Source organism: Mercenaria mercenaria, chromosome 9 (assembly GCF_021730395.1).
Source record: "Mercenaria mercenaria strain notata chromosome 9, MADL_Memer_1, whole genome shotgun sequence".
Lineage (NCBI taxonomy): Eukaryota > Metazoa > Mollusca > Bivalvia > Venerida > Veneridae > Mercenaria > Mercenaria mercenaria.
This window is the reverse complement of record NC_069369.1, coordinates 17,805,430-17,949,608: the sequence shown is the minus strand read 5'-3', so window position 1 is coordinate 17,949,608 and position 144,179 is coordinate 17,805,430. Positions and strand designations below refer to the sequence as shown.

The window sequence follows — 144,179 nt, the reverse complement described above, 5'->3', positions numbered from 1 at the left end:
AGGTAAACAGTCATCTGTGCCTAATTCATTTAAATCGTGAATAAAATAGGAAACGTAAGTGTCAGAACTACGACATTTTATGGTATTATCGTATGAATACCGACTGTATCTTATATAACCAGGTAAGTCAGATCAGTAATGTCCAAGATGCCGTTTCATAAATTCATATTATATTGTATCATAAAAATCAGTATTACGTATTAACTGATTCTCAAATGTGATACGGAGCAAATTGTGTGTTTCAGAGAACACAATAATAGAACTAAAATAATAGTAATTAAGTAATTTTCCATGACATGTGTATAAATGCTTATGGTGTTATTCATATATTATATAGGAGATATGATGGACATTTCTCAAGAGATAATTTTGTTATTCGAGGACAAAAGATCATTATATGTTGTGAAGTTTGAGAGCTGTAATGAGTATTTGTTTTATTTAATATTTTAGATAAATCTTACATTTTGAGATCTTGTTTTCTTAAAAGGTTCAATAAAAAGTGTAGCTATTCATCAGTGAATACTTATTCATTACTTCGTGTAAAATTTCCTTTGTGCTGATGGAAAATACAGCCAAACATGTTCTGAATAATGGCAAATACTTTTGCAATTTTTACATATGTAAAATGTTATTGAAGCATACCTGTATATATTATATGTAAATAATCATTCATATAGAACATTCATTTACATAACATTTACATAATTACTGTCTAACAACATAACGATTTGAAATTCATTTATGAAGTAACATTAACACGACAGCAGTCCAATAGAAGAAACCATATTTAAAGAACGCAGTCACCTATACAGCACTCTATACAAAAATTTATACACGTGCATACAGAATATGTACACATACACACAAATAAAAGATGAATGAAATAGTGAAAATACAAAGATGTAACAATCTGGCACAAACATACAAAAAGGAACACAGCAGAGCATTGCCGTGGCACAAACATATAAAAAAGAAGGAACACGGCAGGGCACCGCCGTGGCACAAACATACAAAAAAGAAGGAACACGGCAGGGCACCGCCACGGCACAAACATAAAAAAAAGAAGGAACACGACAGGGCACCGCCACGGCACAAACATACAAAAAAGAAGGAACACGACAGGGCGCCGCCACGGCACAAACATACAAAAAAGAAGGAACACGACAGGGCACCGCCACGGCACAAACATACAAAAAAAGAAGGAACACGACAGGGCACCGCCACGGCACAAACATACAAAAAAGAAGGAACACGACAGGGCACCTCCACGGCACAAACATACAAAAAAGAAGGAACACAGCAGGGCACCACCGTGTCACAAACATACAAAAAAGAAGAAACACAGCAGGGCACCGCCGTGGCACAAACATACAAAAAAGAAGGAACACAGCAGGGCACCGCCGTGGCACAAACATACAAAAAAGAAGGAACACGGCAGGGCACCGCCGTGGCACAAACATACAAAAAAGAAGGAACACAGCAGGGCACCGCCGTGGCTAACCACTGCTGGCACTACTTGGGAGAATTACGTGTTCAATTTGCACCAAACCTCACTCTCAGACTTAACATCAATTTTGCAAATTATTATAGTAATTAATATGTTAATGCCAATTTATTTAACTTAATTGTAACGTAAGTTTAAAACTGGTTGCTTTACAGCTTTTCCTTAAGCAACGCGTGTCTATTTATCTTTGGAGGGGGTCAAACCAGGCACATCCGAATTAAGATCATTTTCAACTACCAGTGCTACCCTACTATATATTTTGGATAGTATTACAACGTACCTGTGCAATTTGCACAACTTCGTGCACAACAAATCTTGGCCTTAAAACATTTATATCAATAAAAAGAGACAAGTTGCCAAAATGGTAATTATATGAATAATTTGTTATATTGTCGTAAGGAGATAGGAGCTGTCAGTCGGGTGTTCGTGTCACTGATTTATCAGTTTAAATTTAATTATGCTCATTTAAATCAATTAGCGCGTGTTTCAAAATTGAAAATCTTTGTTTAGAACAAAAACAGTTGTAGTTCGAATTTCAATAACGACTTGCGTGAAGGATTGCATTCTATACCTTACATGCTTGAAAGCCTAATTTGGACAAGGTTTGGTAATTTTCTTTACATAAATTCATACTAGGTTCGTATACCTAATCACACTGCATTTACAAAACACACAGATTTCTTCCGCGAGAAAGAACTCTTAACTATCCGAAACAATGCAAAGGAATAATTCCTAATTTAATTGTCTTCATGCGTATAACGCTTTGCAAAAACATGCCACCCCGGCGATGACCCCGTAGATTTCAGAACGGACAAAACACCCCTTATCAGTTGTCACCTTGCGATCATAATCTGGGCGTCTGTACAACATCGCATATCATTTGTTCTGCAATATGCTTCCGCACAATTAAATAGTTCCAAACATGGCCGCGGTATCGGAGGAATCTTTGACAGTAGACAGTTGATCTTCGCTTAATTACCCGCAGATGATATCTAAATACCCAGCTCGGATTTAACGTAGGTAATAAATTAAACAATTTTAGAACACACAAACTGCGAACATAATACTGAAATAACTCAGTTGTGTTGGCTGTCCCAACAATTCAATATAAAATGTCATCATAAGGGACCCTCAGTGCAGTATAAAGCATATTTTGCTTATACCGTCTTGATTGGCCAGTAAAACGCAAAGTTCTATTAATTTCTCCATTTTGATATTTTGATGAGAAAACGAAGAGAGTGAACGAGTAAACCATAAAATGACATACCCGGGAGCTTTTAACCGATATTAATATTCCGGAAATAAAAATGCAGCAGTTGAACGCTCTTCAACGTTCCCAGCTTTTTTACCGTCCGAAAGTACCTTATTGGATTTACTTTTTTAGCTAAAGCCTTCATCAAAGAACCTATTAAATTGGAATTACGCAATATTAATGCTGCTATCGAACATTTAATCCGGTTAATAAAACATCAGTCTATTTTCCATACTGCACTAGAATTTTCTGACAGCTTTATTAAAAGAATTAGCAGGACAAGTGCAGATAAACCGCCTAAATTAGTATATCATTAACACTCATTTCTCTTTTAATTAAATTCAATGGATGCGACTGATATGCGCGGTTAAAAGACAGCTCACTGAAGCCACTTTAGCCGCATGACAAAGACTGCCGTTGGTCTGAAACATTCATCCTGCCGTGAATGTCATTAAAAGGATTATTTCTTGTTCGAATGTCGCGAAATATAGTTAAGATATTAATACGCGGGATGATTACAAGTGATTCGCTAGAAATTAGTCCCATGAGTTTTACAGATTCTGTGAATGTATCTTTACGGTACGCTCGTATGCTTTTCAAAGAGAGCTAATCTCTTTATTATCGACTGAAAAATTAAAGTTGTGCAATTGTTAGATAGAATATTGAGCAAATAGCTTTGAAATTCCATTCAGTGTCTGTGACTTTCTGCACAGTTCCTCCAGTTGTTTAATTAAACGTTAGATTGTTTTGTTAACTGATGCCATAAGTGACGATAATTGATTCTTAATTGAAGTGAAGAATTTGATTAACGCATAGTATGAGAGAGAATAGTTTGAGCATTAGAGTCGCCCTGGATAACCCCGGTACACGGTGTCACGGTATTGCGCACACCGGAACTGAGGTATCTTCTCTCGGTTTCATTGCTTTTAAAATGTTATAAACTCATTTAAATCTTTTAGCTTGAAATCTGAGATCAATTGGAACCAATTGCGTATGACGAATGTAACTATGCGTTGTAACATCATATCGTGTCAATATATTTTCATTTTAAGTTTCCAGAACATTTCTCCTATCGAATAAGTCTGTGAGAATACGCTACCTTGACAAATCATTTGGAACAGAAATTTGAAACGGTTGAAAACAAGAAAAGTGCTGTGTGCCAAAACATTTTCTTTAAATGTGTTACAAAAGCTACGGAAAATAAAAAAAGTAATGACACTAATATAGGGTAACCAATTCAATTTCCGTCCTGTTGGCAGCATAAAATTTTCATTTGGTGAGACACGGAGATAGTTGCCTTGTTACTATGTGAGAACATGTTGTGCAAACTCTGCGCCGACTCCGTGAAAATTGAGACCTGAATAATGTTCGTTAATGACAGGAAATTGGAAGGATTTTTACCATAATTCCAATCGAAGTCTGGGATTAAGTATCCTCTCTATTCTTGCTAATTGTTTACATGGGAAAATAACACGGCTTTCAGATTTAAAACGCATTATGTGGCATCCATTTTGACAGTCGGTGATTCCGTGATAATTTTGAAAACTGTTTACTAATGTGCCATAATATTGTTGATTCCATCGGGTCGCTGTCTAAAGCCTCTATAGAAATGCGAGCCAATATAAATTGATTAAACCATATTATCATCAACACTTAATTGTAAATTACAGTAAAGAGTTCTTTTTTTTTTCGTGGCATGAGATGAGCATTTACAGAAACCATAGAATTAATTGCATAAACGGTCGTGTTAATAGCTAATCTGTATTGTAGTAGAAATTAATCAATTCCAGTAATCTTACCAATATTCAAAAGGAGCTTCTCTATTTAATAGTTTGTCTTTTATCTATTTTACCAATGATAGTTAAAATCTTGTCATCGTGGCATTTCAATAACGCTATGATGCAGCAGAATTTTGATGTTTGGTCAAAGTTCACGCTATTTACACTTTCTTTGGGGCTAACCAGTGGAGATGGTTGTGATTACTACTTAAATACGCAATTTTCGCAATTCTAATATAAATTTATTAAACGGTCTATTGTAGACTGAAGTTTTTTTAAATTTTTGTTCATTTTTTTTTTATTATAAATTGATGTGTGCGATACAAAGATCGCGCAATGACTTCTAAATTGGTGGGTTTTTGCACATTCGGAATTAATTTGTCATGTATGCTTGATTATGTAAAATATCTATAATGGATATCAAGTATGAAAATCGAGAAATGAAAACCTAATCATACATGAATTCTGTTAAATAATTATATTTACTGTCTCCAACTATTGTTACACTAAAATTAGGCGTAAAGCACGCAGTATTCAAAGTTGTTGTTTTTTTAATGTCAAGGCCACAGTCTGGTAAATAAACACAGCTGGTTTGAAACGGCACCAACAGCAGAGATTCACAATTTCATTTTTAATACAAATTTGTTTTGAGGGATGTTATCCCCATTAGAAACTGGTACCTTTTTTCAGATTAGAAACGTCTTTAAAATTATAAATTCCCCTGAAAATTCAGTGATTTTAACATTGTTCTTATGTTAATTCTGTCTTCTGGGACAACTTCTAGGTATTTATTTTAACTTTATTTCTGTAAAACAATTTCTCTGCTTTTTCTTCAACTATAACGAAAGAAATTAATTAATATATTTTACATATTAAGCTCAAAAAGCATTAGAAATTAACCCTTTTAAAAGTAAACAATTCAGCAGTGTGTAAAACTGTTGTATGCTACACTGCAAAGAGCTCAAACACTAGAAACTGTAGTGGAAGGATAGTTATAATTGGGATGGAGTGGAAAAAGAGGCGGGATGTTTAGGTGGAGTGGGAAAAGCAAGGAAGAATATTCGAGATGAAAAGCCACGTTCCAAAAATGCAATCTCCCTAGACGATGAACCATAGCTGTCTAAGCATGAACACATGCAAGACCAACACACGCACACACTCGCGCGCATACATACACATAGGCAAAGCAAAACAAACAGACAAGAAAGGGCCACATATGGATCTTCATGTAGATTTTATTATCTGAGTAGGGCAAAGTTACCAGTTGGGGGCTCAAACCGGGCCTACCATATGGTCGTTACTTTAACTCACTCATAGTAAATACAGATCAACTTATTGTCAGGCATTCCTCTTTTGAAAAAAAAAGAGTTATCAGAACTTTCCTGTATATGCGTCAAAACTGTTGTTTATTTCGAAAATAAGATATTCCTACACTTTTTCATGAATCAGTATATGTAAGAAATGCCAAAGAGCGTCAAAAATTGAGCTCTATCTTATTGCGGCGACACTCACAGTAAAGTAATGTCTGCCATAAAAATATCTTTGCAGACTTTGATGAATAGCTTTAAATTCATCGTTTGATTAGATATTTTAGTAATATAAGGTATTTTACAGAGAGAGAGGGAGAGAGGCAAAATGCAGGTAATAACGTGCTAAGTGTGACTGCAGCGAGGCATTTAGGAGACCATTAGATAGCTACAGTCAAGAAAATAAGCGAATCAAATATTATTCATGTGCTTACACAACGGGTTTAAAATATTTTCAGGAAAATAAGAAATATCTGGTCTTAGCTGCCATCAACAATAAAACCATATTGCCTTCAAATGTTTTGTAGTAAGTTGAGTTTACCTGTGTCTCTGTGAGGCTAAGTTTTGAGGCCAGCTCCTTTCTCTCTTGACCAACAACATAATGGTTCTTCTCGAAGGCATGTTCCAGCTTTAGAAGCTGGGATGGTGAGAAAGCGGTCCGAATGCGTTTCGGCTTCCGGTATGGGTGAAAGAAGAGACCAGCTTCCGGATGGCCTGAAATAAGACAACACTATTATTCATATACGACATAAATAAATAAAAGGCCCAAAAATACAAATGAGGCATTTTTGACCAAAAGGACGGGACCACAATTTATGACGTCAGTCTGCAAGAATGTGTGCTTCTTCCAAAACATCGGGCATCGCAGTAAACAATAGAATACATGAAAATATCCACCAAATGGGGATCACTTGAAACAAATAAATGTTAAATGTTTTTATTCTTTTAACAAATCTGCATTTTAACAGAACAGCTTATGAGACTTTAAATTCTTATTTAAATGTGTCCAAGTTGCGTGTGTTCCTCCATTCGTTTCTTCGTTTAGCTTATGTTATATATTTACTTGTGGAGCAAAAAATATTTCCAGCTGTACAAAATACAAAACAGAATGGTAAAATAAACTTTTTTTATCGCCTAGTATTACTACTTCTATTCTGTTTTTCAATTAACGCAGCCATTAAAACACAATACTGAAATAATAGCCTGAACGCCTAATTTCCAGTGTTTTAAAGCCATGTCTGGATAAGGTTACAAAATCCACAGACCGACTGTCCGTGTCGATTGAAATATTGATGTTTGAAGGCGATAGTTGCGAAATGTATATATGTTATGGATAATTAACATTCAATTAAGACAAATATGCGTTAGAGAGTTAAAACGAAACCGGTAATTAGTGATTTGATAATGATCAATCTATTCAAAGTTAGGAGTCAGAAAATGATTTCTGTAAATGGGAGAATGAATGGAGAAAGGTGAGGCCCGTCATGCTGCGTTCAAAATGAGAATCAACACAAATTAATAAAATAATTTCTATCGCTAAATCCTACATATGACTTAAAATGAAATGTGTCTCAAGCCAAGCACACGCGTTTCTATGAAATATCTACACCCAATGATGCAAATGTCGTTATAACCTTTATCTTTATAAAAGCACTAGTTCTTGGAGAAAACAGTACTAATTTTACAATTGTTTTAAACGTTTCTAATATCAATGTCCATATGACAGTGCGCATTATTGTTTAACGTCATAACTAGTATACATGTATTTGCTTGTCATTTTTACATGAGTTCATACAGAATGTCAACTTTATCTTGATGGTATAACCCCATGCATGTCCTCCCAGTCCTAATCAAGGTGGTCTTACCGACAAAACAATTAGGCAATGTGGAAATTGAATTCTATGACCCATTCAGCCTTATCTCAGATCTCATTTCTTCATATACCAAGCTTTTGTTATAATTACTGCTAATTTTACGCGGCCTTTAGCTCAACTGAAGATTGAGACGAGAGATTACCTTGGCATAACACGAAAATTGCCGGCTCCGTCTTTCATATGCTTCATGTTTTGATGGCCGTGTGAACGAAATCTAGATGACATGCTATTCAAATATGATAATATAATGTACAGTGGGCCTTGTTCTCTTCATTCTTATGTCCGTACATTATAAACATTTCTGTGGTTTTCCAGCAATTCGACCTTTTGCCTTGTAAACATTTGACAGTTGCCGTAAATTAGCAATAAAGCAACAAATTGCTGCTTACATTACTTTTCGACACATTTTAAAGACGTTTTATAAACAGTTCTCTTCCGCTTTAAAATAAATAATGTGAAAAACTAATCAAAGCAACAAATTTTTGGTGCCTTTTTCTGCCTCTTTGGACATTTATTCATCAGCATTACTAAAAAATTGGTAAGTGCATCGCTTTTCAGGAACTTCCTATATTACAAGGTCCGCTTATTACAAGGTCAGCGTATGATTACGTTGCTAATAAAGACAATAATATATGGTAATCATTTTATTACACAAACTACCGTGTTATAGTTTGTCAAATATGTCTATAAAACAAAGAGTTTGCAAAACTAGACTTCAAACAAAACTCGTCTGAAAATGTATCATAAGATTGTGTGGTTTGTAAAACGCATGGTTTTGTAATTTTCAATATTATTTATTTATTAGGCACTGATATTATCACGCATTAAGGATATTATTATGCAATGCATTGTAAACCTTCTCCGCACATTAACTTCAGTTGCATATAGATTTTTTGATGTACACTGTCTTGCCATATATCATGTATTGTATATCCTCATGGGCCATTTGGCCTAATGGAATATTGAAAATAAACTATCAAACTATCAAACTATTACCATCTACATATTTTACGTTGTTCTTGCATTGATTCCACGCCGTAAAACCCAAGTATTTTAAATTTCAGTAATACATACATGCAAACATTAACTTCGCACTAAAATCATTGACATAAAAAGTAGTCAATTACTTCAAAAATTTGAAAAGAACAAACAAATTCACTATTGCAGACATTAATTTTGTTTTATTTTCCCTTTGCGCATTTTCGTGAAATTTCTTTTTTTTCCAGTTTGACAGTGATTCATGTTTCAGGGTATATCAGATCTTATTTCCAATCCGAGTGATAGCATATATTATCAAATCACTATAAGAACACCTACAGTGTACCTGTGTAAAGTTTTTAATGTGTTTTTAATTGAGCTCTTGATTAATGTGTTGCTGAAGCCTGATACATATAGGTGTCTATCAGTGACTACGTTAAAGACATAGATTACTAATTACTTGTAATATACGAACTTTTGTCGTGATAAGATTGTTCAACATTGTTACTTTGATATTTAATGTGGGTTATAATATCTCTTAAAAGTTGTCTGTTGATGTAGAATTACACACCGGACTTTGCATCAAAATGTATTATTTTTGCTTGTCGTCTGCTTACGTCGTAAACGCCATGATTGACTCTTTGTCGCAGCCTGCTCGGAATCGGCAGGTACTTTCACATATATGCCGAATTTGGTACACACCGGACTTTGCATCAAAATGTATTATTTTTGCTTGTCGTCTGCTTACGTCGTAAACGCCATGATTGACTCTTTGTCGCAGCCTGCTCGGAATCGGCAGGTACTTTCACATATATGCCGAATTTGGATCCAAATTTCTTCGGGTGAAAATGTGTCTAGGTGAAAGTGTACAGAAAAACGTGTGAAATGACCTTCATATTCAGTGATTCTGTTTTAGGAAGCGAAAACTTGGAGATGGGCATATGTTGTTACTGTTCTCTATTGCCAAAATGATTCATGTCTATAGAAGTGAAAACTTTCACATTGCTTTTCTCACGCCTGAATTTCACAACAGTCATAATTTAGACATCGCTAATAATCACAGTGTCAGTTTTATGAGGCATGATGTTAATTTATTGCATTCAATACTTTGTGGTCAGTGGCGAAAATGGCCACTGGTCACTCTGTAAATAACCCCTTGTTAAGACCACTTGCTTTCCCTTTGGACCGGTCATTCATTAGTAGTTAAAACGGCAACGTAAACGTTTGTCCACTTTTTCCGACAGTGTCCTCCTTGAAGGAATTAGTGTGATCTATGGGCTGACCCAAACACTGGTCAACTTTAATGTAATGACCAGCGGTCAAATATTTTGTGTAAAACCTTTCATTACAGCGGGTATGGCTATAATATTGATGTTCTCTTTAACAACTTTATATTCAATTTTGTTGTTAATTGCAGATTAGACCCAGTTGCAAGGCGTCTTTAAAAGGCCATAATCCTTCTCCTTGAACAATTCCTTGCGAGACTTCAAAACGTCGAGGATAAATAAGCCTGACAGGTACCTGTAACGTATTGCATCCAGGGTCACCATTACAGGGTTTTCAGGGGATCCTACTGGGCCGGGTGATCATTAAGGGCCCATTAAGTGTCATCATAATTGTTTGTAAACTACTCAGTGGTTTGTAGTTGGTGGTAATTAGCCCGAGGTGACCAGAAGAAGTGGACATTGCGGTCAGCGGGTAGTCACAAGTAAATGTGAGAAAATCCATCAGCATAGTGTTACTGTAACTTACTTGTAAGGAGATTTAAACCGCAACAATGCTGTAGACAAAAATTCAGTTCATATTTTTCAAATGTCTTGCTAGTTCTAATACAAGAAGGCAGAGTAAGTTGATTGAACATTTTGCAGTAATAGTAAAAAAAATCTTAGCTTCAGTTTTTTTCTGTAATTTGTAATACTTGTAGTTGCAAGTAAAATACATAATGCTACGCCTTTTTGTTTATCGGTAAGAGGGTGGTATATTTGTTTTTATTGTTGTTTTATTATTTTGTTTTCATTGATCGTGTTTTATGGAGGATTTAAGTTAAATCATATAAAATCATTTAGGACAAATGCACGCATATTTAGGCTTTTTAATATGTGTGGCGCAAAGTTTTACTTTGATTCGAAAAATATCACAAACAGAAAACCGAACCGCTACGAAAAATCACTTACATTAAGCGTTTAGTAAATAAAGTTCTTTAATGTATGGTTAATATATTTGCATTTCGTTAAATCTATATGCATTTCTGGTTAAGGAAATATGCTTTAGGGGGCTAATTAATTTACTTTTAATGCTTAGTGAATTATTGTAGTGAAATATATTGAACCGGGAAGCCATTTTAAACCAGCATGCGTCAATAATCGAAAGCAAATCGTCAATTAATACGAACTAATGGGCAACAATATCATTTACAGTGTATACATAGGATTCCTACCATAAGAACAACTCAAACGCACTTCTGGGGTCAAGTATGGTGATTTGTACAGACATCAAAGACAAAATTAAAATCAAAATACAAATGCATGTTGTTTGCACGAAGGTTTATAGGGTGCTTGATTTGTGTGAAAGAAAAAATTGAGAAGACAAAATTAAAACCAGCCAGGGGAAGAGATTATACCACACACGAGTGTAACTGTTTTAGAAGACTGAAAATTTCACCCAGAGCTATAATGTAGAGTTTAGAACTCTATAGAACAGATGCATAAATGAACTTCAATACCAGCATCAGAACTATTTTATTTCAAATATACTGTCCCGTTTCGTTTGCGATTACAGTTATTGTATGTCCATCTATTTTTGCAATAACGTCCTTTTCAGTGTCATTTCAGTGATATTATACAAACTTAAATCTTCTCTACCAATACTTGACAACTTCGCTACATAAAGCACAGGAAGAGTTTCTGGTTTTCAAATTGGAGTATTTGGTTAAGATGTAAAGGAAGACTTTTTACTAAACGGATGCAAATTTGACATTAGTATTCTGTATGGGGTACCGATTACTACTTATTCACTATTTTGTAATATATCATTGATTTAGTTAGTGACATCCTAAATTCATTCTTTGCTATCATTAAATGTATTTTTTATTAAATGTATTTTGTGATATTTTAGAATATAGTGTATTTAATGATATCATAATTATAGTTTAGGATATCAATATAAATATTTAGTGATATTATTAAATGATCTGAAGATATCATAAAATGATTTAAGGATCCATAGAATAAAACATGCATGGAATATCCCCTAATTCGATGATTTTTTTTTCATTTCTTTAATTCGATTTGATCATATTCTAAATTCATTTCATGATATCAATAAATCATTTGGGGATATCTCAAAATATGTGTGATTTTATATCTTAAATTCGATTTATGGACATATTAATTGTATACAATAGCATAATTGATTTTACTTATTTTAATGGTATCATTAAATCGATTTCAAGATATGAAAACAGTCTTTATTTTTTGGATATTAATAATTCATTTCATGTTATCTTAAAATCGAATTTAACTGTCTAAAATATCAAAGAATAGATTTAGTGACATCGCTATATTTCATTCATTTTGTGATATCAAATATTTATTTATGGATATCATAAAACGGAATTGTAAAAGTTATCATCAAACTGAATTTAGGATAACAAAAATATAAAACTGATTTTAAGATATCAAATAATCATTTTACAGATATCTATAATCTAAATGCATTTAATGGTATCAAAAAATATTTAATGGTGTCATAAATTGAATTAATGACATCCATCGAGTTTGTGATATCTATAGATGAATTTAGGATGGATATCCCACACTTCTATGCTAACTTTTAAATTCTAAAGGTTTACTGATACATTCAAAGTTCAAATTACTAGTATATGGTTTTATACGTTAGTTGCTTTGCTTTTTCCATTAAATATTTATTCAATCCTACTTATCACCGAGTAGTATATTGTCCTCGTTGACTTTCCATAAGAATGTGTCAGTTTCACTGAGTAGTATATTGACTTCGTTGGCTTTCCATAAGAATGTGTCAGAGTCTTTGTAGAGGAAGAAATATTGACGTTTTGCTTAAAATATGCCTTTCTTGGCGTTTATCTTTTTGATTACTGCAAAAGGTAAAATGATTCAGGGTGTCAATATCTACTTAAGTTTTATTCCAATATGAAGGAAAAGCCGACTATTAGATCAAAGAGAAGAGCAGCAGGTGTTACCCAGAAAGAAAAGGAGTATCGTTTTCTATGGAAGTGACAGTTACTAGGTCTGTAAGGATTATACCACAGGGAAAATATGATAGCTAATATGTCGGCTTCTGTGCCGTTTGGGCCTCTTGAACCTTAAGTACATATTTGAGAATAATATGCCTCAAGGTAATTAAACACTTCAAACATTTAAAACCGACCGATGAAAAGAATCTGTTTTGCTTTGATTATTGAATTATATTTCAGACTGATAAATCAAATTAGTAATATTTAAACAGGAAAAACGGCCAAATGGAGCAGTGGTATAAATCTTAGTCCAGAAGCTCGTGGTTGCCCTAAAGTTATGTAGATGTTTCTATATATATACAGTACAGCTGGTACTCGGCAATTTCTCAAAGTCTATAGCTGAATAAAAGGACAGACACGTCACGAATTATAAAATATAATCATTTCATCTGTTTGAAGTTGTGCAAAGAATTTACAATCCATTTGTCTCTTTACAAAACCTACATCTATTGCCTTATGTACATTTGCCTTAATAAATAAATAGTATACCGAAATAGTGTGCACTGTGCATATAAAGCAAATCGATCAGCTATGACACAATCAAAAATCTTATCGCAACATGTACCCAGATAACTTGGAAACAGGGACCACCTGCTTTAAAAGTTGTCTATTTAAACAAATAACTGGCAAAGAAAGAAAATAAAGTAAAACATGCAACTTTCTGGCTCTCTCAAAGATCGCCTTTCTAACAAGCAAGGCATACTTTTTCTGTGAAATCAAAGTTATATAGTAACACCAATAAACAGTGGCACATTAAGCAGTATAATATATATATATATGTGTGTGTTTCGTCAATTAACACTTTCTGTCAATGATATCATACGCAAATAAATAATTATCCCGTATCATAAAAGATGTGTGGAGCTTCCTAATTCCGAATATGAAAAAAGTGCAAAATTTCTTCACTCAATAAGTTTATAAATCAACTTATCAACTTTTCTTATTTTAACAAATCCACTTCGGGCAATATAGTAATGTCTACAACGTTAACAACACAAGTGACTCTGCAGTCAGTTTTTCCCATTTTGGATATTCTCCCGCTGGAAATATACCATGACAAAAGATGTCATGGGAATTTCCTCCCAATTGACGAAACTGATGTCAAGGCAGTTTTTCATTCTATTACTACTACTACTACTACTAAGGTAATAATTAAACCAATAATAACAAAAATAAAAGACTATAAAGTCGGACAAAGAACAAAAGTTTTCATGCTTAAGATCGCAGCCTTATATTTTTGACGATATATTCCCTTTTGAAATTCTAGAAATGTAAAAAACAAAAACCCCAAAACTTGTACAAATGAACAAAATACAGAAATGGCGGACACAATATTTTCATTTTTAAAACGGCTTTGACAATACAAACACATCGGACCAATTTTGAAATACAAGTAATTAAGTATTTTAATATCAATAGTTTATACCAAAACCGGAAACTGTCGTCTTGAATTTCAACATTAAAGTCTATAAATTGTTAAACAACGCTAGTAAATTTACTAAATTAACACTGCTAACATCGAATTTTAGAAACGAAGCTTCAAATATTGAACTTAATAATCTTTTTTTTTTTCTTTTTCAGTGTCCGTTCACCAGACATTTTATCCAAAACAAAAACAACAACAAAAACAAACAAGGTGGGACATTTTGAATCAAGTAAAATAGCAAGTTATTTTTAGGGTAGACAGAAACATCTTTAAATCATTTAATCTTTTTGTTTCTTGAAGAAATATATTTTTCTTTCAAAAAATGACAATGTATTTTGTCAGCAGAAATTTTAACAATTCTTTTTTAAATTGAATTGTCCTAAATGAAGACATGTAGGATATTCCATAGGCCTACCTGTCGTAGCAATTTCCTATCGGCCCTTCTTGCACTCTATACAATGAAAATGTTTTATTGTTCTTTTTATTATTTCACTTCGGAGGAAAAAAGATTGTTTCTCTGAAATTAAACTAAGTGACAAAATTATTAATAAAAGCTCTAATTTGAATATGTTTTTTCTTCTTCATTCAATGCTACGTTTTGCAGATCAACTTTTTGTGGCATATTTGTTTTCAGTTTCCAGATACATAATATATTCTGTAAGTTCTTCTTGCAGCAACAATGCTGACTAAATATTATTGTAAAATTCTTTTCAGCCAAATTTAGGATCGAGTTTGTCATTTTTTTCCTACAAAATATTGTTGTCATGCCATGAAAAGATTATTTAATGAAAACAGACAAACAGAACATTTTTTCTCTGCCTTTTAGGAACTTGACGTTGTCTTCACATTTACTTTTCACATGCCAGCGAGCTAATACACATTTTTTTCTACGTGAAAAAAAAAACTCCCCCACGTCAAAACGTTTCAGGAGATACGATACGATGGAAAATGATTGTAATAGAAAACACCGTCGTGTGTGTTATGTAGCTGATATTGAGCAAACATATGTTGCCACGTAATGAGCTTGTTATTACCACCATTTGTCTGTCAGTCTTTCTTTATATGTTTTGTTTCTGACGAAAGATATATGCTCTTGATAAGCAATTTTCAAACATACATTTTTCAACTGGTACTTAAATATTTCCGGGAGTGTCTCTCTGTGTTTACAAGTTGCTAATCTACATGGATAATCGTGTGAAAATAATCGCGGGGTTAAAGTTCCGACTGGATACATTTTTTTTCTTCAAATATTTGTTGAAATGTTTATATTAACTTATAAATTTACAGAGCTTTACTTTCTCTGATATATTTACATTGCAAACAGCAAAAACTGGTTTCATATAACTGATATATGATACAATAATTTACATTACATAATAAATAATACGAAATATACATACATTTGTACTTCGGTTTTACGAGTGAGAATTCGTAAAGCTGAAAATCGTACGATAAAAAAATCAATACAAACACTCACCGAAAGGATAGCCGAGTAACCCGGGACCGTGCTTGTTGATCATCCACGGAGGGTACATAGACAGGGGATCTCGCCCGGCCATAGCCGCAGCTGCTAAAACACTTGGGTGCGTCGGGAAACCATGCTGCAGAGGACCCCTTGGTCCAATTTGCGGGGGTATACCTCCTATAGCGGCAGCGTTCAGCCCTAGCCCCGGAAAAGCACCTACTTGTTGGTTTCCAAACGCCCATGCTTGGGACTGCAACGCAATCAGATGCTCTGGACTCGGCCTGCCGCCGGAATCACGTAACAACAGTTGCTGCACGTGCGCTGGTAGCGACGGATGCAATGGTGGAATTCGAGATCCGACGGAAAAAATATCTTCATCCGTCGCCGGTGAACGTCCCCTTGGATCATCTCCTTGGTCACTATCTTCCTCCGACGAATTTTTGTCGTGATCATCACGGCTCATTATAGAATCTATAGAAAATCCATGTGTCCGTTTTGGTATCGGCACAACAGGTTTCACTTTCACAGCACTCATTGTAACTTAAATAATGCACGTTTCCTTACGATTTTTTTTCTGAGAAGTCACTTTGATTATCCTACAAACAGTAAATCACAAATATTTACGTTACACTGTGTCCGTGTAATGATTAAATCTGGCAGTCTTCTCTAAAATATGACACATTTGATAGAGCTATACGTGTGCACGTTAAAAAAATCTTTCCTCCGCCAAACTAAATTAAACACTGGCGAATCAAAATGAATTGGTTTCTATTACGGGTGAAGGAAAGAACAAAGCTGAAATGGCATTAAAAAGTGTAAGAATTGACCCGTTGGGATTTTATTGAAAAGACGGTATCGTATGACCAAATCATGAATGAATCAACAGTTGCTCCTATTGGAGGAGGGAACATAAATGAATTGAGAGACTTCCCTAATTGATACCTATGGGCTTCTATTTTGGGGAACAATTGGGGGGAAATTGGGATGTTTAAATAACAATCGGAAAATTCGAGCACTTGTTTTCAATTATGGATGAAATCTGAATAAACAATTGAAGTGAAAATAATGGAAATTGAAAATATTGGACTATCGAACAGTTGGCACGCTTTTGTTTGATTTTGTTTATTAAAGCAGCAATTTGAGTTACATTTGCGCCTTTATGAAAGTATGTGTAAGAGATTAATTTGGTAATATTTACTCAAAGTAAATAATATAGCACCGGTCAGGATGTTGAATATTGGACAAAATCCCCGCTTCTTTTGTTACAAAATACCGCTTCAAAGCACCAATATATTATATTTATTAAAAACAGAAAAGCTGGAAAAGAACAACTGAAATATTGGTGTCACAGAGAGTACCTTTCATAGATTAAACTTTTGAACTATTTGATTTTTAAATCAAGTATAAAAAAATTAATAAATGTACCTTTAACTTTATAACGCAATGTTACAGAAATTGACAAGTGTTTGTAACATGCAATGTTGAAGTAAATAAACCATTTAAATTATTTATAACATTAAATAATACATTAAGCGTCTTCAAATTCCAGCATAATGCCGAAAAAACAAACAAGTAATTCTTTTTTCATATTCGTTCAAGTAATCGCCTACTCTTGCTGTTGTATTATTTATGACGAGGCGGAGTCTCATATGTTAATTTATGACAGTGGGTGTGGCACATGTCTATGTTTCATCATGGGACAAATTTTATTGTCTGATTTTATTGAATGTACATCGAAGTGAACATAATTACATAAAATTATAAAACAAAAAAATAATGATTTTATTAACATTGAATTCAGTTCAATAAGAAAAATATTTTTTATTCAATAATACAAATTCATATCATTCTGTCAAAATCCTATTCAGCAAGCAATAACTGTCTCACAAAGGGATACAAGTATAATACGGGTCCAGTGCGCTGAATTACAAAATGTAGTTAATGCATTTCGTGCATTTTAGCGGTAATCTTTAGCCTTCATCTAACGTTTTATTCCTGAAAGAAATATGTTAAATCATACCCACTTTATGCATAACGTTTTGCAGACAGGTGCACATTTCACCATAATTTACTGTCTTTTTTGTCACCTCGAAATTGTTTCGTAATTTCTCGTCCCTTAACTCCTTTCTGCATATGATGTATAAATATGGTATGATATCATTACCAAACAATATATAAACGCTGAATTAACGATATTACAGGGGAGTATCTACGCTTCTATCTTCTAGGCGTACCATACGGTTAACTGTACCCATTTATCAGTAACCATTTAGGACAAATTGATCAGTTGACAAATTAATAGCTTCTAAATCAATCAGTCATCATCGACTTAACGCGTCTTATCTTTTTTCTTTATATAATTTTTACTAATTTCCGCCATTACCAGTTGACAAATTGCAATTTAAACACACAATATAGGGCCTATATTTTGATCTATTTTCCATATTCATAGTGCGACCAATTTGTGTTTAACCTGTGTTGATTTATTTAATACAAAACGGAATAAATTTCAAATTAGCCTTTTTGAATGATAATTGCTAATTTTTTGCGAGACTCTAGTTTCAATGGATGATTTATAGGCCTGTTTATAAAGATTAATGTATTTTCTTGGTGCCTTTTTGAAGAGAAAACATAAAATTTTGTAAAGACTGGCGTTCGCTCCCTATATTTCATTAAATAAATCTGCTTGCCTGTATTCAATGTGATCATTTATATACCTCATATTACAATGTCCAGTGGTTTGACGCCGGACTATGAAACCATAGCTGACGAGTCCCACCACGTCTCTGTAAGGATCTTCAAGAATAGTAGCTTGTATATCCCATGGAGGAGCCAGTATAAACAAAGTGAGAAACACTTTAGTTACAGACTGAAGTGAAACAAATGGTTACAGAATATATAACATGCCAGGGGCTGCTAGAAAAAGGGAAGCAGTAAATTTAATTTAGCAAAAGAATGGAATTATGTGTACTTATTAAGCCCGAAACTCAAATCCGTGACCTGAAATGAAGACAATTCTTCCATGTTATTTTTCAGTCTTTCTATTTTACTGTCATTTCCAGTTGGTAGCGAACCATGTGACCGCAAATTTTCAATTATGCCCTCTTCACTAATTTGCTTCTTTATAAATAAAAAGGCTTATGAAAAATCAAGCAGAAACTCCTTTTGTTTTGGTGTGTCAAATGACTCCTTGATGTTGCCTTTAAAAATGAGGATTCTAACCAAGGCATGCGGTTATGATTAACATTTTTTCATCAACAATCCGCTAAAGGCAATCCGTCGGAATCATAAAAAGGCAAGGGTTTTCATTGAGGCGTCCAAATAGTCCGACCTACTTGGACGGGGCTCTAACCTAAATTCAGAACTTAGTGTCGCTATCGCTATCGCTATCTTAAGCAAAACAGATTGTCATTTCCCTTAAGCGGTAATCTACTTTATACAGTTTTGAAAACTAACCGACTGAGATATCTACGATTTCCTAATCGTTAAAACAGATCTAAAATTCAATGTCACGACCATTAAAGTTTAAAATCATTTTAATTTCTGCATGCTAAAGAGGGTCTTATAAATAATTATACTCACTTTATTTGAGCCGTGCCATGGGAAAACCAACATAGTGGGTATGCGACCAGCATGGATCCAGACCAGCCTGCGCATCCGCGCAGTCTGGTCAGGATCCATGCTGTTCGCTAACAGTTTCTCCAATTCAAATAGGCTTTAAAAGCGAACAGCATGGAGCCTGACCAGACTGCGCGGATGCGCAGGCTGGTCTGGATCCATGCTGGTCGCATACCCACTATGTTGGTTTTCCCATGGCATGGCTCATTTATTTTCAATTATACCTACATGAATATGGATACGGCTACTTAGTGTCAAGAGCGCCTAATTTTATTCAATTGCGTCGAAAAGTCGCAGTTTACATGCAAAAAACCAATTAATAGAGTCTTCATTATCATAAAATAAGTTCGAGGTGGCCCTTCATGATATGTGTCCGCAGCATTTTATTTTCGAAGTGGTATTCGGAAGCGTGACAATACATTCGAAAAGACGCAAGGCAGCAAATTAGAGTATCGAGAGTTTTTAATTTGTGACATGGCGGGTGAACGCCGACTTGTAGCGAGAAGAACACCTTTGGCCCCAACGTGAATCCGAAATTAGAATATCCGGACACTGTGTGACTCTAAAACATATTCCTCTAATCAATTCTTAATGATTACTTCCCGTCGTTCAGTCGTGCCTCTTTTCGAATAAACAGCTTAAATGGTGTATGACTGATTTTTTTAGTTTAAAATGTAAAATAAGACGATATCAAATTCCAGAGAATAACAGTTCGGAACGGACAGGTGATCCTTAGCAAAAAAAGAAAAATTTGCGAAGGCGTCAAATTAAAGCAGTTTTAATTGGAGCGGTGGCACTTTCAAATTCTTTCATTACACTGATTAAATGAAACGTTATGGCCCTGACTCATTGAAATAAATACCTGTGTTTTAGAAAATGTCATGTATTTATTTTTACTCCTTTATTTTATTGTAACGGAATACGTACTTCACATACATTCTTTTAAACATACAATGAATTATAGCAAACATGTGCAAGAGTAGACAACGGGAAACTTAAGCAAATACGAATCAATTTCTTTTCCCGCCATTTTACACATTCCGTTATCGAATCATTTCCTGCAAATCAACGCGTTACAAAACAATTCACATTTCATTACTTTCATGCACTATCTTAATTGTTTTTCAAAAGTAACTTCAAATTCAAGGGAGATTGTTTCAATCCCTGTAGCATAATGCCCCTATTTCTAGTTCCGCATAATGGTGTTCGGCTCCCCTGGGAGATTATCAACACGTTTCCACGTGTATCATTCGGCTCCCTCCGGACTCCGTCCAAACGCGCTAAAGGGTCCAATAAATTCTTGTAAATGTGTCCAAATGAGCACATATTAACGAACTCATAAGCCATCTTTGAAGTCTCTCACTGACCGTGAAATGCACAAGAACCGCAAGGTTATTGAGTGATAAGCACCAAATAATTGATAGAAAATTTCGATTAAGACTTAATCATGATGTAACGGCAGCTTTTAAAGTGTGGTCATTTACAGAAGAACTAGGGCTTTTCACATGAACATTTTAAGATAACAAAATCTTCATTTGAGAACTTAAAATGAAAATCAAAAGATGGACACGCGTTTCGTACGTTGAAAAGGGGTACATTAGCTAAAAGTTCTCGAGCCCCAGGATAATCCTGACAGTCTACAAAGAAAATATACATTAGTATTAGACATCGTTTTCAAATATATACAAAAGTGCACGTCCGCCATGCAAATTTTTTAAGTTTTGCTTTCGAGGTTCGATCCCACAACTTTGGATTAAGCGACAGAAATCGTATCTGCTAGACCATCTTTTTTGTCAAAAGTTTGTTCAGAAAACAGGTTTTAGAATCTAATTTGCATTATCAATGAGAGAGAGACAGATGAAATAATCATAGAATTTTCAGTTAAAAAAATCTCCATTTCTTGAAAAACTGTTAATATAGGAGTAAACAGTTCTGCGCCGGGTCAAATGTACGATATATACATACCATCGGTCTCCTAAAGATCATGCGAGACCTGGTTTTTAAACATGTCACTGTCAAAGACAAATTTTGTCTATAAAAATTCAATAAATTATATTTATCTTGTCCATCAATTTAAATAATTATCATCATTATCATCGCAAAATATGATTTAGGATTCAATAACAGTCAAATGACACTAAATACAGCGATAACTATCTACAACTTGCGTTGTTTCCTTCATTCCCTAATAGTAATAATACTCCGGGTTATCAATTTCCCATTGTTTGCAGAGTTTTTTCAAATTTCTCAAGACATGCAGAAATAAGCAATGTCTTCCAGTAAAGTGATTTTCAATGGATTTCGCCCCATTTAAATCCCCATTTCTTCCACTTTGTGACCACCGAACTTGACTTCTACCATATAGCAAGGAACTTGGTAATTTATACGTCTCGTTCTTTTAAAACTGAAAATTTCGCACTGGTAAGATAAGACTTTGTGTTATTATCGAAGCAAAAAATCTAACTAAAAGGTCCCTAAATTGAATATTTCTTACTAATTTATCAATTTAAACTTGTTAACATGAAAGATATCATTATAAAAGAATATGAAATTATTCAAATGACACATCAGTTTTTCGTGCCCCCGCTGTCGAAGTAATTTCTGTGTATTAGAAAATATCACATATTAAATCTAGTTCATTTTTATTAAATGAATTATTTCTAAATTTCCAAATTATATTTTACAATCAGAGAGCGATACCATTTGTGCATTATATCAGCTAATACGTAAATTCTACGTTGGTATTGGTAAAAACTACAAAACGGATAGAGAAACCCCTATATCTGATGAAAGAGAAATTGCCTAACAGATCAAAATTTCTTTATCAGCAGTTGTCCTTTCTTGTAACTTCATTTAATTCCGATTAATTCGGCAATCTCAGAAAATCACATAAAACTCTCAAGACACGACAGAATCTCGAGCTTGTAAAAACTTGATTAGCGGCAATTGGTTGGCCACTAGAACCCCTATTTGTTATAATTAAGGGCCGGTGTCTGGAAGAAGCAACTAATCACAAACAACTTGATGCTCGATTAAATCTCCCTAACGATAAACTAGAGTATCATCTTTACAACGAATTGATGATGTGTCCAGGACGATTTTATTAGTTTAACATCGTCTGCGATACGGTCAGGGAAATTTGATTGAGTCTTCGAGTGATAAATATTTAAATTGGAGGTAATTTCTTTGGTGATTTCTCAATAATACACCGGGAATAACGTTTATCTTCGCCTACCCTTGACACGACCATAAATTTGGCCGACTAATTCGGTGATCTATGCGCTAATTGGACTATTACTTTTTTGAAAGCATGAAGAATACCAATAATCAATTTAAAAAGATATCTCTCTTTTTTTTCACTGCTCCAGTATCACGGTCAAGATGGTTTGAACATTTGACGTTTTCTGCCCAATTTAACCGAAATCATATATCCATTGAGATGTGATTTCAACAAATGGGTGGCCCATGCCACCCAAACATGAAATATCATTTTTCAAAAATAAGTAGGTATATGACAACTCCGGATCCAGCATAATTATCTGCGGATACCCAAGCGATTCTCTAACCCACGGTTTTGTGAGAACTTTCTACGGCGCCACAGTATCGGCTTTTAACACTATGTTTTCTGAAATATTTATATCATTTAGTTAATGAGTCGTACAAAATGCGCATTTCATAACCTGAGTGCCACATCATTGTTATTAAAGTCCTGACAAGCGGTCTAATTTACTGGTAAAATTAGCGGCATTATTATTTCATTACCGTGTGTATACTCAATGGGAATTTGTTATTATGTCCAAGATTTAATGGAATTTAGTTATATACGAAGTTTATGGTATATTTAACTAAACATCAATTTCGTTTTTCACAGTGATCCCACAGGAAGATATGTCAATCTAGATTGTGAATAAAGCCAGTTAACCGAGTGATTTAATGCTCGGGTTAATTCACTTTCATTTTACAGCATGAAATTATTAATAAGTTGGTAGCTTATTAATCAATTAACTTGCAGAAGCAGTTAATTAGCCAAATTAACAATGACTTGATGTAATCTGTATATACCCCAATTCTGCAAATCTTATATAGAGGTCTTTTTTAATTCATCTAATTTTAATAATATATGGTAATTTGGAACAGAATTTCAATTCATTAGCCATAAATCGGAGAAATAGGTCTATAACCATTTTTATGTAATTGGCACCTCTAGCCTGTCAAACTGAAATCTTAAAATGTTTGCAATCATATAACTAACTAAATACATTATATTGTATTGTATAACATAGCTCTTTGCTGCAAAAGAAATGGTTAATCATTACAATTTTGTGACTAAATTAGCTTAACAACAGCAACAAGTCACTAGATTATTCTGATATGCGGATGAAAATTGTTTCATTCGGGAGGTAATACAAATTCTCTTTGGTAAGAAAAGACTTTTCAAAGTAACATTAATTAAATCAAAGATTAAATACTGTAGAAATATACATTTTAATCAGTCAATTTTACTTTTATGAGCTTGAAAATAGACATGAGTCATAAAGCCCATGTACCACTCAGTTTCCTACTTGACCTGGATTCTTTTTTTCCAGCCCAAGTTGGAGCCGAAGTTTGGCCCCAAGTCCCACTTGCAAAAAAATTAATGGTTTGCATATTTTTACCATTTTTTAAGCCCAAATTCCCAAAGTCAAATTTAAAAATATTGTTTTTCAATTTTTCGGCATAGACTGTACTTATGAAAACGTAAACATTTGAAACACAAGACAATGTGCTAACTAAAAGCATAACTGATCGCTTTTTCTTATATGTAAAATTTCAACAAAAAGTAACAATGTTTTAACAATTCCAAATCTGGATGTTTCCATGACACATTTATCCTGTTGAAAAAGTCCCTGTCCTTTTCCCAGATAAATGGCGAAAACATTAAGTCAAATATTCTGACTAGGTTTCATGCAGAGCAGGAAAAAAACATCAGTAATGCAGGATTAACAAGTTTTTGTGAAGAGTGACCTAGTTTAACCTTTAGATGACTTAGTTTTTTATTTGACCTATATTTAATAAAGACAAGCATTCATAGATTGAGTAGAAATAATAATAGTAATAATAATAATAATAATAACTTTATTTACATGTATATTGAATAACATATTTGGATCATGTGGCATCTGAAGTTTTGAGATTTTTTATGACTTAACTTACTGCCTAACCTTAGATGTTCCAGTTTCAGACAGTAGAAACTGGTCCTAGATGCCCCAAGTAGTTAAAACAAGGCTTTTCTGAAATTTAACCTAGTTTCAAACACAAGAACACTCAGTTATAATTTTGACAAAGCTTTTACATAGACAAACATTCGGACCATATTACATGAACATCATGAATGGCCTTTAGAGTATTAACAGATTTTTCTATAATTTGACCAAGTGACTTGGTAAACCCAGTTTACTTTTTGAAGAAGAATTTATAAAGACAAATCTTCTCAGGAAGTTTCATGTAGATCAAGTACAAACTGTAGTCACTAGCATATTAACAAGTTTCTTCTAGGAATTGACTAAATGGCTTTTTCTTTATTTGACTTAGTGGCTCTTTCTTTAAACATAGATTGCCCAGAACCAATCTCATCCATGATTTTACTCAGGTTAACATTTACACTAAGTTTCATTAAAACTGGGCTAACACTGTGACCTTGAAAGTAAAATTGTTGGTCATGAATGTAGCACAATGGAGGACAACAGACACAAACTGATTATAACAGCTCCTCTTGAGCACTTTGTGCTCAGGTAAGCTAAATATATATCATGACTACAACATCAGGTAAGGCAGTATTAACATTGACTCAGTATCGAGTTCAGACCTGCTAGCTGCTGACCATTCAGAAACAATATCTCACAAAACTTATTCACCATACTAAACGTAAGATACAACATAAATGAAAACAAGATGTTAGATATATTAATTATTTATTTTCAAGCTATCTGTCACCAGCACAAATAGTGCAAAAATCCAAATACAGTGACCAACTCTTCAATCTATATATATGAAGTATATTTGAGCCGTGCCATGAGAAAACCAACATAGTGGGTTTGCGACCAGCATGGATCCAGACCAGCCTGCGCATCCGCGCAGTCTGGTCAGGCTCCATGCTGTTCGCTTTTAAAGCCTATTGGAATTGGAGAAACTGTTAGCGAACAGCATGGATCCTGACCAGACTGCGCGGATGCGCAGGCTGGTCTGGATCCATGCTGGTCGCAAAGCCACTGTGTTGGTTTTCTCATGGCACGGCTCATTTGTATAAAAATCGTTGTATATTTTCTTTGATTTTGGCAATTTTTTGCTCACTACATATACAAATAAAACAAGTCTTTAACCCTTACCCTGCTATATTTCTATAATGGACTGGTCCATCTTTCAATTTGGACAGTACCACTTATTATTCAAAGGGGTTTTCACCGAAAATTTACTGACTGAATAGCGAATAGTGCAGACCATGATCAGACTGCACGGATGTGCAGGCTGATCTTGGTCTGCACTGGTCGCAAAGGCATAATCATTTGCCGCCAGCAGGCTAAGAGTTAAAATCTCAACATTTATATCCGATTTTACACTTATTTATAGGTAATTTGTAAAGCAATCATCGAAACAAGAGGATCCTGATGACCCTATAATGGTTCAACTGATCTTGACCATTTGACCTTCAAAATATAGCATGAAATATAACATCAAACCGTTTATAAAAAGTTGTTTAAAAGTTATTCTTTTTTTTTAGTTTTAGCTACCTCAAAGGGGTCAAGCAATACCACTTCATCGGACTTGCAAAAGTAAACAATGCTACAGAGCAAGCTTGGTGAAGATTAATTATCATATATTATATGTATATTATTATATTAAAACAATACCATCATAACAGCTCACCCCAAACCTTTGGTAAAACAGTCAATACAAAAAGCCTGTTACTAAGAAGGTTTCAACTTCACATCAAAGATGTATTTGAAATAGTAAAAATATTCAATATGAGCCGCACCATGAGAAAACCAACATAGTGGGTGTGCGACCAGCATGGATCCAGACCAGCCTGCGCATCTGCGCAGTCTGGTCAGGACCCATGCTGTTCGCTTTTAAAGCCTACTGCAATTAGAGAAACCATTAGCGAACAGCATGGATCCTGACCAGACTGCGCGGATGCGCAGGCTGGTCTGGATCCATGCTGGTTGCAAACCCACTATGTTGGTTTTCTCATTGCACGGCTCATATAAAATCAACAGTTTTTATTCGAGTTCTTTACTTATGAATCTAAATTAAAACACTTCAAAACATTTGTGTAGCTTGAAGCACCTCCTTCACATATTTTAGTTTATTATTTTCTCTCTCAAAGTTCCATTAAACATGGGTACAGTGAAAACGACCAGTGGTAAAAACTTACTGACATATGATTTTTGCAATACATCTTCATACATAATCATAAATATTGTGCAAAGGGAGTAAACCACTGCAACACTTCTCAAAAAAGGGAGAAAATCAACATTCTTCCTGCTTTTTTACCAATCATTAAAACTCACTATCACTCACTTTAACATTTTTCAATGTAATATATACATTCCATGCCAACTTTGTTGGAAAATGAATATGCTGAAAAATTGAGCCAGCAGCTTTAATGATAACATTTACACCAAAAATCTTACAAGTACCTGGTAAAAACTTTTTATCAAACTGTAACATTAAAAAGTAACAAATTACAATAAAATATTTTCTTAACAACACCATAACCAAAAGCAGTAAAATATTTCATTCCAATACATGAAAATAAATAGGTAAATATATATTACACATAACAAACATGGCATCTGTCATATTGAGCGCAATTTCATCCTCTCAAATTAAAAATCATCGCAAAATTTTAATAATGTTACCAATGCGAATTACTGGCCCTCTGAGTTTTTTGTACTGACAGGAAAGCTTTCAATTTTTAATGAATGCATTTTATATCAAATATGGCAAAATTTTGGCAAAATCGAACAAAGGCTAAAGAAACATTTTAGCATGTAACTTCCAAAATCAGGACAAAATGAACAGTTTACAAAATTGCACATTGAAAAACTTGTATAAAGTGTATAATTACAAGAATACATCATTTTAAAATCTAGCAAATATCAATAAAAACAAGAGGGCCAAGATGGCCCTAGGTCGCTCACCTAAGAAACACTCCATAACAGTGTAAAACATGTTTGACCTAGTGATTTCATGGAAACAAATATTCTGACCAATTTTCATTAAGATTGGACCAAAAAATTGGTCTCTTGCAATAAAACAAGCATTTTCTTAGATATGACCTAGTTTTTGACCCTAGATGACCCATGTTCAAACTCGACCTAGATTTTATCAAGGCAATCATTCTGACCAAAATTCATGAAGATCAACTGAAAAATACAGCCTCTATCACATACAGAAGTTTTTTCTTTGATTTGACCAAGTGACCTAGTTTTTGACCTCAGATAACCCATATTCAAATTCGACCTAGATTTCATTAAGGCAATCAACCTGACCAAATTTCATAAATATCAACTGAAAAAAACAGTCTCTATCGCATACACAAGATTTTTCTTTAATTTGACCTAGTGACCTAGTTTTTGACCTCAGATAACCCATATTCAATACCGACCTAGTTTTCATCAAGGCAATCACTCTGACCAAATTTCATGAAGATCAATTGAAAAATACATCCTCTATTGCATACACAATGTTTTTCTTCGATTTGACCTAGTGACCTTGTTTTTGACCCCAGATGACCCATTTTCGAAATCAGCCTAGATTTTATCAAGGTAATCATTCTGGCTAAATTTCATGAAGATCAGTTGAAAAATACAGCCTCTATTGCATACACAAGGTTTTTCTTTGATTTGACCTAGTGACCTAGTTTTTGACCCCAGATGACCCATTTTCGAACTTGGTCTAAATTTCATCAAGGCAATCATTCTGACCAAAATTCATGAAGATCAATTGAAAAATACAGCCTCTATCGCATACACAAGGTTTTTACGCGATATGACCTAGTGGCCTAGTTTTTGACCCCAGATGACCCATTTTCGAACTCGGCCTAGATTTCATCAAGGTAATCATTCTGACCAAAATTCATGAAGATCAATTGAAAAATACTGCCTCTATTGCATACACAAGGTTTTTCTTTGATTTGACCTAGTGACCTAGTTTTTGACCCGAGATGACCCATTTTCGAACTCGGCCTAGATTTCATCAAGGCAATCATTCTGACCAAAATTCATGAAGATAAATTGAAAAATACAGCCTCTATCGCAAACACAAGGTTTTTCTTTGATTTGACCTAGTGACCTAGTTTTTGACCCGAGATGACCCATTTTCGAACTCGGCCTAGATTTCATCAAGGCTATCATTCTGACCAATATTCATGAAGAAGAATTGAAAAATACAGCCTCTATCGCATACACAAGGTTTTTCTTTGATTTGACCTAGTGACCTAGTTTTTGACCCGAGATGACCCATTTTCGAACTCGGCTTAGATTTCATCAAGGTTATCATTCTGACCAATATTCATGAAGATTAATTGAAAAATACCACCTCTATCGCATACACAAGGTTTTTCTTTGATTTGACCTAGTGACCTAGTTTTTGACCCGAGATGACCCATTTTCGAACTCGGCCTAGATTTCATCAAAGTTATCATTCTGACCAATATTCATGAAGATTAAATGAAAAATACAGCCTCTATCGCATACACAAGGTTTTTCTTTGATTTGACCTAGTGACCTAGTTTTTGACCCCAGATGACCCATTTTCGAACTCGGCCTAGATTTCATCAAGGTTATCATTCTGACCAATATTCATGAAGATTAATTGAAAAATACAGCCTCTATCGCATACACAAGCTAAATGTTGACAGAGGACGGACGACAGACGACAGACGACGGACGACGGACGCCGGACATCGAGCGATCAGAAAAACTCACCTGAGCATTGCTCAGGTGAGCTAAAAACACAGAAAAAGTTGTGACTCTATCACAGCAATATATAACATTTCAATATTTACAGTATTTAAACTCTGTGTACAGTATGTAATATAAGTATAGTTTTTTTTCTGTCAAAACTGACTTACTCGGACATCTTCCTGTACAAAAATATTAAATGTTGTTTGATATAAAACTATTACTATCAAAATCACAGCGCACTTGCTAATATCCTATAAAAACTTAGTTTATCAAATACATTCATACTTACAAGGTTATTTCAAACAGAGAATATTGACAAAATAAATATTTCGCTTTAAAATTTTTCATACTCAAATTTTAAATTTCGTAGAAAAATCTTATAATCTGATGCACATAGTTGTGAGAAAATCGGTGCAACCCTCACCTGATTTGCTAGTATGGGGTAAAGCAGAATTGCAGGAATGCACTGATGAGATAAATTAACATTATTCCTCCATTTTGCACCAGTTACAATAGTTTAGAAATAAAAAATCCCGAAATGTTCACACAAAATACTGTTATAGCAACTAGGCTACATAAACTCATTCTGATGCCTTAATAACTATCAATATAAACTATTAATACTCTGTGATTATACTGTTACAATAACCTCTACATCTTGTGTACCTATTAAATATTTTACTATAAAAACTATGACTTTTTTGTACAAAGAATTTCAGTGCTAAGGGAGCATTCAACAACCAATTGGGCACACATCTTTCTGAATTCTAAGTTCGGGGTAGATACATGTGGGATGGAATGTTTTAAATGTGTCAAGGCTGACAACGCCTGATGGACATTCTGTAAGAGTTACATCCCTCTTCTGAAGCGATATTTTCTGAATGGAGTTACAGCCCCTTGTTGAAGATGAGAATGTCCTCCGTTGTGGCTGCCTGTATCTCAGGTTCTAGATCTTTTCTTGCAATCTGTAAACAATAAATAAACAAATTGTAATGAAATGTTCGCAGTGATATTTTCTAAACTTTAACTGTCAGTCTCACATCAGTTTTAACAAGCAGTAACAGGTGGACAAAACATTAATGAAAATCATGCACAAGTTAAAATATAATAGGAAATGTAAAAATTCATGCATTCTTCCTACAAATGTACAGAGTTGGATTATATTTTTCTAATATTATTAAATTTATAAAACTATAGAATTACTTTTTCCAATGTTTGGTACATCTTTTAGCAGCTTCATAATGTGGTTACAGCGCATACAAATCATGCATGTTTGAAGGTGATCAAGTTATTTATATACCAGGTTCCTTGTAGAAAACCTGTCCTCATATTTTAGGTACAAAAGTAATTTGTTTTTGTTTTTTTTCATCAGCATAACCCTGTTTTTCATTAAATCAGTATTCAGTTTATTATGGTGGCCAGGTTACAACAAGACAAGTATTCCTGGATTACTTACATGTTATATCTGTTCTCTGCAATTAACTGACTACTTCCCCACATGAATCAGAGGTGGAGGCAAAATGACTTGAGATGTCTTTAGTTACAGAAAACATATGTAACAGCTGAGAATTGAACCTATGACCTTATGCTTTACTCATGAACGTACATAGCACAGTTTTCAGTTGTCACAGACTCTAGAGGGTATATAGATGTACTTTAAGGTAGTTCTACATGTCTGATCAACTGGAAGTAATGACGTAACATCATTTAATCCAGATATCATAGAATAAAGCCTGGACTCGGCATGCAGAAACAAAACTCATTTAAAGAATAAATGGCAACCTGTCAGTAAATCTATTAAAATGGCAATGTTATCATCTTTCTAGAGAAAAATTATTATCCTAAAATGTTTGACACTTAATGAATTCCAAACAATGTCTTAAAATCTGCATGAAATGTGCAGATCTGGGCAAATACATGGACTTCTAGATTTCATTTTATCATGTTACAATGTATATATCAATTGATAGTTTTGGAAAGTTACATTGTAATCTACATTGTAGAACAATTTTAGTTTGTAAAAATGTCAACAAAATTTTGATTTTTCCAAAGACACCCATTATGAAAACTTCCCCGAAGCACAAATTTTTCAAATCAGTCTTGCACAAAATCAAAAACATGACGTATCTTTTAAGTATAATCTGACTGTTTAACCAAACTACATTTATGTAAAAAGAGTTGATCCGAACGTGTGGAACTTCTTTAACATAACTTCAATAAATGTAATGTTTTCTTGCAAAAATTCTTTGTCAAATAGAAATTTCCAGACTAAATTGTAAACTTTTCCTGAATCTTTACTCATTAAATTTTACATACTTTCGAAAAAACAGAACAATAAAACTAGCATTAAAGAAATGATAAGTATCTAGCATATAAAACATGAAGTACTGGTATAGCAGTCTCGTACTGGCATTGTACAGTGATTGTATGTCAATTAGAGACGTATTTCTCCCAGTGATAACACCCATTATGACTTCTTTATTGTTACCATAAACTTGATGGTCTGACAAATTGCCTGTCAGTGGGTGGCGGGCTTCTTATCTATCTACATTTGTAGTAACTAGGCTTATAATGGCAGAAAAATAGGCAAAAACTGCCAGGAAAATGTGGCAAACAAGTGACAGATATGCATAGCTTCCTGTCATTATAGCCGCATTCTAATCTAGATACATCAAGATAAGGCTCTCAGAAAGCCGTTTTACAAATTGGACGAGACAGAACGGTGTTGGGAGCATGTGCGAGCTAGTACTACATGTAACTAACTGTCTCTAGCAATCAGTTCTAAGCTTGCCAAAATGTAATAAAATGTAAATGGGCCTGCAAAATGGTGACATTCAATATTATTGTCCACAAAAATATCTAATTAACAGAAGCCGAGTTGTATTGTCTTTATTTCTTTGTGCCTAATTGCAGAAATACCACATAAATCAGGGGCATAGCTGACCGAAGTTGGTGGTGCAGGTCTGTATGCGGTAATAAGGTAGGGGGGTCTTTGGGTATGACAACCTGCAACCCCAAATTTTTTTTCAAATTCAAATGTCCTCTTCCGATGTTTTTCAAGATATATCTTTAGTGATATGGATGACATAAACATTAAAAGATGATAAAAAACAAGCAAACTGATTGATAATAATGACTTTATCAGTGTATTTAATGTCATCATTAGGGTGTTTTGATAGATTTTGTTTCTTTTCATATAACAGTTATATTTAATTTCATTTTGAGATTTTTTTGTTTTAATTTTTAGAGTGAGATAAAGGTCCGCACTAATAAGGCCAAAATGCAGGTAACACCCTGTTGATACTTTAATAAATATTTACTAAAATTAACGGTTGTCAATCAAATTTGAGCAACAATTTATTACATTTTTCAGTTTTAGTATGTTCTGTTAGAGATTTATTCAAGGAAAAAAGGGACCCATGTCACAGAGTTAGATCCCTAACAGAAATGTAAGTTTTATTATTTTTTATGAAACTTAGAAAATTACTCCACTTTAAAATGAATATATAAACAAGAGTGGCAGACTGTCACAAAATATGCCCGTCATCGAACGTGGCCTAATTCATGGGCCATAATCCAAGAGTGCCTAGGGCGATTTGGCTGGTCATCGAACTTAGCCGAGATATTATGCTAACAAACATTGTCACCAAGTTTGGTGAAGATCGGATGAAAACTGTTTGACTTAGAGAGCGGACAAGGCTAAATTCGCAGTTTTTTGAGTAATTCAAGGGCCATAATCCAAGAGTGCCTGTGGCGATTTTGCTGGTTATTGAACTTGGCCGAGATATTATGCCCATAAATATTGTCACCAAGTTTAGTGAAGATTGGCTGAAAACTGTTTGACTTAGAGAGTGGACATGCTTTTGGATGCTGCCCAACTGTCGCCTCGGGTGTTCACATATGCCCCGCTCTTTCAGAGACGGGCTTATAAAAAGTAGACTTATGCTTTTGATAACTGAAGACTTGTGCATTTGTTTACTGTGTGATACATAAAAGAGATATGCAAATAATGTTCTTCAACTTTTTCCTACTTTTAAACATGCTTTATAGTCTTACATTATACCACAGACTTTTATTTGTAACTGTGGTAAAGCAAACTTTTGCAAGAAAGTTCAACAAGTTCTCTCCAATATCATCTTAACTTTTCCTTGCCTTACTTCTTTTTTTTTACTGAAAGCTAGAGAATTATTTATTTACAGTATTGGAATCTGTCGCCACTTCATTCATTTGCAACAATTACCCACCATTTAAATAACCATCTGTGATGTATTAGAAAGCACATCAAAAGGAATTTCATGAAATGAGCCGTGCCATGGGAAAACCAACATAGTGGGTGTGCGACCAGCATGGATCCAGACCAGCCTGCGCATCCGCGCAGTCTGGTCAGGATCCATGCTGTTCGCTTTTAAAGCCTATTGGAATTGGAGAAACTGTTAGCGAACAGCATGGATCCTGACCAGACTGCGCGGATGCGCAGGCTGGTCTGGATCCATGCTGGTCGCACACCCACTATGTTGGTTTTCCCATGGCACGGCTCAAATATTTGTACTGTAATAGACTGAAAGGAACAAAACTACTGTAAAGGTAAAATTTTGGCAAGGTTTTATTTTCAGTAATGTCAGTAAGTCTTGTGGTAGCTACACACTTTTGAAAAACTGGAAAGGACGGTGTTCCATATAACACATAATAAAGTTTATGCCCACATTTCAGACTTAAAATGCCTTGATTTTAATTTGGGACATGCCCTTATGAAACAGATGGCAATCATGTCTTGATGTAGATCTGGGACATGCCCTTTTCAAACAAATGGCAATCATGTCTTGATGCAGATCTGGGACATGCCCTTTTCAAACAAATGGCAATCATGTCTTGACGTAAACCTGGGGCATGCCCTTTTCAAACAGATGGCAATGTCTTGATGTAGATCTGAGACATGTCTTTTTCAAACAGATGGCAATGTTTTGATATAGATCTGGGACATGCCTTTTTCAAACAGATGGCAATGTTTTGATATAGATCTGGGACATTCCCTTTTCAAACAGATGGCAATGTCTTAATGTATATATGGGATATGTCCTTTTCAAATAGATGGCAATGTCTTGATGTATATCTGGAACATGCCCTTTTCAAACTGGTGGCAATGTCTTGATGTAGACCTGGGACATGTCCTTTTCAAACTGATGGCAATGTCTTGATGTATATCTGGGACATGCCCTTTTCAAACAGATGGTAATGTCTTGATGTATATCTGGGACATGCCCTTTTCAAACAGATGGCAATGTCTTGATGCATATCTGGGACATGCCCTTTTCAAATAGATGGCAATGTCTTGCTCTGGAACATGTCTTTTTCAAACAGATGACAATATCCTGATGTTGATCTGGGACATGCCCTTTTCAAACAGATGGCAATGTCTTGATATTGATCTGGGACATGCCCTTTTCAAACTGATGGCAATGTCTTGATGCTGATCTGGGACATGCTCTTTTCAAACAGATGGCAATGTCTTGCAGTAGATCTTGGACAATACCCTTTTCAAACAGATGACAATGTCTTGATGATGATCTTAAGCATGCCCCTTTCAAACAGAAAGCAATGTCTTGTTCTAGGGCATGGCCCATTTCAAACAGATAAAATATATAGGTGGGCTGGTGGTCTAGTGGTAACATGCTTGACTGTCAATCCAGAAGTCCAGGGTTCAATTGCTGGTCCAGGCACTGGAAATCTGTGAGATGCTCTTGAGTGTCTCCCACCTAACTTAGAGGCTGCTACTGGTTCTTCACAGGAAAGACGGCTTCGCGTGTATCGGTGCTATACACTGAGCACGTTAAAGAACTAACCAGACTGTATTCACAAAGAGCTAGGCTAAGTTAGCCGGACAAGTCTTATCTAAAAAAACGGATTGTTCTTGGGGCTTTATCTCACTCTGTCCCTCTGTTCAGACTGCTCAGTGTCTGTACTAGTAGAGGTTGAATTTCGCTCCCTTTGTGGCTGCGTTTGCTGTATGTAAAGCGCCTTTGAATGTGTTTATCATGAACAGGGCGCTATATAAATCAGGTATTATAATAATAATATCAGTGTCTTGATCTGGAGCATCCCAACTTTCAAACAGATGGAAATGTCTCGATCTGGAATATACCCCTTTTAAATAGATACCAAAGTTTTGACAATAATGTTTCAAATGGATGGCAATGTCTAGATGCAGATCTTGGGCATGCCCCTTTCAAAGAGATGACAATGTGTTGATCTGGAGCACCTAACTTTCATGATCTGGGAAAGTCCCCTTTCAAACAAACAGCAAAGTCTTAATCTGGGGCATGCCCCTTTAAAACAGATAGAAATATCTTTATGTAAATGTTGGCCATACCCCTTTAATGAAGATGGCAATGTCAAGAGTGACTAGATTTAACATCATTAAGGTAGTTCTGCACATTTGGATAATTTCTTTTTCTAGAATGTAGAATTTGATTAAACCCTGATTTTTCAAAACTTCAGGATATACTTAGAAAATTCGGGAAACAAGAGGGCCAAGATGGTCCTAGGTCGCTCCCCTGAGAAACACACCATAACAGTGTAAACATGTTTGACCTAGTGATTTCATGGAAACAAATATCCTGACCAATTTTCATTAAAATTGGAGCAAAATCTTGTGTGTAAGTAAGTATTTTCTTCAATTTGACCTAGATTTCATCAAGGCTATCATTCTGACCAAATTTTGTGAAGATCAGTTGAAAATTACAGCCTCTATGGCATAAACAAAGTTTTTCTTTGATTTGACCTAGTGACATAGTCTTTTTTCCCAGATTACCCATACTGGATCTTGACCTAGATTTCATCAAGGTAACCATCCTGACTAAATTTCATGATAATCTGGTGTAAAATGCAGCCCCTATCACATACACAAGGTTTTTCCTTGATTTGGTCTAGTGACCTTGTTTTTTAACCTAGATGACCCATTTTCGAACTTGATCTAGATTTCAGATTTCATCAAGGCTATCATACTGACAAAATTTCATGAAGATCTGTTGAAAATACAGCCTCTATCACATAAACAATGTTTTTATTTAATTTGACCAGGTGACCTAGTTTTTGACCCCAGATGACCCATATTCAAAGCTGACCTAGATTTCATCCAGACAAACATTCTGATCCAAATTCATGAAGATTTGGTTTAAAAAGCAGTCCCTACTACATACACAAGGTTTTTCTTTGATATGACCTAGTGACCTAGTTTTTCACCCAAGATGACCCATATTCAACCTAGATCTAGATTTCATCAAGGCAATCATTCTTACCAAAACTCATGAAGATCAACTGAAAAATACAGCTTCTATCTAACACACAAGGTTTTTCTTTGATTTGACCTAGTGACCTAGTTTTTGATCCCAGATCAATCATTTTCCAACTTGGCCTAGATTTGATCAAAGTAATCATTCTGACAAAATTTCATGAAGATCAGTTGAAAATTACAGCCTCTATTGCATACACAAAGTTTTTCTTTGATTTGACCTAGTTTTTGATCCCAGATGACCCATTTTTGAACTTGGCCTATATTTCACCAAGGTAATCATTCTGACCAAAATTCTTGATAATCAATTGAAAAATACAGCCTATATCGCATACACAAGGTTTTTCTTTGATTTGACCTAGTAACCTAGTTTTTGGCCCCAGATGACCCATTTTCAAACTCGGCCTAGATTTCATGAAGGCAATTATTCTGACTAAAATTCATGAAGATCAATTCAAAAATACAGTCTCTATCGCATACACAAGGTTTTTCTTCGATTTGACCTAGTGACCTAGTTTTTGAACCTAGATGAACCATTTTCGAACTTGGACTAGATTTCATCAAAGTAATCATTCTGACAAAATTTCATGAAGATCAGTTGAAAAATACAGCCTCTATCGCATACACAAGCTAAATGTTGACAGACAGACACCGGACATCAAGTGATTAGAAAAACTCACCTGGTGAGCTAATAAAAAAGATAGGGTCATGTGCTTGATCTTTTGCTAGACTGATATGAAAAATTTGGACCTTATGCAATTTTTCATAATGGAAGTATATGTGAAAATCACAACTTTCATAACATTTTCGCAAATAGAAATTTTTCTACTATGTACATTGTAGATTTCAATGAAACTTCTCACTGTCATAAATACACTAATCCAGGCTTTATTCTACGTTTTCAGGATAAATGATATTACGCCATCACTTCTGGTTTATCAAATGTGCAGAACTACCTAACACTGCATGTCATACATAGACTGTACAACAGATACAAATAAATTCTGCCCGGATGAATGAATCAGTCTGTTAAGGTAGTTCTGCACGTTTGGATCTAATTTTTTTCTACAATGTAGAATTTGATTAAACCCCAATTTTTCAAAACTTCAGAATATAACTAGAAAATTCAGCAAATAAAAAACACAGGGTCGTGTGCTTGATTTTTTGCTAGGCTGATTTGAAAAATTTGGACCTCACGCAATATTTCATAATGGGAGTCTATGGGAAAATCATAACTTTCATAACATTTTCGCGAATAGAATTTTTTCTACAATGTAGATTTTGATGAAACTTCTCAAAGTTGTAAATAAACACATGGCCTAAAGTTTGGTGAAATAAATTGTATAGGTCCGTGTGCTTATTTTTGAGATATTTGGCCATGATTAAATTTATTTTATTTTGTTGGGTTTAACGTCGCACCGACACAATTTTAGGTCATATGGCGACTTTCCAGCTTTAATGGTGGAGGAAGACCCCAGGTGCCCCTCCGTGCACAATTTCATCACGAGCGGGCACCTGGGTAGAACCACCGACCTTCCGTAAGCCAGCTGGATGGCTTCCTCACGTGAAGAATTCTACGCCCCAAATGAGGTTTCGAACCCACATCGATGAGGGGCAAATGGTTTGAAGTCAACGACTCTAACCACTCGGCCACGGAGGCCCCGCCATGATTAAAGGGAACCGGATATTTCACGTTAATTTTAAGACATTATTTTGATTTTTTTAACGTGACACATGTTTTAATATCATATTTTGACTTTAGAAATATAGCAACAGTGCCATTGTAACAAATTTACTCACAGGTTTCGATTAATTCATAAACTGATTTTCATTTCCGTACGCCAAACCCAGGCTTTATTCTACGTTTTCCGGAAAAATGACGTTACGCCATCACTTCCGGTTTTTCAAACGTGCAGAACTACCTTAAAGGCGTATGCTAGAATTCCCTGTATATGAGATGGGCGAAAATTTTCCCAATAACAGAATTTCTTCAAACTTTGGACATTGAAGGACAATCATCTAAGAAACAAAAAAATGCAATAAAAATCATAGGTCACCGGATTTGAAAAAGAGTTATCTGCCCTTGAAAACGTCATTTTTGGGGGAAATGCCGTTTTCAAGGGCAGATTATTCTTTTTCGATACCGGTGACCTATGATTTTTATTGCATTTTTTTGTTTCTTAGATGATTGTCCTTCAATATCAAAAGTTTGAAGAAATTCTGTTATTGGGAAAATTTTCGCACCAAATTCTAGCATACGTCCTTAAGGCTAGAAGGAACAAAATGTTTCTGCTTTTACTTTCTACATAAAATAGTGATGTATAACATCTTTTATCTGCATTTACAGTCTTTGACTTCTTATTAGATTCTAACAATACCACTGTCTTGAAGTTATGTCTATAGGCAATTGAAAAATACAAAAGAAAAATCTGGTTAGGCAATAATACAAGAAACCCATGGTCACATGACTGAGACATGTGATAAATATGCTATATTGCGTAGGAAAACATCAGCAAATAACTTTACAGTCAAGCACCAATAAATGAAAATAGCTTTAACTATATAGGTGGGATAATGATTTTTATATACTAATATCAATTATGTAAAATAATTTTATCATTTATTACGTCTGGAAATTTCATACATTGTGAAAATATCATATATACAAATTCATGAAATGAAGTGTTTGCTAATTACAATATGTTTACAGCAGAAATAAACAAACACATTCAATGTAAACAAACAATATGCAGTTTCCTCACAAGCGAAAATGGTGCATGCGGTGCACTCATATTTTTATTGTTTATTTATACTGCAGACTGCAGCAGCTTATGTTTAATCCTTTCATGCATGATTATGCATTTTCATGGACAAATGTTACACCCACTTGTTACACATTGTGCAGCCTGGTTCTTTATTTGTATATTACTTGACGCAGAAAACTGTACAAAATTGGTTACAGAATCATTATTCATATTTTGTTTTGTTGCTTTTACACAATTTAATGCTATTTTAAACAATATTTCCATTATGTTACAGCAGTGACAGGAAATCTAAAAGAGAGTCTGAACTACATCCAATCTTTACCCATTGACTGCCAGTATGTGACAAAACAGACCAAGGGAGACAACTACTGACAAAGATGAAATACTTACCTTAGCATACTGGGGAAACAATGCTATAGTTGCTGGCAAAGCAAACCCAAATGATAATGTGCAAGCTATTGCATTGAATACTATATGATATCTTGGGTTTCTCTGTAAAAATCTTGTCCTGAAAGTGAAAATCAAAACATTATTTAAAACAAACTTGTTCAGTTATAAAGTACAAGACTACTGCTGTGTTGTACTTATAGACATTCAAAGTTAAGAATACTTAAGCTGATCATTTTAGAACAGTTTTAACCTCAATGCAAATAGAACTGGAAACATTTTACTGAAATGTTTTGACATATTTAATGGGAGATTAACCTTTAGCCAGCTGTCGGCAAGTAATTCTACCTTTGCAACCAAGATCAGCCTGCACCTCTGTGCAGGCCGATCATGGTTTGCACTGTCTGCTATTCAGTCAGTACATTTGCATTGAACACCCCTTTTAAATAATAAATGGAACTGCCCGAACTGAATGATGGACCAGTCCATTTTAAAAATTTAGCAGGCTAAAGGTTAAAATAAACACCACTAAAGCACATACCAAGAGAGCCAAGATGGCCCTTGGTCACTCACCTGTGTAACACACAATAACAGTGTAAACATGTTTTACCTAATGACTACATGGAAACAAATATTCTGACCAATTTTCATTAAGATTGGACCCAAATATGTGGCATCTTGAGTGTAAACAAGCATTTTCTTTGATTTGACCTAATGACCTAGTTTATTACCCTACATGACCCAGATTCAAACTTGTCCAAGACTTCTTGATATAAGAGGGTCATGATGACCCTGGATTGCTCACCTGAGTAATATGAGCTACATGTTTCAAATGTCAAACTGATGATAAAATATTAAGAAAGTCAGTAGATCACATTCATCATCAATGAAATTCAGTTTTACGATTGGTGTGCAAAACTGTGTATGTCATCAAAATTTCAAGGCTGTACCTTAAAAACAAGAAAGTAGGTCAGTAGGTCAAGGTCACAGTCAAGTGACATCATATTACTTGGGGTAATCAGGTAATTATAATTAAACAGTCTTGGAAATATTTTTTTTCTATATAACTCACATAATAACTAAGTGACCCCAGGGCGGGGCCTCTTTTAACCCCAGGGGCATATTTTGAACAATTTTAGTAGAGGACTACTAGACAATGCATCATAACAAATATCAAAAGCCTAGGTCGTATGGATTCAGACAAGAAGATTTTTTAAAGTTTTTTCCTATATAAGTCTATATTAAACTTGGGACCCCCAGGGCAGGGCCTCTTTTCACCCCAGACGTACAATTTGAACAATTATGGTTGAGGACCATAAGACAATGCTACAAACCAAATATCAAAGGTGTAAGTGTTGTGGTTTTAGACAAGAAGATTTTAAAACTTTTTTTCCTATATAAGTCTATAAAAAACTTGGGACCCCTGGGGCAGGGCCATATTTGACCCTAGGGGGATAATTTGAACAATCTTGGTAGAGGACCACTAGATGATGGTTTTGTACAAGAAGATTTTCAAAGTTTTCCCTATATAAGTCTATACAGACCATGTGACCCCGGGGCGGGGCCATATTTGACTCTAGGGGGATAATTTGAACAATTTTGGTAGAGGACCACTAGATGATGCTACACACCAGATGTCAAAGCCCTAGGCCCCTATGGTTTTGGACAAGAAGATTTTTTTAAGTTTTTCCTTTCGGATGCCATGGCAACAGAGTTCTGCATGGAATTCAATTCTTTGAACAATTTTGAAAGGGGGCCACCCAAGGATCAATCCTGTCAAGTTTGGTGTAATTCTGCCAAGTGGTTTTCAAGAAGAAGATTTTTTTAGAAAATGTTGACTGACACACGACACACGATGCACGACGGACATTGAGCGGTCACAAAACTCACCATGAGCCTTTGGCTCAGGTGAGCTAAAAAGTAGGTTAGTAGGTCATGATTAAGACTATTCAAGTTGAGTATTGAAATCAGTATCAAAAAAATTTTTACATGTGGTCCAAATTTCTAAGCTGTTCTAAAAACAAACAAGAGGGTCATGATGACCCTGAATCGCTCACCTGAGTAATATGAGCCACATGTTTCAAATGGCAAACTGACGCTAAAATATTAGACAAGAGGGTCATGATGACCCTGGATTGCTCACCTGAGTAACATGAGCCACATGTTTCAAATGGCAAACTGATGCTAAAATATTAAGAAGGTAGATCAGTAGGTCACATTCATGGTAACTGAAAGTCAGCTTTAAGATCTGTGTGCAAAACTGTACATGTCATCCAAATTTCAAGAAAGAAGAAAGTAGGTCAGTATGTCAAGGTCAAAGTCAAGTGATCCCTAATTGCTTGGGGTCATCAGGTAATTATAATTAAACAGTCTAGGAAATATGATCTGATAATTTTTTAAGTATTTTTTTCTATATAATTCATCATTATAGCAAGTGACCCCCTGGGCAGGGCCTCTTTTCACCCCAGGGGCATAATTTGAATAAACTTGTCAGAGATCCACCAGGCAATGCTACATACCAAATATCAAAGGCTTAGGCCTTGAACTTTCAGACAAGAAGATCTTTATATTTTTTCCCTATATAAGTCTATGTTAAACTTGGTACCCCAAGGGCAGGGCCTCTTTTCACCCTAGGGTCATAATTTGAACAATTTGGTAGAGAAACACTAGGAAAGGCAACATACTTAATACAAAAAGCCTAGGCATTGCATTTTCAGGCAAGAAGATTCTTAAAGTTTTTTTCCTATATAAGTTTTAACACTTAACATGCTTTTCCTTTGATTTGACTGGGTGACCTAATTTTTGACCCCATATGACCCAGTTTCAAACCTGGCCTAGGAACCATCAGGATAAACATTCGGACCAAGTTTCATGAAGATAGGGTCATAAATGTGGCCTGAAGAGTGTTAACAAGCTTTTCCTTAGATTTGACCTGACAACCTAGTTTCTGACCCCATATGACCCAGTTTCAAACTTGGTCAAGAAATCATCAAGATAAACATTCTGACCAAGTTTCATGAAGATAGGGTCATTAATGGGGCCTCTAGGTTGTTAACAAGCTTTTCCTTTGATTTGACCTGATGACCTAGTTTTTGACCTGACATGATCCAGTTTCGATCCAGGCCTAGCGATCATCAAGACAATCATTCTGTGCAAGTTTGTATCAAATCAAAGCAAAAATGAAACCTCTATATGGCTAAAAAGGCCAAAATAGAAAAGTTTGCCCCTTTCAGGGGCAGTAACTCTAGAAACCATGAAGGAATCTAGCAGGTTTTCCAAAGGAACCAAGATCTTATTGTGACTTGTGTGTAAGTATGGTTAAAATCAAATATAAAATGTCACTTCTATCGTGTTCACAAGGTAAAAATTACCAAATTTTGGCTCTTTTAGAGGTCAATCAAAGGCCGTAACTCCGGAACCTATGATTGAATCTGACAGATTCATCATGGAATCCAAGATTTATTGTTGTTGAAGATATTTTGCAAGTTTGTATCAAATCAAATCGTAAATGAAGTCTCTATATGGCTGCAAAAGCTAAAATAGCAAATTTTGGCCATTTAAGGGGCCATAGTTCTGGAACCTATGATGGGATCTGGCCAGTTTTTGAAAGGAACCGAGAAATTATGCCAATACAAGTTGTGTGCAAGTTTGATAAAAGTTTATAGCAAAATGTGGTCTCTATCGTGTTCACAATCCAAAAATAGCAAATTTTGGCCCTTTAAGGGGCCATAACTCTGCAACCCATGATGGGATCTGGCCTGTTTTCGAAAAGAACCAAGATATTATGCCAATACAAGTTGTGTGCAAGTTTTATTAAAGATGATTGCAAAATGTGGTCTCTATCATGTTCACTAGCCAAAAATGGCAAATTTTGGCCCTTTAAGGGGCCATAACTCTGGAACCCATGATGGGATCTGACCAGCTTTCAAAAGGAACCGAGATTTTATGCCCATACAAGTTGTGTGCAAGTTTGATTAAAATCAAATACAAAATGTGGTCTCTATTGTGTTCACAAGGAAATTTGGGATGGACGATCACAGGACGAGGGGCGATCACAAAAGCTCACCCTGTCACTTCAGGTGAGCTAAAAACGTGTACAAATACATAAAATATTTACAGTCTATATGCATTTCCTTTACAGAGATTGTTTTTAATTCTTATCAATAATACTGACCCCAAGGACAAAACTCACCCATGGCTAAAATGCCCATTTTAACCCTTACCCTTCTGAATTTCTATAATGAACCTGTCCATCTTTCAATTTGGACAGTACCATTAACTGTCAAAAGGGGTGCTTACAAAAAAGATACTGACTGAATGGCAAACAGTGTAGATCATGATCAGCCTGCACATCCGTGCAGTCTGATCATGATCTGCATTGTTCGCAAAGGTCGCAAAAGCAGAATTAGCCGTGTCCAGCATGCAAAAGGTTAATACTTCTCAAATGCATATGAAATACATTTATAGTGTTAAAACTATGCATTGACACCTCCCCCAAGTATTTTATATCCAAAACAGAAATACAAATTCAATTTTCAAGTTAAAGGGAGACAATCACTTAAAACTTTGATGAATACAGGCCCAGGACATCATTTGTATTGAAAACATTTATTGCTTTGTGGAAAGTGGCAGCAAAACAATAGTTGTAGCACAGCAAGTTTACCTTGTACATAATCTGAGGTCTATTCCCTATACTGACAGACATGATATTACATCAGACGCACACAATCTGGAGTCGATGAGAGCAAAAATTATATTAGCTTGAGAGTTTGAAGGAACATATAAGGGAATATAAAATATCACCTACTTTTCTAGCATAGACATGACTTTGTTGAAATGATCTATTACTATCCTAATAAAGACTTGACTTTGGAGAAATGATCACTTACTTTTCAAGGAAAGACAAACTAAAGGTGGGATGATCATTTAATTTTCCAGTAAAGATGTGACTGTAGGTGCAATTATCACTTACTCTTTTCTAGTAAAAAGCATGACTATAGGTAGAATGATCACTTAATTTTTCAGCAGACAAACCCTGTACCTGTTGGGGCAATGTTCACTCACTTTTCTAGTAGACATACCTACAGATGGGACTTTTACTTTTCTATTGAGGACATGACTACATGTTAGACAATCACTTAATACTCTAGTAAAGACATGACTACAGGTGGAAAGATCACTTCCTTGTCTAGTACAGACAACTTTAAGTGACAATGGATGGAGTGATCACTTACTTTTCTGGCAAAGACATGACAATGGGTGGGGTGATCACTTACTTTTCTGGCAAAGACATGACAATGAGTGGGGTGATCACTTACTTTTCTGGCAAAGACATGACAATGGGTGGGATGATCACTTACATTTCTGGCAAAGACATGACAATGAGTGGTGTGATCCCTTACTTTTCTAGCAAAGACATGACAATGAGTGGGGTGATCACTTTTCTGGCAAAGACACGACAATGGGTGGGGTGATCACCTACTTTTCTGGCAAAAATATGACAATGGGTGGGATGATCATTTATTTTTCTGGCAAAGACATGACAATGTGTGGGGTGATCACTTTTCCGGCAAAGACATGACAATGGGTGGGATGATCACCTACTTTTCTGGCAAAGATATGACAATGGGTGGGGTAATCACTTTTCCGGCAAAGACATGACAATGGGTGGGGTGATCACTTACTTTCCTGGCAAAGACATGACAATGGGTGTGGTGATCACTTATTTTTCTGGCAAAGACATGACAGTGGGTGGGGTGATCACTTACTTTTCTAGTAAAGACATGACTATAGGTGGAATGATCAGTATGGGAGCTGGGAGGACAATCCTCGTTCCTGCAGTTGACAACACAGCCTGGAAGTAAAATGTCTACCAGTTAATTCATACATGTGCAGATAAGAGAAAGTAAATTCGGTTAAAATAATTTTGTTTAAATATGTTCAAACAAGATTTTTTTTGTAACAAAAAAGCTTTAATTTTAAAATAAATGCAACAAACTTGCTTGAGCAGTCAACAGACTTAAAAAAGATTTGCAACTCTCCCTGTACCACAGCTGCTATTTATTGTTTTCCAGGATGGACTGGCCAAACATACTGTGCACGGGTCTAAAGTCTAAACATTATTATACCATAACCAGGTATAATAAAAGCAACTGGAATATTTTTCTCGTGCACTGGACTGGCATGTCCAGTGATTTTACCCATGCTGCCAAAACTATCTGGCACCCCGATGCTAGGTGACTTAAATGCTGTTAATGACAACTAACAAGCTACACCTATGTATAAGATTCATGCATTGATTTTAATTTTTTCATGTAAAATTAAATAAAAATCAAATGCTTGATATTTGTTCTCTGTTCTTCATAGTATATTTTTTTTATTTAGAAGAAGTTATTTTCCAGAAAAAGCGTAATGTTATACTATGAATGATAAGACTAAACCAGAACTCTGTTGTGTGTGTCTTTAGAACATCATTAAGTCATTTCTGTTTATGGACATTAATTTCCCACATTTTGCTTAAATATATAAGAAAGAATACTACAAAGGAAATATTTGGTTATGCTTTATATACTGTAAAAATGTAAAATTATTTAATTTTGTGGGCATGAAATTTCGTGGTTTTAGTCAAAGTGGCAATATGGTGGGATATGAATTCGTGGATTTCAACTTTTGAACATAAAATGAATGGGAATTTTACTTGTTTGTTCAGTTTAAATTTCGTGGACTGACTCAACCACGAAATCCACAAAAATTACTCCCCCACTAGTGTTTATGATTTCACAGTATTCTATAATTTGTATAATCTGGTATGCAGGAAAAATATTCTATCACTAAATCTTGTAGATGCAGATGTGATTTTTTGGCTCTTTGGTAACTGTTTTGAGAGTTACGTTTAAAATGGATATTCCCATCTGTCTCACAAAACAAGTAACGGGCTATTATAGTGCAGACCAAGGACACAATAAATTACTTGTAAACTAGAATGTTAAAACTATCTTAAAATCTGTGTTGAATCAAAATCAGCTGCTTGCCCTAAAGCACACTTTACCTTTTTTGCAGCTACTTTTGAGGTTCCAACAACATTATAGTTTTTATCCATAACTTCTATACCCTCTGTTAGTTCATTGTTCCGCATCAACAAAACATTACAGACATTGGCAGATGCTGAAATATAGTTAAAGAAACAATACAGGCTTCAACTTTCACTGCCACTACAATATTCATTAGCATTAGCTTTTTAGATAGTAACTTACATGCAAAACTTTAAGCAGGATTTTTTACGTCCAAAAGAGGGCCAATAATTTGGCCAAAATATATGACAGAGTTATGGGACTTGATCCTGTGAGGTTGGTTATTGACCTAGAAAAAGAAAACGTAAGTTTCAAAGCTATATGCCTTTAAATAATTGCTATATGTACTTGCACGCAAAACTTTAACCAAGATTTTCTTAGTCAAAAAGGGAGCATAATTTGGCCAAAATGCATGTCAGAGTTAAGGGACTTGATGCTGTAACCTAATATTATAACCCCAAAGACACGTGAAGTTTCAATTCAATATCTGCATTAGTTTTGGAGATAATAACTTGCATGCAAAACTTTATCAGGATTTTCTAAATCCAAAAGGGGGCATAATTTGGCAAAAATACATGTTAAATGTTATTGGACTTGACCCAGTGAGGTTGGAAATGACCTTGAAAAAGAAAAAATAAGTTTCAAAGCTAAACACCTTTAAATGAAAGCTATATACGTACTTGCATGCAAAACTTTAACCAAGGTGTGATGCCAACACCGACGCCAGGGTGAGTAGAATAGCTCAGACTATTCTTTGAATAGTCGAGTAAGTAATCATGAGACCTTATATATGAACTAGCCTCAGAATCCTTACAACTTGTTTTGAAATTCATTGCAATACCTTCAATAGTTACAGAAGTTTTAAAGATACCTACAATCTTGATACATTTTCAAGTAGAAAAGGGGTATAATTTTGGCGAAATAGAAAGCAGATTTATGGAACTTGATACATAAACTAACATTAAGATCTAAGGGTTTTTTTCTGAAGATTCTGTCAAATGCATGAATAGACTTGGGAAATATTGTAGGAAATGTCAATTTTTTGAAAAAATGAAAAAGCAGCAATTTTTTCTAAACAGAAGTTAGAGATACAGGACCTAGTATGTGACTTGTGTTATGAACCTTAAAGTCTGTTGCAAGTTTCAAAATGATATTTTTATCATTTCTCTAGGTGACATTGGACTTGATGAGACACTTCTTTGAAGTGTAGAAAGGGAGATAAATTTGCCAAAGGAAAGTCAAAAGTTATGAAACCTGATATAATTATGAACCTTTCCTGTTTGTGTTAAGTTTCAAGAGATATTTAAGGAAAATAAAAAAGAATGGTACCGATGGGACAAAGTGATTCTATAAAGGCCCTCTCCAAACCTTGTTTGGTAGAGTTATTAAAATAAAGTGCCAGCATATTATGTTCAGTAATATCCCTGAAATACCTTTTTAAATAATCTTTCTTTATACACTCTGCTGCTTTTGAACTCACCTACAGCAGGAAAAGGCACAAATCGTTGTATGAACATTTTGGTTGCTGGACTAAACTTGTTAGCTTTCTTTATCAATTTACTCAATCCAACCTGTTTAATATAAATAAATTATATTGCAAGGTTTTGGTTAAACAGAAATTCTCACTTTCATTCTGTATGTTATGTACAAAAACAAAAATGATGATAAATAATAAACATTTATACCATGAAAATGTTAACCATATTTCACTTAACCTGAGTTACTACATCATATTTTCTAGGTAGTAAGACTGATAGTATAAAGTATGATGAAACAATACCAGTATTAAACGTTTCCTACTGGGAAAGGCATTATTTTCTGGTTATATTTGCTGCCACATGAACAACACTTTTGTATTGAAACTTAACTGAAGAACCTGCATATTCTCCAAATAATGCATCATCTATAGATAGTTACGTGAACAAATTTCTTGTACTTTGAAAGTTAGCAACGCATCTACTGTTTTTTGTGACTGATAAATGGACAGATGGATAAAGGAAAAAATAGTATGTTTATTCTACATATTGCTTTCTATCTACATCTATGCCCTAGATTGCATGAAAAAAAGCTCTAAGACTTGTACTTTTTAAAGTTATGACAGTATGTACAATTTGTTACAGGAAGATGGAGAAACTGCTGGACAAATGGAGAAAATAAAATAATTAACATGTTCCACTGTATATAAACAAAACTGTATCCAACCGGATGCTGTGAGCTGATTTTGATGGCAACAGTGGTAAATCCACGCACTGGTCGTAGATTATTGTGATTTACAGAATAACTACTTCAGAACAGTAAGAAATCCTTTTTTAAACATGAACCGAGGATAAAATTGTTCCTTTCTCACTTATAACCCCATTCGGCATGTATGTCATAAAATCTTGGTAAATCACCGGCGTTTACACAAGTTAAAATGTCATGTCTGTGCGCAAACATATTTTTTCGTCTGAAATATGTTAAAGAGGGAATATTGGCTTTATACAAACTGTTTTTAAGAATACTGGGGTCGAACACAGATATAGAAAAACTTGTATCTTCGTTAAAATTGTGTATAATGTATAATTGTGTCAAAATGTTTGGCCAGGTGTTGCACAATGATTGTATGATTTATTAAAACGATCCTGTCTGCTTTCTTGTGAGCACAGATATTCATATGACTTATTGGGAGTTTTCATCGCGATTTTGTATCAATTATTGCTGATTCTGTATGACTTATTGCTGTGTTTTATCGCGATTATGTATCAATTTCTATAAAAGAACAAATGATTGGTTAAAACAAAAGTTTGGTCTTTTGCAGGGCATGGAGGAATACGACTGTATATATTGTCAATTTTCAACCCAAGACTTCAGCACAGCCATCACACACTGCACAGAAAAGCATGAAGAAAAAAGTGTAAAAATTAAATATCCAAATATGAATCTTCAAGAAAGCAAAAATCAACATGCACAAAGAGTTTTAAGATAATACCAAAAGATGTGAATGCTTCCAAAAACATATCGTACCAATTAATCAGAAAAAAACTATTCGAGTTTCTAACATGCCCAATGTATCTCCAATAAAAAAAGTTCCGAAGACAGCAACACCAATTAAAGATGTTCTCAAGAATTTAGAAAAACTCAATGAATTTCAAAAAGAAGAGGAAGACTTAAATACTTTTTTCGAAGATATGTCACTTTTGGAATCATCTGTTGAAGTGCAAACAGATAATTGTTTAGTTTTCAGCAAAGAACACTTGGATGACGCAGATATTAGAACAATCGAAGATCTGACTCAGACAATCCCGGATGTTTTGGATTATCTTAAATCAGAAGATCAAGTTGAGATGTATATAAAGTTTACAACATTGTTAGCTGAGAGAAAAATACCTTTGTCAAACATAGCATTTTTGTTGTTTGTTGATGTAGTTGAATGGTTTTCTCTGGGCAACACACGTAGTATGAGGTATTCCGATGATGTTAAGCGATTTTGGAGAATTGGTCTAAACATTTTTAAGGGGAATTTTTCAAAATTGATGTCTGGATGGAAAAACCAGGGCCGAGATGTTGAAGGAGACATCAGACCAGAAGATTCCGTAATAAATTTCGCAGTACCATCTAGATCATGTCTGGAGGAGTCATACATCCCAGAGACAGGCTCAAATTATTATATATTTCTCCTTTCCTTGCCAATACAGAACTGATTTGTTTAAAATTGAGTATGTTCATATATAAGTGAATAAACAAAATAAAGCATCAGTCATACTTTCTGTATGCAGTTTACTTGGTTCCTTCTTTAAATACATGTAATATTTATTTCCAATATTCGACTGACATTCTGTCAGGTCAGGGGTGTAGGTACACCACTGATTATAATGTACCATGTTACGTGTGAACCGTACACTTTGATTAGTTGTTTAAACTACTTTTTGGCCGAGGAAAACACTAAAACACGACAAAATCAGAACTGCAGCTCACAAGAATTGATACAACTTTCTCGTAATCAACCAGTATATCTCACAATAATTGATACAAACTCCTCACAAGAAAGATACAGATAACTTTTGTTTGCGCAAGAGATCATACAGTATAGACAGGATACGTGTCTAAAGTTTTATACAATATCTTCGTGAGTTATTGCAATGCCAATGTGAATTATATGATAAATGCGAGATTATACATCAACTTGATGAATTTGATAGGTTAATATTTCTCCTTTTCATATTCCAGTACAAGTAGAAACACGATGGTGTGATCTTTAGTGATAAATACCGTTTTCGCACGAATATTATGATGTATGACAGCAAATAAGACACCCGAAAGAGTAAACATCTCTGTTGGACCTGACTATATCATTTAATTGATGTTTATTCCGAAGAAACTTCTTAAAATTAACCTTTTACTGTAGTCGGTGACTGCTCGATTCGTGTAATCTGTCAAAATCAGCTCGCAACATCCGGTTGGATACAGTTTTGTTTATATACAGTGTGTTCTCCACATTTTCTACTACTTATTACCAAATTTCATAAAAATTCTCTTGTACTTATTGCAGAATCTACGTTTTTGTCAAATTTCTGAAGTTTTTGATGCCAGGGCAACTAAATGTTTTGCCACAGCAATAAATTAAAATACTCCACATTGTCATCTATCCATGTATTAAGTTTCATGAAAAAAATATATTGTACTCTTTAAGTTATTGCAGGATCCCACTCAGCCACTTTTTGTAACATTTTGGACTGTTACCATAGCAACCACATTTTTTTGCCTTAGCAACAAAATAAGAAAATGTGGATATTTTCAATATCACCATCCATCAAGGAATTTTGATATTGCATGGCAAAAATGTTCATGATAACAAGTTGCTTTGTCATGTGCATTACCTAGACCCCTACCTGCCTTCATGCAAAAAGTTAACATTGGCCTCTGTGACCTTGACCTTTGACCCCAAAGCCAGTAGGGATCGTGTACTCATTAAGTACTATCAGCATGTGAAGTTTGAAGGTCCTGGGTGCAGTGGTCCGCCAGTAAAGAGCGTTCATGCAAAAAGTTAACACTGGCCCCTGTGACCTTGACCTTTGACAAGGTGACCCCAAAGTCAGTAGGGGTCGTGTACTCAATAAGTACAATCAGCATGTGAAGTTTGAAGGTCCTGGGTGCAGTGGTTCACGAGTAAAGTGCCTTCATGCAAAAAGTTAACATTGGCCCCTGTGACCTTGACCTGGTGACCCCAAAGTCAGTAGAGGTCATGTACTTAATAAGTACTAACAGCATGTGAAGTTTGAAGGTCCTGGGGAAACTGTATTACATGGCAATACTTCACTTGTTAACATACAGCTTCAATGGTAAGGAACTGGTTTTGTATACGGAAGTGTTTCCAATTATTTATCATTCTTATTTTGAATCTGAATGTCTGAAAACAATTTCTAATATGCTTATCCCAGTTAAAACACTCTTACACTAGAATGACGTCATGTTAACGTGCGCTGTCGTCAAAGTTTTTGTTTATTAGAATCAAAATAATTTTTAGCAAAACCGTGTTTTAACACTTTTTATACACTCAGGTGGTAATACATCATACAAATAATTTCACGAGGTATAACCGCCCATCATGCATAAATAGTGTTAAAACACTCTTTTGTTCTGAATTATTTCTTAAACAAGGTCAAAATCAAGGTGAAATTTCATTTCGGTACAAAATATGTGGTCCAAATATGAAAGCTGTGGCTTGAGAAATGTGAAAGTAGGTCACTAGATCAATATCAAGATCAAAGTTTATTTCGGTTGACAGAAATATGCATGTGCTTCAAATTTGGAGGCTGTAGTTTCAGAAATGTGAAAGTAGGTGTTAGGTAAAAATCAATGTCAAATTTCAATTCAGAACACAAAAATATGCATGCAGTCCAAATCTGAAGCATGTACAATCAGAAATGTAAAAGTAGGTCACTAGGTCAATCTCAAGATCAAAGTTCATTTCAGTACACAAAACTATGCACGTGGTCCAAATTTGAAGCCTATTCCTTCAAAAATGGGAAAGCAGGTCACTAGGTCAATGTCAAGGTCAAAATTGTTTTGGTATACAAAACTATGCATGTGGTCCAAATTTGAAGGCTGTAGCTTGAGAAATGTGAAAGTAGGTCACTAGGTCAAAAACAAGGTCAAATTTCATTTCGGAACACAAAACTATGCATGTGGTCCAAATTTGAAACCTGTACCTTCAAAAATGTGAAAACAGGTCACTAGGTCAATGTCAAGGTCAACAACTTTTTCGGTGCACGAAACTATGCATGTGGTCCAAATTTGAAGGCTGTAGCTACAGAAACGTGAAAGTAGGTCACTAGGTCAAAATCAAGGTCAACTCATGTCAAGGTTCATCTTGCCACTCAAAACCATACATGTGGTCAAAATTTAAATGTTGTAGGTTATTGACAAAAAGATTTTAAAAGCTTTTCCCTATATAAGTCTATATAAACCATGTGACCCCTAGGGCGGGGTCATATTTGACCCTAGGCAGATAATTTGAACAAACTTGGTAGAGAATCACTAGATGATGCTACATTTCAAATATCAAAGTCCTAGGCTTTGTGGTTTTAACAAGAAGATTTTTAAAGTATTTCCCTATATATGTCTATGTAAACCATGTGACCCCCGGGGCGGGACCATATTTGACCCTAGGGGGATAATTTGAACATCTTAGTAGAATACCACTTGATGATGTCACATACAAAATATCAAAGCCCTAGGCCCTGTGGTTTTGGACAAGAAGTTTTTCCCTATATAAGTCTATATAAACCATGTGACCCCCGGGGCGGGGCCATATTAGACCCCTGGGAAATAATTTGAATCATCTTGGTAGAGGACCACTAGATGATGCTTCATACCAAATATCAAAGCCCTAGGCTCTGTGGTTTTGGACAAGAAGACCAGAAACCGTTTAACTGTTCCTGGCCAATGTGACCTTGACCTTTGACCTAATGACCTCAAAATCAATAGGGGTCATCTGCTGATCATGACCAACCTAACTATCAATTTTCCTGATACTAGACCCAAGCGTTCTTGAGTTATTGCCTGGAAACCATTTTACTGGTCCTGGTCACTGTGACCTTGACCTTTGACATACTGACTTCAAAATCAATAGGGGTCATCTGCTGGTCATGACCAACTTCCCTATCAACTTTCGTGACCCTAGGCCTATGCGTTCTTGAGTTATCATCCGGAAACTGTTTAACTTTTCAGGGTCACTGTGACCTTGATCTTTAACATACTGACCTCAAAATCAATAGGGGTCATCTGCTGGTCATGAACAACCTCCCTATCAACTTTCATGATCCTAGGCCCAAGTGTTCTTGAGTTATCATCCGGAAACTGTTTAACTATTCAGGGTCACTGTGACCTTGACCTATGACATACAGACCTCAAAATCAATAGGGGTCATCTGCTGGTGATGACCAACCTCCCAATCAACTTTCATGATCCTAGGCCAAAGCGTTCTTGAGTTATCATCCGGAAACGGATTAGTCTACATTCCGATCTGCAAAACAATATACCCCACCTTCTTCGAAGGGGGGCATAATAATCCAATGTTTTATTTCAGAAAACATGAAAATGGTAAATAGTGATTTTCAAAGTTAAAAAGGCCTTTTTTTCTGACAAAATGCAAGAGAGAGTTGTGGTTCTTGACCTACTTACTAATCTAATGATATTAAACAAGTGTACAAAGTTTCAAAGCTTCAGCTCATAAAGAATTCAGGAAACATGGACTTAAGTAAAAAGAAATTTAAATTTTCTAAGTACAAAAAGGGCCATAATTCTGACAAAATATATGTTTGAGTTATGTTTCTTTATCCACTTACTCATCTAACAATGATAAACAATTGTGCAAAGGTTCAAAACTGTAGCTCCAATAGTTTCTGGGAAAAAGTTGACCTAAAAAACGAAGAAAATCAAATTTTCTAAGAACAAAATGGGCCATAATTCTAACAAAATACTTATCAGAATTATGGTTCTTGACCTACATAATCATCTAATGATGATAAATAAGTGTGCAAAGTTTCAAAGCTATAGGTGTTATAGTTTTAGAGAAAAGGCAGACTGCCAACTATCAAGTGATAATGCCTTGTAGATTTTTTTTTAAAATTAGACAAGCTAAAAATATCATCCTACGATGCATTTTTTTATAAAACAAGAAGCTGTGTTCAATAAACGCTTGATGCCCCCTGGTGGCATCCTTGTCGATACAAAGCAACCTAAGTCCAAAACAAGGTCAAGTTCAAGGTCAAACTGAGGTCAGGTGATGTCTGAAGATAAGGAATGGTCACAGGTTACATCTGCATTAGTATCAAGTCATTCTAGTAAGGGGTACTGATGCTAGACGAAACGGTCCCATTTGGTTAACCTCGTATGGATGGACAGACAGATGAACGGACAAACAAATGGACGGACGGACAAGACAATCACTATATGCCTCCCGCATCAGTAAAAAACATTAGAGGGAAGTAATTCAATGTACTTACAGCTATAGAGATTGCACTAGTTACTGCCCCTAGATAACCCATCACAAACTTACTGGTTGGTGTTGGCTGTAAAAGAAAACATTTGTTGGGTTTATTGTCGCACCGACACAGTTTTAGGTCATATGGCGACTTTCCAGCTTTAATGGTGGAGGAAGACCCCAGGTGCCCCTCCGTGCATATTTCATCACGAGCGGGCACCTGGGTAGAACCACCGACCTTCCGTAAGCCAGCTGGATGGCTTCCTCACGTGAAGAATTCTACGCCCCAAATGAGGTTTCGAACCCACATCGATGAGGGGCAAATGGTTTGAAGTCAACGACTCTAACCACTCGGCCACGGAGGCCCCGTAAAAGAAAACAAGAGAGCTTTTACAAATATTAATATTCTGCATATAGGTAATATTTCTAGCTCAAGAAAATCTTATGTTGCTTTACTGTAATAATTTATGATCATTCTGTTTTTCTTGCACACTTATGCTAGCAATGTTTCAACCATGAGACAGTAGATGAGCAGGCAGATTTCTGTGAAACAAGAGGGCCATGATGGCCCTATATCGCTCACCTGTTATCATTGCACTTGAGGACAAGAAGGTCCTCAGAAAAAATATCAAAAAGACAGGAACAACAAAGGGAAGAAATTTAACCAAAAAGAAAAATAAATCTTACAAGGTAAAGATATGTCAAAATACACCTAAAAATTGGAGGTACCATCCATGTTGTACCACAGAAAAGTAGTCTCGGTTTTTCCCTACGGCCAATAATAAAAAAAGTTACTAAAAATAAGCTATTTATAGTAACGTAAAAGGGAAGTAATTAAAAAAATAATAATGTAAGCGAACAAAAGAAGGATCTGCCAAATAAATCTGTTGACATAAATGAAATTTCAGATCAGTATCTTCATTAGTTATGGAGATAAACCCATTTTAATTTGAAACAAGAGGACCATGATGGTCCTGAATCGCTCACCTATCCCCACATGACCCAGTGTTGAACTGAGTATGACGTCGTTATTTCTATTATTTGACAAAGTGACCTAGTTTTTGAGCATATGTGACCTAGATATCATCAAGATAAAAAATTCTGACCAATTTTCATGAAGAGCCATTGAAAAATATGACCTCTAGAGAGGTCACAAGGTTTTTCTATTATTTGACCTAATGCCCTAGTTTTTGAAGGCACGTGACCCACTTTTAAACTTGATCTAGATATCATCAAGGTGAACATTCTCACTAATTTTCATGAAGATCTCGTGAAAAATATGGCCTCTAGAGAGGTCACAAGGTTTTTCTATTTTTCGACCTACTGACCTAGTTTTTGACCCCACATGTCCCAGTTATGAAGTTGACCTAGATATCATCAAGCTGCACATTCGCACCAACTTTCATGAAGATCCAGTGAGAAATATGGCCTCTAGAGACATCACAAGAATTTTCTATTTTTTGACCTACTGACCTAGTTTTTGACCGCACGTGACCCAGTTTCGAACTTGACCTAATGATCATCAAGGTGAACATTCTGACCAATCTTCATCAAGATCTCTTGAAAGATATGGCCTCTAGAGAGGTCACAAGGTTTTTCTATTTTTAGATCTACTGACCTAGTTATTGACCGCACGTGACCAAGTTTCAAACCTGACCTAGATATCATCAAGGTGAACATTCTGACCAATTTTCATGAAGATCCATTGAAAAAATATGGCCTCTAGAGAGGTCACAAGGTTTTTCTATTTTTAGACCTACTGACCTAGTTTATGACCCCACGTGACCCAGTTTCGAACTTGACCTAGATATCATCAAGGTAAACATTCTGACCAATTTTCATGAAGATCTCATGAAAAATATGGCCTCTAGAGAGGTCACAAGGTTTTTCTATTTTTAGATCTACTGACCTAGTTTTTGACCCCACGTGACCCAGTTTCGAACTTGACCTAGATATCATCAAGGTGAACATTCTGACCAATTTTCATGAAGATCCGTTGAAAAAATATGGCCTCTAGAGAGGTCACAAGGTTTTTTTATTTTTAGACCTACTGACCTAGTTTTTGACCCCACGTGATCCAGTTTCGAACTTGACGTAGATATCATCAAGCTGAACATTCTGACAAATTTTCATGAAGATCTCATGAAAAATATGGCCTCTAGAGAGGTCACAAGGTTTTTCTATTTTTAGATCTACTGACCTAGTTTTTGATCGCACGTGACCCAGTTTCGAACTTGACCTAGATATCATCAAGATGAACATTCTGACCAACTTTCATAAAGATCCCGTGAAAATGTGACCTCTAGAGTGGTCACAAGCAAAAGTTTACGCACGCACGCACGCACTGACGCACGGACGACGGACGCCACGCGATCACAAAAGCTCACCTTGTCACTTTGTGACAGGTGAGCTAATAAAGGGAGGTAATTTGCCATAAAATCAGTCCATAGTTATCTACCCTGATTGTCTCAGTCCAACTAATAACAATAATGAAATTTCAAATAAGTCCTATAAGTACTTACTGATATAAATCCATTTTGATTACAATCAGGGGAGGTAATCAGATATAAAATAACTCTGGAACCTACGATTGGATCTGATTTGTCATGGAATCCAAGATTTATTGTTGTTGAAGATATTTTGGAAGTTTGTATCAAATTAAAACCATAAATGAAATCTCTATATGGCTGCAAAAGCCAATTTTGGACCTTTAAGGGGCCATAACTCTGGAACCCATGATGGAATCTGGCCAGTTAAAAAAAGAAAGCAAGATCTTGTGGTGATACAAGTTGTGTGCAAGTTTGGTTAAAATCAAATCAAAAATAAAGCTGCTATTGTGCAGACAAGGTCAAAATAGCTAATTTTGGCCCTTTCAGGGACCATAACTCTGGAACCCATTATGGGATCTGGCCAGTTCAAGAAAGGAACCAAGATCTTAAGGTGATACAAGTTGTGTGCAAGTTTGGTTAAAATAAAATCATAAATGAAGCTGCTATTGTGCAGACAAGGTCAAAATAGCTCATTTTGGCCCTTTCAGGGGCCATAACTCTGGAACCCATAATGGAATCTGGCCAGTTCAAGAAAGGAACCAAGATCTTATGGTGATACAAGTTGTGTGCCAGTTTGGTAAAAATCAAATCATAAATAAAGCTGCTATTGTGCAGACAAGGTCAAAATAGTTAATTTTGGCCCTTTCAGGGGCCATAACTCTGTAACCCATAATGGGATCTGGCCGGTTCAAGAAAGGAACTGTGATCTTATGGTGATACAAGTGGTGTGCAAGTTTGGTTAAAATAAAATCATAAACGAAACCACTATCGTGCAGACACGAAATTGTTGACGCACGGATGCACGAGATGCACGGACGCACAGACGACGGACGAAGGGTGATCACAAAACCTCACCTTGTCACTAAGTGACAGGTGAGCTAAAAGCTATTTCAAAATCGAGTCAGCAGTGTCTGAGAAGATTTTTAAATATTGTTTTTTTTGCTGCCATTGAAACCAGACTTCAGTTTTGAAGGGATCTGAAAGGGGACCACCCAAGGAAAATTTCTTTAAAGCTTGGCCGAAATTGGCAGTGGGGGTTTAGGAGGAGATGTTCTTAAAGAAATTATGGATGACAGACAGATGATGTATGAACATACGATGGACATTCAATCTTCCTAAAAAGCTAACCATGAGAACTTTGTGCTCAGGTGAGATAAACTCAGCACCTAACAACTAATGATGTAATTGTTATATGGTGTCACTGTAAAGATCTGTTATATATTTTCAATAATTGGTTCTTTAGTTAAATAAAATAGTCTAAAAGATGTGAATTCTAGTAACAAAGGAATCCAATCCACAGTTTCAGAAATGTCCAAAAGATTGGTAGTACCTTTTTGAACAACTGTCAACCTTGGTTAGGATTTCCTTATCCACAACTCAAGTGTGTGGTACATCCATTTTCACACCTTCACAGCCTATACTACAACAAACTAATTATGTATACTAAATGAGTTTATGTATCCATATATCACTTCAGAAACTGTGTTACATGTATGTTTCCTTCTTTTACCTTAGTAGCATTTCTGTTAGAATAGTTGAAACATGCATTATGACTCTGATTCAACCACTGCCAGAATATCATCTGGTTAAATGTCAGATTAGGTAGTAACATTCCAACAACCTGAAAATACAGATTATCATCAACATAATTTAAAACATTTTGGGTAAAAACATTCAGCAAACCTGAAAATACAAGACATTATCAAACTGATTTTGGGTAATAACATTCCAAAAACCTGAAAATACAAGACATTATCAAACTGATTTTGGGTAATAACATTCCAAAAACCTGAAAATACTGAATATAATCTATTTGATTTACAGCATTTTTGGCAATAGAATTCCAACAACCCGAAAATACAGAATATCAACAATCTTGAAAGGCATAGTTATGCAACAATTTTATACTACATTATCTTTTGCTAATTTTCTTCCAATGACCTAAAATATGAGTTGATGGATAAGGATGAGTGTATATAGGTGGCAAGACACCATTAGTAAGAAATGTTTTATTTTAAAGCAGTTTCAAAAGAGATACTAGCTTTATGATAACAATTTTGATTTTTTCCCCCATACATATATGTAACAAGACTGCCAAAATGGCCATAGAGACACTCATCAGACCTTGACCTTCTGACAACACAATTTGTAAGAACACACAGTATCATGAAATACAATGGATAGTATAAACAACATTCACCCTGAAGTATGACAGACATGAGCTTGGCAAAAAAGTGGAAGTCAAGCAGAACCATTTCTTTAAATTTGAGAAGATGCTTCTGACCAAGTTTGGCAAACATCCACGAAGAGATTCATTAGAAGAAGCTGTTTAAAAGTCTGTCTTCTGAAACTCTGAGCTCTAGTGACCCCTAAAAGAAATCAATAAGAACCATTTGAACAAAATTGAGAGTTCCATGACAAGATGGTACAAACCAAGTTTGGTGACCAGCATTTTTAAAAATGTTGAAAAAGACTGTACAACTGATACTGGATGCTGAAACATAAACCTATACATATTGCTAGTCATGAATAAAATGGAAAGCTTGAAAATAACTATACATAAAATAAACCATCATCTCTTTTTATGATTTTTTATTAACTTCATTTAAAGATTAGAATAGTTTTTCATGCAAAAAAGAAAAGAAGAAAATAGTTGCTGTTTTTCAACATTTTGCTATAAATACAACTGATACTTACAATAGGTGTACCAAATGGAACATAACCTGAAAAGGAATGAGACAGTCTACAGATATAGAATTATAATTTGGTGAAAACGTGAAGTAAGTTTACGATAAAAAAAGACGCCTGATAATAATAGCTTGGTTTCATTTTTTATTCCAGGTGTAGCACTATTTAATCACATATATTAATGGGTACTTAAATAAAAACATCTTTTTTCGGCAAACCGATTAATTGTCTGTTGGCTGTATTTTGATATATCAATAATTCAAATCTATTAGATTTATTCAATGCTAACAGGAATAAATGACTCATGCTCATTTGAAACAAGCAAATTCGATGAATTGGTATCCCCCGCCGAAAGGGTTTGTGGTGAGGAATGGCAAAAAAATATATCCGGCAAAAAGTTAAGGATGTTAATAAGAAGCAAATAATTTCATTAGTCAAAATCAATTTAACAGAAAACAAATGTTTAATTAAAGAGTTACATAATAAATGTATGATACTCTGATCCTGACTAAAGAATTTATTTTGAATGGGATATGCTAACTGTAATAAGCTTAGCTTTTAAAATTAAATGCAGTTAATTGAAATGTGAGCTTGAAGTTTAACTGGAACGAAATATTGTCTTTTAGTGGTTTGGCACCAGGTGTTGCTGTTTAACATGTACATTTGAACTTAAAAGAACAGATGTCCTTAAGAGAACACAATCACACTGGTGGTAAACGCGCAACCCAATTCCCGCCGGGAATACGCTTAAAATGGGTTGCGCGACTTCTGGTGCTGGTGTTTCGCGTAAAAATAGACGAAATTGAGATATGTGAAGTCATGATTTTGCTTCGTATGAGACAAGAATATTTTTTCGCGAAAAAAGTAAAATGCTATTCGACACAAATATGATGATACATCGTATATATAAAATATCTGGTTTGTAATTTATGATTCGGCTCTATTATCACAAAAACTCCGGCGGCACAAAGTGTGAAAAAAGTATGAAATCAACAAAAATGGAAGTTTCTGACCTCATATACCTAATCTGAGGACATCTGATGCTTTTTATGATAACTCAACTGTTATATAGTAACAAATATCAAAATTATTTGCTTCAAATCCTGCTTACAGGGACATAATTGACAAAAAATCATCGGGAATGGGGTTGCGCACCTGGAATGGAGTTGCTCGTATACATCATAATGTATATAATGTTTACGCGCAACTCCATTCCCAGGGCGCAACCCCATTCCCGATTGTATTTTTTGCCAATCTTTCCCCCTAAAGCAACATTTCGTTCAAGTGTATGTAATATTCATGACTGTTATACACGTGTTTGATCATTAGAAGCGTCACATTTCCAGAAAGAAGGCACAAGAGTTAGAAAATTTGCATTTTTATGATTCCAAACTTTTCTGACAGACCGAGCCAGCAGAGTTTTCATGATTTCAGGGCTGATTCTTAAATTAATAATTTCGCATTTCAAACATATGGTCTTTATTCATTTTTGTGTCGAATAGCATTTTGCTTTTTTTCGAAAACACTCATAAATTGTCATTATTTACAAAAACAAAAACCCACCTACCTCAATTTTGTATATATTGATGCGCAACACCAGCACCGGAAGTCGTGCAACCCATTTTCCCAATGGGAATAGGATTGCGCGTTTACCACCCGTGAATCAAGTAAGATATCTTGAACATGGCTGAGGGCAAGGTTTGTGCAGTCACAACTTAACATGTTGAAGGTTTGAGCATTTAAAAAAAAAAAAAAAAAAGGAATGAAAATATATATATATATCTATAATTATATATAGATATATGTATATATTTATTTAGTGGGTGGGGCTGCGGGGGAAAGGGTGAGGAAACAAAATTTCACATGCTGATTATAAATATTGATGGAAAATAAAAAAAGTAAAAAAATTTTTTTTTTTGAGAGGGGGGGGGGGGGGGGGGGGGGTGACCAAGGCAAGTGGGTGTGCAACTTCACATGTTTATAATAAATGTTCATAGAAAAGAATGAAAGAAATTTAATGAAATTCTGCCAAATGGTAAGTCTGTTATGTACAAATATGTGGATATTTAGACAATTAAAGGGCAATAACTCTGAAGTTACAAAAGAAATCCACACGAAATTGTGTGTGCACCACCACATTATAGTGCTCTAAATTCTGTTTGTTTCATAGTTCAAGGTCAAATATATCAAAAGTTATGATGCAGAAATTGCCATATCTATAGTACCCTATATATACAGAAACTTCTAAGGGCCATAACTCTGGTGTTATTTGGGCAATCTGACTGAAACTTGATGGGCCCCATAACCTCATAGTGGTGAACATGTATATGAAGTTTGTTTGTAAAAAAATCTAAAATAAGGAATGATTTTTTTTTGTGGGGGTGGGGGGGTGGGGAGGAGGGGGAAGGGGGAGGGGTGTGATCAAGGTAAGGGGGTGACCAGGTGTGGGTACACAACTTCACATGTTTACAATAAATGTTCATGGAAAAGAAATTTAATGAAATTCTACCAAATGGTAAGTTTGTTATGTACAAATATGTGGATTTTTATACAATTAAAAGGCAATAACTCTTAATTTACATATAAATCCAAACAAAATTGTGTGTACACAACCGCATTATGGTGATCTAAATTCTGTTTAAGTTTCATTGTTCTAGGTCAAATATATCAAAAGTTATGATGCAGAAATTGCCATATTTATAGTACCCTATATAGTTAACACTAGAAACTTCTAAGGGCCATAACTCTGGTGTTACTAGGGCAATCTGACTGAAACTTGATGGGCCGCAAGAACTCATAGTGGTGAACATGTATATGAAGTTTTATATAAATATTCCCAACCATTTCCTAGATATGGCTCCGGACGGACGGAAGGATGGACGTTCCTACATATGGATACTTATGTGGCTACTCTTTTGTTCTCTCTATTATTCTTTTGCCACGTAAGAGAAAAATAGCCACATAATAGCCTTATTGAATGAATGACATCAAAGTAAAAGTACAGTTACCTATTGTTCCTATAGCCACCTAAGTATGCAAATGTGAGCTCTGAAAGACGGACGGACAACGCCAAAACTATATCCCTCCGACTTTCGTCGGGGGATAACAAGAAAATTTGTTGTCTGACAAACTGGTAGGTAAGGACATCAAGGCATCACGAGGTTGTTTTGTTTTTATATATATGACTCCTTCTATAAATCATTGGTCCATAGTTTGTGGTGTATGATTGTCGAGTTCAACAACATAATTTTGTTGAGCTAAAGTCAAAATATGAAAAAGAACTAACTGATGTTACATTATAAATCACTTATTGAATGGCTTGCCTGTCAATTGTCAAAACTATTGAACCTCTATCCTTCAGATCTTTGGTCATAGTTTTAATACTAACCCCCAAGCCATTCAGTTAGTGTATATCCTATAATACAGAACTACTGCAGAGTTTAGGAAATTCTATCAGAACAATTAAAGTGTTCATTGCAGTCAAGTTTATTATAGTTTTAATACCTGACATTCTGAAAGGCATGAAGATTTGTTTTCCAGTATCTGGATGAATAATGCTCTGAAAGAAGAAAATGATGAATTAAACGTAACATAAATTTTATTCATCTTAACCCTTTCCCTGCTATATTTCTATAATGAACTTCTCCATCTTTCACTTTGTCCAGTACCATTAACTATTAACTGTTAAAAGGGTTGCTTACCAAAAAGATACTGACTGAATGGCAAACAGTGCAGATCATGATCAGACTGCACAGAAATATCATGATCAGACTGTCTGAAATAAAGCCTGTATTTCGCTAATGAATACAAAACCCTGTGTTCAGCTGCCATCAGATACTGAAAAATATTCACTGCTGGGATTACTTCTTTTAAATGCAACATTCCATGCATCAGAAGGATCACCGATTCAAATACATTTTCTGCCTAATTTATCAAAAACTACAGTGCATTAAATTTTTGGCTGATATAACAGCAGAAAATGTTTATAACAAGGCAATCTGAAAGACAGCTATATCCCCCGCTATTACTGTGAAATCATTAATATTCGTGGGGGATTAATTTTTGTGGACTTCGTAGTTGAGTGAATACACGAAATTTAATCCCAACGAACAAGTAAAATTCCCATTCATTATATGTTCAAAAGTTGAAATCCACAAATTCATATCCCCACGAAATTGCCGTTTTGACCAAAACCACGAAATTTCATGCCCATGAAATTAAATGATTTCACAGTATACAAGGTAGAGTTATAATAACTCTGTTATATATAAAGTAAGTTTTCACTACAGAAAATATCACTAAGATATTCATTAAAATAATATTTTGGGAAGTGTAACTTTTTTACTTAGTATTCTGTAAACGAGGAAAATCAACTGAAATTTGTAAGTTAAATCAATGCTTTAACACCATTATCTTCTTTATATAAAAACTGTAGTATTCGTCCATGTTAACAATACTTGTAACCTCACCTGTTTGACTTTTTGTGCCTCCCATAACTGTTTGTCTGTGGTTCCTTCTGGGACACGTTCATTTTTAAAGTCATCTAACAAAGTTACACACTCTTTCAACTGTGCCTAAAATCATAAAAAATATATCAAGCTAACTCTTGCTCAGCTCATCAAGTACCCACAACTCTCAACGATCATCACTGACAAAATGAGGGGATGCTTTGTGCTGAGCAATCCTACCCATGTCAATGGAAGTCCAATTTAAATATTCATGAATTTGTAACCCATATAAAAGCTACAGTTAATAATCATAATGCCAACCCATAAAGATAAATTACACCCTACTTGTGCAGTATGTATCACAGATACAAATTTATTTCATTACTTTCAAATCTATCAATAAATTAAAGGGAAGTAATTCTCATTTACACACATATAAGATAGAGGACATTATATGTGTGAAAAGCAACTGCTCAAAAAAGATAATAATAGGTTTAACCTGTCTAAAGCAGTACAGTGACCTACATTCTGTTAACACTCTATTACATATTTTTCATTTTTCATTGATTCAAGGGCAGTAACTCTAAAAAATCTTAATTTAATTTAGTTAGTTTAATATCTAACATGACCTTGATATTATAGAGATAGTTTTGAAGAAAATTGTCTACATCAATACTAACTTTTGAAGTAAATAGTGTTCTTGGATCTGTTATGTCAAGTAAGTGACGCAGACGTCCCGAAAACTTGGTCTGAAAAAGAAATTCATTATTTAAATGACTGAACATGTTGCTAAAAGACTATAAGTCTATCCTTGTAATGGGTTCAATACTGTCTGAAAGACAGTATGTCTGAATTCACTTGTACTCTGTTACTGATTCATGTAGTATTTCTAAAGAATAAGTCAGTACAAAATGCTTGGAGTGCTGTAAACTTAGTGCCATTACATAACTGAACTTTATTACATGTCTGACATTGTGGGAGTAAAATACAACCAATATAATGTTTGGTATAACTGTGATTATGTTCAATTTCATGAGCATGAAATTTTATGGTTTCGGCCAAAACAACTATTTTGTTGGAATAGAAATTTGTGTTCTGACTAGAGGAAATTTTGACAGGGAGACATTTCGACTAACATCCGAAAAAATACGTATTAAGACTTGTACATGGTACAATGTCATTATATAATAATAAAGATATTATTGTAAAGTCAAATTAACATAGTTTTTAAATAAATTAACATAATTATGGAACAAACTATTCAGTTCAGGACGATGAATGTTGTGATTTACAACAGACAAAAACTGACCAAAAAGTTATTTTGATTGGATATAAGAAATGTCTTTTTATAAATATAGTTTTTGTATAAATACCAGTCCTCTCACTTGATGTTGGAGACATACTGAACATGGAATTGATATCTGTTAGATGCTGTTATTTATTCAAGCAGTAAAACAGAATTAATGGTTTTTGTTTATAATTTTTATCCTTTAATCCTGAGAAAAACATGAATTTGATAAAAGATTCAAGGTTTAAATTACTATTTGAATTAATCGAATTTGCTGTCGTGTTTTTCTTGTGATTAAAATATAAATACAGTATTTAAATTCACCTGGGGAATCCTCAATCTCCGACTTTTGAAAGCAAATCTCCCACTTGGCATTCAGAAAAAGTTGGGATGTCTCCAGTGAGTCACATGCAATATAATTAAAACCACGAAAAATCAAGGAGCTGCGTTCAATAAACGCTTGATGCCCCCGGTAGCATCCTTGTCGATAGATTTTGCACCTTATGGTTCAGGTAACTCTAAGGCTAAAATGAGGTCAAGGTCAAACTGAGGTCAGGTGATGTTTGAAGATGAGGAATGGTCACAGGTTAAATCTTTATTAGTATCAATTCATTCTTGTAAGCGGTATTGATGCTAGACTAAACAATCCCATTTGGTTAACCTCGTACGGACAGATGGACGGACGGATGAATGGACGGACGGACAGGACAATCACTATATGCCTCAGATGCAAGATGTTATAATACAGATAACTGCCACGTCCTCTTTCCGAGTATTACATGCTCGTGTGTGTCTGTGCGAGAAATGTAAAAGAAGAAATGTACAGGAGGGTAAAAGCAATACTAATTAATGTATTTTGTAAAGTGTTGAAAAATCAAGATGACAGTGTTATTAAAAAGAAGAGTATACACAGTTAAAAGAGATTAAAAACAGCATTCTTCACTTTATATCGTGTAAGAACATTTTGGTCACTCCCTGTCTGAACTGTTCCAGGGTAGGGACCTGCACAACCTTGGACGGAAGAGAGTTCCATAGGACTATAGTAGCTGTAATTTGTAACAATTACAGGGTGTTATGATCTGCTTGTAAGACAAGGGGTGCATATGTCTTGTGAAGCGGCTAGGTGTATAACATAAGGGGGCTTGGGCACTGCAACCAGTCCATTTACAATTTTGTAGAACATTTATAACATGGCATCAGATCTTCTGTGTTCAAGCGAATGCCACCCCAGTTTATATTTAACATTTTGGAGACACTCACAGCTGTAGCCTTACTCATTCGGCTTAACAGTATGACTTATTTTATGATCTGGTATTTTATAGTTGTCATCCTTCTAACAGGACAGAGAAAGTCAAATGTTAATATTACTATCCCGAAACGTCCTATTATCTTGACTATCTTCGAATAATATTTAACTCCCCTCTCGGTAGTCAAACTCCCCTCTCGGGTAATATCAATAAACAGATGTGCGTTCAGTGAAAGAGATTATTTTACAAAAGTATTGACAATGAGATGTCAAAGTGAGACTGAACAGATAAAAGTGTTAGATATGTAGATCTATACACATATGTAGTCCAAATAATTAGACATGAAAAAGTTGTCATTTTACTTTCAACATTTAATATTCTGATATTTTACATTTTTACTATCAAAGCCTTTTTCGACATATCGTGGAAAATAAAAAATGTAAAATATCAATTTAAATGTCATTATGAACTTATAAAATGATATGAGTTACATCAGGTCTTATATTTAAGACTATACTATGGTGGCTGATTTCTGCCAGTGTCGTTCTGTCGTTCTGGCGCCCCCGCCATAACGAAAGAACGACGTTTTCCTCTCTTTTGGTGTTGTTTCATTCCCTCGTTCTGGTGCCCCCACCTAAACAATATAACGAAGAATGCACCGTGACAGAACGACAGTTATAAACGGTGCCCTAAAAACGTCGTCTTGGTGTTCTGATGTTCTGGCACCCCTGCAACAACGACAGAATGAAACAACGCCAAATGTGAAAATATCGTTCTGGTGTTCTGGCGCGTATCAGTAGAGCATGCGCAGTGTTGTCATTTTTTTTTTTTGCTTAAGCCCATTTCTACTGCTTCATAAATAGATAGATACACTTTTTCACGCAATCCATAAAAGTTTGGAAACGGCACCTATCTTTCATATTTCACACTTCATTTCATTTATATCACCCAGTTTTGTTTCAAGCTTAAGTTGAAAATAACAGCGACTTAGCAGATTTATCCAGCTTGGAAAAAATAAACATATGTATACGGTCAAATACTTAAAACATCTTAGCCATACTTTTACTCTAAACATAAATATTTTTTTATTTAATGTATTCATTCTAGCTTTGATGGAAAAGAATAATATCAGAAAACATGTGGTTATATCCACTCCCCTTGTGAACTACATGTTAAAATATGACGAAAAAGTGGGTCATCAATTAGCAGCAAACATAATGAACCTTAAGATACAATTTTCAAAATGACATTAAATTATATACAAATCATAAACATGATGAAATCGGCTAAGACCACAACAACAGCCCCTTAAATATGTCTAAAAATAGATTTTTTTTCGTCGTGTGTTTCCGCCACACTCCATGAAAACCGAAAAATGCTGAATAAGAATGTAAGGTACGGGTATGGTATGGGGATTAGGAACAACCCAAATTGCGGTCTCCACTAAAGGGGAGTAACTCCGAATTTCTCTGCCGAAACATGAAAACACTGCGTATGCTTTACCGGAACGTGCCAAAACGATATTTTCACATTCGGCGTTGTTTCGTTCCATCGTTGTGGCGGGGGCAACGACAGAACGCCAAGACGACTTTTTTTAGGGCGATGTTTATAACTGTTGTTCTTTCATTCTGTCACGTTGCATTCTTCGTTATATCGTTTTGGCTGGGGCACCAGAAAGAGGGAACGTAACAACGCCAAAAGAGGAAAACTTCGTTCTGTCATTCTGGCGCCGAGACAACGCCAAAAAAGGAAAACGTTGTTCTTTCGTTATGGCGGGGGAGCCAGAACGACACTAGCAGAAATCAGCCACTATACTATACACATATGCAGACATTGAGACAAATTAGTCTTTGCTGTGCGTTATTCAGTGTTATTGCATGTCATATTCTTAAAATCTACCTGGTCAAATCTCGAGTGTCCAAGAACAAATGGGGGATATTCCATCTTGAGCAATGTCTACTATGTGTTGACAGTGACTTACTTGTCCAGCCTTGCACTGTAAATTTGACAATGAAACGTGACTTGATTGTTTACTTTTTTTGCAATCCAAGGTAGACAACTCTGGTTGGTAAAGTAATTTTTATGTAAAAAAGAAAATTACGGACACCGTTTATAAAAATGACAGTTTCATTCCAGAAAGCAGTTGAAGCTGCATTTAAAGTATTTTCTCGGAGAAATGCAGCCACTGTTACAAATGACAGTCTAGGGGAATTAAGAATTAATCTTAACAAAGTCACTAAATCAGATCTTCGACTTGATCCACTGGTGCTAGAGGATAGAATTCCAACTGAACAAGAGGCACCAGTTACCTATATCAGAATTTTGGAACACAAGGTTCCTGATTTTGATTTTTGTGTCTTTTTATATATATATATAATCATGGATAATCTCTTGTTTGATAATCTCTTGTTTTTTGCGCACATGGAGGTAGCAGCTACTTCTATTATAATGATACTTAAATGGAAAAAGTTCATACAATATATAAACGAATTGAACCTCAACCGGATCTTGCGAGCATATTTCACGATCCAATTGACGAAAATATGTGGTACTATCTAAATAATTATGAACAACTTGTTGCAATGATGCTGAGGCGGTATGTAAAAGATTGTATCATATCAAGAAATACTTTATATTTCCGGATAAATACATTCTTTACCAGCTTTCATCCAATAATAAATTGCCGATAAAATGCTCTTCTCAACGTGTTTCGTTTATTTCAACACTCGCCGATTACACAAGGAATTTTATGCATAAAATCGTGTATCTATACCAATACTCGTGTTTGAGGTGTTGTTTAAATGTATTTTCTTCACTTAACCAGTGACATATACCTACCAGGACATGACGTTCGTTATGTAGAAAATAATGGAAACTAAACAAGGCGACTGTTTGAATACTGAACCCGTCTTGCAAATATCAATCTAATGATTTGTACCTCACTTGTGAGTTCACTAAACCATATCTTGTGAGTCAATTAGGGGGATTTCCATTGCCTTTATATCCGCTTTTTGTCTTTTATCGTACCAAATGTGAAGTTACTGTGTCCACAACAATTATATGGCGCATCTAAAGTTGTTTTCTGGTACTATAAGTACTGTATAAGTGATGTTAATCATTTAGCTGCACAAAGAATGACTGGTTATTGCCTAAACCCATCCCTACCTGGAAACGAAAATATTTACATGAAGCTGGTAATTTATTATGGAAAGAGAAATCATATCTTGATATGATATAATAACTACTAGTAACATGTCTCCTCTGCATTTGCAACCATTGTTCTTTTGTATTTTAGCTCGACGATTCAATGAATGCGTGTCACTTCATGTCTTCAGTACTGCTGAAGGTAATTCGTTGAAACGATCGAAGGGCAGTGTCATACCATCAAGACACATAACTTTGTCAGGCATATTTACTGAATTAGCCCCCTTTTTGCAGTTATAAAATATTTATCCGAGGTTTGCTTGCAGGTTCATATATTAAATATTACTGCAGGCATTTGCTTAAAAATTCCCATATGTCTTCAGGGTCAGTGGAAATTTTCATACCATCACGGTCCATAACCCTGTTAAGCAATTTTACCGAAATATATCCTCTTGTTTGACAAAAAAAATATTGGCTCAAGGTTTGATGCAAGTGTCCAGTACTATTACAGGCTGAATTCCAAATAAATATAGAACTTTCGAAAGCAAAGAAATCAAACAAAATGGCTTATATTATACTATAGTGCGTTTTTATTGCCTAGATGGGGCGGAGCTTCATGCCAGTCTGTTGCATTATTGTGCAGGCTATGTAATATGTGCGGTAACTTTTGGAGGTTCGGATCGTAAAATCATAAACTAACAGTGGCCGTTACTGCATGATGCTCTTGCATTGTAAAATATATTCTGTGATTATGAACTACATGAAAAAAACGGTAGGAAAATACCACTGGATTAAGTCTTTCTTAGAGATGGTTTACGGAATATAACGAACATTTTGCAAACATATTTCACCGTTATTTGTATAGTTTAGAGGTTAAGCCTGCGCCGCCTGGAAGGCAATTGAAACGCACTTTAGCAAACGCTGACAGCTCTTATTTATTATCATTTTTATAATAAAATTGTATAAATACAGTGTACAAGTGCATTCATTTTTTCTGTGAATTGCCATCTATTTCAAATAACATGGAATTCTGAATTCTTCCATTTTGCCTGAAAATAAACAAAAAAAAAATGCTTTAAATCATAAATATCTTCTCCCAAGAAACATACAGAATCTTTGAAAATACTCCAAAAACATGGTACAGATAGATCGCGTAAACTCGCAAGTGAGGTTCAGAATCAACAGCAAGAAACATACAATAGGCCTATTTTACACCCTGGCTTTAAATCTTGTTTTGATGTTCAAAATCGTTCATTCATGTAACAATTAACCATAATACCTTTTGTTATTAATTAATTGCAAACTCAAAACTCCATGTTCAACCAATCTTAACTTGATAAAACCCAATTTTCTTTCGTGTGTAGTGCTGATCTCGTTCTGCGGCGAGTTTCATGAATTTTATTGTCTTAATGCTATAAATGATACTGTTGCGTATCATAAGTCAACAATAAAGTTTGTTGGCTACAATATGCATACAATATGCATACAGATTGACTTACTTATCATTCAACAGTATCCTCATGAACACGAATTTTTAACTCAACTGTCTCTATGCAAAATGGCTGACACTGAAATCCGCTCCAAGATCCGGTTGGGGTTCAGTTTGTTTATATACTGTGATACATATAGCTGCAGCTGCACTGACTTCTTGGGAGCTTGAACACTGCACAAGTGTAAATTTTCCCAATCTTTGTTAAGGAAGAGAAAGTGTCCACTTCTTAGCCGAGTAGTAAAGCTAGTATTGCACTCACCTGTTCATCTGTTTCTGCATTGGCATATCTGTTCTGATATATGGTTTAGTTTTGTATGTAAGCTGGTATCGCAGTAACTGCTAGTGATGATAGATTGATACATGCTCACCATCGAGTGAAAATTATTAAAGTTTATATTTCAGTTACTGTGGTCAACTTAGTTTATCATTCTGTATTTTGGGTATTATTATGTATTTCAAGAACATTGTCATTCAGAATTCTTGATTTTTGTCAGAATTTGTTACTTTTACAGGGTTGCCACTTACCTTGAAAAGTCAGGGAAAAATGATTTTTTCAAGGTCAGTGAATTGTCACGGAAATCTTGATAATGGTCAGTGAAAAATAGAATTTTAAAATAGGTAGGGAAACGTCAGAGGAAAATGTAATTCTGGGCTGGTGTTTAAAATGTTCAGTGGCTATGGCAGTCTTCAAGTAGTATTTATTAATTTGGTGTAATTCTGTAAAAAGATAATTTAAATCATCATACACAGTGTTTGAATCAATTTCGTTTTTATGTTAACTTTGGAATTTGATATTTGATAATAAAGGTTTGTTATATCTGATACAAAATAAATATAAAGGGGTGGATCAGATGGCTGTAGGGGAGGAGGAGGCTGAAAAAATATGGTGGTATCGGTCAGTAAAAAGTATGGTTTAGTCATGGAAAAGTCAGGGAAAGGTCAAAGATTTTGTTTGTTTTGGGTTTTACGCCGTTTTTCAACAGTATTTCAGTCATGTAACGGCGGGCAGTTAACCTAACCAGTTTTCCTGGATTCTGTACCAATCGAACTCGCGACCTCGCGATCTGTAGACCGACGCTCTACCTACTGAGCTAACCGGTAGGGTTGAAAGGTCAAAGAATTTCGTTTTCTCAACTAAGTGGCAACCCTGTTTTAGATACAGAAGAATATTTTCAGAACTGAGATATTTATCTGGTGTAGACAGAATTCGATCCTGTTTCTCAAACTCCACTGTATCAAACATATTACACTGTATTAGCTATATGTTTAAAGTTACTTGATTGTAACTTTCACCATAGATGCATGACTTAAGCAGACTTACAATCACAGTTCATTGACAGATGATCTGTTTTTACACCACTGAATGAAATCTTGTTAAACCTAAATATAACCTATCATTACAGTGTACTTTTTGCCTCTGTTACAGTTGATGACCATTGCAGTATTTGTGTTGAAGCAGGGGAAAAGATTACCTCTTCATGATCATCCTGGAATGTTTGGTCTCCTGAAAGTTGTCCATGGCAGTGTAGCAATAAAAACCTACACTCCTCTCGATCCTAACCAGTACCCGGTACCTGCTTCACTTAGCGAGAGACTAGCAAACAGATACGGCAGGAATATTCCAGTGTATCCGTCTCGTTATGAAGGAAACAAAGTTTTCTCCGAAACAGATGAATGCTGTGTTATATCACCAAACAGTAAAAATATACATGAAATACATTCTGAGTCTGGAACTGCGGCTTTTCTAGACATCTTATCGCCACCATATAATCACAAGTCGGCGGAGGATTATAGACCGTGTTCATATTATAAAGAAATTGATGTAGATTCTCAGGATTCAAACATACGTTACCTTGTGAAAATCACTGATCCGCCCGACTATTGGTGTAATGAAGCAAAGTATTGTGGACCAGAACTACCTGTACCATCTTGATTATTGTCTTACATATGTCTAGGAATCATAATAGTAAATAACAAACCAATGGTGGACAGAAAATAATCCTTACAAGTTCCTAGTTAAAATGGCATTTTCTTGATTTTAGGTCAGTGTTGATGTTTTGTACTTCACTGTGGATTTTGAAAGAGAATTTCTACATTTCATCGATTATATTTGAAGAAATTCCATTGTACATTCATGGCAGAAAACAATTCTTGTTACAAGATACATGATAATCTCTACTTATACCTTTGTAATTTTTGTTGTTTAAATGTCATTTATGAACGTAAATAATAAGTATTTCTTACCGGTATTTAAAATGGACCTTGTTATATATATATATAGAGGATTTTATACGAGTGTCTTTTCATATTGAACTCATTAACTGAGTTGAATAAAATAATAAAATGCGAGGCTCTACCGAGCATTTTATCAATTTTGTTCAACAAGTTTAATAAATTCTATATAATATTCTTTTTATTACATGTTAGGTTTTCCTTTTGAAACATTGAAAATTCTTTTTTTTTACTGTATAAACAAGTCAATTTGACCAACGTCTCCTATACTATAAACGACGTCGACGTCAAAGCTTTATTACACTAATGTATTATCATTTTTAAATAATGGTTTTATTACACTCCTGCGCCGTCAAACATGTGATAAATATATATATATTATATGACTACTCTAAAAAGTTTGTATTATTCATGTAGAGCAGAGAGCTAATATATTTTCCTCTGAACCTCTGAAAGTGCTTTCTCTTAAAGTAGAATAGACTGAGCATTTCTTCCAAGACTTGCGTCCCATTTTTGTACTTCTCAAGGCTAATCTGTCTTCTTCCAATATATAATGCAAGAAATTTGTGATGAGTTGTGTCAGGCTCAAATCTAGGAATGCATTTTCTAATTCTTGACAAAATGATGCTTTTTGCAAAACTTCTACTTTCTACAGTATGTTATTTACATGTTAAATTTGGTAGTAATGTTATATAAGATTTTCAGTTTAAACCCAAATTTAATCAGATGTACAAAATTGTTAAGTAGTTGCTTGGTCTCTAGTTAGCTAGCTATGTATGTTTCACATGTTCCGTAATTTATAGCCGTGCCATGGGAAAACCAACATAGTGGGTTTGCGACCAGCATTGATCCAGACCAGCCTGCGCATCCACGCAGTCTGGTCAGGATCCATGCTGTTTGCTAACAGTTTCGCTAATAGCAACAGGCTTTGAAAGCGAACAGCATGGATCCTGACCAGACTGCGTGGATGCGCAGGCTGGTCTGGATCCATGCTGGTCACAAAGCCACTATGTTGGTTTTCTCATGGCGCGGCTCATATTATGTTATCCAGTTAGTTAACATTCGCCATTTTGAAATGAGAAAAAAATGGACTGAAGAGTTGAGAAATCTCTTCTTTATTCTGGTTTTTGATTACTTTCTTTTACCATAAAAGTTCATAAGTGCCTCATCCATCATTCTGTCCCCATTTTGTTCAAACTACTGGTATTTCATCATTCTCATCCATCAGATGTTCGTCAAAATCCCGAGACGAACCTCTGATTTATTTCTGTCGTTTATTTGGTGAGCATGCGCACTCGTAATTACTACCGGGAGAAGTTTCAGCCAATCAATGTTCGCCACTATTTGGCACGCCGAATTGAAATTTCAAACTATATGTAAGCAAGGTAGTTGCTAACGATGGATAAAGACGATATTCCATGATTGCGATTAATAAAGATTTATTTCTGTTATTTGATGTTAAGAAATTTACCTGAAGAAATAATAATATTCCTCGTAAGTCGGCATCGATATGAAAGGACGCGGTCACGCTTTTCACGGACGATTTTGATTGGTTCGCTACATTTTGTCGCGAAACGACGCTGATTGGCTGAAACGTTTTACCTGTAATGTAAGCAAACCACAAATATCGGCGAAATGTGCCAGAGGTTCATCCGGGGAACCACGGTAGACCTCTGGTATGCGAGAATGGTATTTCATGTATTGATAGGTTTTCTAATGACTTTGAAAGTTGGCATCAAGATTCAATTTAGCTAGACAATGTGGCATTCGTCAACCCGACCAAGCTCAAAGGTCAGGGCCACACTGAGGTTAAACATTTCAGGTGCATGTATAGATAATATTCACCTTAATAAGACCATAAATTATGCTGTATGTAAGACTCCAGAAAAAGATGTGTTTTTGGCTTTTTATTTCTTTCAAATAAATATTGACTGCTGAAATACGAAATTTGGACTCCCATTGTTAACAAATCTGGGATCAATTGTCCCTTCTTTAATTTTCTATACGAATACAGTATAAACACTTTATACAATCAAAAGGCAGGGGGACAGCACTGGTGTGGTTATGGATATATATTCTGGATAAAGTACATAGGAAGATGACAGTTTTTCAAAAAATAAAAAAACAGGGTGCTATTCATTATATCGGGCATTATCATGATTAACTCCAGGTTTTTGCATTAGACTTCAGTGGGTTTATTCAGGCCTGGATAACAGTATATATGAGGTGCTCGAACAGTGAGTGAAATTTAGACTGGTAGCATCCACAAATGCTAAATACATCCCATTATAATGTTCTTTTTAACCCTTAGCCTGCTAAACTGGTCCATTATTCAATTAGGCAGTACCATTTATTACTCGAAGGGGTGTTAAATTCACTGAAAATTTACTAATTGAATAGCAAACAGTGCAGACCATGATCAGCCTGCACAGATGTGAATGCTGATCTTGGTCTGCATTGGTTGCAAAGGCAGAACCTCTTGCCGCCAGCAGGCTAAAGGCTATAATATACCACAGATATGACTATAAACTTCTTATCTTAGCTGATGCAAATTAAAGAACTACCTGTATATATTTATCGGCACAGACAAAATATGGAGCCATATTTGCACATTGTGCCAGGATCTTGATTTCTGTCTTTTTGTGAAATACACGCAGTATTTATACAGAATATTTATAGGTATGTAAAACCATGTTCTGTGACTTTTATCTATAGTTAGTTCTGATATTCTGGTGATTAATATATCTTTTTTAATTTGTTTTTAATGCTTTTTAGTTTTGTTATAAATGGATATTGATATAATTATGTACATGAAAATAAATCTATTGTTTCCATTTTGTGTATATTCATTTCCATGTAGCCCATCAGGTAAGAGTAGGACACATGTTCTGACTGAACAGGACTGGTGGTGTCCGCTTGGCAGCCATATGATAATTTGACCAATAGCCATCACATGTCACAAGTGTATGGTCAAGATGAAAATGCCCATGAAAATGAGAAAGGTTTCCATCAACAACAGGACAGACATGCATTAAACTAATAATAATATAATGCACTCAGTCAATAATTATTGACAACCTCATTGTTTTAGGTCATTATGTTAAAGGTCAAGGTCCTTTGCTTAAAACTAATCAGACAGTACAGTATCCAAAGAATGCACAAACCAACTTACATGGAATTTCTTGGACAAGTGTCTGTTATACATAAAGGAGCGTTACTGATATAGGTTCAGTAAGTGAAGTTGGTATTCCTAAATTTGAAAGTTATTACTGTAATAGCACATATTTTTGCTGAGTCAAAATTTCGCAAATTTGAATTTTGAGTATGTTCGCGATGTAAATGTAAAACACATAATCGCCCTGCACAATGGCCACAGGGTTATCGCCAGGCCCTTTCTGCTGGGCAATCCTCCTGCTAAAATACCTTTGCATAAGGCTATAGAATTTGTTGTTTTTTAGCTCACCTGAGCACAAAATGCTCAAAGGTGAAATTTTGTGATGGCCCTGTGTCCATCGTCGGTCGTCGTCCATCGTCAGTCGTCAACAATTTGACTATTAACACTCTAGAGGTCACAATTTTGGCCCAATCTTAATTAAACTTGGTCAGAATGTTACCCTCAATAAATTCTTGGACGATTTCAATATTGGGTCATCTGGGGTTAAAAACTAGGTCACCAGGTCAGATCAACAGAAAAGCTTGTTAACACTCTAGAGGTTACAATTTTGGCATAATCTTAATGAAACTTGGTCAGAATGTTACCCTCAATAAAAACTTGGAAGAGTTTGGTATTGGGTCATCTGGGGTCAAAAACTAGGTCACCGGGTCAAATCTAAAGGAAAGCTTGTTAACACTGTAGAGGCCACATTTATGACTGTATCTTCATGAAATTTGATCAGAATGTTAATCTTGATGATCTCAAGGTTCAGTTTCAATCTGGGTCATGAAGGGGTCAAAAACTAGGTCACATCAAAGGAAAAGCTTGTGAACACTCTAGAGGCTGCATTTATGACTGTATCTTTATGAAACTTAGTCAGAATGTTAATCTTGATGATCATTAGGTTAAGTTTGAATCTGGGTCATGTTGGGTCAAAAACTAGGTCACTGGGTCAAATCAAAGGAAAAGCTAGTTAACACTCTAGAGGCCACATTTATGACCATATCTTAATAAAATTTGGTCAGAATGTTAATCTTGATGATTCCTAGGTCAGGTGAGCGATACAGAGCCTTTACGGCCCTCTTGTTATATACAAATCTTTCCACCTGTAAACATAACCAGCTGATAAATAACTAGAGCTGCTTTTGAGAAATGCACATGTCTCCAACTGCCTAATCATCTGAATAGTAGTATATGAGTCAATCATACACCAGGACCTCAAATGCCTAATCATTTAACATGATTAGGTCTTGGGGGCATAAATGACTCATAAACTAGTAATGATTAGTAGTATACGAGTCATCTATGCCCAAAGACCTGAGCGATTCTTGGTAATTCAAGGGCCTTAATTCCGAAGTGCCTTAGCCGATTTAGCTGGTTATCGAACTTGGACGAGGACTTATTGGCAAACACATTTTGTTAAAGTTTGGTGAAGATCGGATGAGAAATGTTTGAGCAGATTTGTGACAGACGGACACACACGCTGAGACGGACAGGACCTGGTGTTAATATGTCTCCTATCACAGTGGTGTGGGAGACAAAATAAATACTCATTTTGATCATGCCCGGATGCAAAAATATGCTGAGATTTAATAGATGGATAGTGTTATGATCAGCTCACTTTACCGCCAGTTGCCTAGCCTGTTGAAGGCTATTCCATGAATATAATTTTCAGTCTCTAGTACTCTCTAGCCTTCAATCAAACCTACTTGAAAGCAAGAGGTCATCCGACCATAAAATATAATCCTATTCAATTTGTCCGATGTATTTCAAAGTGTTTCCTAGCAACATTTTTAAGGCTTCTGTGACCTTGACCTTTGATATATATATATATATATATAAGCATAAATCCATTTGAATATTTTGACAACTATATGTGGAAGCACAGTTCAGTAAATGTTAAATTATTTTCAGCCTGGAAAATACTGATGTATTGACAGAAGCTTTCTCCACTTACTGATCCCAAACAATATTCTCTGTTGAGGTCTCTGTGCTCATCACTTTGGAAGTAGCAATCCCTAAACAAGAGGATCATCTCCCTATCAACAAGTAGTTTGAAGCATGTGTATAGAGGGAGGGGCATTCTTACATCCCCCAACTGAATTTTGTTGAAAAATGAATGTTCTTGTTCTGGATTAGGCCTTTAATCCTTGTCAAGTTACATTGTTGACCAGAAAGCAGCTGCTGCTAGCATTAGGAAACTGGTGTTAACACGGTCTATAAAGATTTGTTTATTTTGGGTTTAGTGCAGTTTTTCAACAGTGTTCAATTATGGCAGGCATTTAACCTTAACAGTGTTCCTGGATTCTATGCCGGTACTAACCTGTTCTAAGCAAATATCTGCCACATAAATCAGAGGTGGGGGACGAGAGATTGCAGACAGTGTCTTTATCAAGTGACAGGACAATATACACCTCATCTAGGGATCAAACTAACAATTCTGCTATCTGCACTCTCCCTACTAGGCTAAGTGGGCAGACAGGTCTATGAAGGACACAGAAATAAATTAATTAAGAAAGCAAAACGTCAATTTTCTTTTACATTTTTAATGTAACTATCGAAAGTAACAAACAGTGATGAAAAGAAAGAATTAGCTGGATTTTAATGATAGAATTTGCATAAATGATTTCAAACTTAAACCAATATACTGATACAAGTCCAATGAGTGTATCCATTGGAAAATATTCATCAAAATTGACTTTAGAATTCGACAACATTTAATAAACATTGCCTTTTTTAGCTCCAGAGGATGATAAGTTTGTTCCATTAAAGAAATTTAAGGTGACTACATTTCACCACGATGTTACCTACTGGAAAAAAAAGGTGACATACAATTCACAACTTTGTCTACTTCTTATGACAGAAGTGATACCAATCACACAAACCATGTTAAAAGAGTGCTCCTCTTCTTTTTACAATTACTAAAATGTATAAATTCACATCTATTTACATGTAAAATTGACACATACATGTACAAAAGTGATGTAAAATACCAAACTTACTACCAAACTGTTTTGAATTAATACCACATTTAGCAAATACTTAATAAGTAGTTCGACTGAATACTAATCAATGGAAATTAATTTATCCAATATATTAACATAGCAATATTCAAGAATGAGCCAACTGCAAAATCTGCGTCATTCACATGCCTGAAACAATTTCTCCAACTAAAAGTCTTGATATCTTCACATGTTTAGATGCTTAAAGTTTGTAAAACTTTCTGGATATTGAAGCTGCAAGTGGTCTGTTACCAATTAATCTTTTTACGAAACACTTATGCAATGAAAAATAACAGATATATATGCATATGTATGAAATTAAAAAATTACTTTACATGATTTGCTTAAACATGACACAATTTTATCGTACCAAACATTCGGAATCACTTTCTATTATACAAACATTACTTTTCACTTTTGATAAACATGCGCAATTTCTTCGAGACTGACATGCATAATTTATTAAATCTTTTGGTAAGATTATAGGCGATACATTGTTATCTTGCTAAAACAAAGCTCAAGTCAATCATATTACAGTATGTTGCCTGAAGAAAAAATGTACCAATGGTACAAATACAGCACTGTAGTTTGGGTTTAATGCCATTTTTCAACAGGATTTCAGTTTAATATTAACTGTATCCTGTACCAGTACTAACCTGTTCTCTGCAAGTAACTGCCATCTGCTCCACATATATCAGAGGTGGATGATGAATGATTTCAGACACAATGTCCTCTATCAAATAATCACAAAGTAGGCCTACATTATTCTTTGTCGAAGGCGCATAGAGTCATGAAAACATACCTGAATTTCCATTCACAAATCTTATTAGAAAGCTTCAAATTTTTCCAAATGAAAACTGATTATGAAAATTACACTGTCATTATGGAAACAATTGTGATCTAGATGAAGCACATTAAAAACCTCCATTGATAAAGGATAAAAAGCCTGAACACATTTAATATGTAAAACAATAATTGTCCCAACTGTTAAAACACATTATTAACATGCATCAGAAAATTTCATGATTTTTACATACAAAACCATATGTTCATAATTAATAAAAAAAAAAGTTGCTTCAATATTGCATACAAGACATTGAAGCACTAGCAGGCTAAGTAATTCTTTCTACATATTTTCTAATAATGCCAATTTGAAAGTAAGAAACAACTATTAACTATAGTTTAACATCTAAGAGACTTTTTCCTCAAAATAAAATGATTGGAGATTGCTTTTGACATAAAGCATGTCTCCCCTTACTGTTTCATTTGAATGGCAGGGTGAACGGACATGCAATATCTAGGCATAGCACAAAAGGTGTGTGTTGGGAGAAAGACAAACACATGTTAAGCAATACACTGTTTGTCATAAAAGTTTGTTTGGGGGAAAATAGAAACGAATTTGGTACAAAGTGAACAGAATACTGTATGCTACCATAACTGATCGGCAGAAGCTAAAAAGAGGGCTATCGTAGCCCTATATTATATAGTTCATCTGAGTACCTTGATCTTACCTCAAGGTCAAGTTCACAAAGACCAAACTTCATTACAACACACACATACTTTCACATTCAAAGATTGGTATGTGCAGTTATACACGAGTTACACTGCATATAAATGTTACATAGAAATAATTACTTAATCAAAAGCATGTAATTCAGCAATCAATGGTCTGGCTTTACCAGTACCCTGACTTTACATTGGTTTAATAAGTATAAACAATTTTTTTTGTATTATGGTAAGGACTCAGGATTCAGAAATGGTGCTGGTGACTGTAAACACTATAAAATGGCATTTTTGATAATTCATGGGTACACTACTCCAAACACCTGATTTAATAATCCCACTTGAAAGGTATACTGGTATACATTTTCTGTAAAGATATGATTAGGATAGGTTAAAAAAATAGGACTGGTGTATAATGACTATGTTAGACAGTAAACATATTGAAATATACCATTTTTATTTCAGGCCCATATGCCTCGAAAAAAATACTCAGTCAAAATTATGTAAAACAGTGCAACTGGGCTTAGTACTGATCAATCCTACTTACTTTCATTTAAATAAAATCATTAATACAGAAGTAACACATAAAGCTTTATTCAAAGACAGACTTTTAAGGGCCATTACTCTGTTTGTTTGTTTGTTTTTGTTTTGGGTTTAACGCCGTTTTTCAACAGTATTTCAGTCATGTAACGGCGGGCGGTTAACCTAACCAGTGTTCCTGGATTCTGTACCACTACAAACCTGTTCTCCGCAAGTAACTGCAAAATTCCCCACATAAATCAGAGGTGGAGGACTAATGATTTCAGACACAATGTCGTTTATCAAATAGTCACGGAGAACATACGCCCCGCCCGAGGATCGAACTCACGACCCCGCCATCCATAGACCAACGCTTTTACCTACTGAGCTAAGTGGGCGGGCGCCATAACTCTGTTACAAATCATTAGATGATAAGTGAAAGCAGCCTTGGTATTAAACCTTTCAAAAAAGGTTGACTGAGATCCAACCAGTAGTTTCAGAGAAGTTGTCCAAACAAACTTTTGTGACAAATGAACAGGTAGACAGATGGATGGACAGACAGACAGCACAAAACTAACATATCCCCTATACATGGAGAAACAAACTTGACTTGAACATATAAACTTTAAAGCAACAATTTACTGTACATGTAAAATATATTTATACCTAAAGGGATTGACTAGAATATTCGTTAACTGTATCTAGCAGGTTAACAAATTGCTACTGTCCCCTACCAAAATGATGACACCATGTAAGCGAACTAACATAAATTTGAGGAAAAACCACATCAACGATCGATCATTTACACAAACTGAAATAAGCTTAAAATGTGGTATCTTTCCCTTCTGGATTTACAATATATACATAATCTTCAGGTCACAACAGCAATGAGGTTCAACAAAGTGATCATTAGGTCAAACAAGTTTCACACAATATCCAACAGTTAGGAACTCATCAAACAAATTTAGCATGAGATCCAACAGGCTGAGATCTAAACATGATCAAACAAATTCAGCATGAAATCAAATAAGGCTGAAATCAAAACAAGTTAAGCATGAGATCCAACTGTTAGACAACTGATCAAACAAATTTAGCATGAGATCCAACAGGCTGAGATTCAAACAAGTTAAGCACGAGATCCAACAGTACTAGGCAACTGATCAAACTAATTTAGTAAGAAATCAAATAAGGCTGAGATCCAAACAAATTTAGCATGAGATCCAAACAAATTTAGCATGAGATCCAACAAATTTAGCATGCTATCTAACACATGTATCAAACAAAATAAGCACAGGATCAAATAATTCATGTATGCAAACAAATGTAGCACGAGATCTCACAAAGTTGGCATAAGAACAGGACCTCATTACTATATATTTCCAAATGGCCTGTGTTGAAACCACTAATACTGATGTACTAACAACTACATGTACTTGCCTTAACTGTATCCCAAAGTCATGCAAATAAAATATATTTAACACAACAAAAAGTAAGATGAGGAAAAATAAAATAAATAAAAGTTTGAACCAACTGGCCATCAATATGTACAAAATAAATTCTAAATAAAGAAAAACAAAAATGAACTTAAAAAGAACTTAACCGTAACAGATCTACATTCATGGACATAACTGAGATTAAATAAATCATACATTTTCTTATACAATGTTCACTAAAATTGAAACTAAAATTAACAAAAAATCTACATATAAATACAATTGAGTTAATATACATAAAACACTATTGTATCAGTTTTTTTACATCGTATTTTTTTTTACAACTGTACAAAATCTTTCACTACTTGTATGGCCAGATGAGAATACCTGACAGGAAGGAAGTGTTTGTACTATAACAAGGCTCTGCCAATTTGCTGCTGAACATTTCCTTCAGAGACAGAATTCTAATCCAACCAGTGACGATTCTTTTTCTCGAATACTGTATTTTACAAATAACAGAAAAACTAATATTAAACAAATGACTTTCTTTTAAGCACTATTTTCTTATAATTGAGCAAAAACTTGGCATTCATTCATAAAAGTAGTTCTTACAGTAACAGTAACCCTACACCCTGAGTGCCAGCATTGGTGAAAACACCGGAAGCCTCAATGCGGTACAAATGAAACCTTGATCTTATACCGCACTATTATGTAACTACTTGTGCTATTACACAATGTTATAATGTTCCAATATACCTTTCCCAGAGATTATGCTCGACATTATTGAAATCTTCATAATACAAATGGGACAGCAGTAATATGCAATTTACACTGGAATAACCTGGCATCTTTTCCTTACTTTTTTTCGCAAAGCTTTAAGAAAACATTCTCTTGATACACAAGACTATTTACATTATACTAATTTATGGTACAGCACAATGTTCCTAAGAAGTATATACTGCTGACTAGAGATAACAAACTTGTTTAAATGACAATTGTAATTGCTGAACTACTTAGTACCAAAAAAAAAAAAAAAAAATGACTATAATTATGAAAGATAACAAGTAATACTGACTAGTATAAAGTAAGAATGAATAACATAATATCAATGAAATGTAAAAAACATTGTTTATCTAAATATAAGCTGCATATGCTCCCCTGTGATGGCCTACGGGAGAAAACTGGGTATGTAAACAATACAGGCTTCATCCACTCACAACAGGCAATCATGCAGTAAAGGCCTGAGCATTCGTTAGTGAAGATTGGAAACTGTTTTCAATCTCAAGGTCACTGTGACCTTAACCTCTGAGGTACTGACCTTAAATCTCTATACTGCATGTAATCACCTGATGAAGTTAACAAGAATACCAGACAGTCACAAAATATGCCCATCATCAACTTGGCCTGATTCAAGAGCTATAATCCTAGAGTGCCTGGGGCGATTTGGGTGGTTATTAAACTTGGCCAAGACATGCCCTCAAACATTGTCAGCAAGTTTGGTGAAGACTGGATGAAAACTGTTCGACTTAGAGAGCGGACAAGGCTAAATTCGCAGTTTTTCAAGTAATTCAAGGGCCATAATCAAAGAGTGCCTGGGGCGATTTGGGTGGTTATTGAACTTGGCCTAGATATTATGTCCACAAACATTGTCAGCAAGTTTGGAGAATACTGCATGAAAACTGTTTGACTCAGAGAGCGGATTAGACTAAATTCTGTTCGACTCAAAGAGCTAACAAGGCTAAATTTGCAGTTTTTTTCCGAGTAATTCAAGGGCCATAATCTAGGAGTGCCGTGGGCGATTTGGGTGGTTATCTAACTTGGCCGAGATATTATACCCACAAACATTGTCAGCGAGTTTGGTGAAGATCGGATGGAAACTGTTTGACTTGGAGAGCGGACATGTTTTTGAACGCCGACCGACCACCCAACAGTTGTTCACATAATATGCCATGCTCTTTCAGAGATGGGCAAATAAAAAGCAGCAGGCACAAATGTTCTTTGAACATTATGTGAAAACTGCTCAGTCTCCAGGTCAGTGTTCGTTTGTTCGTTTTGGGTTTAACGCCCTTTTTCAACAGTATTTCAGTCATGTAACGGCGGGCAGTTAACCTAACCAGTGTTCCTGGATTCTATACCAGTACAAACCTGTTCTCCGCAAGTAACTGCCAACTTCCCCACATGATCAGAGGTAGAGGACTAATGATTTCAGACACAATGTCGTTTATCAAATAGTCACGGAGAACATACGCCCCGCCCGAGGATCGAACTCGCAACCCCGACATCCGTAGACCAACGCTCTTACCTACTGAGCTAAGCGGGCGGGCTCTCCAGGTCAGTGGCTGTGCCTTTTGACACATATAATAACATGGGTCATCTACACAGGCAATCATCCTGTGTTCTAAACCTTCTTAAATTACTGAGCAGAAACTTGTTTTCAATGTCAAGGTCATTATTGCCAGACCTTGATCTTTGGCCTTCTGAGACCCGAAACAAAAGGGTCATCTATGCACACACAGCAATCATCCTATGAAGTTTGATGACTGTAGGCCAAAGTGTTCTTTAATTTTTGAGCACAAACTATTTTCAGTCTCTCAAGGTCATTGAGGCTTTGACCTTCAGAATAGGGGTCATCTGCTGACCATATACAATCATGCTTTGTAGTTTTAATACTGCATGACCAAGCTTTCTTTAATGGATTGTAAACAATGGTCTACCGAATGACAGAGAGAGCAAAACAATATAACCTCTCTTCACAGAAGAGGAGGTATGTTAAACTGAAAGATGGGAAGCTAATAATACTGACTAGTACAAATACACAATACAACAACAATAACTCTCTTATATACTATGGCTAATCTGATTAAATGGAATGACTAGAAATTTAGAAAGAACTAAAGTTTGGAATGTACACAAATAAAAACTCTGCAAATTAAACGTCAAACAGTCCCTTCATAGTAAAAAAATAGCACTTTTTGTTTTAAATCAACCGTGGTAGAAATACTGTATAATTGAAATACTTAGCATTACAGACAGTGGTTAATAACCTACTGATGTTCCTGAATGAAGATGCGCCTTCACTTCTCAATTACTACAATATGCAAGAAATTATAAAATGATTTCTATTGCATATTGTTGCAGACAATAATCTGATAACACAGTATTGGACAGAATTTGTCTAAATAATCAGTTTATATATCTGATGATCATACAGAATTTTATCATTTTCAAAACCACAGTTTCTGAGCAGTCCACTGACTACACAATGTATATTGTAATGTATCTTGTAATTTGAACCTTAAAGACACAATGCAAAGGTTGGTTCCTTCATGTCCTGTGTGTTAGTGTCTCCTGCTACGAGTGATTTATTATCCTCTCTTCTACAACATAGTTCTGCCTCTCTATACTGATAGCACTATTTGAAATATTCCCATCTCAGGGTTTCATCTCTTTATTTTGTGTCTTTTCACCTGTTGCGCTGGCATGTTCTTTGAGAACTCTAGTCCTAGATTGTGACCTGAAATGTATCGTAAGGGACACTAAGAAAGGGACATCCATTTCCACATCAACAACCTATTCAGTTAAACTGTTACATGTTAATATACAACACTATACTATTTCACCACCACAGGGTTTCATCCTTGTATTTTGTGTCACCAGGCATATTTTAAAGAATTCCAAGTCCTACATTACAACCTGGAATGTACAATTTGATGCAACAGGCAAATGAAAGCTATAGAAGGGCACGCTATTGAAACATGTATACTACAGCAATCTTTTCTTAAACTCATTCTGTTCTACGAAATACAACCAAAAAAGTTTTGCACTTTCAGAGGGAGTATATCTTGTGTAATTTAATGACTTCAAAACCAAAGCAACTTTGCCAGGGGTAAATCTTGAAATTCTAAACAGAAAGTAACTGAACTTTGTAAATGTACACATACAAAATCATGATCATTCCATGTAAATCCCCTATAGTCTCACCTAGTTACAAAGTCCTCCTAAAAGACTCAGTAAAATGCTACTAGTATAATCTAAGTTAAATTGATTATGTTTCTTTAAAAATTCTAACAATGTTTAGAAGTTGAATTTTGAAATAATATCAACAAAGCGAGAAATCTAAGGAAAGTTCTACCAAAGTGACCACTACTGCATGTTCAACTGTATGCAATAAACTTGCCAGAAACTTTGTGTTTGAGGGACACAACAAGAGCTGTCTCCATAGGATGACATATGCCCCCGATGGCACTTTGAATGAGTAGTTATGGCCGATGTTAGAGTTTAGGACCTTTGACCTACGGAGCTGGGTTTTGCGCGCGACACGTCGTCTTACTGTGCCACACATTCGTGCGTAGTTATTTTAAAATCCATGCATGAATGACAAAGATATGGACCGGTCACGCCCATCAATGCACTATCATGAAAAATGACCTTTAACGTCTAAGTGTGACCTTGACCTTTGAGCTACGGACCTGGGTCTTGCGCGCGACATGTCGTCTTACTGTGGTACACATTCATGCCAAGTTATTTGAAAATCCATCCATGGTTGACAAAGATATGGACCGGACACGCCCATCAATGCACTATCCTTTAATGTCTAAGTGTGACCTTGACCTTTGAGCTACGGACCTGGGTCTTGCGCGCGACACGTCGTCTTACTGTGGTACACATTCATGCCAAGTTATTTGAAAATCCATCCATCCATGACAAAGATATGGACCGGACACGCCCATCAATGCACTATCCTTTAATGTCTAAGTGTGACCTTGACCTTTGAGCTACGGACCTGGGTCTTGCGCGCGACACGTCGTCTTACTGTGGTACACATTCATGTCAAGTTATTTGAAAATCCATCCATCGATGACAAAGATATGGACCGGACACGCCCATCAATGCACTATCCTTTAATGTCTAAGTGTGACCTTGACCTTTGAGCTACAGACCTGGGTCTTGCGCGCGACACGTCGTCTTACTGTGGTACACATTCATGCCAAGTTATTTGAAAATCCATCCATCGATGACAAAGATATGGACCGGACACGAAAATTGCGGACAGACTGACAGACCGACAGACTGACAGACGGACAGACGGTTCAAAAACTATATGCCTCCCTTCGGGGGCATAAAAACAGTTCATGGTCTATAATAATATATTAATATCTTACCTTGAAGATCCAAGTGTTTAATGTATTTCTCTAAAGATGCTGGATAAACAGTAATCTTCACACCACCCTGACATGATAATTCACTCTGAATGCCGAACTCTGATAGAAGTATCCGTTTTATAATCGAGGGTGAAGCCATAGCTGGACCAACATACGGTAACTGAAATTACAAGAGAATTGTTATAATATTACACCCCATATAATGAAGCTGAACTGAGGAGAGTTATTGCAAGTATTTATGTGTCCATACTTCCTGTCACTGGTCCAGGTCAAACAAGTGACACAAACTTTTATGCCCTTATACATATTTTTTACTAAACCAAGGACCATAACTCTGGTCTGACCAACAGAAATCTCAAACAATATCCCAGGTGCACAACTTTACATGCTGAATAAAATTGTGCAACGAAAACTTATATGCCCTTTTATGCTTATTTTGAAAGAGTCAAGAACCATAATTCTGGTCTGGCTTTGTGAAATCTAACATTAAACTAGAAAATGCTTTTGTAAAAAAGCACATGTCTCCCCCAATGCAAAGTCCTATCGGCACAAAGTCAATAGGGATCAGGAGCGAAAGTCAGAGACACTGATGGCTGGCTGCAATAGGGATCATCTACTTGGCATGTCCAGTCATCCCGCTAAATTTCAACACAAGAGCACCGCCTTGCGGGTGCTGACGCTCATCTGATTTTTTTTGTATAATAGAAATATTGTCCTACCCATGATTTTCTAAGTCTAAAAAGGGCCATCATTCTTGCAAAAAGCAGGATAGAGTTATGTTTCTTGATGTACAGTGTCCACTTATGATGGTGAAAAACTGTTGCAAGTTTTAAAGCAATAGCTTTGATAGTTTATGAGAAAAGTATACTAAAACATAATACTCAACCAAGAAAATTATTTTCTAAGTCCAAAAGGGGCAATAATTATTGCAAAAAGCAGGATGGAGTTATGTTGCTTGCTGTACAGGGTCAGCTTATGATGGTGAACAAGTGTTGCAAGTTTCAAAGCAATAGCTTTGATAGTTTAAGAGAAAAAGTTCACCTAAACATAAAACTTAACCAAGAAATCTGATATTTTCTAAGTCCAAAAGGGGCCATAAATCTTGCAAAAAGCAGGATGGAGTTATGTTTCTTGATGTACAGGGTCAGCTTATGATGGTGAACAAGTGTTGCAAGTTTTAAAGCAAAAGCTTTGATAGTTTAGGATAAAAGCTGACCTAAACATAAAACTTAACCAAGAAAACTGATTTTCTAAGTCCAAAAGGGGCAATAATTCTTGCAAAAAGCAAGATGGAGTTATGTTTCTTGATGTACATGGTCTGCTTATGATGGTAAACAAGTATTCCAAGTTTCAAAGCAATAGCTCTGATAGTTTAGGAGAAAAGTTGACCTAAACATAAAACTTAACCAAGAAATCTGATATTTTCTAAGTACAAAAGGGGCCATAAATCTTGCAAAAAGCAAGGTGGAGTTATGTTTCTTGCTATACAGGGTCAGCTTATGATGGTGAACAAGTATTCCAAGTTTCAAAGCAATAGCTTTGATAGTTTAGGAGAAAAGCTGACCTAAACATAAAACTTAACCAGGCAACGCCGACGCCGACGCCGACAACCGCTCAAGTGATGACAATAACTCATCATTTTTTTTCAAAAAATCAGATGAGCTAACTAGTGGCCTAGTGGTTCTCAAGTCACTGTTCAGGCTCCTGTGACCTTGACCTTTGATCAAGTGACCTCAAAATAAATAGGAGTCATCTACTCTGCATGTCCAATCATCCTATTAAGTTTCAACATTGTAGGTCAAGTGGTTCTCAAGTTATTTCCAAAAAATGATTTTACATGGACAGGCCACTGTGACCTTGACCTTTATTAGACTGACCCCAAAATCAATAGGGGTCATCTACTCTGCATGTTCAATCATCCTATGAAGTTTCAACATTCTGGGTCAAGTGGTTCTCAAGTTATTGATCGGAACTGGTTATCAATGTTCAGGCCCCTGTGACCTTGACCTTTAACGGAGTGACCCCAAAAACAATAAGGGTCATTTACTCTGCATGAACAATCATGCTATGAAGTTTCAACATTCTGGGTCGAGAGGTTCTCAAGTTATTGATTGGAAATGGTTTTCCATGTTCAGGCCCCTGTGCCCTTGACCTTTAATACAGTGACCCTAAAATCGTTAGGGTTCATCTACTCTGCATGACCAATTATCCTACTAAGTTTCATTATTCTGGGTCAAGTGGTTCTCAAGTTACTGATCAGAAATGGTTTCAATGTTCGGGCCCCTGTGACCTTGACCTTTAATGGAGTGACCCCAAATCGATAGGGGTCTACTTTGCATGTACAATCATCCTATGAAGTTTCAACATTCTGGGTCAAGTGGTTCTCTAATTATTGATCAGAAATGGTTTTCAAAGTTCAGGTCCCTGTGACCTTGACCTTTGACGGAGTGACCCCAAAAACAATAGGGGTCGTCTACTCTTTATGACCAATCATCCTATCAAGTTTCAACATTCTGGGTCAGGTGGTTCTCCAGTTATTGATTGGAAATGGTTTTCAATGTTCAGGCCCCTGTGACCTTGATCTTTAACGGAATGACCCCAAAATCAATAGGGGTCATCTACTCTTCATGACCAATCATCCTATGAAGTTTCAACATTCTGGGTCAAGTTGTTCTCTAGTTATTGATCGGAAATGGTTTTCAATGTTCAGGCCCCTGTGACCTTGACCTTTGACGGAGTGACCCCAAAATCGATAGGGGTCATCTACTCTTCATGACCAATCATCCTATGAAGTTTCAACATTCTGGGTCCAGTGGTTCTCTAGTTATTGATAGGAAATAGTTTTCAATGTTCAGGCCCCTGTGACCTTGACCTTTGACGGAGTGACCCCAAAATCAATAGGGGTCATCTACTCTTCATGACCAATCATCCTATGAAGTTTCAACATTCTGGGTCAAGTGGTTCTCTAGTTATTGATCGGAAATGGTTTTCAATGTTCAGGCCCCTGTGACCTTGACCTTTGACGGAGTGACCCCAAAAACAATAGGGGTCGTCTACTCCAGCAGCCCTACAACCCTATGAAGTTTGAAGGTTCTAGGTCAAATGGTTCTCCAGTTATTGCTCGGAAATGAAGTGTGACGTACGGACGGACGGACGGACGGACAGGGCAAAAACAATATGTCTCCTGGGGGAGACATAATTCCAGGTGCACAACTTCACCTGTTAGGTAACATTCCTGTAATTAAGAAATAATAAGTTCCAAAGTGTGGTTTATTGTAGAATAATCCGTGTTTTAAGTTCTTATGCATAAGAATATATCACGAAGGCCATAGGCCTGAATGATATATTCTGTCGCATAAGAACGAAAAACATGGGTAATTCTACAATAAATCACATTTTGGAACTTGTTATTTCGATTCTAACACGACATGCTAGAAACATTAGTGTTAGAAAAAAATGGTAACTATTTTTATGTGTGTTCGAGTTAACGTCTTTTTCAACAATTTTTCAGTCATATAAACGACGGTGTCTACTTGTAGCAGTGAGCACAATGCCCAACTATATAGTGCTGCCTCACTGGAATATCACGCTGCAGACACGTGGCATGATACCCCACCAAGTCACATTATACCTACACTGGGGCTGACAAGTCCTAGCACTATCCTCTTAATGCTGAGCACCAAGCGAGGAAGCTACTAGTACCATTTTTTACGTCTTAGGTATGACACAGCCGGCGATCGAACCCAAGACCTCCCGCACTCGAAGCGGACGCTCTACCACTAGGCTACTGTCATGTTTATACTCTGAACTACACTTCGTGCTACGCACCTGGGTTTGCCTGTTGAAATTTCCTCCCACAAGAAGTAAAAGTTGCAAACTCATTTATAAAACTTTTCACACAATGTAAACGGAATAGCCAAAACACGATGCGCGCGCAGCACAGTTCAAGGGTGGTTTATTGCAGAATAACACGAGATAGATTTTGTTCTACATATATATAAGTTATTCGCCTGTCGTGCTAGACTGTTTCATAATCCTAGGTCAGACACTTTTAGACAGAAAATGGAACACAAACTTTTAAACTCTTTTTATATGTATTTTGTTATTAACTAAAGGGCTATTACTCTGGTCTGACTGTGTGAAATCCACTTTAAAACACCAGGTGCACAATGTCACATGCTTAACGACAATTGTGCGAGGTTTGATGACTCTGGGTCAGATATTTTTGAAATATGCACAACAAATTCTGACTGACAGACATGTTTTTGACTATGTAAAACGGGCCTTTCACACTGGCTATGTGAAAATCTAATTAAGATACCAGATGCAGAGTTTCACATGCTGAATGGCAATCCTGTGAGGTTTGACCACTCTTGAGTCAATACTTTACACAAACTTGCTTAGATAAACAGACGGATAAGGGCAACTTCTTGTGCCCCACCAAACAATTTTCGGGGCATAAAAATGCTCAAGACATTCAACAGAACAACAGTTCATTATTTCACTCTCTCAGCCAGTTTATAAAATGAAGGGAATAATTAATAATAAGGGTAACAAGCGCTCATAGAACACAAAATGCCCCCCTTGATGCATTCATAAATTGCACAAGGAACAGAAATGCACTAAAGTTCTACTGTTCTTGGTCAAAGTGACTTTGACCTTTGACCTATTGACCTCAAAATCAATAGGGACCAGCTGCTGGTCATGATAAATCTCCCTATTAAGTTTCGTGATTCTAGGCCAAAGCATTCTCAAGTTATTGTCCAGACACACTTCAACTGTTCCAGGTCGCCGTGACCTTGACCTTTGACCTACTGACCTCAAAATCAATATGGGTCATCTGCTAGTCATGACCAACTTCCATATCAATTTTCCTGATCCCAGGTCAAAGCATTCTCAAGTTATCATTCGGAAACCGTTAAACTGTTCCTGGTCACTGTGACCTTGACCTTTGACCTACTGACTCAAAATCAATAGGGGTCATCTGCTGGTCATGACCAACCTCCCTATCAACTTTCATGATCACTGACCCAAAAGTTCTTGAGCTATCACATCTGGAAACTGTTAACTGTTCTGGGTCACTGTGACCTTGACCTTTAACCTACTGACCTCAAAATCATTAGGGGTCATCTGCTGGTCATAATCAACCTCCCTATCAACATTGATGATCCTAGGCCAAAGCATTCTTGAGTAATCATCCAGAAATCGTTAAACTGTTCCTGGTCACTGTGACCTTGACCTTTGACCTACTGACCCCAAAAACAATAGGGGCAATCTGCTGGTCATGACCAACTTCCCTATCAACTTTCATGACCCTAGGCCCAAGCATTCTTGAGTTATCATCTGGAAACCGTTCAACTGTTCTGGGTCACTCTCGAGCTCATTGTGACCTTGACGTTTACAATACTAACCAGAGGCAATCTTCCTGTAAAGTTTGAAAATTGCTGTACCTAGCATTTTCTAGTAACTGGCTGGAAATCAAATGGTCTACCAAACTAACCAGCAGACTGACCAACATTAAGTAAAAACAATATACCCACTTTTCTTCCAGAGGGCATAATAACTGTGATTTGACTCGGACATCTTCTATCATGGGAAAAAGTGCTACTACATTATACATTAAATATAATCATCAGGACCAAAGGTGTGGCTCCAGAGTTTGAGCTATCAGTATTCAAGCTATTAGAGGCAGCAGAATATATATTATAAACAGTCTTTGTCAAGACTGGAATATGGGTTATAGCAAGAGGGGTGTTAAGAGATTTGTCAATGAGATATGTATACAACACTTACCACTACTGGATTTCCAAGTGTAGGTAGTTTATTTATTGCCAAGTCTAGGAACAATTCCTCGCTAGTTAAGGTGGCGTTTTTTGCTACTTGATCACAGAACTGATCATATAGGTCATTCAAATACTGCTCAACCATCAGTTTAATTTCACTGCGAGTGTTCAAAGAATGTATCCAAATGCATCTGGGCTTCTTGTAACTCTGCTCCGGAAATAAATGTGCAGATATGTTCTGTTTCATGTCCAAGAATAATCTTTTACCGTATTCATTTTTAGTTTCGACAAGAGCATTAAGTAAGCTCCGCTTCAAAGTATCCCGAATATCAAACTTTCTGTTATCTGTTATATAAAGCTCATAAATCTGAATGGGAATGTCTATCATCTTAGCATTTAAACAACTCTCAATCAAATCTGAAGCTATCCTCCGTAGACCTGTAAATTAATAACACAATTACCGTTTTATCAAAACTAATGCTAACAACAAATGATAAAATTAATATATTATCTACAAATATCAAGGAGCATGTTTTTAGTATATACTGTAAAATCATTTAAATTGGTGGGCAAGAAATTTCGTGGTTTTGGTTAGAACGGCAATTTCGAGGGGATATGAGTTCTTGGATTTCAACTTTGAACATAAAATGAATGGGAATTTTACTTGTCCGTTTGGATTAAATTTCGTGGATTGACTCAACCACGAAATCCACTAAAATTTGTCCCCCACTAATATTAATGATTTCACAGTAAAGGATATTTATGTGATTCAGCTAGGAAAAAATTCTTTCACTGAGTAAAAACCAGAGGCACAGTGGTATTAACAAGTGAAAGATATTTTGATCAAAATTTAACCCATTTTGTAGTTCCACTCCAGCGAAAATATCAAATTGCAATATCCTAGATACATTTGTAATATTTCAATAATCCACTGCAAAACATGTAGTAAAACATTATGCTCCTCCATCTCAGCCGATGAATAACAACTAAGTACTGAACAATGACTGCAGTCACTTCCTCGGATAAATTATCCTAGGGATAGACAATATAGCACCCCTACATTAAGATCCATTTTACACCTAGAGTTATACAGCCATCCTCTTAGCTTCATGTAAAGCTGCACCAAATGCTTCAAGTGAAGTCACACCCCAAGATTCATGTAGTCACATTCTTAGCTTCATATGAAATTCCAACAAGTGGTTGCTGAGAAATACAGCACACAAGAATTGCTAGACAGACGCACAGCTAGATGGACGGAAGCAGCAACTATATGCTTCCCCTTTGGGAAGCATAATAAAACTATGTAGTAAAATGACTGTGATTAAAATGACAATTTTAAAAAGCTGAGACAGTCAAAGTAAATAAATCTGATATAAACAGAATATATGTTTCCACTAAACATAGTTCTTAAATGTGAAATTAAACTGTTTGAAAAAATCACAAAGGCAACAGCTGTATCTGCAGTTAATACTGTACCTCTGTATTTCCACATAAATGCCATGTAGAATATCTGGAATGCCACTGTATAGTTTCCTTCCATACAAAGCTGTTCAGTTAAAGGTATCAGAATATTCCACAGTCTTGTTCTTACCTCGTGACATTCCAAACTTGTGGACGAAAATTCTGCAAAATAAAAAAAAACTTCATTCATTAGGCAACTCATAAGTAAAAGAATATATCATGTAACAAGGACTGGTCAACCTTGACACTGACAAATAAGAATTGCTCCTAAAGCACCTACGCTCTCTGATGGCCTTTCCCATTATCAGCCCTGAGTTCAGCATGTCTTAATCTTTTACCCTTTGACCTACTGGACCCAACGTAAGAAGGGTCTTCTACTGACCACATATAATCCTCTTTTAAGTCCTGCAGTCTAAAGGTTATTTGATCTTTGACCTACTGACCCCCAAAACAATACATGTCAACTACTGAACACAGGCAAACAGCCTATGAAATTTAAAAACCTTAGGCCAGTGATCTTTAGTTATTTTTAGCAAAAACCTTTTTTAGTCTTGAGATCAGTGACCTTGACCTCTGACCACAAAACAAGAGCAGTCATCCACTGACCAAAGGCAATCACCCTTTAAGTTTGACAACTGAGATCAGGCTAGTAGTGTGGGAGGGAGTTGAACACAAGATTTCTCTTTATATTCTATACAGCAAAAGTATCAAAGGGCAATAAATGCAGTAAAAATAGTCAAAGAACAAGAGATGTCACTAATGGTGACAAATGCCCCCGCAGCACCTTGACCTTTGACCTGGTGACCCCAAAGTCAGTAGGGGTGGTGTACTCAATAAGTACTATCAGCATGTGAAGTTTGAAGGTCCTGAATGAAGTGGTTTGCATGTAAAGTGCCTTCATGCAAAAAGTTAACGTTGGCCCCTGTGACCTTGACCTTTGACCTGGTGACCCCAAAGTCAGTAGGGTTGGTGTACTCATAAAGTTCTATCAGCATGTAAAGTTTGAAGGTCCTGGGTGAAGTGGTTCGCAAGAAAAGTGCCTTCATGCAAAAAATTGACATTGGCCAGTGACCTTGACCTTTGACCTGGTGACCCCAAAGTTAGTAGGTGTACTCAATAAGTACTATCAGCAGGTGAAGTTTGAAGGTCCTGGGTACAGTGGTTCGCGAGTAAAGTGCCTTCATGCAAAAAGTTAACATTGGCCCCTGTGACCTTGACCTTTGACCTGGTGACCCCAAAGTCAGTAGGGGTGGTGTACTCAATAAGTACTATCAGCATGTGAAGTTTGAAGGTCCTGGGTGCAGTGGTTCGCGAGTAAAGTGCCTTCGTGCAAAAAGTTAACATTGGCCCCTGTGACCTTGACCTTTGACCTGGTGACCCCAAAGTCAGTAGAGGTGGTGTACTTAATAAGTACTATCAGCACATGAAGTTTGAAGGTCCTTGGTGCAGTGGTTCGCGAGTAAAGTGCCTTCATGCAAAAAGTTAACGTTGGCCCCTGTGACCTTGACCTTTGACCTGGTGACCCCAAAGTCAGTAGGGGTGGTGTACTCAATAAGTACTATCAGCATGTGAAGTTTGAAGGTCCTGGGTGCAGTGGTTCGCGAGTAAAGTGCCTTCATGCAAAAAGTTAACGTTGGCCCCTGTGACCTTTGACATGGTGACCCCAAAGTCAGTAGGGGTGGTGTACTCAATAAGTACTATCAGCATGTGAAGTTTGAAGGTCCTGGGTGCAGTGGTTCGCCAGTAAAGTGCCTTCATGCAAAAAGTTAACGTTGTGACTAACGAACGAACTAACGGACGGACAGTTGAAAACTAATATGCCTCCCTTCGGGGGCATAAAAAACATATGGTCATCTGCACATCAAGCTTGTTCATCTGTGAATGTTTGAAACAAATCAGTCTAATAGAGAGGGAGTTGGACCCACAAGATTTAGGGATGTATGGATGTTTGTACAGACTATATGCGCACCCACCCCCCCTCCCCCCATATAAATGGGGTATAAAAAGAATGAAACCTCTCTTCTCCAAAGGGCATAAAAACAAATCCATCCTAGTTAATTTCAAGATCAGCCAACATTTTTGGCCATGAAATCTAACATTATCATGAACATATCAAATGCTATTTGTTCCATTTACATTCAATTTAAATCCATCCAAGGCAATTTCAAGATCAGCCAACATTTTTGGCCATGAAATCTAACATTATCATGAACGTACCAAATGCTATTTGTTCTATTCATATTCAACCAAATTTATGTAAGGTAAATCAGTGTAACCAGTATCTGTACATTTACATCTTAAAAGAAATCCTTGTAAGTCTTAATTAATGTATTACCTAGAACAATTTGAGCAGATCTTGTTGGCATCTTAATTTTACACAGAAACTCTGCTGCTTCAAGTTCAAGATTCACTTTCCACCGGTGACTCACAAACTGACTGAGCGATAAAAACTCGGTGTCCAGTATTACCAACAGAATGTCCCTCGCATCAAACAAATTCATCCGACGGCAAAAATAGAAGATTTCCGAGCCTAGAACTGACAGACTGTAGCTGTCCAGTCTTAAATCAGGATCCTCTTTTTGCTCTGGAAAATAGAATTTTTTTAAAAAATTAAACAAGACTTACCTTGGTTAAGTTGAAGTTTGATTTCAACTCTTTGAGTAAGAATTGAGTGAGGGCTTAACAATTCTTGGATAAAAATTGATCTATGACTGATAAAATTTATGAAAACTACGAGGTGTGTTTCCTGCAGAAATTGCAACCGGAAAAGTGACCTGCGCACGCGTAACCGAATCTCAGGTAAGCCTGAAGAGAATTCTTAAACGAAAAGAATTATAATGTTTTACAATTTTTACCATTTCGATTACTTGTATGAACATACAGTCATTTGTTTCTTGGTTTTGTCAGATTTTAAGGCCATCCATGTTCAGGGCTTACATATTTCTACTAACAACTGTAACTATAAAATCTAACTTTATATCACAAAGTTGAATGACATAGGGACCAAGCAGCCCTGTCTAAAATATTGCGCCGCACCATGAGAAAACCAACATAGTGCATTTGCGACCAGCATGGATCCAGACCAACTGCGCAGTCTTGTCAGGATCCATGCTGTTCGCTAACAGTTTCTCTAATTGGATTTGAAAGTAAACAGTATGGATCTGCGCAGTCTGGTCTGGGTCCATGCTGGTCGCAAATGCACTATGTTGGTTTTCTCATTGTACAGCTCAATTATGAATAAAGCAAAATGCAAAAAGTAAGCCTTAAGCTAAACTAATGTCTGAAGCTCACAACTGATTTTTTTCATCTGACAACTGGTTTGTGACTAAGTTTTGTGAACATCAGATAAGAACTGCTTTGGTACCTGAGAGTGACTTGGAGTATCCAGCTACTTATCAAACTTGTCCAAGGTATCAATACCCATAAAGATTGTGAACAAGTTTTGTGATGATTGGATTAGAATTACTCAAGTTTAAGAGACACTCATTTTTTGCAATATTTAGTAATTCAATGGCTAGAACTCCAAAGTCACTGGGACAATCCAACTGATAATGTGACCAAGTTGGTGAGCAATAGATAAGAAATGCACAAATTAGAGAGCGGACAACTTTAGTGAATGCTGCCTCCTGCCTGCCTGCCGCAGGTGATAACGTAATACCTCCCCTTTCATGATAGTATAAAATAGCTGCAAAAAGTAATGCACTCCACACTTTAGATCCATTTGAATTTCAGAAAAAAAATTTAATATGATATTCATACTGGCGAGAAAGAACACAGAAATATGGAACCAATTAGTTCGATGTTCCATTGGAGCCAGCTAACAAACAACTACTGCTGAACTAAAAACTTACTCTGTTTAATACGTTGGATGAAAGCTCTCCAAACTGTTCCAATGTTGCTATCATTCTCTGTGAGGGCCAGGAGGGTTTGTTCAAATACTTCTGGTGTTACTGCACAAGTTTTGCAACACCAAACAAAGAGATCAGCAAGCTCCTGCCAGTTACTAGTCTCTGAAGCAGTCTGAAATAGGTAAATGTGACTGACTTCATGTACATCCGTGTTATTTTTGCAAAATCATGTGATTGCAGTAAATTCCAGATGGAAATCATGATGATGAAATGTCAAATAATTTTGACAAAATGTGGACTTGTACGAGAACAAAACCAATTTCAAAGTCCAAAAAGGGCCATAATTCAGCCAAAATAGATGACAGAGTTATGTACTCTTGCCTACAGATAGAGACTATAATACTGAACAAGTGATAAAAGTTTCAAAGCCATATGTCAAACACTTTACACAAAATATGAACTAATACGAAAAACTTAACCAAAATTTCTAAGTCAAAAGGGGCCATAATTCAGCCAAAATCCTTGATGGAGTTATGTACTCTTGCCTATAACTGGACATAGTGATTGAAAACAAGTGTTGAAAGTTTCGAAGCTTTATCTCAAAAGACTGTCAAAATGTGGACTGGTACGAAAAACTTAACCAAGATTTTTAAGTCGAAAGGGGCCATAATTCAGCCAAAATCCTTGATAGAGTTATGTACTCTTGCCTATAACTGGACATGGTGATGGTTAACAAGTGTTGAAAGTTTCAAAGCTTTATCTCAAAAGACTTTGTCAAAATATGAACTGGTACGAAAAACTTAACCAAGATTTCTAAGTCAAAAGGGGCCATAATTCAGCCAAGATCTTTGATACAGTTATATACTCTTGCCTATAACTGAACATGGTGATGGTAAACAAGTGTTGAAACTTCAAAGTATCAAAGCTTTATCTCAAAAGACTTTGTCAAAATGTGGACTGGTACGAAAAACTTAACCAAGGTGTGACGCCGACACCGTAGTGAGGAGGATAGCTCTACTTATTCTTCAAATAGTCAAGCTAAAATTATGTGAACTGCAACCGGAGTTTCCTTCAAGTACAATTTTTATTACCTTTATCTCTTTCAAAATGTTTCTTTCCCTCACAGGATGTTCTCTAATGTCCCTGGAATCGGAGAAGTTTGTTGGGGTCCCTGCTCTAGATGGTTTTTTACCAAGGAGTGGTTGTCTCCTTTTGTGTCCATTCCCACTAGCAAAATTTGACACATCCTGTTTTGTAGGAGAGATGTTTCTCGATTTTAATTGTGCAGTTAGTTGCTGTGGTACTTTCAGTTTAGTTAAATCTGCTGAGTCATGTTTAACTGGAGTTACTGCTCTTGACTGCATACAAGTAGCAAACTGGTTTGCTTTTTCTTGTTCACTACTTCTGCTGCCAAAATTGGGCAAGTCAGAATTGGTTGGAGTTACAGGCCTTGACTGCAAGCAGGCATTTGAAAGCTGGTTAGTTCCATGCTGCCCTGTGTCTGAAACAGCACTGTCTGAGTTCTGATTGGGATGATCAGAACTTGTCATGTTTTTCTGTCTAATCCCTCTGGCAATCCACCTTTTGTTCCGAAGACATTGCCAAAGTGTGGACACTATTGTACCCATACTGCTTTGTTGTAGTTTGTTCTCTAGTGTAGATAATGGCTGTAGAATTTATACAAGACTCGATATATATACACGTTTTATACATAAAGTCTAAATATAAGGTTTACATGAGCATATGAATTACATATTATAAACATATAAATGTGACATTAGCTTGACTCAAACATCTGTCTTGGTAGCTCTTCATTTTTCATCTGATGAAAACAAGGTGCTATGTGTCTCTGGTCAGAAACACCAACATTTTTCAAGGTGCAAGTTTCAGTATTGAATTCTTATCTGGTAGCAAACATGGTGCTAAATTAACCTTCCTAAAACTTCATTCATAAAGGAAACTTAACCTTAAGCCTGCTGCCGGCAAGTGATTCTGCCTTTGCGACCAGTGCAGACCAAGATCAGCCTGCACATCCGTGCAGTCTGATCATGGTCTGCACTGTTCGCTATTCAGTCAATATATTTTCAGTAAACACCCCTTCAAATAATAAATGGTATTGCCCAAATTGAGTGATGGACCAGTCCATTTTAGAAATTTAGCAGGGTAAAGGTTAATATGTTGTAAAAGTTACCTCATTGCTAATGTTAACAAGTTGTTGCGGAGAGGTTTTCTCTAACCAGGATACAGCTGAAGACAACAGTGATGTATCTTGGCAAGTGATCAGCAATGTCACAGCTTTATTGATGAACTGCTGGGGTACGACAAAATCCTCAGTTTGGGTATAGTAGATTATCACATCCCAGAGCATATACACATCACTGTAGGCTGAGAAAGCCCTGAAATAGGCATTTAAATAAGCTTGTTGCTAAAAACTCCCTTTTGCTGCACTCAACTTGCAAAGCACACTTCTCACTAATCAATGCATTTTTATTCTAACATAACTGCATGTTTCCCTACTAAACACAGAAACTGGAAAGTGTAACATTATTTTGCCATAAAATCAGTATTTATACATCAGTTAAATGTCATAGCAGCAAACATCATAACTGAGCACTAAAATGACACAACACAGGCAAATATTTTGTAGACAGTCAAGGATGTATAGCAAACACTGACACCATGTTAGAATTGGACAAATATATCCCAAACAGTGATTTCATGTCATTTACATGCTTATTATTTTCAATGTCACTGCATCCTCGTGATATATTTGTTTGTTTGTTTGTTTTGGGTTTAACGCCGTTTTTCAACAGTATTTCAGTCATGTAACGGCGGGCAGTTAACCTAACCAGTGTTCCTGGATTTTGTACCAGTACAAACCTGTTCTCCGCAAGTAACTGCCAACTTCCCCACATGAATTATCAGAGGTGGAGGACTAATGATTTCAGACACAATGTCGTTTATCAAATAGTCACGGAGAACATACGCCCCGCCCGAGGATCGAACTCGCGACCCTGCGATCCGTAGACGCTCTTACCTCGTGATATAAATCTTTCATATCAGCTGGTTTAATTCAATGACCAGATCATTGCTTGAGACATGTTACTTCTTAAATAATAGATCATACTATGATTTTCTGGACTTAAAATCATTTATTCTCAACTAACAACATTTTACTTTTTCTGTGCATGTAAAAGCAACTATTATGATGAAAAGGAACACTTTTAATAGCAGCATGACCGACTAACTTTTAGTACGACAGACTTCTTTTAAACATATATATATATACCTACTCTAAGAGAATAAGGACTGCCCTATGCTTCGGGTAGATATTGTTCTCCTTGGCAATATAGAAGGCATCTTTCAGAGGTGCTATATCCTCACAATACACCAAACGTTTCCACAGATAGATAATGTCATCTATATGCCTGAAAATACAAAATTACTGCATACACTTTGTTGGACCTACTGTTTTGTTTTTTGTTTTTTTTGCCAGTTTGTTATGGAAATTATAGGTTCATATTTGAGTGAAATGAATTATTTAAAAAAAAACAGTTCTCAGCATTTTATTTACACTAGCATTAAACAGCATCAGAAATATGAAGACATTACCATATGCATCCAGGCAGGACAGGTCAAATTGGTAAGTAACCTATTCTGGGCAAACTCAAATTTTATGTGACAATTCCCTTTAGCATTCGAACTCGTAACAAATCTTTGTTACTGTTACAATTGTGCAGTGTTGAATGACAAAGACATGTTAAGTCTTCCTTGCTCTGCAGATAACACAGCTAGAAATCTGATATAATAATAATGACAAGATAGCATGAAGCTCACAACTTGGAAAGTGGGACCTGAACAGACAGACGAGTCACAAACATGTATGAACAACAGCAAGAGATACAGAACTTTATAAGAAATTTCATTCAGTTCAAGATATCAACTTATTTGGGAAACTCACAGAACACCCTGACTATCTTCATTTATAGATCTAATGACCAATTTTTTCCCCCACAAAATCTCTTCCCTAAAATAATAACATACACTTGTCCCAAAGCAAATTGAAATCAAAACAGGCAGTGTGAAAACAATCTTAAAAGGTGTATAAATAGCCATTCATTCACATAATGGTTCATGTTGTAAGCTTTAGTAAAAGTAATTATCTCATCATTACTAAACAGAGAAAGACCTGCACTGAAAAGAAAGTTTTTTTACTTTTTTTTTTTTTAAAGAAAATCCATACCCTTCTTTGACGAAATTTCTATTGGCAATCAACTGCAACAACTTATGGCAGTACTCCATATTGAGATGATTCACACTGTAGCCATATAAACAATCCAGGTCGTCCTGGCAGATGTTCATCATAAAATAACTCTGACTTTCAAGCATATTCATTCCACTGAAAATATGAAATACTTCATTACTTCTGACACCTCAACTATTTCTAAGACCTTGACTGTTTGTGTGGTAATAAAAAAATCCTTCAATGCAATCAAAAGTTATGGAGCAGAGAGCTTTATACTTGACCTTCAATGGTAACTTGAACTCTGACTGGTAGGCACGGGTCATGCAAGCAACACATTATCTGGTTATGGGGATGTATTTGAGTGTTTATAAAAATACTTCAAGGCATTTAGAAGCTAAGCCATTCCTGTTATTTCAATAGTGATCTTAACCTTTCAACACCAAGCATGGGTCATGTATGCGACATACTGTCTGCAGTCATGAGGTACATTTGCATGTAGTGGTAAGAAAATCCTTCAAAGCAATTAAAAGTTACGGAGTTGAAACAAATTTTAACTTGACCTTACAGCATAGATCATGTGATAACCCAATGTCTCATCATGGGGAACTTTTGTGTGTAGCACTAAAATAATCTATCAATGCATATAAAAGTTATGGAGTGCAAACAATTTTTACTTGACCTTCAATAGTGACCTTGACATATGACCTACAAGCAAAAGTCATATACTTGCATAATCTACATATAGCTCTCTACTTACATATCAAGTTTTATTAACCTAGTTTGAATACTTTTATAGCAATTGTCAGCATGTTTTTTTTCTATGCGGGCAGACGGACAGACGGAGGGCATTCCTATAGTTGCCTCCAGTGTTCCACGTAAGGACTAAAAAATAAAATCGAAGAAAGTGTAAGCACTTTTCACGTAGGTGTGAAAACGGGCATTCACATATATGTATATGGTGGTTATTAGTACACAACATATATGTACGCATTACAAATTACAATAACTCGTCTTACAAAATTTTCCCAACCAGTTTCAACTAAAATCGAGCACACTATCTAAATTTTTCAGTATCATATAGATTGGAGAAAAGCAGTTCTAGAAACTAAACACCTGTTCCAGAACTTGTTCTGCATCTGATGTAAATAAATAAAAGTGTATATACTATCAGAGATACCTGTTTAATTCTCCTTTTTTGCATTTTTCAACTATTTCAGGCATATATCTGTGTAAATCATCCTGCAATTGGAAACACAAGACCATCAACATCATCATCTGAACATAATCTTTTCAAGTGGTGTGACAGTAATTTGTCTTACAAAATTTGAATAAAATAGGAAAATCTTGTTAAGGTTGAAGTAAAGTCTTTTGAAACCATCCCTCGGGTGAATTTTTGTTTTAGTTTTTTACGCCGCATAGGCCTTGGTCTATCATAAAGAATGCACAAAATTGTTCATAATAAATAGAAAAAACTATTTAGACAGGTGACTCCCTTTTGGACAACACATTTTGTCTTATATCACATGTGCTCTGACTGTTCATGTTCTATTTTGTAGAAGATATCAAACTTCTTTTTCAAAAGTATTTTGTCATTACCTTTCTTATCATTGTGCGTCCATCATGTTTGTCCAGGTACTCCGGGGGTTGAAAGTGTTACAAACCATGTACATTTCAAAAAAATGCAAACATTGCAAAATGAAAGTGAAAGTAGAGCTGTCAAATTGACAAAAAACTGCAGTATTTCAACAAATATAAAAGTAAACTATTTTTCATTTCCCAGAGTACCTAGGTAAGTATGTAAGACACACAACAAAAACAAATTTAGAGAAAAAATATGTTTGAAAAAGAAGTTTGATATTTTGTACAAAATATAATGTGGACAGTTGAAGTACATGTTTTGTAAGACAAAATACATATTACCAAACAAGGTGACCTCTATATAAAGTATTTTCTACTTCTTCTGAACAACTCCGTATATATATATGTTATGAATATTATGGGTCTGTTGGGTATAATTTCCAAAATGAAAATTTACCAAAGGGGTGGTCTCAGACACTTTACTTGAACCTTAACACTCTCGAGGCCACATTTTCTGTTTCATCTTATAAATCTTTGTCAACATGTTTATTTCTATGTAATCAGCTTACAAACAAAAATTTTCTAACTTGCTAAGGTGCATTCTTTTGCCAGCAAGTAAGCTTGAGTTATGAAACTTGCCATGTGAGGTCATCCCATGATACCAAAAATGAGTGGAGAATCTGAAACCATTTGGTCAAGTAATTCCTGAGAAAAATGCTTACTTGTGAAATGTCTATGTTAACAAAAGGACCATGATGGTCCTGAATCGCTCACCTCTTCCCACATGACCCAGTTTTGAGTATGACGTCGTTTTTCTATTTTGAATAGTGACCTAGTTTCAGCTCATGTGACCCAGTTGACTTGACCTAATATTATCAAGATAAAATTCTGACCAATTTTCATGAAGATCCATTGAAAATAGTCTCTAGAGAGGTCACAAGGTTTTTCTATGATTGACCTATGACCTAGTTTTCGAAGGTACTGACCCTGTTTTGACCTTTATCTAGATATCATCAGGTGACATTCTCACTTTTCATGAAGACTCATGAAAAACATGGCCTCTAGAGAGGTCACAATGTTTTTCTATCTTTATACCTACTGGCCTAGTTTTTGACCGCACATGACCCAGTTTCGAAACTGACCTAGATATCATCAAGGTGAACATTCAGACAATTTCAATGAAGACCATGAAAATATGGCCTCTAGAAGTCAAAGATTTAAAATTTTAGACCTACTGACCTATTTGACCGCAGTTACCAGTTTCAACTTACCCAATATCATCAAATGAACATTCAACCACTTTCATACAGATCCATAAAAGTATGGCCTCTGAGGTCACAAGTTTTTATTATTTGACTACTGACTAGTTTTTAAGGCACGTGACCAGTTTCAAACTTGATCTAGATATCATCAAGTGAACATTCTGACCATTTATGGAGATCCATTCACAGTATGCCTCTAGTCACAAGTTTTCTATTTTAGACCTACTAACCTAGTTTTGACCGCACATGACCCTGTTCGACTTGACTAATATCATCAAGATGAACATTCAGACCAATTTCATACAGATCCATGAAAATATGCCTTTAGAGAGTCACAAAGTTTTTCCATTATCTGACCTACTGACTAGTTTTGACGGCACGTGACCCACTTTCATACTGACCTAGATATCATCAAACGAACATTCAGACCAACTTTCATACAGATCCCAGAAAAATGGCCTCTAAGAGTCACAGGTTTTTCTTACTGACTACGACCTAGTTTTTGAAGGCACGTGACCCACTTTTGAACTGACCTAGAAACTCAAGGGAACATCTGACCAATTCATGAAGATCTCATGAAATAATGGCCTCTAGAGGGCACAAACTTTTTCTATTTTTTGACCTACTGACCATTTTTGACCGACTGACCCATTCAACTTGACCTAGATATCATCAGATGAACATTCGACAACTTTCATAAGATCCATGAAAAATGGCCTTAGAAGTCACAGTTTTCTATATTTGACCTACTGACCTAGTTTGACGGCACGTGACCCATTTCGAACTTGATCTAGATATCATCATGGTGAATGTTCTGATCAATTTCATGAGAGATCCCATGAAAAATATGGGCTCTAGAGAGGTCACAAGTTTTATTTTTAGACTACTGACCTAGTTTTGAAGGCACGTGATCCAGTTTGAACTGACCTAGATATCATCAAGTGAATGTTCTGACCAATTTCATGAAGATCTGTGAAATATATGGCCTCTAGAGAGGTCCAAGTTTTTCTATTTTAAGCCTACGACCTAGTTTATGGCACGTGACCAAGTTCAAACTTGACCTAATTCATCAAGGAACATTCTGAGCAATTTTCATGAGATCTTGTGAAATAATGCCTCTAGAGAGTCACAGGTTTTCTATTTTTAGACCTACTGACCTAGTTTTGATGCACGTGACCCATTTCGAACTTGACCTAGATATCACAAGATGAACATCTGAAAAATTTCATAAAGATCCATGAAAAATGTGACCTCTAAGTGTCACAAGCAAAAGTTTACGACGACGCACGCACGACACGGCACCGCGATCCAAAAGCTCACCTTGTCACTTGTGACAGTGACTAAAAGGGGCATAATTTTGACAAAGTAAAACAGAGTTTTGTTATTTGTCCTACTGGGTTACCTAATGATGCTAAATACAGGTGTGAAGTTTGAAAATATAAGGTCTAGTAGTTTTAGAGAAACCTGCTTATAACTTTTGTGATGTGGACACCAACGAAATGGTAACAACAAATCCTTTATTTGAAAATTTTCAAACTAAAATGATCTAATGGACAAATGGTAGAAACCTGACCTCTAAACTATTTATACAAATTTCCAAACCTGGCATATGCACTGCACAATATAGTATTTATCTTAAACTGAATCTCTGTTGCAATGAAATACATTTGTACAGATAATTTAATACAAGTTGAACGCCTCTCATAAAGACAGTCATACTGCAGTTTATTTCCTACCTCTGTTGGATTGTCATGCCTAAAAGTACATTGTGCGCTGCATGTTTTTCTACTGAAATATTTAAAACACCAGCCGCTCGGCATCCAACGGGTCTTGTAAGGGTTGCTTCTCATTGGCTGAAACACTGGCACCTCACACGGTGGTTTAGGAAGCTGATCTACATTCACAGGGACAAATGTCTGAAAGGGAGAAGTACTGTGAGGTCATTTTGTGATAAAGTACTGACTTTTATGACATATCTGCATACAGTGTTGCCATGACAGCAGTTATCATTATGATTAAAAGCCAACAGATACCCGACAGCAAATTTCCTTCAAAATATTTTTATGCTAATTACTTAGAGAACATTACAAGATGTAACGTATCATGCTTGGGTACTAAATTTCACTGTATGTTTTAACAGGAGCTCTTGACATGCCTTGATATTTGAAAACTGATAATTTGTTCTAGTTATTTTCAATGTCAGCCAAAAATTGTGAGTAGAAAGTTATGTACTCTTGTCTACACATAGAGACCATGATGGAAAGTGTGTTTAAAGTTTCAAAGCCACATATCAAACAGTCTAGATAAAATGTGGAATGGTATGCGAAAATTATCTAATTTCTATCTCAAACTAGATGCCCATGGGCAACATGTCGGGCCCGCCCTCTGACCCCTAACTGTGACATTGTGACATTGAGATTGAATCCGTCTCACTGAGTTAAACCTTCATGCCAAATATAAACAAGATTACTCAATGCATGTCAAAGTTATAGGCTGGACAAGATCTGACATGACCTTTGACCTCAAACTGTGACCTTGACCTTTGAAATAGGAACCTAAGGTTTACACATAACACTCTGTCTCACTGAGGTTAACAATCATACCAAATATAAACAAGATTCCTTAATGCATGTCAAAGTTATAGGCTGGATAAAATCTGACATGACCTTTGACCTCCAACTGTGACCTTGACCTCTGAGACAGAAACCTGGGGTTTGCGCATGACACTCCGTCTCACTGAGGTTAACATTCATGCCAAATATAAACTAGAATGTGTCTGTAGGAAACAGGGTGTGCCCCCACTGGTATATTTGTCATAAATATGGGGCAATAATTCAAATGTTTGCAGTCTTAAGGAGGTATAGCCTCAACATATATTTTATATAAAGGATTCATTATTCTAGGCCATATACTTCTTCAGCTATGAGCATCACAAATATAAAATCCACTATTCTGACTATATCAAGGGCCGTAATTCTGTAATTAGTGTTAAAATCTCAAGAATAATGCAAAGTGTGCAAGGTCACATCATGATTAAGACTCATGCACGGTTTCATGAATTTACATCACTTTTTGAGCAAGGCATGTCATTAGGTGAAAATGTGCATTTTTTACTATTTTTGACTATTTCAGGGGCCGTAACTTTGGAAATAAGGTGCAGAGCCAGACGAAAAAATAGGAGGTGCCCAAGTTCATATCATGATAAAGACTTATGCAAGTTTTCATCAATTTACACAAAATACTTTTTGAGCTAGGTTCGTCACTGGGTGAAAATGTGCTTTTTTGACTATTTCAGGGGGCCATAACTCTGGAAATAGGGTGTACAGAGCCAAACGAAAAAAAAAGAAGGTGCGCAAGTTCATATCATGATAAATACTCATAGATTTATACCAAATACTTTTTTAGCTAGGTATGTCACAAGGTGAAAATGTGCGTTTTTGCTTATTTTAGGGGCCTCAACTCTGGAAAACGGGGGCGGATCCAGATGAAGAATAGGAGGTGCGCAATTTCATATCATGATAAGGACTCTTGCAATGTTTCACCAGTTTCGGAACAGACAGAAACATGGACTCAAGAACAAGACCAAATCTATATGCCCCTCCACTCAGTGTTGGGGGCACAACAAGATTGCTCCTTGCATGTCATAGTTATGGTCCGGACAAACAAATCCAGACAGACAGACACACACACGTACGGATGCATGCACATACAATGAACAGCCATTTGGACAAGTGGGCTTGACAACAAGAGCTGTCTGATGACAGCCCGCTCGACTATTCCAAGAATTGATTGAAGAATGGGGTCAAAATATTTCTACGGATATTCAGACAAAAGAAATAAATAGATTAGACAATGTTCCTGTATTACTATGATTTCGATAAGTCTTGCACTAAATGGCAATATATGAGGCAATTTCAAAGTCCAAAAAGGGCCATAATTCAGTCAAAATAGTTATGTACTCTTGCCTACAGATGGAAATCATAAGGATAAACAAGTGTTCAAAGTTTAAAAGCCATATGTCAAATAGTTTTGACAAAACATGGACTTATATGAAAACAGAACCAATTTCAAAGTCCAAAAAGGGCCATAATTCAGCCAAAATAGATGACAGAGTTATTTTCTCTTTCCTACAGATAGAGACTATTATACTAAACAAGTGATAAAAGTTTCAAAGCCATATGTCAAACACTTTACAAAAAATATAAACTGGTACGAAAAACTTAACCAAGATTTCTAAGTCAAAAGGGGCCATAATTCAGCCAAAATCCTTGATGGAGTTATGTACTCTTGCCTATAACTGGACATGGTGATGGTAAACAGGTGTTGAAAGTTTCAAAGCTTTATCTCAAAAGACTTTGTCAAAATATGAACTGGTACGAAATATTAACCAAGATTTCTAAGTCAAAAGGGGCCATAATTCAGCCAAAATACCTGATGGAGTTATGTACTCTTGCCTATAACTGGCCATGGTGATGGTTAACAAGTGTTGAAATTTTCAAAGCGTTATCTTAAAAGACTTTGTCAAAATACGAACTGGTACGAAAAACTTAACCAAAATTTTTAAGTCGAAAGGGGCCATAATTCAGCCAAAATCCTTGATGGAGTTATGTGCTCTTGCCTATAACTGGCCACGATGATGGTAAACTGGTGTTGAAAGTTTCAAAGCTTTATCTTAAAAGACTTTGTCAAAATATGAACTGGTACGAAAAACTTAACCATGATTTCTAAGTCAAAAGGGGCCATAATTCAGCCAAAATCCTTGATGGAGTTATGTGCTCTTGCCTATAACTGGCCATGATGATGGTAAACAAGTGTTGAAAGTTTCAAAACTTTATCTCAAAAGACTTTGTCAAAATGAGGACTGGTACGAAAAACTTAACCAAGGTGTGACGCCGACGCCGTGGTGAGTAGGATAGCTCTACTTATTCTTCGAATAGTCGAGCTAAAAAGGGCCATAACTAAGCCAAGCCAAATTTCTTGTCCTAGTTATGTAGACTTGCCTACACGTGGAGTCTACAATGGTAAACACGTGGCTAAGGCAGAGGACTTCAACCAACTTTCCTTCACCTCAGTGGATTCTGATGACCCTGCATGAATTCATCAACTTTCCCTTAGAAGTAAAAACATTATATAAAAGAGAAATGGTCAATACATCTACATATCATTTAACTAACCTCTTCAACAGGACTTTCATATAAGGAAGTGTTTGTCTCCAACTCCATGTCTTGTACTTCATTATTTTCTTCTGTATCATTCACCATCATTGCTTTGTTCTGTCTGATATACAAAATTTAACATATAGTTCATGTATTTAAGTGTAAAACCAAGTTTTGTTAACGTTAATGCTATGTTTGTCTTATCATACAATACAGGCTATAAAAATTTGAAAATTTCAAATACATGTAAGAGGTAAGTTTTACATCAATTTTTAGTTCATATAAACTGTATCTTATTAAAATGAAAACCTTATAAAATAATACCTTAGGATCGAAAATCAAATACATTGCCTTAATATCCGCATTACAATAAATGTAAAGGTAACTTGAAAATATATGTACATTAGTGGTGGAGTTGGTGGGGATGGTTCTGCTGAATCTAACAAGAATGAAGCCTCCTCATCAGACGCATAAAGTTCCAGGACATCTTCAATGACTTCTTCCTCCCCTATATGTCTCTTCACTTCATCTGTAGAGTCTCTGTCTTCTTCCAAATTATTATCTTCAGCTTCTGTATCAGTGTTTCCCTTCCTTTCATCATTCTCTGAATCAGTGTGAACTTCAGATTCTTCCTCACTTCCCCAATGTGTTTCTCCAATATTTTCTATATTGTAGTGAACTTCAGTTTCACTTTCATCAACCTCCCTGTTTCTGACAAAAGCTGAAACATCCTCAGAATCATTTGTATTTTCTTTCATTTTCAATGAAATGTCATTTACACTATAAGGAACATTTTCATTTAAAGCCATGTTTGCTTTACTCTCAATAGAATTATCGTCTCTAGTTACATTATTTTCTAGTTTCTGATTATCAAATACATCTTCATCTACTTCTTCATGTACTTCTACTTTATATTCTCTGCAACTAACATCCTGGACCTGTGCATTTTCCAGACATTTGTCTAGCTGCCTTGTAATCCCTTCAGACTTTTTAATATGACCAACCCAATCTTCATTCATATAAGCAACAGAGTCTTTCCTACTATCTTCTTCATTATCTCCTTCTGTCAAAGTTTTACTGTACGAGTCCTGACTTGGCAAAGCATAAACTGGACCACCGTACCCATAGTCTAGTTTATTTTCCGTGTTTAAGCCTTCCTTTACTGGCAAACTTTCAGACAATATCACAGCTGAAGATGACACACTTCTGTTCATTTTTTTACTTGTTTTATTACTGTCACTGCCCACTTGAAAATCATTTTCTGAATGCATGGTGGCATCTTTAAAGTTTTTCAGCTCTGAAACTTCCTTTCCACTGTCTCCCAATGATTTATCAACTGTAGATCCCAGTAAATTAGTATAATCCATTTGACTGCATTCTGCAGATAAAATCACCATGGATGACATTCGGGAATCTGAAAATAACATAAAGCAATGTAACTAACTTGCCAAAAATTACAGATATCACAAACAATAGGTGGCCTACAATAAAATATGTTATAATTTTACTTATTTGTTCAAAAAAAGTGGTTTAAAAGGTTTATAATGATTATTTACAAAAAAATTAATCCAATAAATAAATCATTGATAGAACTGGATCTTTACAAAGGCCATTTTGTTATGTTTTTTCTCACTAAATAAGATACTGCATACTCTAAGGTATCTTCAGGCATACCAGTATGTAATACTGTGTTCAAAACCAAAATGGCATCTCAAATTAAAGGCATATTTACATCAGAACAATGATCTTTAAAGTAACAAGAGGGCCATGATGGCCCTATATCGCTCACCTGAGTACCATAGCTCAAAATGATATTATCATGTTTTGACATAGAGCACACAGACATACACATTAAATATCATCAGAATAAATATTTTCTTGTAACAGTCCCTTTTGACCTAGTCACGGCCAATTTTCATACCAAGTTTGAGGTTCCTGGGTTTTTTTGTACCAACATGTCTATTCCTTACCCTGGAAGACTTAAATAACATTTAAAACCAATCTCATTAGATGCTGCTGAAGTATATTCATTTACATAAAATAAAGGGAGGTAATTTGTCAAAAATTCAGTCAAAAAATATCTACCCTGGTTATCCGAGTCCATCTGATAGCATAAATGACATTTCAAATCAGTATCTTCATTGGTTACCGAGATAAACCTATTTTAATTTGAAACAAAGGGAGGTAATTTGACACAAAATCAGTCCATAGTTATCTACCCTGATTGTCTCAGTCCAACTTATGACCATAATGAATTTTCAAATAAGTCCTATAAATACTTACTGAGATAAATCCATTTCTATTAAAATCAAGGGAGGTAATCATGCATTGGTACATGCATATAGATGATACAGAGTACAAGCCTTTACAACAATCAATTAAACAAGAAGGCCATGATGGCCCCTATATATCGCTCACCAGAGTTGATCTGGCCTACTGACCTAGTTTTTGACCCCACATGACAATGAGTTGAACCTGACGTAAAGATCATCAAGACAAACATTCTGACTAAATTCATAAAGATTTGGTTACAACTGTGGCCTCTAGAGTGTTCACAAGTTTTTCCTTTGATTTGACTGGGTGATCTAGTTTTTGACCCCACATGACCCAGATTCGAACTTGACCTATAAATTATCAAAACAACATTCTGACTAATTCTCATGAGTTTCAAACTTAAATTGTGGTCTCTAGACAGGGCTTTTTCTGGCCATTTTGGGAAAAAGGCCCCTGTGCTTTTTGGGAATTTTCGACTCGCGAATACTGCCATATTGTGAAATATATGTATCGGTTAAACATCCAAATTAGGAAAGTATTTCCATGAAAATCAGTCTTTTTTATTTCTTTACGTATATTTCTGTGATTTCTACTGCTAATTTTCATAAAAGAAAACTGCTTTATATTCAAATTCAAGCTGCAAATTCAATAAAATCTACAATACAATGGTTGCACCACTATAATTTGCAACAAAATAGGTCTTTAAAAAAAAAAAAAAAAAAAAAAAAAAATTTTTTTTTTTTTTTTTTTTTGGTTTGATTGGGAATTTTTGAACAGCTATTGGGAAAAAATATGCATATTTGCCATTGGGAATGGGGCCGAATTTCGGCCCCGTGGGACACACTGAAAAAGCCCTGCTAGAGTGTTGAAAAGATTTTCCTTTGATCTGGCCTAGTGACCTAGGTTTTGACTCCACATGACCCAGATTCAATCTGACCTAGAAATGATTAAGACAAACATTCTGACCCAGTTTCATAAAGACTGAGTCACAAATGTGGCCTCTAAAGTGTTCACAAGCTTTTCCTTTGATTTGATCAGGTGACCTAGTTTTTGACCCCACATGACCAAGATTCAAACTTGACCTAGAAATCATCAAGCAAAACTTTCTGACTACTAAGTTTCATAAATATTGGGTCACAACTGTGGTCTCTAGTTTTCACAAGCTTTTCCTTTAATTTGAGCAGGTGAGCTAGTTTTTAATCCTACATGACCCAGTTTCGAACTTGACCTAGAGATCATCAAGACTAACATTCTGACCAAGTTTCATAAAGATTGGGTCTAAAATGTAGTCTCTAGAGTGTTCACAAGCCTTTCCTTTGATCTGATTTACTGACCTAGTTTTTGACCCAACATGACCAAAATTCAAATTTGACCTGAGATCATCAAGACTAACATTCTGATCAAGTTTCAAAAGGACTAGGTCCTAAATGTGATCTTTTAGTGTGTTCACAAGCATTTCCTTTGATCTGATTTACTGACCTAGTTTTGAACCAACATGACCCAGTTTCAAATCTGACCTAGAGATCATCATGACTAACATTCTGACCAAGTTTCATAAAGATTGGGTCACAAATGTGGTCTCTAGAATGTTCACAAGCATTTCCTTTGATCTGACCTATTGACCTAGTTTTTGAACCCACATGACCCAGTTTCGAACTTGACCTAGAGATCATCAAGACTAATATTCTGATCAAGTTTCATTAAGATTGGGTCGCAAATGTGGTCTCTAGAGTGTTCACAAGCTTTTCCTTGAGCTGACCTACTGACCTAGTTTTTTAAATCAACATGACCCAGTTTCGAACTTGACCTAGTGATCATCAAGATTAACATTCTGACCAAGTTTCATAAAGATTGGGTCACAAATGTGGTCTCTAGTGTTCATAAGCTTTTCCTTTGATCTGACCTACTGACCTAGTTGTTGACCCCACATGACCCAGTTTCGAACTTGACCTAGAGATCATCAAGACTAACATTTTGACCAAGTTTCATAAAGATTGGGTAAAAAACAAACAAACTGTAAACTTTTTCCTGTTTATTAAAGATTGGGTCACAAATGTGGTCTCTAGTGTTCCCAAGCTTTTCCTTTGATCTGACCTACTGACCTAGTTTTTGACCCTACATGACCTAGATTCAAACTTGACACAGAGATCATCAAGACTAACATTCAGTTTCGAACTTGACCTACAGATCATTAACACTAACATTCCGACCAAGTTTCATAAAGACTGGGTCACAAATGTGGTCTCTAGAGTGTTCACAAGCTTTTTCTTTGATCTGACCTACTGACCTAGTTTTTTTTTAAACCTACATGACCCAGTTTTAAACTCGACCTAGAGATCATCAAGACTAACATTCTGACCAAGTTTCATAAAGATTGGGTCACAAATGTAGTCTCTAGAGTGTTCACAAGCCTTTCCTTTGATCTGATTTACTGACCTAGTTTTTGACCCAACATGACCAAAATTCAAATTTGACCTGAGATCATCAAGACTAACATTCTGATCAAGTTTCAAAAGGACTAGGTCCTAAATGTGATCTCTTAGTGTGTTCACAAGCCTTTCCTTTGATCTGATTTACTGACCTAGTTTTTGAACCAACATGACCCAGTTTCAAATTTGATCTAGAGATCATCATGTCTAACATTCTGACCAAGTTTCATAAAGATTGGGTCACAAATGTGGTCTCTAGAATGTTCACAAGCATTTCCTTTGATCTGACCTATTGACCTAGTTTTTGAACCCACATGACCCAGTTTCGAACTTGACCTAGAGATCATCAAGACTAATATTCTGATCAAGTTTCATTAAGATTGGGTCGCAAATGTGGTCTCTAGAGTGTTCACAAGCTTTTCCTTGAGCTGACCTACTGACCTAGTTTTTTAAACCAACATGACCCAGTTTCAAACTTGACCTAGTGATCATCAAGATTAACATTCTGACCAAGTTTCATAAAGATTGGGTCACAAATGTGGTCTCTAGTGTTCATAAGCTTTTCCTTTGATCTGACCTACTGACCTAGTTGTTGATCCAACATGACCCAGTTTCGAACTTGACCTAGAGATCATCAAGACTAACATTTTGACCAAGTTTCATAAAGATTGGGTAAAAAACAAACAAACTGTAAACTTTTTCCTGTTTATTAAAGATTGGGTCACAAATGTGGTCTCTAGTGTTCCCAAGCTTTTCCTTTGATCTGACCTACTGACCTAGTTTTTGACCCTACATGACCTAGATTCAAACTTGACACAGAGATCATCAAGACTAACATTCAGTTTCGAACTTGACCTACAGATCATTAACACTAACATTCCGACCAAGTTTCATAAAGATTGGGTCACAAATGTGGTCTCTAGAGTGTTCACAAGCTTTTTCTTTGATCTGACCTACTGACCTAGTTTTTTTTAAACCTACATGACCCAGTTTTAAACTCGACCTAGAGATCATCAAGACTAACATTCTGACCAAGTTTCATAAAGATTGTGACACAAATGTGGTCTCTAGACTTGTTATTGACCCCACATGACCCAGTTTTGAACTTGACCTAGAGATTATCAAGACTTACATTCTGAACAAGTTTCATAAAGATTGTGACACAAATGTGGTCTCTAGACTAGTTATTGACCCCACATGACCCAGTTTTGAACTTGACCTAGAGATCATCAAGACTTACATTCTGACCAAGTTTCATAAAGATTGGGACACAAATGTGGTCTCTAGACTGTTCCCAAGCTTTTCCTTTGATCTGACATACTGACCTAGTTATTGACCCAACATGACCCAGTTTCAAACTTGACCTAGAGATCATCAAGACTAAATTCTGATCAAGTTTCATAAAGATTGGGTCACAAATTTGGCCTCTAGAGTGTTCACAAGGCAAATGTTGACGGACGCCGGACAATGACCGGTCACAATAGCTCACCTTGAGCACCTTGTGCTCTGGTGAGCTAAAAAGTATTCATATCAATAAACATTCAATCAAGAGTTATCTAACATGACTATTTCTTACCATCGAAGACATAAATAATGTTTCAAACCAATCTCAGAAGCTGCTAGGTATATTCATTTACATACAAAATGAAGGGAGGTAATTTGTCATAAATTCAGTAAATATGTATCTTCATCGATTGTCCAAGTCAATCTGATGGCAGAAATGAAATTTCAGATCAGTATCTTCATTAGTTATGGAGATATACCCATTTTTGTTTGAAATAAAGAGAGGTAATTTGACATAAAATCAGTCCGAAGATATTTACACTGATTGTTTCAGTCCAACTAATGATAATAATGAAATTTTTCAAATGAGTCCTATAAGTACTTACTGATATAAATCCATTTTGATTAAAATCAGGGGAGGTAATCAGATATAAAACTAGAATGTGTCTGTAGGACACAGGGTGTGCCCCACACTGGTACATTTGTCACAAATATGGGGAAATCATTAAAATGTTTGCAGTCTTAATGGGGTATAGCCTAAAAAAATATGAAATGGATTCATTATTCTATACCATATTCTTTTTGAGCTATGAGCATCACAAACAAAAAATCCACTATTTTGGCTATTTCAAGGGCCATAACTCTGTAATAAATGCTAAAATTCTCAAAAGAATGCCAAGTGTGCAAGGTCACATTATGATAAAGACTCAAGCAAGGTTTCATGAATTTACATTACTAAATAAATACTTTTTGAGTGAGGCACATAATTAGGTGAAAATGTGCATTTTTGACTATTTCAGGGGCCATAACTCTAGAAATAGGGGGCGGACCCAGATGAAAAATAGGAGGGTCGCAAGTTCATATCATGATTAAGACTCATACAAGGTTTCATGAATCTATATCAAATACTTTTTGAGCTAGGCGTGTCACAAGGTGACAATGTGCATTTCTGACTATTTCAGGGGCCATAACTCTAAAATTAGGGGGCAGAGCCAGACGAAAAATAGAAGGTGTGCAAGTTCATATCATGATAAAGACTCATGCAAGGTTTCATTAATTTATATCAAATACTTTTTGAGCTAGGCATGTCACGAACTTCGGACGGACGGATGGATAAGAGCAAATCTATATGCCCCCGCCACTAATGGGGGGGGGGGGGGCACAATAACTCCTGAACCTATAATTAGTTCTGACACACTCATCAAGGAATCCAAGATTTGTTGTTGAAGATATTTTGCAAATTTGTATCAAATCAAACCATAAATTAAGTCTCTATATGGCTGTAATAGCATATTCTGAACCTTTCAGGGGAAATAACTCTGGAACCCATGGTGGGATCTGGCCAGTTTTCAAAAGGAACCTAGATATTATGCAAATACAAGTTGTGTGCAGTCCTTACTACAAGAATTTTCCAAAAAAAGTATTTAAAAGAACAAGAGCTGTCCGTAAGACAGCCAAGCTCGACTATTCGAAATATTGTCCCAGAAGCAGGAAAATATTACCCAAAATGTTAAATATCAAAAGAGTTTTAAGTTCAAAAGGGGACATATTTTGACCAAAATGCATATCAGAGTTATGAGACTTGCTGCTATCAACTAGTTTTATAACCCTGAAGACACATGTGGAGTTTCAATTCAATATCTGCATTACGAGGGTTCAACGCAATAAGGGCGTAACTACATTTTTGAAAACTTTACAAGAGAAGAAAAAAACTACTTTGTTTTCTTCTGTGTTCAGTCACATACAAATTTACCAAAGTTTTTCACTTAATATTAGACATGTTATATGAAACATTAAACAACATGAATGAAATTTGACAAAATAACAGTATATTTTAAAATATTTGACTTAAGCCCTTATTGCATGATTTTTCATGTAAATCTGGAGTAATTATATATGCAAGATGGGCGTAAGTGGACTTACGCCTTTATTGCAGGAAATTTTGTGTTGAAGTTGGTAAAATTATGTCATGCAACAAGGTAGTATGTACAAAAAAGTAAATACAACTAAAGCATACTAGCACTTTATACTCATTTTAAATGAAACATTTAAGAACATAATTGAAACTGAAGAATGTAACAGCCTATTTTAAAGTATCAGACTTAACAGCAAGATTTTTTCATGTAAATCCAGAGAGATTGTATTTGCAAAATGGGCAAAAGTGTTCTTTTGCAGTAAAATTTCGATTAAAGTTTCTGGTGAATTTAATATTTTTTTCACGTAAAATGGTATTACTATACAACAGAATAGAATCATAAAAAAATAATTTATGTCTGCATTTTCTTTAATTAAACTTAATATTACACATCTCATTTTTTTTCCTCCAGACCTGAATGAATATCTTTCTATTTGGCACTATAATAAAGGGAAAACAACAACAACAAAAAAACTTTAAAATAGCAAAGCGGTATATAGGGAGTCTATCAAATATCAAATAGAACAAATGAAATCTGTCAGTCACTCTATTTCTTAAATTTCAGTCTTGCAAGCTTTATCAAAGACAAATGACATTAATTGTATATCTGACAAAATGAAAACACCACAAAATACAGGACATGACACACAGGAGATGGCCTCAGTTACCACAGCACAGTAACAGCATCTTTGCTGCATGTTATAACATGGCAATTTTCCTTGCCTATTAATTAATAAACTGAAACGGGGAGCGGTAGTCTAGTGGATAAGGTGTCAACCGCTCATTCAGGGGGTTGTGGGTTTCAGCCCCACTGGGGTCACAACCATGACCTCTCATATGACACCAGTATTGGATTTTCCAGAAGCAGACACAAGAGTGGTTCCAAACTGAAAACAAGATGTGTGTAATAAATATTGTCTACCCATGATTTTCTAAGTTCAAAAGGGGCCATAATTCTTGCAAAAACAATTTAAAATTACGGTACTTGCTTTGCAGAGTCAGCGAATACCTTCAGCAAGAATTAAAGCAATAGCTTTGACCTTTAAGGAGAAAAGTTGACCTAAATGCAAAATTTAACTAAAAAAAAACAAACAAAAAAACTGATATTTTCCTATTCCAAAAGGGGCCATGATTCTTGCAAAAAGCAGGATGGAGTTATGTTTCTTGCTGTACATAGTCAGTTACTGATGTTGAACAAGTGTTGCAAGTTTTAAAGCATGCGGACACTGACGCAGACATTGACGCCTATCATGCGATGACAATAACTCATCAATTTTTAAAAAACAAAATCAGATAAGCTAAAAAGCTTCGAATATTACCAAACTGGCATCATGTATTATTATGTTACTGAATAATACAGTCACACTTACATTTCAAAGAATGTATGCTGTATGTCTTAGGCTGTGGCTGTTCACTGTAAACTATAGCCTGAAGTACTGGCTTTTGATGTATGACACCTTTTTGATTTTCATTTTATTATTAAAGTAACTAAATTTTTAAAAAGAATTGCAATTCTACCTCATTTTGAATATTTTGTTTCTTTTGGTGCCATACAACTAAAATTTTGGTACAGATTATTGAGGAGTTTTTCCTAGGCCAGACGCCTTTCATGTATTATCACATTTCATTGCTGGACTTCCCCTTTTATATGTATAATATGGAGTTTCACCTACAGTTTTCGTGGACTAATCTTTTTGCAATACTGTACCGAGTAAGCAGGCACAAGTGTAAAAATCTTCAAGTAATTGGTACTGCAATTTATTTGTTTTCAAGAAAATCTTTTTTTAACTCCCTTACATTTTTCAAGGGCATAAAATATTTTTAAACCATGATACAACTTAAAAAGCCTGCAAGGATATAGAACATGGACTTACTTCGACCATGGTACAACTTTACAAAATTCAAGGAAATTGAAATATTTCCTACCATGATACACCTTTAAATATCTTTAAGAAAAAGGATACACCTTTAAAAATCTTTAAGAATACAGAATATAGACTTACTTTAATCATGATACACCTGAAGTCTTCAAGAATAGAGTATAGCCTTTTTATAACCTAGCCCAATTAATATTTTTAAACTGTTAATTTTGGATAAAATGTTAATATATTCATTTTATTTTACGAGTATAGAAATCTTTCTATTTGGCAATAATTATTGTGGGGCAAGTATGGCTTTCACTTTGAAAGTATTGGGCTATTAGTGTATTAAGTAGCAGTAAGATGAATGGGGGTCTATCATTTAACTGTAGCTAAATTTGATATTAACATATCCATGCACACAGGATGAATCTACCATTTGTAAGTACTGACTCTCATAAGCATAAAAAAGCTTTTCTTGACTTCAATGTCATAAAATGTGACAATACTACATTTACTTTAAGGGTCATGCATCAGGATAATGCCCTTGATACCTTATGATGTCATCAGTATGTTATATTATGACATCACAGAAATTATCTGATTACACAAGCCTGTATTGCAGGATAAGATATTAAGACTACTGGATACATTTTTGCATGCAATAAGGCAGTAAGTCAACTTACTTCCATATTGCGCATAAAAATCAAGGCAATCTGAGATACGCCCTTATTGCAATATCAAAATAATGATATAAATAACTGAAACATCTGGTTTAAATTTTCACAGAATATAAATTAGGTCAAAATAAAGTGAAAAATCAAAAAAAGTGATTTTTGGTAAAATATGTAGATACGCCCCTATTGCGTTGAACCCTCGATTAGTTTTGGAGATAGTAACTTGCATGTAAAACTTTAACCAGAATTTTCTAAGTCCAAAAGGGGGCATAGTTTGCTTAAAATACATGTCAGAGTTATGGAACTTGACCCAGTGAGGTTGGTAATTGACCTAGAAAAAGAATAAATAAGTTTCAAACTTTATGCCTTTTAGTAATAGCTGTAAGTACTTGCACGTAAAACTTTAACCAGAATTTTCTAAGTCCAAAAGGTGGCATAATTTGGCCAAAATGAAGATCAGAGTTATGGGACTTGCTGCTATCAACTAGTTTTATAACCCCAAAGACACATGTGAAGTTTCAATTCAATATCTGCATTAGTTTTGGAGATAGTAACTTGCATGTAAAACTGTAACCAGAATTTTCTAAGTCCAAAAGGGGGCATAATTTGCTCAAAATGCATGTCAAAGATATGGAACTTGACCCAGTGAGGTTGGTAATTGACCTAGAAAAAGAATAAATAAGTTTCAAACCTATATGCCTTAAAATGATGACTGTATGTACTTGCATGCAAAAACTTAACCAGAATTTTCTAAGTCCAAAAGGGGGCATAATTTGGCCAAAATGAAGATCAGAGTTATGGGACTTGCTGATATCAACTAGTTTTGTAACCCGGAAGACACATGTGAAGTTTCAATTCAATATCTGCATTAGTTTTGGAGATAGTAACTTGCATGTAAAACTTTAACCAGAATTTTCTAAGTCCAAAAGGGGGCATAATTTGCTCAAAATACATGTCAGGGTTATGGAACTTGACCCATTGAGGTTGGTAATTGACCTAGAAAAAGAATAAATAAGTTTCAAAGCTATATGCCTTTCAATGATGGCTGTATGTACTTGCATGCAAAAACTTAACCAAGGTGTGACGCCGACGCCAGGGTGAGTAGAATAGCTAAACTATTCTTCGAATAGTCGAGCTAAAAATACTCTTCACATTTCAAAAACAGCTTCAAAACAAATGATTGCTGTTTTTCACAATCAGTTGAGTGGGTGGGCAACTTGGGCGTGATATGATTCAGGATGTAGAAATATCAAAATGTGAAACCCACTAAAGAAGCATACTATACAGAACTGTACCAGACTTTCCAACCTTTAGCAAACCCAAACTAAAGATAAATACTGTACTAAAAGATCTGTGCAGCAACAGACATGTAATCACAAACTTAAATCACTTAAAGGAGCAGACACCCCTCTCGTCTTCAGCTTTTTCTCAACAAAAACAAAAGAAGCTACTTTTTGTCTATCACAATCAACTGTTAGCCGTGTCATTAGTAACATAGGTACCTACCTTGCAAATTTTCTTTCTTTTCATGTTCACCTGCTACTCTGGATGCACTCTCTGGTATTTCGTATCTTTTGATCTTTCTACGCTTTGGTCTTGAAATGTCACTGGCCTCCTCAGAAACACCAGATGAACATTTACTAATATGTGAAATATCAAGTACAGAGCCCTGTATCTCAGACCTGGCATTCAAGGAAGAAAACTTTGCAGCAGGTGTGCTTGTGAAATCCTTCCTTTTTTCAACTGGGTGCTTAGTAACAAGAAACTCTGCAATCTTTGGACTGGATAAAGGTGAAACTTTGTTCATTTTGATGGGTGATGAAATTGGGCTTTGAACAGAAAATACAGTGCTATTGCTTCCTTCTGAAAGCCTCCGTTTACCAAGCCTGTCAAATACTGATACACGTTTGTCTGAGTTCTTCTTGATGTCTATTCTATGTTCTGACAATTCTGTAAATGCAGACTCATCATCAGGATAACTCGACTCTCTTCTGACTGATTCATTAAACACCCTAAACCCTGGAACTTTGTCACAGTTTGTAAAACCAGAAAATGTTTGATTCTGGTTTATAGGCAAGGGATTTTTCTTGCTGAAAGTTTCTGAGAATGATGGTAAAACTGGTGCTGAGCTGTTATGAACTTCTTCACTCTTCTCTTTACACCAAGGTGGAGAAAATGCTGAACCCGGTGCAAAGGACTTCATTAAATCTTTTAGTTTCACATTATCTTTGTTTATCACTACTGCCTCCAATTCTTTCTTCAAGTCTTTCAAATGCTTTACATTATTTTCTTTATTAACATTGTAAGATATATCAGTTTTGGAACTTACACCATTTGTTTTAGCAGTAATGAAACCTATTTCTATTTGGTCAGACCTAGGATTTATTGTAAAACCTGTTGTTCCAGCAGCACCTACTCCAGTAGCCTTGTCAGAAGAACTTATCATTTCTTTATCAAATCTTGATCCATCTGTTACTGAATCTTTGCTAAAATCCTTTGCTTCAGTGAAAGATCTAGAACCAGCTATTTTTAAGTCAGTATTAACACCATTTGGAACAGCAGTTGCACTAAAGACAGACACAGCTGTATCAGAACTGGATTCAGATAAATTTAATTCCTTCTGGAAATAAAAAGTATCAGTTCCTTTATTTATACTATTTGCATCTGACAAATTTTTCGCAGAAACACTAAGTGGAGGTAAACTTCCTAAATCCACCCTTGCAGTTGAGAAGTCTGGCAGCCCATCATCAACATTCTTCCTCTGGTGTTTATTGTAAATCATCTGAGCTGTCCTTGACTTCTGAAAATGTTGTACAGGATCATCGTTAGTAAAAGACCTATTACATCTTCTCTCTTTAAACAAAAAAGACTTATCGGCAGCAAATGACTTCTCACTACTTTGCCATTCTTCTCTTTTTGTTTTACTCTTAACTGTATCTTTCTTTTTGCACTTTTCTTTCCCTTTCATTTCATGTTCTTTCCACAAAGCCTTTTCAAATTCATTCAGAATTTCTGCAGACTGGTTATTCTTCTTTGAATGATCTATCTTATTAACTCCAGACTCCACTTTTGGTGTAATCTCTCTTTTCACTCCTTTCTCTGCCTTCTGTATTTTTTCATCTCTTATATTAACATTTTCTGCTTTCCTACCTGTTACAGATTTAAAATTTTCTGTTTCTTTTCTTGCTGAGAATTGTGGACACTTGTCTGCAGGTTCTGCAACTTTCTGACTGCTCTTATTTTCTGGATGTAACTGCTCTGAGCTATGTATCTTCAATTTATTTTGTGCATCAATGCATTCCTTTTTCTCAGACCTTTCACCTGAATTAGTAAGAGTAAGTTTCAATGGAGTCTGATTTGTTTCAAAAGTTTTTACCTTCCAGCGAGGTTGTTCTGGTGATCCAGTAAATTTACATTTATAATCATCTGATCTAAATGAGGACAAATTCACTTTTTGTATCAAAAGCTTTAATTTTTTCTGCTTATCACTCTGATCTATCTGGCAGTTTGTACTTCCTTCTATTTGTATATGAACATCCTGAGATGCATCTGTTGGATCTGGTTTGTCAATGTCACTATCAGGAATGTCTGATTCTACTTCCGTACAAGTCTGTGTAAAATTCTGATTTTCTATTTTCTGTTGAGGTTCTCCCTTTTGATTTAAAGATCCTCTGCTATCATTCAGTTTATCCTCTTCCAAATGGTCATTATATTTGCATTCACTAGAATTTTCAGTATGCTTTTCTTCACATTTTGCACAACTTTTCAGATTTAAATTTGCCACACCATGAAATAACTTGTTGCATTTTTCACATCTGTAAAACCTGTTCAAAGTGCCATCATTTGTTCTACTTTTCTCCTGAGTAAGATTATAGTTTACCATTCCACTTACGTCTTTATGTTTACATCCATATGAATTATGTGTTTCCATATTTTCAGCACACTTAGTTATACCAACAACTTCAGTCAAACTAATAGAACTTTCATTTTCACTCGGCTCAGTTTTTCTATGTTTGTGTTTTTGACCTGAATGCTCTGAGTGGCTATGTTTATTTTTCCTCTTCTTATGCTTTGAATTACTTACTTCTCCATCAACATGTGGTGACTCTGCATCTACTTTTATCAGTTCACTTCTTTTGCCTAACTTCAAGTTGCTTTCTAACTGCGCTAATTGCTTAGTTTCAATATCAGCATCCATTTCATTTATATTACATAAATGTAATCCATTTATAACTTCTTTGTTATGTACAGACAGAGTCTTATTTTCTACTTTCAAATTATTCTGAGTAAGTGCATCTGCTTCTTCTCTTTCCAACTTATCAATCAGGTTTGACTGTTTCTCATTGTCCAACATTTTTTTCATTTCTTTTTTCTCCTTACTATCATTTTCTTTACTCCTAGCTTCTGCTCCCTTCTTGTTATTTTTATTTGAAACATTAATGACTGGTTTAGCTTTATCTTCAAAGTTACTCCTTTCCCTTACCGTATCAACTTGACTGACTGTAGCATGTGTTTCTTTCTCTACCTTTTCCTTTAAAATCAGCTGAGACTCTTTCTCAAAATTTCTGTCAGGATGCATAACAGGTTCTGACTTTTTAACTAACCCAGTCATGTTATTATCCTTCACATTTTTGCTGTTGTCTGTCGCTACTTCTGTTTCAAATTTATCCTTGTGTCTTGAATGATTCTCTCCTTTATCTTTCTCTCTCTGACTTGATTCTGTCTCTTTGACTTTTTCACTTGACACTTCAAAAAGTAACTCATTCTCAACACTTCCTTTTCTCATTTTGTCAACTTTTGGTGACGAGCATGTGTGGGTCATACATACAGTCGGTACAGCTTCTATACCAACAGTCATCTGCAGACCAGAACTAACACTTAAGAGAGATTTTTTAGTGTTATCAAAGTCTTCAATAGTTCTTTTGTTCATATCAGATTCATTTTTGCAAACTGACTGAGATTCATTTCTGCACTTCATGTCTTTATTTTCAACTGGTATCTGTTCAACATTATCGACTGTACAATTGTCCTTACTATTCAAGATATCATCACTATTCAAAGAATTTTTCCTACTACTGTTCTCTAAATTTCCATACAAAGCATTTTCGTCAAACATCAAAGCTGCCTTATCAGGGGATTTCAGAACAATGTCCACATCTTCTGCAAATTCAATCAAAATTTCATCATAGCATGAATCATATATTTTGGTATCATCATTATTTAGGGGTTCCATAAGCAGTGCTTCATTCTGGTCAAAGCTATCACTACTTATTTCTGTTCCAATTTTTAAAACCTCACTTATTTTATTCTTATTAAGGTCCATTTTACTTGGTACATTTTCCATGTCTTTCTTTGCAAAATAGTCTTCTTTTGAGATTATATAAGACTGTAATTTCTCTAGTTTTCTCTGAACCTCATATTTACGTTTACAATCCATGTTTGCTTCTTTGTTCTTTGACTTCTTACAGCAAGATGTGTCTTCACCACTCTGTAGAACGGTCTTTTCATCTTTACTTACTAAAAATCTATTTTTTACTTCTAAATTTTCTATACATTTGTCAACTTCATCCGTCTTTGCTTTGAACTTATTAACATTTTTAACCGGTATTCTTATTTTCATTTCTTCACTTCTGGTTGTAAAATCAGTCTTCACTATTGGTGTATCTTCACTGTCCGAGGAGGAGGATAGAAATTCTTCACTCATTACCCTCTTCTTCCCTTTTCTTTCTGCAACTGACCTAAGAACCTCCTTTTCCCTCTTCACAGTTCTCTTTGACTTCTTTTTTACAAGGCCTGTTTTCAAAAATTTCAAACCAACTGTAATATTCTGTTTATTTTGGTCAGACACATGGTTTTCTTCAAACCCTTTTTCGGTGCAATCTCTTTTCTTTTTTCCCTTTTTAGTTTGCTTGTTATCTGACTTTATTTTCATGCCTTTCTCTTTCTCAGAATTATTCCTGATTCTAATGTCTGGCTTTTGAGCAGACTTTAAGTTTGTACTTGAATTCAACACTGCTACCCTTGAATCATCTGTCTTTCTAAAATCTTTTTGTTCTCCACTCTCACATGACAGAATTTCAGCATTTTTTGTAGAAGTTCTATTGTCAATGAGCTTACTTACATTTTTCTTTGTCTTCCTTTCATGAACATTTTTCTTTCCATCTTTAGCTTCACTGACCACTATACGATATTTACTAGGATCTCCTTCAGATTTTCCATAGCTTTGTTTTTGCTGAAAAGTTTGTCTTTCCAAGGCCATAGGGCTGACACTTCTAGTACTACCAGACGCTTCAACCTGAACATTTTGCACATCAGCTGACACTTCAATTATTTGCCCTGTCCTTTTACCAGTTTTACAACAAAGCTTATCTGACCTTTCAGACAATTTCTTGCTGTATTCACTACTGACCTTTCCTTCACTGGATAAACATTTTTTCTTGCCATGTTCTTTGGACTGAACTATACTTACATTCTTATGTGAAAGATTATCTTCTTTTTCTTGTTTAGTTGTTTTGTGCTTTTTCGCTCTTTTCTTGCTGGCATTTGTACTTATTATATCACTGTCCTTATTTTCTATTTCCTGACTTTTATCAATCCCTACACTTTGATCTAACAACTTTGAATTAGCAATGTTTTCAGTAAGCGTTTTCATTTTTTCAAATTCTTTAGTCCAGCCTATTAAATCCTTTTTAATATTATCTATATCAAGAACAGAGTTTCTCGAACCATTTTCAACTGACCTGCTTCGTATCTTCTTCTGTATTATCTTTGAATCTTTGCTAGGAACTCTATCTAAAGACCTATTTAAGTCAAATTTACAAATGCTGTTTTTAACATCACTTCCACAGGATTCAGTGCTTGTCCCCTTTGTAATATTTCCTTCAGTTTTCTTTCCTACCTTAGACATTTTAACTTTGTTACATCTTTCATTACCTCTTTTCACGTCTAATTCATATTGGTTTTCACTCTCAACAGTTCTTTTCATGCTTTTATTTTGTTCATTTCCTCTCCCAGTCTCAACCTTTTTTGATAATGTCAATTTTAAGGGACCTTTTTCATGATTCTTGGAATATTCATTCTTATCCCTGATATTTGTCAATTTTGTAATTTTATTACCATAGACAAGATTTTGTGCAACCGACCAATGCTCATTCATTAAATCTGTTTCATGATCATTCAATTTTGTTTCAGTTTTTCCAACTGGCTTTTCGTTCAGGAAATGTAATGGCTTTAGCACAATTTCAACATTTCTTTGCAGACATGACTTTGCCAAGTCTGTATTATGAGTACAATATATTCTTTCTCCATTAACATTTATGTTTAATTTCTCTGTCTCATTCACAATAGCTGAATCACTGACTACATCTGAGATACCATCTTGAGTTTTCAATTTCATGTCAATCTCATCCTCTTTCTTCACATTTAGAAGTGGTACTTCCTCTTGTAGTTTATATTTAGTTTGATTAGTTTCACTTTCAAATGTATAATCTCCTTCAGACATGAGATCTATAATTTCACAGTTGTTAATCTCTGGAGATCTGCAGTCAACTCCTTCATCCACATCCATTTCAAAGACAACTTTCTTCTTTACACCAGAATGACTACTTCCTGAATGTTTTAAAATTGAAGAACTTTTCAATGGAGATGACACTGAGAATTTTTGTTGTCGCCGTTTGTTAAGAAAGGTATTTAATCTTTTTACAGACTTAAAATGTGTCAGGTAATGATTATCAAGTTTGTCATCAGACACAAATATCTTTTTACAAAATTCACATTCCAACTTTCCAATTTTGTTACCACAAGTTTCTTCATAAACAATGTCCAGTTCACTGTCATCATCACTGGTCTTGGACTCATTCAGATTTTCAGTTTCATCTCCTGCTGTTGAACATTTTGCAGATTGTTTCCTTCCCACAAATCCAAAATACCTGGATTTAACTTTCCTAAATTTTTTACGCAAGTCATGTTCCTCTTCAACTTCAAATTCAGATTCGCTTTCACTTAAAAACATATTCCTGTGTTTTTCTCTTCTCTTCCATTTACTTGATCTAACTCTATGCTCTGATTCTCTACTTCCATATTTTCTGTGATCAGATACATCTCCATTTTCATGTTTATTTTGTCTTTCAGAGTCTGACTTATCAATGCCTCTACTGTTCAGTCTTGATCTGACAGAAGGCCTAACCCTTTGTTCAGAGTGAAATTCAACAGAATGTTCTGAGGTTTGGTACTTTTCTACCTGGACATTTAATTTCTGTCTGTCATGATGATCATCAAAATCACTGTCAGTTACATTATACACACAAACAAGATCACTGCTGTCTGTTTGTCCACTTTCATCAACTGTCAATTTACCATTTGTTCTTACATCAGTATTGCATTCACTAATCGTCTCAGCCACTTCATTAGCCTCATCCTGCTTCACTTTCTTCAACCTAAGCTGGAGTCTTCCTCTAGGCCGTGAGCATCTTTCCTGAGCTTGTTCCACTGCTATATACTTATCTTGCCCACAACCTCTTTCACCCATGTTGTCTCTTTTATAATTCATTTCATTATCTGAATCATAGGCACGAAAACTATCTCTTGTTTTAGCTACTATTCTTGATACTGAATGTGTCCTTCCAGTTTCAACTTTGTTCTTCCTTGTCTTATATTTGTCTGTCCACTGTTGATACTTTGATAGGTTCTTAGACATATTTGTGTCTTTCATCTTTGTGTCCTAAAATAGTAACAAATAATTGAAAACAAAAATTAGGAATAAATTATTACTTTTCTCCATCAAGTTTAAACAAGAGCTGTTACAAAACAACAGACTTATCTATTACTTGACCTTTTGTGTCCAAAAACACCATCACATTTTAAGGAGGTAACATACCATAACATTTTGTTTGTGCACATGCCCAACCGGAAGCTAACGTGTATGGCATGCCAACTGTCCAATTATTACGTGAACCCAGGTTAACGTTCGAAAAACTAGGATTAACGATCGATAAACCAGGTTTTTCGAATACTAACATATATATTCGAGCGAAAACATAGGATAACACCGTAAACCATAGTTCACGCTCGTAAACATAGGTTTAAGTTCGATAAACTAGGTTTCTTGATTGAACTATGAATTTCTGGTCCTTATCCTAAGTTCAAGAGCGTGAACCTATGTTTATGGGCATAAAGCTGGGTTCACAAGTGTTAAACATAGGTTCACGCTCATGAACATAGGATAACGTCCGAAAAGCATAGTTCTGTTCGAGAAACTTAGTTTATCGAACATAAACCTAGGTTTACGTTTGTAAACTAAGATTCACCCTTGTAAACCCAAGTTCACGGTTGTAAACAGGTTCACGGCAAGCCAATACATGGTTCATACAGACCTTCCCAAAAAAAATTCAAGTAGTTTTCAAGGAGTTTTCAAGTAGTTTTCCTCCATTTTCAAGGACTAAAATGGGCGCAATGTCACTGTTGCTGAGACATGAAATAACCAATTTAAATCCAATTTAGGACAAAATTAAACGATTTTGGCACAGTAGGCGGGGGCGGGGCGGTATTGTCAAGTTGTTATTATTTATATCCTGTGTTGACTCTCTTACATGCTTAGGAGCGAAGGCATCAATTGTTTCAGTCAACTTCTCATGGCAGAGCTGTTTTTATGTTTTTCGCTTTTGGAATGTGATTTTAAAATCTAATGCACTTTCTCCCATAGCAGCGATGTCGATTATGTTGTCACAAAAAACACAAAGGCATTTTCGTTTTTCGCCTTTGAATTCCCGTAGCCAATGTTTATAATTGTCATCAGTAAGCCACTTTTGCAAAAAGACACAATTGTACTTTTTAGAACTCATGTTTTTCTTCCTGGAAAAATGACCTCGCATCGCGGATAAATTACACAGTGTGAAAATTACTTGAAAGAGCATAAAACCCGTAAAGTACAGTACCGTACCCTACTATCGCCGACTCCGTGGCAGGCCCTAATGGCGGTAACGGTTGTTTTTTTCGTCGTTTTTTTAGTTTATTTTGGTCCGTTTATAATGTTTGTCCCTTTTCACTTCGCACCCGACGAATTTAAGGACTATTTGCCATCTTTTGTACGTTTTTTCCTAAATTCAAGTAGTTTTCAAGTAGTTTCTGACTGTTACAAAATTCAAGTAGTTTTCAAGGAGTAGGCGTCAAATTCAAGGACTTTTCATGGCCTGTGCGAACCATGCAATATCCAATAATTACGTTCTTGGCCGAAAAACTAGGACTGTCTAATACTAAACCTATATTTTAGAGTGAAAACATAGGATAACAGGCGTAAACCATAGTTTACACTCTTTAACCCATGTTTAAGTCCAATAAACTAGGTTTCTCGATTGAACATGTGAACCTATGTTTCCGATCGAAAGTTATAGTTTTGTTCGAGAAACCTAGTTTATCGAATGTAAACCTAGGTTCACACTCGTATACTCAAGTTCACTGTCGTAAACATGGGTTCATATCCATAAACATAGGTTCACGGCCGTAAATTATTGTTCAGTCATAAACATAGGTTCACGTCCATAAACATAGGTTCACTGCTGTAAACCAATATTCACGGCCGAAATTCATAGCTGATTTTATAATCCTAATATATCTACCATAAACCATGGTTTACGTTTGATAAACTAGGTTTTTCAATTGAACTATGAATTTCAGTCCTTATCCTATGTTTACAGTCGATATGTTATGTTTATGCTTGTGAACCCCGGTTCAAGCTCGTAAACCATAGTTTACAAACTTAAACCTATGTTTACGACCGTGAACTAGGATTTACAATCATGAACCTACGTTTACGTGTGTGAACTATAGTTTAAGGCGTTATTCTATGTTTTTGCTCGAAAATACAGTCATTAACTCATTTACTGACAATAGTTAATCCTATGAAATGTGACAACCACAACCTTTGACCTACTAACCTCAAAAGATAGTGTTTACCTTATGAGTACAGGCAATCACATTGTGAAATTATATGACAACTTTTGGCCTAAGTATTTTGTTTTGATTTTGTTGGGTTTAACTTCACACTGACACAATTATAGGTCATAGGTCTACTTTCCAGCTTTTTGGAGGAAGCCCCTTCATGCATTATTTCATCACAAGCAGGCACATGGGTAGAACCACCAACCTTCTGTAAGCCAGCTGGATGGCTTCCTCTAATAAAGAATTCAATGCCCCCAGTGAAACCACATTGCATTTTGTAGTACTGATTAAAAACCAAGTTGCTAACCAGGACCAACATAAGCAAGATAATATACTACCTCCTCTTTCACAGGGGACAATAAAGAACAAACATACATACCCAACCATACAAATCTAATCACACAACCTCTCTGTTAAAAGAATACATATCTTACTGACTTAATGTCCGCATAAAAAAAGCTGCTAAAATCTAATTTTTGTAAGATCTGGATTTTTCTCAGCAAGGGACTGTAGAGCAAGATTTGTGTCCCTGTAAACAGTAGTTACCAACCTTGTATCATCCAGTGCCTCTGCAAGCTCTACTATTCTGTTGTTTTCATATTTCTGCTAGCTCCATTTGCAACTGCCCTTCACAGCACATCATTAAGCACATTCCAAGCAACTGCAGGAAAACAAAGAACTATCTTTAAATACCTATATATCTTGCATATTTAGCTCCTTTTATAATTCAAGCATTTAAAATCCAAATGTCCTTCTATGTCCATAGCAAGCTTATGACAATATCATGTATATGAATGCTGGTAACAGTATATTTATTTGCATTTCATCTGTCCCCTGTTCTGGATCTTTTTATGATATTTCACAATTACAAACTGTTAAGGTTTCATTAAAATTAATGCAGCACTGAAAATGACACAATGTCAAAAATTTACATAACCACTTTTGGTTGCTTTTGCAAAATCAACATACATTTTGGTCACTTAGATAAATGACAGCACATTATGATTTGTGTTATGTAATGCAGTCACACTTCACATTATCTGCCTTTGGCAATTTATATTTACACATGATCGTTACTTCTAGTATACGTATACCCTAAAACTACACATATATATAAAATATTGTAACAGGGAGGATGCTATTGCTCATTCTAATTAGGGTAAAAAATAAAATTTATTTGCATCTATACAGCTTGAAGCTACCAATATCCAAAACATGTTTTATATATTATGGATAAATGCAGATAAATATCACAAGTTTATCTGTTACTGATCTGATCAGCTGATTAATGTCAAGAAGTCACCAGATCTCCCAGATTACTTTTTAACCAATATATGATTGATATCTTTAATACAAAAGGCAGGGACTAGATACCGATAATAGGGAAACTACTGTCTGATGCATCTTTTCCATAAGACAATGTCATTCATATCAATCATTCTAAACAGGAGCTCGTAGAACACGAAATGCCCCCCTTGTTCAGTAACTGCACAAGGAACAGAAATTCTTTGGTCACTGTGCATTGAATGTTTGACATACCAGGGCTGTGGAAATCCCAATATTTTTCCCTTGTCCACGGACAAGTAAGACATAAAAATCCACTTGCCCGCAGTCAAATTTCACTTGTCCGGATTTTCAACATTAAAACCTGCACTAAACTACCATAAATCATTATTTCGGGAAACTGTTATTATTATCTACAGGTAGAAACAAAGGCTAACATAATACAGTGTATTGTAACTGTAACATAAAAAGCTATCAACTCGCATCCGCGACTGGCTGGGGAACCTTCAACAGATTCAGTAAAACAAAAATGCAATGCTGAAACATTGCCCATCCCAAGCCAGCTAAAACTCTTGAAATGACCTGACTGGTTTTGAATCATACTGGCGATCTCCGTGTGCTTTTGCTTTTATTACCTGACTATGACGGCGACCAATGTTCCATTAACAAATTTGTCAAAAAGTTTGCGAGAATTGTTTATGTTTCTAGTTTCTAAGCAGAAAAAGATGCTAAATTTAGACGCAGGTGTATGGTTTTTCCAAAACTGCAGCAGTCAAGAGGCCCTCAGTGGGTAAAACATTGATTTCTTAGATAAGATTTTTTTATCACCTCCATTAACTTCTAGCAACAGTGTTACTAAACTATTCTTGCTTTTTGCTCAATTTATACCTGAAAATGTATGCTTGTCCGTGGACAAACAGAATGAAAAAATGCATTGCCTGCTGGCAAAAAGTCCTGAGTTGGACAAGTCAGACATAGGAATTCCACATCCCTGCATACTGACTTCAAATCAATGTTATGGTTCATTTACCAGTCATAAGTGGTCCTCGTATCAAATGTGATCTTTACCCAAAGCATTCTCTAGTTATTTGGCAAAAAATGTTCTACCTGACCTCAAAATCAATAGGGGTCATCTGCTAGTCATGATCAACCTCCCTAAAAAGTTTCGTGATCCTAGGCCCAAGCGTTCTCAAGTAATCATCCGGAAATGGTTTGACTGTTCCAGGTAATTGTGACTTTGACCTTTGACCTACTGATCTCATAATCAATAGGGGTCATCTGCTGGTCATGACCAGTCTCCCTATCAACTTTCGTGACCCTTGGCCCAAGCATTCTTGCGTTATCATCCGGAAACGGTTTAACTATTACCGGTCACTGTGACCTTGACCTCGGACCTACTGACCTAAAAATCAATAGGGGTCATCTGCTTGTCATGACCAACCTCCCTATCCACTTACATGATCATAGGCCCAAGTGTACTTGAGTTATCATCTGGAAACTGATTGGTCTACGGACAGCCGGCTGACAGACATCGTTCTGCGAAACTATATACCCCTCCTTCAAAGGGAGGCATAAGAAATGAAACTGAGAAGCATGCTATGAAACTTTAACAAAAACACTATTACAAAATCTGACCCCAGTGATCTTGCACCTAGTCCTTAACCAAAAGAGGTCTGCTCTTTACTAAGGTCAACCCTTGTGTGATGTTTGATGATTACAGAGGCAGTACTTAAGACCAAACCTGAAACAGGATGATAATAGGGGCAGTAATTAAAAAGATACAATTAAAAAGAGAAGCTTGCAATAAAACATGAAGGCAATGGTGATTATCAAGACTATGGTAAGACAGTAGCTTTCCTTATTCTTCACAATAGGCAAGCTAAAAATCAAATTTTATCACAGTCCATAAATTTAGAACTGAATGGAAAATGTATTTTTGACTATAATGAAACAAGAGGACCATGATGGTCCTGAATCGCTCACCTCTTCCCACATGACCCAGTTTTCAGTATGACGTCGTTTTTTCTATTATTTGACATAGTGACCTAGTTTTTGAGCTCATGTGACCCAGTTTTGAACTTGACCTAGATATTATCAAGATAAAAATTCTGACCAATTTTCATGAAGATCCATTGAAAAATATGGTCTCTAGAGAGGTCACAAGGTTTTTCTATTATTTGACCTATTGACCTAGTTTTTGAGGGTAGGTGACCCTGTTTTGAACTTTACCTAGATATCATCAAGGTGAACATTCTCACTAATTTTCATGAAGATCTCTTGAAAATATGGCCTCTAGAGAGGTCACAAGGTTTTTCTATTTTTATACCTACTGGCCTAGTTTTTGATTGCACGTGACCCAGTTTCGGAACTGACCTCGATATCATCAAGGCGAACATTCAGATCAATTTTCATGAAGATCCATTGAAATATATGGCATCTAGAGAGGTCAAAAGATTTTAATAATTTTAGACCTACTGACCTAGTTTTTGACCGCAGTTGACCCAGTTTCAAAATTGAACTAGATATCATCATGATGAACATTCAGACCAACTTTCATACAGATCCCATGAAAAGTATGGCCTCTAGAGAGGTCATAAGGTTTTTTTTATTATTTGACCTACTGACCTAGTTTTTTAAGGCACGTGACCCAGTTTCAAACTTGACCTAGATATCATCAAGGTGAACATTCTGACCAATTTTTATTGAGATCCATTCAAAAGTATGGCCTCTAGAGAGGTCACAAGGTTTTTCTATTTTTAGACCTACTGACCTAGTTTTTGACCGCACATGACCCTGTTTCAAACTTGACCTAGATAGCATCAAGATGAACATTCAGACCAATTTTCATACAGATCCCATGAAAAATATGGCCTTTAGAGAGGTCACAATGTTTTTCTGTTATTTGACCTACTGACCTAGATTTTGATGGCACGTGACCCAGTTTCGAACTTGATCTAGATATCATCAAGATAAACATTCCGACCAACTTTCATACAGATCCCATGAAAAATATGGCCTCTAGAGATGTCACAAGGTTTTTCTATTATTTGACCTACTGACCTAGTTTTTGATGGCACGTGACCCACTTTAAAACTTGACCTAGATATCATCAAGGTGAACATTCTGACCAATTTTCATGAAGATCTCATGAAATATATGGCCTCTAGAGAGGTCACAATTTTTTTCTATTTTTAGACCTACTGACCTAGTTTTTGACCGCACGTGACCCAGTTTCGAATCTAAACTAGATATCATCAAGATGAACATTTAGACCAACTTTCATACAGATCCCATGAAAAATATGGCCTTTAGAGAGGTCACAAGGTTTTTCTATTATTTGACCTACTGACCTAGTTTTTGACGGCACGTGACCCAGTTTCGAACTTGATCTAGATATCATCAAGGTGAACGTTCTGACCAATTTTCATGAAGATCTTGTGAAATATATGGCCTCTAGAGAGGTCACAAGGTTTTTCTATTTTTAGACCTACTGACCTAGTTTTTGAAGGCACGTGACCCAGTTTCGAACTTGACCTAGATATCATCAAGGTGAACATTCTGATAAATTTCCATGAAGATCTTGTGAAATATATGGCCTCTAGAGAGGTCACAAGGTTTTTCTATTTTTAGACCTACTGACCTAGTTTTTGATGGCACGTGACCCAGTTTCGAACTTGACCTAGATATCATCAAGATGAACATTCTGACCAATTTTCATGAAGATCTTGTGAAATATATGGCCTCTAGAGAGGTCACAAGGTTTTTCTATTTTTAGACCTACTGACCTAGTTTTTGACGGCACGTGACCCAGTTTCGAACTTGACCTAGATATCATCAAGATGAACATTCTGACCAACTTTCATAAAGATCCCATGAAAAATGTGACCTCTAGAGTGGTCACAAGCAAAAGTTTACGGACGCACGCACGGACGCACGTACGCACGAACGGACGGACGACGGACACCGCACGATCACAAAAGCTCACCTTGTCACTTTGTGACAGGTGAGCTAAAAACAAGAGCTGTCACTAATGGTGACAAATGCCCCCGCATCACCTTGACCTTTGACCTGGTGACCCCAAAGTCAGTATGGGTGGTGTACTCAATAAGTACTATCAACATGTGAAGTTTGAAGGTCCTGGGTGAAGTGGTTCGCACGTAAAGTGCCTTCATGCAAAAAGTTAACATTGGCCCCTGTGACCTTGACCTTTGACCTGGTGACCCCAAAGTCAGTAGGGTAGGTGTACTCATAAAGTACTATCAGCATGTAAAGTTTGACGGTCCTGGGTGAAGTGGTTCGCGAGTAAAGTGCCTTCATGCAAAAACTTAACGTTGGCCCCTGTGACCTTGACCTGGTGACCCCAATGTCAGTAAGAGTGGTGTACTCAATAAGTACTATCAGCATGTGAAGTTTGAAGGTCCTGGGTGCTGTATTTCGCGAGTAAAGTGCCTTCATGCAAAAAGTTAACGTTGGCCCCTGTGACCTTGACCTTTGACCTGGTGACCCCAAAGTCAGTAGGGTAGGTGTACTCAATATGTACTATCAGCATGTGAAGTCTGAACGTCCTGGGTGAAGTGGTTCGCGAGTAAAGTGCCTTCATGCAAAAAGTTAACGTTGGCCCCTGTGACCTTGACCTTGCAATAAAACATGAAGGCAATGGTGATGCCAAGACTATGGTAAGACAGTAGCTTTCCTTATTCTTCACAATAGGCAAGCTAAAAATCAAATTTTTATCACAGTCCATAAATTTAGAACTGAATGGAAAATGTATTTTTGACTATAATGAAACAAGAGGACCATGATGGTCCTGAATCGCTCACCTATCCCCACATGACCCAGTGTTGAACTGAGTATGACGTCGTTATTTCTATTATTTGTCATAGTGACCTAGTTTTTGAGCATATGTGACCTAGATATCATCAAGATAAAAAATTCTGACCAATTTTCATGAACTCCATTGAAAAATATGACCTCTAGAGAGGTCACAAGGTTTTTCTATTATTTGACCTAATGACCTAGTTTTTGAAGGCACGTGACCCACTTTTAAACTTGACCTAGATATCATCAAGGTGAACAATCTCACCGATTTTCATGAAGATCTCATGAAAAATATGGCCTCTAGAGAGGTCACAAGGTTTTTCTATTTTTCAACCTACTGACCTAGTTTTTGACCGCACATGACCCAGTTACCAACTTGACCTAGATATTATCAAGCTGAACATTCTCATTAATTTTCATGAAGATCCATTGAGAAATATGGCCTCTAGAAAGGTCACAAAGTTTTTCTATTTTTAGACCTACTGACCTAGTTTTTGACCGCATGTGACCCAGTTTCGAATTTGATCTAGATATCATCAAGGTGAACATTCTGACCAATTTCCATGAAGATCTCTTGAAAAATATGGCCTCTAAAGAGGTCACAAGGTTTTTCTATTTTTAGATCTACTGACCTAGTTATTGACCGCACATGACCCAGTTTCGAACCTGACCTAGATATCATCAAGGTGAACATTCTGACCAATTTTCATAAAGATCCCGCGAAAAATATGGCCTCTAGAGAGGTCACAAATTTTTTTCTATTTTCAGACCTACTGACCTAGTTTTTGACCGCACGTGACCCAATTTCAAACTTGATCTAGAGATCATCAAGGTGAACATTCTGACCAATTTCTATGAAGATCCATTGAGAAATATGGCCTCTAGAGAGCTCACAAGGTTTTTCTATTTTTAGACCTACTGACCTAGTTTTTTGACCCCACGTGACCCAGTTTCGAACTTGACCTAGATATCATCAAGGTAAACATTCTGACCAATATTCATGAAGATCTCTTGAAAAATATGGCCTCTAGAGAGGTCACAATGTTTTTCTATTTTTAGATCTACTGACCTAGTTTTTGACCCCACGTGTCCCAGTTTCGAACTTGATCTAGATATCATCAAGATGAACAATCTGACTAATTTTCATGAAGATCCATTGAGAAATATGGCCTCTAGAGAGGTCACAAGGTTTTTCTATTTTTAGACCTACTGACCTAGTTTTTGACCCCACGTGACCCAGTTTCAAACTTGACCTAGATATCATCAAGGTGAACATTCTGACCAATATTCATGAAGATCTCTTGAAAGAAATAGCCTCTAGAGAGGTCACAAGGTTTTTCTATTTTTAGATCTACTGACCTAGTTTTTGACCCCACGTGACCCAGTTTCGAACTTGACCTAGATATCATCAAGATGAACATTCTGACCAATTTTCATGAAGATCCATTGAGAAATATGGCCTCTAGAGAGGTCACAAGGTTTTTCTATTTTTAGACCTACTGACCTAGTTTTTGACCCCACGTGACCCAGTTTCGAACTTAACCTAGATATTATCCAGGTAAACATTCTGACCAATTTTCATGAAGATCTCATGAAAAATATGGCCTCTAGAGAGGTCACAAGGTTTTTCTATTTTTAGATCTACTGACCTAGTTTTTGACCGCACGTGACCCAGTTTCGAACTTGACCTAGATATCATCAAGATGAACATTCTGACCAACTTTCATAAAGATCCCATGAAAAATGTGACCTCTAGAGTGGTCACAAGCAAAAGTTTACGGACTGACGGACGGACGGACGGACGGACGGACGACGGACGCCACGCGATCACAAAAGCTCACCTTGTCACTTTGTGACAGGTGAGCTAAAAACAAGAGCTGTCACTAATGGTGACAAATGCCCCCGCATCACCTTGACCTTTGACCTGGTGACCCCAAAGTCAGTAGGGGTGGTGTACTCAATAAGTACTATCAGCACGTGAAGTTTAAAGGTCCTGGGTGCAGTGGTTCGCAAGTAAAAGGCCTTCATGCAAAAACTTAACGTTGGCCCCTGTGACCTTGACCTTTGACCTGGTGACCCCAAAGTCAGTAGGGGTGGTATACTCAATAAGTACTATCAGCAGGTGAAGTTTGAAGGTCCTGGGTGCAGTGGTTCGCAAGTAAAGTGCCTTCATGCAAAAAGTTAACGTTGTGACTAACGAACTAACGAACGAACGAACAGTTGAAAACTAATATGCCTCCCTTCAGGGGCATAAAAATGTTTCAAGATATCTTAAAAAATCCACAAAGTATCTTACTACACCTCTCAAGGCCTTTTATATAATGTACAACTTATATTTGGATCTTGCAAAATGATGATGCAGTTCAGGAAAAGCCCTTTTAGGACTTTGTTGGACCAAAAGGTTTTGTTTGTTTGTTTAGAGTTTAGTTTTTCAAAAGTATTTCAGTTATTTAACAGCAGGCAGTGAACTTAACCGTCACTGTCTCTGAATTCTGTAACTGCCAACTTGTCCATATGACCAGAGGCGAAAGACATGACATCAGACACAATGTCTTTTATCAAATTGTCATGGAAAACATACGCCTTGCCCAGGAATGGACTTTGCAATCCATAGATTTGCACTCTCCCTATTGAGCTAAGATAAACAAGAGGGTCACTGACCCTAAAGCGCTCACCTGTGCACAAGGCTTCAAGTTTGTTGCATAAGTACAGAGTTAGGTTTCTTCTATGTTAGCCTATATTATATACATGTCACACACACTTTAGAACCTAGGGCAATAATTTGAACAATCTTGGTAGAGGGTCACACAAGAACCATTTGTGTAAAATTATTTTAAAATCGGGCTAGCAGTTTCAAACAAAAAGATTTTAAAAGTTTCCACTATATACATATAGGGAAAAGTGACCACGCCCTCTGGTGGCCATGTTTTTTGACGAATCAAAATAATTTGAACAATCTTCGTAGAGGGTAAAATAAAACCCTTTGTGTGAAATTATTTCAAAATCAGACCATCGGTTTAGGAGATTTTTCTATTTTTATCTCTGGCCGCCCCTATGTGCAACCAAGCGGAACCGTTTGAACAACTTTGGCAGAGGACCATCCAAGGAACATCCATGCCAAGTTTCATCAAAATCCATTCAAAGGTTTTGGAGGAGGTCTTTTAAACACAACTGTTGACGACGGACGCACGGACGCATGACGGACACAGCATGATCAACAATAGCTCACCCTGAGAATTGCTCAGGTGAGCTAAAAAGTAGACAGAAGACCTGGATTTCATGCGTCCAAGGTGAAGAAAACTGGCTTTGTTACTGTGTTACTTTTTATGTGTCAAGAGAAGTGAAATTTTGATCTCCTGGATTATTCAGTGCAGTACAGTTACTTACAGAGAGATCCAAGAACTTAGATAACAGGTGACAACATGTTGCTCAGGAATAACTCGGTGTTTCATCTTGTCTCTACCTGAAAAATTTAAAAAATAAAGGAATTCTTGTAAATCATTGTCAATTAAATTTGGATCATCTTGACTTAAAACTAAAAGGTGTTTTTATCACAAAAACACGTTTCCCCCATATGAATCAGGCCTTTTTTTATGCTGATTTTAGGGCCGAAATTCGGCCCCATTCCCCAATCTAAAAAGTATACTTTTTTCCCCCACCTTGGCCAAAAATTCCCCATGCAAAAAAAAAATGAAATTAGTTTTGATTTTCAGTCCTGATTTTAACAACTTTTCAGCAAATATATTCCTCCAAACAATGATTTCGCGACGTAAATTTCCCCTCCAAAAGGGACCTGGTACCCTTCCCCAAATTTACAAAAAAAGGGCTGTGAATGTGAAGTTAGGACAATGAAGTGCGAGATTTTTGAGTTATAAATGGCATTTTGACAACAGAATT

At 35.8% G+C, this 144,179-nt stretch overlaps 4 protein-coding genes across 5 annotated transcripts in view; 1 reads left to right on the top strand and 3 right to left on the bottom strand.

Moving 5' to 3' along the window:
* LOC123547779 (homeobox protein EMX2-like) overlaps positions 1 to 16,730 on the bottom strand; it is a 20,360-nt gene extending 3,630 nt beyond the window's left edge. The window contains exons 1-2 of the mRNA XM_045335034.2: positions 15,867 to 16,730; positions 6,383 to 6,555 (exon numbers count right to left, since the gene is read on the bottom strand). Of these exons, the coding sequence (XP_045190969.2) occupies positions 6,383 to 6,555; positions 15,867 to 16,389 (696 nt within the window). The 5' untranslated portion in view covers positions 16,390 to 16,730. The remainder of the gene's footprint in view (positions 1 to 6,382; positions 6,556 to 15,866) is intronic.
* Positions 16,731 to 25,410: 8,680 nt separating this feature from the next.
* Positions 25,411 to 69,667, bottom strand: LOC123546597 (sideroflexin-5-like). 2 transcript variants are annotated; one of them, XM_045333013.2, is made up of 12 exons: positions 69,513 to 69,667; positions 65,759 to 65,827; positions 65,100 to 65,204; positions 64,135 to 64,189; positions 60,640 to 60,665; positions 59,453 to 59,563; positions 55,416 to 55,481; positions 48,410 to 48,500; positions 46,908 to 47,023; positions 45,628 to 45,713; positions 39,863 to 39,980; positions 25,411 to 30,384 (listed from the first exon to the last, which is right to left on the bottom strand). In XM_045333013.2, the coding sequence occupies exons 1-12, from the start codon at positions 69,555 to 69,557 to the stop codon at positions 30,307 to 30,309; spliced, it is 966 nt and encodes a 321-aa protein (XP_045188948.1). In that variant the 5' UTR covers positions 69,558 to 69,667; the 3' UTR covers positions 25,411 to 30,306. The 2 variants fall into 2 exon arrangements, with proteins under 2 accessions (XP_045188948.1, XP_045188947.1); XM_045333012.2 differs by lacking the exon at positions 69,513 to 69,667 and adding an exon at positions 66,691 to 67,354.
* A 38-nt stretch (positions 69,668 to 69,705) lies between these two features.
* LOC123546598 (2-aminoethanethiol dioxygenase-like) lies at positions 69,706 to 75,220 on the top strand. Its single transcript, XM_045333014.2, has 2 exons — positions 69,706 to 69,947; positions 73,676 to 75,220. The coding sequence occupies exons 1-2, from the start codon at positions 69,732 to 69,734 to the stop codon at positions 74,180 to 74,182; spliced, it is 723 nt and encodes a 240-aa protein (XP_045188949.1). The 5' UTR covers positions 69,706 to 69,731; the 3' UTR covers positions 74,183 to 75,220.
* A 5,931-nt stretch (positions 75,221 to 81,151) lies between these two features.
* On the bottom strand, positions 81,152 to 143,746 carry LOC123547778 (reticulocyte-binding protein 2-like). Its single transcript, XM_053550911.1, has 17 exons — positions 143,670 to 143,746; positions 134,731 to 134,841; positions 124,752 to 131,964; positions 112,991 to 114,002; positions 112,607 to 112,709; positions 109,169 to 109,348; positions 105,770 to 105,831; positions 104,590 to 104,745; positions 103,640 to 103,774; positions 102,538 to 102,742; positions 101,438 to 102,013; positions 100,350 to 100,518; positions 98,834 to 99,082; positions 96,514 to 96,660; positions 95,048 to 95,475; positions 89,255 to 89,414; positions 81,152 to 87,606 (listed from the first exon to the last, which is right to left on the bottom strand). The coding sequence occupies exons 3-17, from the start codon at positions 131,953 to 131,955 to the stop codon at positions 87,533 to 87,535; spliced, it is 10,860 nt and encodes a 3,619-aa protein (XP_053406886.1). The 5' UTR covers positions 131,956 to 131,964; positions 134,731 to 134,841; positions 143,670 to 143,746; the 3' UTR covers positions 81,152 to 87,532.
* Positions 143,747 to 144,179: the final 433 nt, after the last annotated feature.

Excerpts from the sequence above, each read along its gene's own strand:
- LOC123546598 (XM_045333014.2), top strand. The coding sequence starts at position 69,732 with ATGACAGTTTCATTCCAGAAAGCAGTTGAAGCTGCATTTAAAGTATTT. Across the intron at positions 69,948-73,675 it reads TCAGAATTTTGGAACACAAG|TTGATGACCATTGCAGTATT; the intron begins GTTCCTGATTTT and ends CCTCTGTTACAG.
- LOC123547778 (XM_053550911.1), bottom strand. The coding sequence starts at position 131,955 with ATGAAAGACACAAATATGTCTAAGAACCTATCAAAGTATCAACAGTGG. Across the intron at positions 109,349-112,606 it reads ATGAAAGTCCTGTTGAAGAG|ACATTTGTCCCTGTGAATGT; the intron begins GTTAGTTAAATG and ends TCTCCCTTTCAG. Across the intron at positions 99,083-100,349 it reads CATCCAACGTATTAAACAGA|AGCAAAAAGAGGATCCTGAT; the intron begins GTAAGTTTTTAG and ends TCTATTTTCCAG.
- LOC123546597 (XM_045333012.2), bottom strand. The coding sequence starts at position 66,741 with ATGCCAAGTGGGAGATTTGCTTTCAAAAGTCGGAGATTGAGGATTCCC. Across the intron at positions 55,482-59,452 it reads CTAACAGAAATGCTACTAAG|CCAACACCAACCAGTAAGTT; the intron begins GTAAAAGAAGGA and ends TTTCTTTTACAG. Across the intron at positions 30,385-39,862 it reads TGTTTCCCCAGTATGCTAAG|ATTGCAAGAAAAGATCTAGA; the intron begins GTAAGTATTTCA and ends TATTGTTTACAG.